The sequence below is a fragment of the Phaethon aethereus genome (assembly GCF_964289735.1).
Source record: "Phaethon aethereus genome assembly, chromosome: 5".
Taxonomy (NCBI): domain Eukaryota; kingdom Metazoa; phylum Chordata; class Aves; order Phaethontiformes; family Phaethontidae; genus Phaethon; species Phaethon aethereus.
The window spans coordinates 61420837-61565015 of NC_138579.1; the positions used below are offsets into that span (position 1 = coordinate 61420837).

General features: G+C 42.6%; 1 protein-coding gene across 2 annotated transcripts; it reads left to right on the top strand.

Moving 5' to 3' along the window:
* Window positions 1–15236: 15236 nt before the first annotated feature.
* On the top strand, window positions 15237–116855 carry TEAD1 (TEA domain transcription factor 1; the record flags this gene model as incomplete). 2 transcript variants are annotated; one of them, XM_082000516.1, is made up of 12 exons in its annotated part: window positions 15282–15433; window positions 73726–73786; window positions 76746–76808; window positions 85376–85387; window positions 86583–86717; window positions 86909–86955; window positions 87898–87959; window positions 89949–90073; window positions 102340–102513; window positions 113945–114085; window positions 115586–115738; window positions 116742–116855. In XM_082000516.1, 12 exons carry the CDS (start codon window positions 15282–15284, stop codon window positions 116853–116855), a joined length of 1239 nt encoding a protein of 412 aa, XP_081856642.1. The 2 variants fall into 2 exon arrangements, with proteins under 2 accessions (XP_081856643.1, XP_081856642.1); XM_082000517.1 differs by lacking the exon at window positions 85376–85387 and having other exon boundaries at window positions 15237–15433.
* Between the last annotated feature and the right edge of the window lie 27324 nt (window positions 116856–144179).

Below are 144179 nucleotides of genomic sequence, written 5' to 3' on the forward strand. Positions count from 1 at the left end.
AGCCGAGGGCAGGCTCCCTCCGTTTTCTTCGTTGTTTTACCTATTAATTTCATTGTGTATGTCCTCAGTGTTTGCTTGTTTTCTGCTTTGTTTTGATCTGGTTTTTGTTATTTATTTGGATTGGTTGTATTTTTGATCATGTTTGCGCTACTAAGGTTTTCTGGGGCCAGTTTTAACAGCAGCAATACTGATTTTGAGAGTGGATATTTGGGGCTTGTGACTATATCTATGCAACTCAAGCAATTACTACATATTATATTATATTATATTATATTATATTATATTATATTATATTATATTATATTATATTATATTATATTATATTATATTATATTAGTTAGTGCTGTAAATACTGGCGGTGGATAAATTCCATAGAATCTGTGGGAGAGTTATTGGTACGCTGTAGTGATTACTGACGGTGGAATCTAAACTTTATAGTATATTGGGAATTTTTAAACTTTTCTAAATCTGAACCTCTAGCCTTCAGGTGTTTTGTTGTTTGTGTGTTGATTGTTTGTTGTTGTTGGTTGGTTGGTTTTCTCCAGGTAAATTGTTCCCTTCAGTTCTGGGCATTGTATTCTTGCTGTGAGAATCCTTTAATTTTACATTTCTAGAAGAATTGTGTTTAAGTTTGGATCAGCTGCAGGAAAAGGTGGAAAAGAGTAGAGTGAGAGTAAGAATCATTTGCTAGGCGCAGCTGTGAAAGAGAAATAAATCAAGGTGGCAGAAAGGTGAGCTAGAGACGGAAAGAAAATGGAAGAGTTTGTTACTGTAAATCCACATGGTTAGTAAATCCTACCATTGAATTGCAGCTGCGGTGTCAGAAAATATGAGTTACATTCCGCTTTAAAAAGAAAAGTGTATTAGTAAAACAACATGTAATACGACATCTTCCATGCATAACAGACATATAAAACCACTTTTGAGCTCTCACTACAAATATTCATTGTAAAAGTAACTTTCTTGTTGATCTAAAATCTCATACACTTATCTGCTATCGTATCTATCTGGTGCAGTGACATTGAGCCAGGAAATGCTGTTCAAAAAATAATTCAAACGTGAAAAATAAATGTCCTTGGCTCTAAGTCACGATGTTTCTCTACCAAAAGCCAAGCTTACTTCTATTGTAATGTTCATCAGCATTTTTTTTTTAATACTTTCAAATAAAATTATAAAAATGTCATTTGAGGAAACCTACTGCTAGTCCGAGGAAGAAAGCCAAAATATTTTATTTTCTCTGGGTCATTTCCTGGCTCATTCCTTTTCTGGGTCATTCTTTTTTGCCTGAGTTACTCTCTCCTTCTTCATATTCATTTAATAATAATAACAAAAATACTCAAATGAAATACATTTGCTTAGGATTTCCAAGGATTTAACTGGCAGTAAGTAGAAAAAGGCCAGCTTGGTTTTGAAGGCACTGGATCACAGCCAGACTGAGCTTCTCAGCAAAGAGGACATGGCAAATGGTAAAGCATAGGAGGGTTTAAAGAATCATATAGCAAGTCAATGGCTAAGTAGGAGAAGAATCAAGGGCACTCTAATCCTTTTCTTGAAGTGTTAGATTCACTAAAAACACCACTAGATAGTTCAGGATTGATAATCAGAACTCCCACAGACTTGCCATTTTGACATTTGCTTACTGTGCAAGTCCAGAAATTGTTCTAGCTTAAAGAAAGGTCTATCCTTCAAGGACTGGAAAGCCTGCGACCTTGAATTTTCAAAGAAAAAAAGTGCTGGGTTTTAATGGTGTTTTGTGGTGGTGAATTAAATTGCGAAATTTGAAGTCTCAGCTATCAACATGAAACCACCCTTAGCCTCTAATTTGAAACATATTGGAGAAGCCATGCTACGAATGTTCAGTTTTCCCTACAACAAAACCATCCATTGACTTAAAGGAACTTTTGTGTACAGACAACATTATGAACAACCAAATGTGATTTAACATAATTTAAAAATACAAATAATTGAGTCTATTTGTCTTTTTCTGAGCTTGACAAAACATTTTGGTGTAGAACTGCGTGCATGCATGAGTATTAACTGTTCTTCATAAACAGATTTTGCCTAACCTTTAGATACTAAATAATGCTTGTGTTAGAGGCACTGTATTTATGCCAGGCAGTGCAACTATCAGCTGGTTTTAGCGAGATATTCTTGACCACTGTAGGGAGAGACGCTTTTCCTTTGTCATTGAAGACATTATTGGAATTTTATTGCATCCTCACTTTCCCCTGGGGAATCTGTAGAATATAATGTATTTTCATATTACTACAAAACTATCTCCTGAAGACCCCAGTTAGGATGGTAAAACCATATATGAAACATTGAGAAACCACCTTCTATCTCCTTCAGATGTGTTGCATTCTAAAGAACAGCACTGTTCTGAGGAGGAGTTTGCGCCCATGGTCAGAGAACTGAGCTGGGCACTGCAGTGCTTGCGCCGTGCCAGGCGCAGCATTGTGCAACGTGGGGCTGACACGGCCGTTTCGGGTCTTCCTGAACCTGATCAGAGGCTTATGGAGAAAACACACAGTAAAATTAGTTACGGCAGGCAGAACCAGCACCCTGGTGACAGCACTGGTCCTCCCGCTTAGATGTGCCGGTGGATCCTCTGTGAGGACCTCGGCTGGTTGCTGCCTCTCCCCGCAGGAGCGGGTGCTGAGGGGGGAGCCGGGTGTGCTCCGGCCTCGGGAGCCCGACCGGGCACGTGGCCTTCACGAGTGAGTGACAGAGCAGCCCTGGGCTTGCAGCACACAGATGTCTGAGGGCACAGCGGTCCAGAGCTCCGGCTCTGGAAGAAGGAGAAAACATGACCCAACCGTTGGGGCGATTGCCCGTGCAGAGAGAACTAAAACAAGCCTTGCAAGGGTACGCTCCCCCTTTGCGTCCCTCCTGCCAAACAGGACTGACAGCCGGGAAGAAGGTGGAAGGTCTCGAGTGAGAAGCAGTAAGGGCCAACGCGTTTCCTTTCTGTTTCTCTAATATACTCTAATATGCTCTTTGGGTTTCTCTCATTGCTTTGGACAGGCTCCTTTCGGCAAGGCTTTCTGTTCGTGCTCATTTCCCACCCCTGTCTTCCACACGTGGAAACCACGACTCAGGGACAGATGTTATGCCCGGTCATGAGCAAGCAGGCAGCAGTGAAACTCCTCAGCACAGACCTCCATGTGGGGTTGGATGAGTCCCACACTCCCTCTCCGAGAAACGGCTCCAGCTGCGGTGCGGTAGAAGGGTGACTCAGCTGGGGGAAAATGGCGGGCGTCTGCTAAGCCTGGGCATGGACCTGCTCCCACACACCCAGCCAGCTCAGGGAGCTCCTGCTGTTACGGTCTCTGCCTCACCAGAAAGCGTGCACGCCTTTATCAGGGTGGCTTGGGAGAGGCACTTGGGCCTACTGATGGAGCTGGACATAAGAAACGAGGTCTCGGACAGGCAGAGTGAGAGGCAGGTGATGGTTGCCCGTGAAACTGTGAACAGTGAGCGAGGGGAGGGGAGGAAGAGGTGCTGTGGCAGAAATGATAGTGCGCTGTGAAATCCGTTATTTCTGTTAAATTCAAGATTTTTAAAATCCAGTAGAATTATGAGGATTAGTTCCTAGGCTTGTACTTTTTGTTTGGGTATGGTTTGTTTTCTGCTGCCTGGACCGCACCATCTCTTCTTTAACTCTGCTGGCGTCCAGTGAATTCACAACCCTAACGGTTGCCAGCAAAGTTATTTTTGTGGAAAATTGACACCTCCTGAAGTAGGATTAAACTACAGTGATCAAGGAGTTGAAATAGCCTGGAAACATAAGTTGGAGCTTAAGACAGAAATTGCTTCCTCAACAGGCGAGAACTACAAGAGAAGTGCAGAATAAATACATAACTATTATATTGAGTTTTGAAAGTGCTATAGCTAGTCGTTGTAGGTTTTACTTCTGCTTAGCAATTAAAGACTGCCACAGTTTGGGATTGTTTCAGTATCTTGGCAGGAGAGTGTTTTCTACTCCCTTGTAGAAGATGTAAGTCCTGCTGCATAAAAGCATCCTTACTTCTCAGGAGAATCTTATTTGAGATGTCAGAAATAAATTTTCCATTATGGACAAAATGCAAGCTATAGATCTGTCATTATCTAGATGAGGCAGTCATACTGACAAAGTAAAGCTGATGCCAATGCACTCATCACCTGTGGAAGGATAGGTGTCGGAGGCAAGTGTGAGATGGAAGAAAGAAGTTGGAGTGTAGAAGTGCTGTTATTAGTAATGCTCATTTCCTTACATAGGAGGCTTCCGTTGCACTACATGGATAAACAACTCAGACTTAAAAATTTAATTTGGCAGGTAATTTGCCCATAACATTACTGCTAGCAGTTGGAAAACAAAATGAGTTAAAATATTTTTATTTGACAGCTACTGCACTTGCAAACAAAATTGTTGCTTTGATTTTTCTCTATACACAAAAACACAAGATGGGGTTTCCAGTGTTGGCTTGTGATGAAGACAAGCCACTAGACATGTTGTGACTAGTCAACATGGACCCCAAGTCCTATCTGATCTCACATGCTGGTTTCTGAAATCTCTTTCTGTTTAGAGTCAGTGAGAACAAGGCCAGAAACCTGGAATTAGATCCCAGCCCTGCTGAGGGCCGTGGTGCTGTGATTTCATCCCTTTGTTTTTTTTTGTCGTCTTGCGATTCTGTGTCCTATCACCAGAAAACCACAGCCTTTCCCAAAGTGAGCCTCCCACTATTATCACTCCTCTGTTTCCAGGCTCCTCCAGGGCTGATAGGCAGGGCCTTTTTCCAGCCAAAACAATTGCTAATGGAGATGTGAGGAGCTTCATTAAACTTGGAGTGATTATTCATATGTATAAAATAGCTCTGTGTTGGCAGAATCAGACCCCGAGGCGGTAGCTCAAGTAGTAACACCAAAGCAGAATAAAACTGTTTTCTCCTGGTTTTGCCTGGTACCAAATCGGCACGTTCAGGTGAGCACGAGGTATTCACAACCTCCTGTAGCAGCTTTAGAGTGATAGAGCTTACAGATGGTGTTTGGCAGAGTTTCTTAATTTGTAACATGAATTTTAGCTAAAATTTAGCTCTTTCAATGAATGTTTGAGAAAGTACGCATATGTGTGTTTGCACTTGTGTAAAGGAGTGTTTGTGTAACATCTGCAAAGCAGAGAAGAAGTGGGCCTGAGTGATAAAAGTTGCCAGCGCTGGATTCCAGAGGTGGCTTTGGCCAACTGGGTGTTGCAGTTGTTAGGCCAAAAGTTGCCTTTTTCCTTCTTCGTAAAAGAGGAGTCCTTCTTCAGTTTGGTATAGGGAAAGGGTTAATCTTGCGGCTATTTCTTGTTTAAACAAATGCACCTGAGTAAATGAATGAACCTTTTACTTTACTGTGCCTTTTTTGTACCTTTTTAACAGAATACTTAAATCATTATATAAAATATTTTTTATATAGACGAAAGTTTTATGTTACATATGAACCAGTCAGACGTTGGACCACCCTTCAAATAGCATTGGTTTTCCCTTTCCTGACTGAACTTACATAAAGTTGTTCAAGCAGGTGGTTTTCTGTCCCTTTTCCCACCTCGCTCAGAGCTGTTAGAGTGAACACTCATGTTTTCGCAGCCATTGTGGAAAAAACCTTTCATCCTGAAAACAAGTGGGTTTTTTTAACAAAAAAAAAAAGAAAGAAAAATCTAATACTGGAGTAGAAAACCAGTTAGTCATATGTCAGGAATAAAGCAAGAGAGCTATGAACATGAAGGATTGGATCTGGTTTTGCAAATGTCTGTGTGACATGGCAACTCCAGTAAAATTGGGGAGGCTTCGGGAATCGAGGGAACAAATGGTTTCAGGGCTACATATAGACAGATCTGTCATATGCGGGGGCAATGGATCATATGTGGTCCCAGCAGGAAGCTAGTAACACACCAGAGATCAAGGACATATCTAATTCTAATATTTATAATACTTGGTATGTGGTATTAATAGTTTGTCTTTTGGGGTGAAAAATAACTAGTTGTGCTCAGGTATGCTGCGGGAAGGCAGTTACAACAAACTGCAAAGAAGAGATTGTCTGTTTGCACCTATGAAAACTATTGACTGCGTTTACATCATTTGCATACTCCCAGGTAGATGGGACCGAAACAGTGGCAAAACCACCATTAGATGCACCAGATGGCTAGCCCTGAAGGCATTCAGGGTGTTAGTGTCTGTATGCAGGTCCAGATGCCAAAGTTATGTGTATGGAAGGATTGGAAGAGATGAACACTGCTGGAGCTGAAGGAGGGTCAGTGTCGTCTGTTTTGTTAGGGCTTTTATACTGTAATTCATAATTTGTGGAGTCATTGGGAAGGCACAGAGCCTCTCTGCAGACTTGAACCCCTGCCTCAGCCTCCACTGGGTGACTCAACTTAAGGCATTCAAGGAACATACACTTGTTAAGTGTAAGTAAGAACTGCATCTATTTTTGTGTCCCTTTCTCCAATCTTGTATGTAAAAAAAAAAACCCAACACAACAAAAAAACATTGTCCTGATAGCTAGATATACTAGTTTTTATTTTCTGTGTACGTATGTTGGCAGCAGAATGAGTTACAGTGAACTGCCAAACTGCTGCATAAACACACCCCAAGCAAAGCAGTGGCTGCAGAACCTGCCCTGCGGGACTATACTATGGCCTCTACTTACAGGTCCTGGGGCTGGGGCATTTCTTACAGTCATTTCACTTGCCCTAGGAGTGGAGCCCCCTCAGGTGTGGGCAGACCCCCTCAGTCACAGACCATTCTTCTAAAAGCTGAATAATTGGCAAATGGGTGAAATATTCATAATCCCCACTTTACAATATAGCAGCTCTTGCCATAGAAAAGTCACAGCTGGAATACAGCTGGGGTAAGCACGCCACAGCGTTACACTGGTGATAGATGTTGCTGTTGCCGTTCACAAGCCATCCCTGTTGGGTGACGGTAGGTGCACGACCAGCTCCTGCTGCAGAGCACAGCAGCTGGGTTGTTGCACAGTCGCCTCCTGCAGTTGCAGGAAGAATGGCTTCTCGTTCTGAGAGCTAGTAAGTATTTTATCCTTTCTTTTGCTTCATGTTGGTAATTAGCAAAAGCAAGTCAGACACGACGCTCGCTATTTTTCATTCCACTGAGTGCCAAGTCGTATTTAGAATAATCTTTGTTGGTTACCACCACAATGCAGTATTTGAGCTGGGTTAAATCCCAGGAACACCCTTATAATTGAAACCAACTGGGCGTAAATGAGCACTAGCACCTAGGATGAGTGTGACTGCTTCAGTATCAGATGAGGAAGGAATTGTTTCTCAAACAGATGTGACCATAATGAGATAGGGATTCACAATGGGTATGTTAAGATTCACCTACCCGGTGATAACCTGGTAATCAGAGAAGACCGTGGACCACGAGTAATGTGTAGTCCCGTACAAAGTGCTTTGCACGCTGGATTGCTGGGCGCTAGCTGGTTGTTGCGGATGGTTTGAAGCTGTAGCTGCTCGCAGAAGGCGTCCTGGTGGGCCAGCACAAAGCCGACAGAGCCCGTGAGTGTGGTGTGTCGTCACAGTCAGAATCCAGCTGTTTCCCCACAGAGAAGATGAACTATTTTATTAATTGTATGAAATTAAAACTAATGGAAAAGAAAATTGGGTTGGAGTCAATGACTCAACATCCTTACAACAGTAATTATGTATCAACAAAAGCAGATTTGGAAAAAAAAAAAGCTAGGCCCTCAGAATGGTTCGAAATACTCTTTTCAGTTGCATAAAGAGTGCGGAGAGACGAAAGCTGTTTGCGAAGGGAAGAATTCCCATGTATTAACATCAGCCCACTCTTTGCTGAGTAATCTGTTTCTATAAGCAAAAAATGAGCAATTCAAGGAGAATGCATTGTTTCTTTTTTAGAAATAGTTCATATAATCCTAATTTCACATTTAGGCCTATATGCTGCCTACTCTTGCAGATCTAAGTAATTCTTTGTTCAGTAAGTTTCCTCACAGTTCACAAAAATACATATGTAAATCTTCTCAAATGAGCAGAAAACAGTTATATTTGAAGGAAACTGTCTACTTTACTGATGTTAAGTTGCATGGTTTTGGTATTTTACACACTGGCATGGCACTGTCTGTCTTCCTGCTACTTTTATGTATACTCCGAGTCCGGTAGTTGAGGGGAAGAAAGCAACGCCTGAATTCACTCACTGCATAATGCACTTGCTTCAGAAAAAAACATCGTGCTGCTTTTCACAGGTGCTCTGTAGCTGTAGATGAACAGATCATGTTATTCCTCCACAGATCCCGAAGACAAATCGGGAGCTTGCAGTTAGTAAATAGGTTGAATCCCAAGTGAGAATTGGTAACTTTAATCCTAGGAGAACAGAACTAGCTTACATGAATGATAGAAAGTGCATGGAAGCATCATTACATGCAACTATTTGATCGCCAAAAAAGCACAGCATCAGAATTTCTCCGTGAAGTGTTCATGCAGTCAGAGAAAAACTCTTTTTTTCATTTCAATGGCAAAAATGAATGGCTGAATTAGTCTGGCTGAATTTTAAAGGAATACTTTATCCTAGAAATGGGCTGCTTCTCTCTCCTGGTGCTCTTTCTTCTTAGAGGGAATAATTGCTGATAAGTAGACCTCGTAGCAAAAATAAAATATAAAGTCATTTTAAGCTAATGATTTTGCCATCAGATGCTCTGTAAATGATTTAAATTTTTATTCTCCGTATTGTGTTATATCCTTTCCTCATAAAACTAAATTATATATAAAACAGCTTGAGTATGTACATAGTGTTTTCCTGAAAGTAATGCCATTTGAACACCTCAAAGAATCAGAAAAATCCATTCAGACTTAAACATTACAGCTACAGAATCCAGAGTATGAATTTGTTTTTAAATAAAAAAGTATTTTTTAAAGGCTTGAGCATATGGCTTGATTTGCATAAACACTGCAAAGATACTTTTACTGCTGAAGTAGAAACTTCAGGGTTTTTTTCACTGGAAAAAGTCAAGTTTAACAAAAGCTCTGCTTTTAATACTTAGCAATGCCATAAGGTACTCTAGATTGGGAGAAGGCTCCTATCTAGAATTTTTACTAAGGGTGCTCTGTTAGGGAGACTCAGAAGCAGTTTTCTGTATGCCCTTGGACATGCCATAACTGTCCTGCTGATTTTCTCCTTCAGGAGTAAATTGACCCATCATGGAGACCACAGAAGAATTCTGTACTGATAGCAATAGCAGCACTGTTTTTCTTGTAGTTGGAAGTTAAAATGACTTTCTCTTAGAGAAAACATAAAATCCTGGTAAAATTCAAGGTTTTCACCAAGTCCATGTTTACTTTAATCGGTGCAGAAAGAGCTTGAGAAATCAAGACGCGATACAGGGTGTCAGGCAGTTTGGCAGATATCTGGAAGGAGAACAGGGTGGCTGGGGACAAGGCAGCCTCATCTCCCAAAATTCCCATGGAGACCACCGTCAGAAGAAGGAGCCCTCTTCTCCCCAGCCTGATGGTTTGCTCTCCATCCCCATCCTGCCTGTCTTGATGAGCTACTTCACCAGTGGCTTTTGCCCGTGATGTTCACACCACAGACTGCCCAGCAGCTGTGCAAGGAAACCACATAGAGCAAAGGAGCATGTAGCTTCATGGGCATTGGTGGTAGGAAACTTCACTTCCCCTGGATTTCTTCCCTGCAGCTGACAAAGCTGTTTGGTCACTAGGACATCTATGAGGTCTTTTGGGCACCTGGGTTCCTCCATGGCTAATTAAGGATGTGGTCCCACTGCAGGCTTCCCTCTGTTGCGGCATTTTACATTCTGTCTTGGCTGCTGAGTCTCATGGCATCATCTAGTTCGTTCCTGTACCTCAGGCAGGACTCAGCATAGCTGCATCATTCCTGAGAAATGTTTGTGTCACCTGTTCTTAACAACACCTCTCCGCCCAGCAGTTCCCCAGTACTCCAAACTGATCGCTTCTGGTGTGTGACTGTTTGTAGGGTCAGTATGGTCTTCCAAATGCCCAACCTACATTTTTCTTGCTGCGACTTAAGTTCTTTGCTTCTTGTCCTGTCCTTGGTAGAAATGGCCAAGAGCTGCTTCTCTGCTTTGCTGTTACCTTTTCCTTATTTGAAAGTGGTTATCTTCTCACATCGGTCTTCTCTAAATTTAAACAAACCTAATTCCTTTCCTGGTAGGTCATGTTTTCTATATCTGATAACTTTCTTCCTCTGGATTCTCTCCAGCAGTTCTTTTCCTGAAGCCTTAGCGCTCCAGCTGTGGATTTGCACTGCTGAACAAAGCAGAAGGAAAATCCCATGGGCTTGTAACTTTTCAAGCCTTGAGAGAAAATTTGCCATCTGCAAATTTAGAATGAGTTAGGTTTTACTCTCTGCTCATTATCGTCTTGATATTTATAAAAATCTTGTTGGATTCCTGGTTCCTTTGTTTTTATATAACTGAAGCTAAGATGATGTTGTTCACAAACTAAAAAAAAAAAATAAAATGTATTCTTAAGAGTGTAATTTACCACTTCAACACTCAAAATCTGTATCTCGAGAATTAAGAATTTTCTGAAAGACCTGTTTCAGAAATATTGGGGTGGTTGTAAGAATTATTTGGTAGCCTTCTACAGCCATTCATAGCCAGAAGATCAGTGTAGATAACTGCACTGATGCTTTCTCACCTGCTGATTCTTGCAGGTGCCATTGCAGGTTATCTCAAAAATATCTGCACTTGGTTCCCTTCAAACAGGTAGAATTTAGAAGACTGGGGAGACATCATCATTTTTTCTCAGACATCTCTCAGAACCAAGGGATATTTTCAGTCTTTCTCGTGCTCCTGCACCAATACCTGCAGAGTATTGATCCTTTTCCAGTGATCATGTTTATATACAAGTGATACCTCACTGAAGGCACCATTCAGCACCTGTACACTGAAATTCAAGAAAGTAAATTAATTGAACAAACAGAGAAAATGGTTTAACTTTTGCAGGATGTTGTAAAATAAGATTCAGCTCTGATGACTCTTGAAAGACAATTTTTCCATGTTAGTTCATTGTGCAAGTATTGAAAGATATGAAACATATCAAGGCCTTAAATCTGCACTTGTCCTACACTCGTGTGAAGAGTTATTGATATCAGTTGTTGGTTTGCGAGTAGCAACTTTCTGGGCGAGTCCAGGTTTGCATGGCTCATAAAGTGAAGGCATAAGAGAATGTTTTATGCAAGGAAAGAAGCCATTCCCTTGATCAGACACTGCAGACTATCATTTGGTTTTAGTTAAATTCATTGGTTTGATCACCTCTGACAATAGCTATCCTTGTTTCTTTGAGTTTTTAAAGTAACTTTTCAAGTTACTCTACCAAGGGAACATAATGAAAGTAAGTCGTATCTTGTACCTCATGAAGCTGTATTGAATGGATTGGCTATAAAATGTATTTATAAAATGCGGTATTGTCCCTCATAGTTTCTCCATTGCTAAATGGAAAATGTTCCGTTGTTGGAGGGGGGAAGCATACCTCTATCACGCATAGAAAAATTGTCTTAATAACTACATGAGAAAACCAGATATACTTGGAATTGACTTAACTGGAGAGAGTAGAAAGCAACTGCAGGAAAGATGCATTTGGGTTTGCAACTAAAAGAGTTTTGTGCACAGGGGAAGCTGTCTTGAAATATGTGTGTGAGAGAGAGAGAGACTGGTGTTAAAAGGGAAACTCTGAAGAGAGACCTCCTAAGCTGCAGCAGTGTGCTTTAAGCAATCTTAGAAAGTACAAAAAGGTTAGCCAAAATCTGGTTTTGGGTTGGGGGGGGGCGGTTTGGCTGTTTTTCTGGGTAGTGTTGAGGTGTTTTAATTTTGTTAACAGAAAGTACAAGCACAAAATTAGTTCTCAGAAAGTTAACATGATAAAAAGCAAATACAGAACTCTTCAACTTGATCTGTCATGTGTGCAAGCTCTGCTTTTGGGGAGGGTGGAGGCGGGGTTAACTGCCTCCAGAGATTAACTCTTCCACCACTGAAAATTGGTATTCTAAGATTTGGAGTTTGCTAATATGTCAGGCTTGCCTTTTTTTTAATTTTTATTTTTTATAAATTTAAATTGGGCTGTAAATCCACATTTTTCACACGAGATAGCTCATTAGAAATGTGCAACAAAGCTTATCAATTGACAGCTTGTATTATTTTTGATAATCATGCTGAACTGCAGCATAACAGGTCTGAAATTTTTCATCACAGTTGGGTCCTTAGAATTCAAGCTAAGAAGGTGGTGGAATTGCCTTTTGGTACATAGAGCTGAGCTGGAAGTGATTAACTGGGTAGCTCATTATTTTCCCAAAATAAGAGGGAAATTTAGAGGTTGTAATACAAGGTTTTTTGCTCCTTGGTCCTCCAGCTTGATCTGCAGCGTCAGCATTCACCAAAACGGAAATCACTAAAAGCAGCCTTTAGTACGAGAGGTGGGTTTTTTTTTCCCAGTAGGTTGCTCTCTGCCCCTATTGTACAGAAGTTCTAGAAGAAACACATGGTTGTCTAACATTTTAGAGCTACTAATGCCTCAAGATGATATCCAAGTAGGCAAAAAGGGAAGGGAGATAGCACATTAGTGAAAATTCACCAGTAAACACAATGCAAGATCTAACATGAATATCAAGTAACATTAATTACTTTAGAGCCTCTCTGTTTTCCTTGTGTGCATTTTAATTATTATTTCAGCATAATGTAATAACAAGGGCTGTTTTACAGGACGGTAATAAGACTTCAGGCTATGACTGTGGCAGATTTTGTAAGCAGAGGGTGGTTGGGCTGAGCGAGCGGTGCCCGTGGCTGTGCTGTGTGCTGCATGCCGTCGTGCCCGGGATCCGGGAGGGGAAGGATTTCCTCCTTGAGTCACCTTTGAAGAACTGAACCAGTAAACAGTCCCGCTCTGTGCTGTCTTCTGTTGAAATGCTAAACCATGGTCTCAATCACATGAGGCCAATAAAATCTCCAGTAGCCATTTTTCCCTGCACTGTGGCAATAAAACTGACCTCCCCCTAATTATCCCAGTCAACATTCAATTACCTGTCATTTACCTAAAATTCCCCCTGTTTTTGAAGGCTTAAGTGGACATGATTGTTTTTGTCAGTTCTTTCCCAGTATTGCTGTGTTTATGTTTTGGCTGAACCTTGCGTACAGCATTCAAATCTTGCAAAGATTGAATCAACCCTTCAGCCTTCTGAGAATTATGAAGGATGGTTTTTCAACGTAAAACCATTTTATAAAGGTTTACATCTCCCTTTTTGTGGTGTGACTTTAAAAATTTTGTACATTTTGGATTTCCCAGACAATAAGTGGTGTATTTGGCCAGACTTCCCACTCACTTACCATTTGTGTGTGGTTCCCTGCGAATCCATCTGCTCCCTCATTATCAGTTATTAAAAGGCGTTCAAGGCACTGATTAGCCTTGAGATTACTGGTGGGTAGGCACTAACATTTTCATAAACTCTGCTGAGATGTTCAAACCAATGCGAAGTTAAGAAATGCCTCTTGGTTAGAAACAGACACATAAGTAAGGAAAAGAAAGTTCTTGGGAGTCCATTTTGCATGGACTGATCCCTCCGAGCTGCTGTTAGAGCCTGGAGAAGTGGAAATACCCCATACTCTGGATGTCAGACCGGTAACGTTGGTTAGCAAGACTGAGAGACTACTCCCCGTTTCCCCAGTTTCAGCTCTGTTTTTTTGCAAGGCACTGTAGCCTTCGAGGGACCGGACTATCAGGTTTTGGTTATCTCTAGTGATTGGTTGAGTGGTTAGTTTGAGGGAGGGCTGCTGTAAATATTTCTTCTTTCAGGGAGTTCTCCAGCCCAAAGGTGTTTTGTCAGAGCTATCGCAGCCTCCGACTTACAGCCTCCCCTTCTTTCCCCGTGGGGTGAATGCCGTTCTGCCACTTTTCACCTGTTGTTTTAGGACATACTGAGACCCCACTGCGAGGCGTATCCGCCTGAGGACAGAGGTGTGCAGGAGGGGAAGCCCCTCTCTTCTGCGTGCGGAAAGGACCTGCTTTCGTTTCCCCCAGCTGAATAAAAATGTTATAGTTTAGGGGTTTTTGAGCGTTTAGCCAACTAACTGGATTTTTAAGTGTGTGTGCAGCTCATGCGTGCATGTTTGAACACTCCTATCCACTTACATCAGTTAGAGTCACCAAACTTCTTCGTTTTTCAAAATAAAATTGCATTATGCCTAGACATGTTGAGCCAAATCTGTTCCTGGTGTTATTTCACTGACTTCCCGACGAATTACACCAGAGATGAATTTGGTCTGGTATAGCAGCTTTTTTGCCTGGAGCAAGTCTTTATAGCAGAGTTGTATTTCTCTCAAAAATATAAAAGGAACACTGACAGATCTGCAGCTCTGGTGGTGTGAGCAGGTGCAGCTATATTAAATTATTTCTTATTAAATTGATTCAGCAACTTGAAGCTTGTAATTTTTGTTCTGCTATGGTTCTCTGACTTAAAACAGGCAAAATATATATCTTTTCTTGTAATTCCTTCCTCTGGTATTGTAATTTTAAAGATTTCTGTTTGTATGTAGCTCAGATTCTGATTGTGTTTTTTATTTGGGTAAGATCTGAAAATTACAGCCTTTTCCAGTTAATCACATTGAGCTGTGTCATCGCTAGTGTAATTCCATTTACTCTACTGACATCCGGATGAATGTGAACAATAGTTTTTGCTTTTGTTTTTAGGTTTAAGTGGTTTTAGGCTCTGGTGGTCGCTTTGGCATAAATTGGTGTGCTTCCCTTCCAGCCAGTGGAAGTATGCTGATTTACCCCCGCCTGAGCATCTGGCTGGTTATTTTAAGGGTGTCAGTCTTCAGCCAGATGAAATGTGTCAGAGTTTCCCCAGCTTAATACAAAGACCCACTTTGACTGTCTGTGAAAAATAACCCGATGCGCTATGCCTTCATGTAATTGTACACAGCAAATATGTAGTAGGCTTCCCCTTCTGACCACTTTATCACTCCATCTCTGCTGATTTGAGGTAGAACGGTTATTAATCTTTTACTTTTCCTGGGTGCTTCCTATGCTCATGTTATTGCCCTTATGGCTCAGCTGCTGTTAACTTAGTATCAGAAGTAGGCAGAAATGTTTGCCTGAAGTTCTGTGTCTTTAATGCCTTTTGGGGTTGTTTGTTTGTTTGTTTTGTAGGTATATTTCCTTTAAGACTCCAGGCTTAGGCTTGGAGACCCCAGCCATCACCATTGAGCCCAGCAGCTGGAGCGGCAGCGAGAGTCCTGCCGAAGATATTGAAAGAATGAGTGATTCTGCAGATAAACCTATTGACAATGATGCAGAAGGTGTCTGGAGCCCTGACATTGAACAGAGCTTTCAGGAGGCTCTAGCTATCTATCCACCATGTGGGAGGAGGAAAATCATCTTATCAGATGAAGGCAAAATGTATGGTAAGTGGTACACACTTAGCCCTTGGAAATGATTGTCCCGATGAGAACTGTAAATCCCAGCTTGTTTTTACACAAAATCCCTTGCTCAGATTTTGGCACTTTTGGAGTAAATCTTGAAGAAATCTGTGAAGCTGAGGGAGCTCAGCTGGTCTGATGCGTTGCTCATCCGTTGCTGTCTGAACCAGTGCCTTCACCACTGGCACTAGGAAGCAATATTGATGCAGAATTGTGTCTTTAATGAATGCTATGCTGTGGCTGAATGGAAGTGTTTAAAAGAAGCTTTTAAATGTGTTACTCCTTGAGCGTAAAAAAAATCAACCTTAAGCATTTTTCTTTATTTTTCAATAAATGGTGCGTGAAGAGAAATGGGAAATACAGTCTGCGTGATCACATGGCAAAATATGCAATATTAAATTGCGAAGTGATAAGGTTCTTGTCACATTCAGAAGCCTCCCGATGAAAGAGGCGAGTTAGGGGTGCTTTTGTGCTGTTCTTTTCCTTTTTTGTTCCTTTCCCCTTCCCTCCGTGCAAACTGCTATAAATCAGATGACGTGCTGACAGCATTCCATAAATATACGCTCCGCGGAGGGATACTGACATCTGCACGCCCAACCCGGAGCTCCTCAGCTTTCGTCCCGCTCGCCCGAGCTCTTCTCGCTCCGTCGCTTTTTCTTTTCCATGTTTTTGCAAACTCCTCTTTGCGGGCGGCGGACGGTCGCCCTCCCTGCCCGGGCGGAGGCGGCGGGACACTTGCGGGCCACCTTGGCCCTACCTGGCCGGGCAGAGGAGGGGGCGGCCGGCCGGGGGGCGGCCGGCCCGGGCGCTCAGCCCCGAGCAGATGGTGCTGCAGCTGCCGCCAGCTGTGCCGCCCCCCCCGCCTGAGGTCATGGAAACAGGGACACTGCTGCTGCTGCCGCCGGCGCGGGGAGGCCGGGCCGGGCCGGGCCGGCCCCCCCGGCCTCCCTTCGCAGCTGCCATATGACCCCGGCGGCCACACGAAACGTCGTGCCTGGAAAAAAGAGAGCTGAGATGAAGCATCTCGGCTGCCCTTGGCAGAAAGTTGCCGGGCCCGGTTTCCTGCCTGGGTGGCTGCTTTTTCCCCCCGCCCCGTCTCTCCCTGCACAAGGGAATAGAATTTCTCTTGTCCCCTCCTTCTCGCCCGTTTCCGCCTATTTTGATTGCGTTTCGGTGTTGCTATTTTCCTTCGGAAAGGGGAGATGATTTGCTTAATTAGAAGGTTGTGCTCTTTCTAGGAGGACATAAGCATGTGTATACAAACAAGCTTATTGTGTATTTACACTCAAAAGCTCTACTTAGGCCTCAACAGCCTCATCAGCCAAAATAAGGGTGGCTGCATTTTTTTAAATTGGGATCCCTACAACCACAGTAATCACCCCTGAAATCTGATTTTTTTGAAGCGTTCTTTGTGCCGTTGTATAAATTAAAGAAATTAACATATTTATCCATTAATTTCTGCAATCGCTGATTTAATTTAATGGTTCTCTAATCTTGAATGTTAACATTTGTTAAATTATATACGTAGAAAACTATTTATGCATGTCTAATTGCTGATTAATACTGCTAGCTAGTAATACCATATGCATATATGCACATCCCACATATTTATGCTCATCCTAAATCAAATATTGCTTATTTTCAATCAAAAAAGGAGGTATGCCTGTATGATGCTGAAAAGTTGACTTAAAGTGTTGCCCTGATTGGGAAGAAAAAAATGTGTTAGGAAGTACAGGGTACTGTATGAGCAGAATTTACATCCTGGCTTTGCAGTGGATGAACTCATGTTTTCATTCTTCAAGCTGAGTAACTGCTTTGTAGTGTTTGAGGATTTATTGAAACCATGCTAGGTTTCTGAGGACTTTCTAATAGAGTCTTACGGCCCTGAGAGCATAATTGTTCTCCAAGGATTTTGAAATCAAAACAGTGTAAGTGTTTTAGATTCTGTGTGGCATAATGAAAATAATTTAATGCCTTTTAGTGGCATACCAAGTTTATTTCACTTACAAGAGAGACATTGCAATATCTCTAAGCTTCCATAGTGTTGGGGGATATTGTAATGTGCCAGTAATTCATGAACCATGTAAGTCAGAAGGTCAAGAGAGCACCATTTCATTTTCTAACTGAAATTACCTTTAGATATAGGCACTAGAGCAAATATGATCTTTATGGAGGCAAATACAATGGTCACTCTATGTGGATTAAGTTAAGCAATTGTAGCTTTTTATCTTTGGAGAGAGACTTTGAGAAGAGCAGAGATTTTGCTTGAAGAAATATTTTAAGTCTCTGCCTTTGATTTAATGGGAGCTTTGCGACATTCATGTAAGCAGAAGCCAGAGTTTCTTCACTCTTCTTTGTGGTGGTCTAAAATCGTCCTTAAAAGTGGCGTTTCTGAGAGGGCTGTCTGCAGGCTCCTGGGCCGCTGGCTCAGGGGGACCTGGAGGATTGCTTGAGCAGGACTGGGGGGCTTGGAATCCGGGGGTGTGCGGGGTGGTGGCCGAGGGGTGCCTGCCCGCCGTGCCACCTGGGCAGCAGCAGTGTGGCTCGCGTTGGCAGAGCCACCCCAGCCGTACCGAGGGACATCTGTGACCTCTCCGGGCAGCCTCAATTGCTTCAGCTGTTCCTCCACAGCTGTGGTCTTGGACGAAGGAGGGAAGGGAAGAGGAGGGCCTTTGCTTCTCCCCTTGCCTTCCCAAAAAAGTAACTTACAGCACCAGAGGACGAGGAGAACAAAAGGCTTTCGATCCTACCCCCGCAGAAGAGGGTTGCAGGGCCCCGTGGCTGGGAAGGGGATGTCTTTGCCTTTTCTTGGTCCTGCAGCATCCTCGGGCTGTAAGGACAGAGTCCTCACCCGTGCGAGGCTGGGAGTATCTCAGGCTGCCGCTGACCCTGCCACCGGGACAGGGTTATGGCTTCTTGAAGAAACCATCAGAAAACAAAATGAAAACTTAATGAAAGTCTTGTTTTTAAATTTATAAGAGATGATTGGGCAAGAAGCAAAGACACTCATTTTGGTTCAGAGGGGCAAATTCCAGGAACTGTAGTTTGGAAATTCTTGAGAGAAAGGGAGTGTGCTGTAAGGCCAAGGGACTAGTGATAAGGTTTCTGCAGGAAAGCCCTATCTGCCACTCCTTTCCCCCTTCCTGTGTACATGTGCTGGTGTGGTTGTGATGGTCTTACAGTTTTGGTTGTGTCCCTAGTACAGTATTGACTAGTGATTTAAAAAAAAAAAAAAAAAAAAAAGAGTGAGGGAATAAATACCAAAGCTTGAAGGAGGTAGAAGAACACATCTATGAACTGATGCTCACACTCCTTGTGGAAGCAGTTGAGCGCAGACCCATTTTCATGTGTCTTGCAAGGTATTGGTAAGATGTTTTTTTCATCTGTACTGTTTCAAAAGAAGTACTGATGAAACGCAAATATCCACTGATGTGAAACGGGACACCCTATAATTTGTGTCCCCTCTCAGAGATCAATTCCAATTAATTTCTGTGTCCTTGTTTATCCAGCACATAGTAAAACTCTAGCCCATTAGAGGGCATTGGCTGTCCTGTATTTGTACTTTGTTCCAATTGTTGGTCTTTTACTGCTGACAGTTTAGTTACTTGTAGCAATTCCTGTGAACTCACTTATTGGCAGGATATTTGCCTCTGCTTGTCTTTGCTCCTGGGAGAGTGTTTTGGAAAAGATTACAAGAATGAAGGCTGCTGTGAAATGCAGCCCTACTTTTATCCCTGGTGTAACACTGAAGTCGCTGGAGTTACCACGGGAATGGATTTGGCCCCGTGTGCATGTTTTCATCTTTTTTTTTTTTTAATTTCGCTATAGCGAGACATAACTTTAATGCAGCTCGAGGGTCAATGCCGAAGTAACATAAGGTGTTAGCAAGTGTAATAACGCCTGCAGACATGTTACTATCAGCCTTGCTAACTTAGCCTCAAGGTAGCGAAGATGGCTTTTGCCTTTAAGACAAGGAAATAGTTTGATCTTAGTTTTTGGGTCCTGTAAACAGCTCTTCAATTATGAATGGAATTAGTCATCCTGATTTGCATAGGAGGTATTAATCTCTGCAACAAAACTACTTAAGAGTGTATTAATGATTATTTTTAAAGGAAGTTTTGTAGCGTGTTTAGGTTCTGTTTTACACAGAAGAATGAGTACTAATGAACGTGAGAAGGTGCATCACAGCCTTTCAGAACTGTTGTGTATGTTTATTAGGTCATGCATAAAATCTCTTGGCCCGCATTACCATGACAGTAAAGGGAGAATGACACTTCCATAAAAATTTCGTCTCAGATGATGGAATTTTTGCACAATGAGTAATAGTAGTCTTCATTTCCAAAGCACTTTGTTTAAATTGAATATTAAAATTGAACTTTGAACTAGTACGTCAGCAGAAGAAATCCTGTTCTGTAGGCTCGTGTGATTCTGTAGCTAACTGCTATTATTAGGTGTCTTTCTGGGTTTCTGTTAGAAAACTGCGAGGTAACTAGCTTTATGAAGAATACAGTAACATGTTACAAATTATTTTTACTATTGCTTTTAATTTTAAAAGTTCCATGCAAGTTACTGCCTCTATAAAGACATCAGTACCTTATAAAGTTTCCACAGTATTAAATATATTTGAATGCGAATAAGGTATTTAGAGTGATGAAATACCAGCTGTGAAGTATCAGGTTGCGTGTTTATTCATCTGTTACTGCAATCATTGTACAAAGATATGCTCTTGTATTTTTTTTTTAATTTTTTTTTTTTTTTTTTGGTCTCTCAGCAACATACACAAAGTGCACTGGAGATAGGACTCCTATTATGAAAGTTACTATTTGGGTTTCTTAGATTGTAAACAAATCTGTCTAGAAACATTCTTGCAATCCTGCGATTGCTCACTGTATTACGTCATGGCACAGCGCATGCATGAAGGCAGGCTGCAAGCGTGTGCTGAGCAATCAGTTAAAAGTGAAGAAAACAAAGGTCCAAAGATACAGTATCTGTTTCAAAAGTTACTACTTAAATTACGCAGATTATGACCAAATCTGCCTATAAACATTTTTGCAATCCGGTGGTATTCTTGCAACATCAGCATGCTGTGCTTGCAAGGAGGCAATCCGCTTTTATGTGCCGAGCAATAGGCACTGCTGTCATTAGAAATGAAGGGGTTTGGGCTTACTTGTCGAGGATTTCTGGAATGTGGGGAAACAGGGTTTAATGTTTCTGTTTGGGCTTTCAAGAGTAAATTGTCAGTGGTTTGGGATGAAGTGGCAGAGTCTTCACAAGATAGAGAATAATGTTTTTTTCCCCCTCTGCCATAAGCTGCCATCCTCAAGGGAAAATCTAAGTGTGACTGTAAGAACTGTGGATGATAAGGGTATCAGCTCCTACCTGGGGAGCAGGCAGAAGAGAGCAGGCTGTGGGAAGCACCACATCTGAAAGTGTGAGTAATGTTGTGGAAGGTCATACATGGCACAGTGATCAAGTACTCCATCTGGCTGTGTTAGGTCAGGAAAATGATGTATTCCAAAGGAAATGGGAAGTTGTACTTGAAAGTTTTGCTGAAAAATTATGCATCAAGACGAGCAGGACATCCTTTGGAAGTGCTTTTTAGCACTTTGCTTTTTGTCCTCTCTCTAAGTATGTCCTCAAAGAAGAACTCGCAGAAAGTTGTTTATAGCTTGTTCGTGGGAAACAATGTCAAGTAAACTGTATGGATGCTGCCCAAGTCTTCAGTGTTTAGTAGCTACCCTTGTAAAGAGGAGTTACTAGCAACATTAGTTCTTGCCTGGAACTAAGTGGAAGCTACAAGGGCAGTCTCAGATCAGGCATTTGACCACTTAGGAGTCATTTAATGGCTAGTCCTTTTCAAATGGCTATACTAAACAGATTAAGAGGATGTTTTTCCTTGATGACATTGTTCCTTTAGTAAAACTCCTGTTTAGAAATGATGCATGTTAGCATGAGAGCACTGAAGTGATGCAACCTCACTAGAACATCCAGGATACATTCAGGTGATTGTCTAGCATGATTTATATTAGCTCATTTTTCGTCCAGCACTGATTTCACAAGATGAACTTGTGATCCTGTAATTGCAGAAGGCACAGTTTTGCAGCCTTAAGAAATACGGTTGTTGCACCAGGAGGTAGTTAAAACAGCCTTGATCAGGCTGATGGTAGTGTGTTCGTTGGTTGCACAGTACTGAGAGCTCAAGATAACTGAAAATCCTGCATGTAGATAGCATAAAAACAAATGTACTCATTTATTTGATCTCATTCTTTGTGGAACTAGGATCCCTCCTAGAAGGTTGTCAGGGTGAACACCTTCTGGTTTAGACAACCTGGGGACAACTTAAGTTAGACAAGTAAGGCCTGGATGCTCTTGGAAATTATGATGGGCTGTCAGGTTTGGATTCCTCTTCATGAGACCAGTATGCGATTAAGGTAGAAGTGTCTCCTTTCTTACCAGCTTCAAATAGCAACTGAATTATCTCACACAGTCATAGCAGCAGCCCACTGACCCACATCCCCAGTAAAGTGCTTATGTGGGTATGTGGAAGGTGAGTTCTATTCATGTTAGATACCCATGTTCTGGGCATCCTTATGGAAGCAGAAGAGGTAAACCATAGAAACTGTTGTTTTATAAAGAGAGAGACTTGGATAGTGCAGAGAGTGTCTTACATGACCAGTAACACATTAAAATTGATCAAAAATTGACTCCTTAACCGCCAGCAGCACCATCACCACAGTCAGCACCATCACCGTGGCTTGCACCAGCTTCCAAGAGCTGCTGGAATTGGAGACTCCTAGCCGGCTGTTCGAGTCAGGCAGAGCTGGGGCCAGTGAAATGAGTGGTGAAAGCCAGGAATCTGAACCACGGTGGGAGGGAAACTTCATCCTAATGTTCCCCCTCTCCCCTAGTGGATTTGCTGAGCGTGGGTGTGATCACAAATAACACTACAGGGAACAAGGAGTAGTGGCAGCACAAAGAACTTTTTACAGCATCTTTGGTTTTCTGGGGACATGCGGTCTCCCAAGAAGTAGGCTTATATCCCACCCCACACCTCACAGGAGTGAGCCTGGGCTAATGTTGGAGAGTAAGTGCTGTGGTTGTTGTGACATGAGTCTTACACAATTCCCTGAGGGCCATGCTATTCAAAATTAGTATGTATCTTAACTGTGTCTTACAGGGATTTCCTCACAGATGCATGCAGGATTTTTTTTTGTGATGCCCTTGAGAAGTTATAGTCATACCATTGTATGAATATTTTCCTATCCTACAAACAATTTATTGTGGGACACTTGGTCTGGAACATCAGAAGGAAACACTTCAGAGTCTGGGCTTCCAGATGATTTCAGTCTGACCATATAGTTTAAGGATTTGGACACTAATGGATTAACAGTTTACCGACTTCCAGTAGAACTAATGGTTTTGCTAATAGAAAAAGGCTCCTCTGAAGCTTTTCTGGTTTTATTCTAGGCATACTAAAATTTTTACACTGGATGATTAAAGGACATGTTTCTGTAAGCAAAATTAATATGAATTGTGGAAGGAGGAGAGAGATGAACTAATGTGCTAATTCCATCTCATCAATGCTCTTTTAAATGTAGGGAAGTGGCATGGCTTGTTAAACCTATTATAAAAGGGACAACAATGCATCCCAAATTCTTGAGGAAGCTAAAACCCTGAGAAAGCATTGCACACCGTGGGAGTTGCTGGGATGTCAGTCAAACACCATTACAATTTTACCTACAGAAGACTCATATAAGCACTCTTAGTAGAAACTGTGGTCAACATGTGTGTTCTCTGGTGTGAGAAGTCAGCATCACTATCGCAACTGCTTAATTACAGCCTTTCTACAACTACGTCAAGCTTCCTGAGGATTTTCCTGGATGTGGGCAGGTTTCTTGCTTTTATTGAGATTTCCTTTCTGTCTTGTTTAAAAAAAAGAAAAAAAAAAAGAGAAATCCAGAGATCGGGACGTCTTGCACCCACACAATCCGATAGAATTTAGGAACTTGGCACAGAATTTAAGTTATCACAAAATCTGTCCTGCCTTTGTAAGGGGACAGTAAGCCTGCCAGAGGTTACCGTGTGTATGACCTGTCAAAAAAGATCAGATCATCAACCTAATTCCTTGTTTGGTTGCCCTCCTTGGAGGGGATGAACAGGGGGCCCAGCAGGCAGCGTTGGATTTGGCTTGGACTAAAGCAGCAGTATCAGACTTGATGTCTGATCATTTTGGGGACAGCAACACAGAATATATACCTGGGGGTGTCAGGGAGCATGTTCCAGTAACCTGTGTGGAAGTAGGTGAGGTAGATTATACTATGTTTGCAGATAAGGAATGAAATGGTTTCTCAGCATGCCTAATCATTGCAGCAAAGCTAAAACATTTCAAGCTTATTTGCCTGCAGCTGCTTCACTTTTGCTTATACCTTGACATCAACTGGTGTTTGGTTAGCATGGAAAAGAAAAGCATTACTTAAACAGGAATCATAGTTTAAATTGCCTTTTATGTCATGCTAGCAATGCAAGTGAATAGGGAACACAGATGCAAAAAGCATTTTCAGCCACTTGGATTCAGCATCAGTTTTACTCCTAAACTAACAGGTAACACTACTGTCTTGAACATTGGGAAAAAGAAAATGTTAACCCAAATGGTTTCAATTCCAAATGGTTGGGGACCACAGGCTTACTGTTGTTTATGGGTATTGTTGACAGCTGTAGATAATTAGTAAAATAATTTTCCATAGTGAAAGTAGTCTTTGAATCATTTTAAACAAGTGCCTTCATGTGATCGGGTAACTTCAGCATTTAATTCTTTGAACAAGAATTGCATTTTCATTTGTTTAGTTCTTTCTTGGATAGACTGTCGTTAAGAAACCCTTTAGGACAATTAATGGCAAAATAAGTGCTTACTAACAGCTACGTACATATATGCACACACGTCTATGTGCAAATATATATGTGTGTGTGAATATAATGTGTTCCCTTCCAGCCGATTAAAGTGCATTTAACAGACCTCCACAAGGAGGTCTACACAGAACGAATCAGCCACCTCTTGGCTGGGACCTTCCTTCTTTGCTTTGGGACTGAATGCAACCTACTGTGAGAGCTATCTGCAAAGAAATATTGTGATTCATATCTGTAGTATTTATTTGATAGGTATGTAGGCATATATTTATGGTGAGATGAGGTATGCAGGCGTATATTGTCTGTTACATATTTAGACTGCATGGTGTATTTTTAGCTGCAGGAGCTCTAATCACCAGAGGCTGTGAAAGTGCTGAGGAGAGTTGTTGTAAGGGATAACGTACGGAGGAGCCACCCGCAGAATTTTCCATCCTGTGAGGCAGTGAAAAAGGACTATTGGTGCAATGTAGCTGGGTTGCCAGAGGAGTGTCATTAGCAGATGGGACAGTTCAGAAAACCCTTTGGCCTGGCCTGGCTGCCCTAAAGGCTATTGATCTATCTCAGCCCCCATTTGATAGCAGTTGTCCCAAGTTACAGCCTCTCACTGACCTCTGTCAGGGCGACATGCACAGAGCTGGTGGGGACGGCGTGGACTCCGGTGTGTGAGGTTAGCAAAGTGGCAAATAATAGGAAAGATTCATTAGAACTGGAAATACTGAGCAAAGATAAAAGATGAGATAAAACAGTCATGAAAAAAACACTTCTATTAAAATTACGAGACAGGAAGTTTTACAAGCTGCCTTTACCCCAGTGAAGAAAAGAAGTCTAGAGAGATTAAATAACTTGTCTGATGTCATCAAGAGTTTTATGGCAGGGCTGGGAATTGAGCCCTCTTCCCCCCAGTGCCATCTATGTTTTAATGTGAAGGGGCCCCTTTCACAGTTTATCCAGTGACCCTTGGGGAGCTTAGGGCTACCGTGGCAAAACCATGTTTCCTGTACCACATCCTGCGCACTGGGAGAGCAGGCTGCATCTTCTGAAAAGTACAGTCTCTGCATAATGTGACCGCAGGATACCTTGCACCTCTAATAAGGGAGTTGGCTAAATGCCATTTTATTATTATTAGACGTTTGTTTAATATAATAGTTCCTTGAAACCAAACAAGAAAAGGTCCTTGAGGTGCTATATACCGTGTACAAATAATGGACAGCTATAAAGAGTCTAACATTTATATGGAGAAGAGAAAAAGTGGATGGGAAAGTGAGGCAATATTTAGCCCCATGGTGATGCTCCATGAGATGATGTGGTCCTTCCACAGAGTAATATAGAGGCTGGTGAAAATAAGATGATTTAATTTGTTCATAACATCATTATTCAAGGAACAAAAAACTATGTAGCCTTATCCAAAGACGTAATCTAAGAGGTCTTTACTCTGTGCCAAGCTAAAATTCTGCTATTTAATTACCGATTTAGAAAATATCTTGGGTTCAATTTCCTCCTCAGTTACACTGTTATAAATCTAATGGAGTTGTTAAAGATTTATGGCAGTGTAACTGAAGGCAGAATTGGGTCCCTTATGTTTAAAACTTAGTTTGCCACATAAGTAATAATTTCTATTTTCTAGGCAAGAGTTTAAGAATCTAGCAGACCTCTGTTTCTGTAAAAGAAATATGAACTACAGTAGTGTGGGTGAGTGATTAATGCTGGAGAGGATGTCTAGGGGCAATCTGAATTGGCTGGTGTGGAAAATCCATGTGCAATTCAGATTTAGGATCTGTTTGCAGATGCCTCATAATTTAAAATGTCAAAAAACCCCAAACCTTAGGCCTTCGTGTAGTAAATTAATATACTGCTTGTTCAGTGTGCAGCAAGCTTTGCTGAAGTAATACCCTCATATGAGGTGTGAACTCATCCCCTTCCCCTTCAGAATTGATTGTGACCCTTTAAATCCTCACAGTATCTAAATCACTTAAAAATAAGTCCCTGTTTTGTTTTTATTTAAATGATATATTTAATGAGTTAAAAAGGAAAAATGTTGCCTTATTTATCCAGACCTAAAGAAATCTTGTGTTAGCACAGATGTATTTTATCCATTGGCTTTTCATTTCTAATAGAAGGGGCTTTCTAATAAGCAACGGACTCTTTATCGGTTTTCTCAGCTCTCGCTTAGGAAAAGAGGTCAACTTTTGAAGTCTTCCTCTGAAAAGTGAGGTAGGATCTGCCCATATAGCGTCGGGAGGTGCCTGGTCTGGCCCGAACACCGCCCGTGCAGCTCTCGACCACCGACCACCGGCGAGGCTCATCAGGTCTGGGCAAGCGCCCGGGCCCTTGGGTTTGCAGGGGCTGCTGTGCGCCTGGGCAGCATCCCCAGTAACACACGGGCACCCCATAAGCTGGAGCGCTGCTGCTCTGGGATTTATGTCGCTTCTGACAAGTTTATGTTTTTTCTAGAGTGCTGTAGGCCTGCAATGCATTATAGAAATAAATAGTCAAGAATCATAATACATAGCTATCCCAAAATAAAAGCCCTTTGAAGTAATGTAATTCAACGTCTGTTCAGAAGAGCCCATTTTATTAATGTAAATACAGTATTTAGATCTGAGGTATATTTCTAAGAACTTCATTTAGGAAGGAATTGAAGAATCAATTATTGTAAGCTTTCCAAGCATTGTAAGCTAATAATTTTTAAGATGCAAAAGAGAATAATAGATTAGGTACATTATATTGTCTTAGAAGTGATTTTTTTCAATGGCGTTTTTATTAGCTGTGAAAGCAGTAACTCTGAATGAACGTAAATCATTTCAGTATTTAATACAGCCCTGACTTGATGCATTGATTCATGACACCTGTGACTGCTAAGTATGGAACTTGTTTGTTTTTTAAATACTACTAGATCATTAACTACCTAAAAATTACTTCAAATTTAAAGCAATAAGCCACCCAGTTCTCATTTCTTGAGGTATTTTGCAGCCTAAGCAAAGGCTCAGGTATTCCAGATATGGTAGATGTGCAGATTGCATAAGACGTTATGCATTGCTCACTCTAAGATACAGAGTCCTGTCTGCCCTTAAACCCTTTGTTCTCTTGGCTGCATGCAGTTAATTAGCAACCGTCTCCATAGCAACTGCCTCATAGTCCAAAAACATTGTCTCGTTTTTGCAGTTTAGCTTATCACACTGTTTACCTGAAGGGCTTTTCACTGCGTTGAGTCTCATTTGAGTTGGCTGCATGCCTGCTCACGGAAGTGAATTGTCAAGATAGAAAAACACCATGGCAGCAAGATGCTGAACAGGGCCCTGTATGTGAAAGCAAAAACATTTAAAAAGTTCTGTGGAAACAAAAGTTGAAGTTTGCAATGATCTACGTCCAGTTTTAAAGCATGTGACTTGCCAGGAATCCCGTGCATTTTAAAATACTGCTTTACTACTTTAAAATACTACTTTTCTACAGCATCTTGCAGCCTACCCCGCATGATGTTCCCTTGCCCGTAACGCACTCTCAAGCCTGCGAGCCTCTCGGGCACAGACCTTCATCCAGGTCCGCGAGGAAACTTGCCTCCCTCCAAAGCCGGGCCGTTTCAGGCAGCTCCAGCTTGTTCATTAAGAGGAAGTTGCCGTGCACTGGTCAGCTGTGTTGGACATTGTAGTCCTATTCATTTTCCTTTACATTAACATAATTTCAAGGGAAATCTGTGAGTGTTGGTTCCATATGCTAAATTAATTAGGAAGGGAAGGAGAAGAGCTATTGCGGTCATATAAATCAAAGTACACTGGAGATTTAGGCTTATTTATATTAGCCATTAAAGTGGTGTTAAAGTATCTGCCATGTACTCATATGACTCAGACAGTTACAATAGGCACGGATTTGTACTAATATGACTCTTGTCGGTGCAGGATGACATACTTAAATCACATTTGAAGTTTATACATAAGCATGTCCACGTATGCACAGACTTCTATAGAGGCTTGCTTGAAGGTGTGAGAGTGTGATTGAAATGACAGTGAAATATTACTGGTGTCTTGATCAAACATTTATGTCTGGCCTGAAACCAGGATGCTCCTGGCATGAGAGTCTATGTGAGAAATTTTCTTTTTTTGCTGGACATTTTGCTCATTAATGCTTAGTTCGTTGGGGTTTGGTTTTGTTTTTTTTTCTTAGTGGGCGGTACAAGGGATGAGACACTGATTTATACTGGGGTAATTCTCCTTTTATCCTGGGCAGACCAGAAGCCGGAGCTTGTCATTCAGCAGTGCTGGTATGCGCTCGCCTCCCTTCCCTCTTCCAGTGACAATTTCAGCTGGCAAACCTCATTCTCCTTTTAGCCCCAAATGGCATGTGGGGCTGCTGCATCTTGATAAAAAGGCTTCATTCAATATGATGTGTTTGAAACAGTCTTTCCATAGATTTGAGAAGGTGTTTTGGGCTCTTCCAGCATAAAAAGCAGGATGCGTGCAAACCCTGCCAGTATTGCTGGTCTACTCTATTATTCCTGTAGAGCTTCTGGTTTATAGAGGGTTATTCTCAGTTCATGTTAATGTCTCGCTCATACTGTTCCACATTCACTATCATTATTAGTAGTATTTGAATTATAGCACTGCTGAAAGTCTGCAGGCAGGATAAAGGCTCCATTGTAGTAGGTCTTGTGCTCACAAGATGAGACAATCTCCGCTCTGGCTGTTTACAGTCTGTTTTAAGACCAGTAGCGTAAGTAGGTTTATCATATGAATAGCAGAGAGGGAAAGAAAATGCTACAAATTATAGGAAAGCCATGGTTACGTGGAGTAACTGTTCATTTAGGTATCTCTGAGACATTCGATGTTTGGTACATTTGTAACTGTGGAGTAGAAGGTAAATAAAATGCAGTTCTTTTTCGCAGCGGGTGGTTGCTGCTGCTCATCGCAGCCAGCGCCGCGGCTGTAGGGTGCTGTGAGGAAGCCGGAGGGCTCGGGGTGGGACGAGGCAGTGGGCAGAGCAGCTGGTGGAAGCGCTGGGCCAAAGGGTGGGCAAGGTTGGCAACGCGAGGACTGCTGAAGGGGGGGAACAACCCAACGTGATAAATAGCCTCACTTTTTCAGGAGCAAGCTGTCTGCACCCTTCAGTCTACCACGGGGCATTACGTAGGTTTGCTTCCCGTGCTATCCGACTTAGTGAATGACACAGCTGAAACAACAGGTACTTGAAGGCCATCCCCCCGTAACTGCAAGTGTGTAAGATTGTTTGCTCACATTCGCAGATCTTGCACAAACTCGCTTTGGATGGAAACCACAGAGAGCGTTCAAACTGTCAGGATATTTTCTGACTTTTAAAAGGCATTTAGCATTGTCAGCACCTTTGAGTCTATGGCTCAGTTCTCCTGAAGCCAGACTGGCCTAGGTACTTGTAGAACTCCAGAAATGGAGAAGTCCAATGGCCTGAAAACGCCTGCTAGAATTTGACATTATTTAATTAGCTTAAAGCAGAGCTTGGCAGATGGCAAAACAGTGGAAAGGACCTCCCGTTTTAAAAATATGGGCCACATCCTCAGCTTGTATAAACTGGCAGAGCTCCACTGAAATAGATGTTCAGCTTCTGTCAGTTGGCAGGGAAGAGAAAAACTTCTGAAAACAGGAAAAACAGTTATAAGGCCACATAAATTATCAATGGGGTTCACGTACAGAAATAATTTTTAACATTTTAAAGACTATTATATTTCCAAAGTAACTGTATCATTTACAGTCTTGTTTTTATTGATGTGCAATTCAGAGAAAGAATTCATCTTGCTTTCCCAGAGCTGCATTAAGTCTGCAGAGCTTGCAGCAGTGAAACATACTGTATGCTGGTTTTTGCAAGTCATTCACTTATGAAAGTAAGACATCAATAATTAATTCTAGAAAAGCCAGTCTCTGGAGTTGTGTAAATTCACCTGTTACGTGATAACCTTAACCAACGTCAGCTAAGTTTTTTAGAAATAGAGGGATCTTTGATTGAAAGTTTGAGCTCACCTCAGTCTTTTCCAGGGAAAATTCTTGCTCAGATGAAAGCTCCCATATGTTTAAAAGCTGTTGCATTCTTACATTTTAATGTTTCCCATTAATTGCTGCATTTTTTTTTGTTTTTAATTGGAAACATGAAAACAAAGCCTGAACAACAAAGCTGACTGCTCACTTACCCCATTGCATGGTCTCATTAAATCTATAAAAATATCAGATCAGAATTGGAAGTGAATTGAACTTGCTGAAAGCAGCCCAGTGTTTACAATCTGCTTTCAGGTTGGCTTTTCTGTACCTGCTCATTTTTCTTTGAATTAAACCATCCATGTAATTTAAGAAGATACTGCAGGTTAACTCCATACTACAGCATATTGTAAGGCTTCAGAGTTCACTGGCTCCAAGCTGCAGATTAACTGCAGAAATAAAAGCAGTAAGAAGTAAAGCTAACTTTAAATACGGCAGTGAGAGGGATTTGAGATATTGTTACAGGTTGCTAAAGCTGGGCCATGCAAACGGTTGTGAAGTCACATTTCTAGGGCGGGTGCTGAGCTATGCACCGGCAGCCTGTCTCCGCTCCCACCCGCCGGAACATGCGGTGATTTAGCCAGTAGGTGAAGGAGGAGAAAGTGGGAGAGAAATTGTCTGGAGGTAGGGGACAGCCAGCCATCACTGCGCGGGTGCTCCAGGCCAGACTGCTGTCTGGTCTGCTGGAGCTGGGTGGCTGCCTTTTTAATTTTTTATTTTTATTTATGATTTATTTTATGATCTCCTACAAGCACATGACATTTCATAAATTCTTCACATTCCATAAATCATGTGATTTATGATCTGTTATGATTTATGTGATTTATGATGCCGCCACCTGCAGCATCATTGCTGCCAGGAAGCCCTGGTTACGCCAGGGGCACCTGGTCACCCCGTCCTGGCAGCTGGGGCAAGGTGCCTCCTCCCCAGTTCCTGGCAGGAGCAGGGGCTTGCTGCCCTGCCATGGTGACTTGTGCCCCAGCCATTCCTGCAGTCACTGCCCCCTCCCACCTCGTGAACCACCTTTGCCCTCCGCAAGTTATTTTCTCAGCAGCAGACGTGTGCTGTGGCCAGTCTACTCGTTAGGAGCTGGTGACAAGTGCCCTAAACCCTGGCAGAGGCTTGGAGTGGGTGGCCACAGGTGGTAGCCTTCCAGCCTGCGCCGGCGTTTGACTCCAGGATAGCCAAGCAAGGGGCCTTTCTCGTGTGGGACTGAGGGGGAAAGGCAGGAGACCTCTCTCCTCGCTCACTCATGACAGAAGTCAGTAGGAGCAGAGTCCAGCTCTGTGCCTCTAGGAGGCCAAGGTGACCCAGGTTTCTTCTGTCTTTCCCATCAAGGAAGATTTATATATCCCCTATTAATAAATTACAAACCTTAGTAAATGACTCGAGAGCACTATTTAGTGGCTGGAGGGCTCTGCTATTTATGAAACCATCCATTAACAATAAGATATTTTGCTTACGCATCCTGTGAATTAGGAAAGGTTCGATGAGAGTCTGCATGTGTGCAAGCTAGGAGACAGGCACATGACATTTTTGTGATAAGAGTAATTGGACAGGTCGGCCTACAGCATGCCTGTTATCGAAACATCTAGATTACCTGAAAATTCATGCTTAAATGAGTAGACTTGCAATGCTGTGTGTAATTCCAGGTCTCATTATTTTTGCAGCACTAGACTTCATAACATGCAGTGTGAAATACTCGCAATTGTCAAATTGCGTGTGAGAATTGGAAGTTGTAGTGGACAATCGAATGAATTGATGGGCTGGCTACCACAGGCAAAACTTGATTTCTAAGCTTGTGTAGATTAAACTATAAAAGGTAACCTAAGGTCATAGATATAAAGCCTAATAAGAGCTTTCTTTGAAGAAAATTGTCTTGCAGGTTGTTAAGAAGAATGATGCTAAAATACAGACCAAAATTCTCTGGACAAAAATGCAATAGCAGGTTACACATAAAAAGCCAGATTCACCCATGCAGCTCCAATGGAGTTTCTTCAGCACAGATGAGGTGAGATTCTGGCCTGGAAACCAGCTCCTCTGGGAAATTGCATCATGAAAAATCTGGCCCGTAGCCACTGCCGTCGGGAGAGTGCTGACAAGGGGTTTTTTGCATATATTCTTACTGTTCTGTTTTGGGATGTCACAAAAACTGTGTGGCCATGGAAGGTAGAACTGAGGTCATGGGTGATTTTTAATGGCATTCCCTCCAAATTGGGGTTGTGGATATGCGGGTGCCGCGTGCATGAGAAATCCAGCCCGGTCTGCACAATTTGCCCAGTGATCCTGTTGGCTGGGTAGCTGCTGCGCTGCTGGAGGTCCCTTCAGGCAGCTGGGGCTGAACACCTGTGCCATGCATGGTTTAGTCTGAATACCCCTGGAGAACCCATACAAAATCAGTAACTTGTTGAAAATGGAGGCTCAAATTAATTTCCTGCCAAAGGAATAATTGTAAGAGTTAAAAATTCTGTTCAGGGCTCTGATATACTACCTTAAATATAAAGCCGCTATGCCTAAATAAATAGGGGTGTGCGTGCATGTATGTGTCTGTATGCGCCTGACCACTTTGTGTGTATTTTAAGATAACGGGTTTTATTAGGAGCTCTGGGAGAAATCAGCAAGGAAGAGGCATGTGACCAACGCGTTTATTTTACAGCATTGCTCTCTTGATTCATAATCTCAGATGCCAAGACTGTGGTGGAGGCTGCAGTGCAGTGGTGGAGTGAGACGAAAAGCGAATCCCCAGGTCTGTGAGTGTGGTGAGCCTGGGACAGGAGGGGCTGATAACCCGTCGGGAGAGATGAAAGCCCAGGGAGAGACGTAGTTTTTGTGTCTGGGTTTCCTGCACTGGTGCCGCACTTAGAGGGACGTGCAAGCCTTTGTACAGAAACAGAGCAAGGCTGTATATCGTTTAGCACCAGTCCAATTAAAACTTGTAGTACTGGTATCTGTTTAAGTAACTGAGTTCTCCATGGCATGGGTGGCTTTACAGACTTCTGGGTCATCACTGGGATTTTAGGCTTCATGACAGTTTTCTGAAAGGGTGTTCAAAGGGAAATTTTGCCCCTTCAGAACAATGCTGTGCTCTTCAGCTTGCTGGTGTACCTATGGCAGCATTGGGAGATCACCTCTTTCTGCGGTGGGACATCCATGGGCAGCTTGGTACATCAGCTCCTGCAGCAAGGTAACAGAGGTGCCTGCAGAAAGCCCTGCGACAGCTGATGGGTCACATCTCTCGCCTGTAACCAGTGAGGAGCAGTGAGGGCAAAGGCCTGCGGAGTTTGGATAGCAGGGCTTTGATGGAAGCAAAGTTAAGGGCAAGTTAAACAGGAATGGCTGTTTGTCAGGTGTGGAACATAGGAACAATCTGAAAAATTCCACTGTAGAAATAAAGAAACAGGAAACCGGAGGAGCAAATTTCAGAAACTGAGGTGAATTTGGGTTTTATCTCTATTTCTGTGCTCTAAGTAGAAGACACAGAGTGAAATGGCCATGAGAGATACATAAAGCATTTGGAGCTTAAGCAATGGAAATTTGGAGTTAGGGTTCTTGATTCTAGGTTGATACTAAACAGACAGAGGGAAAGATGTCCATAATGCACAAAGTTACTAGGTAAGGAAACATAAGTGTATTTGTAAGCAGTGGAGTCCTTCACATATAAAAACTAAGATATAAACAGATTTTTTTATGCACTATATTTCTTAACACTTCAAATCACAGTGAATATTTGTGATAACAGCCAGTTTGAGTCCCAAAAGGCAAAATATACAAAACTGATTGCTTAAATCTAGACCTTTAAATCCATAAACAGGCAAGAACTAAAAAGGACCTGCCTGTCAGAGATGCTCACAGCAAGTTGCTGTGCCACCTCAGTAACCAGAGCTTTACAAATGACTGCTACATACAAGGTTGTAGCTGAGGGCACTTCACATCCCAAAAGCCAACCAGAGCACTTCCAAGCAACTAATGCTAGACATGTTTTTGCGTACTTTGCCCAACTGCAGTCTATCAAACTTAAACACTATTGGTGAGCTCCTGGTTTCATTGAAATCTGTGGACTTCGAAGGAGGTGTAAAAACTGAGTGATGTTTGGTGTGTTGCTTGAAGGGTGACACAAAATGGGGGCTTGTTTTTGTAGCTGAGATTAGTGGAGGCTCGTCCGTGTCTTCAGTGGGACATGAGCTTCGCTGACTCCTCCTGACACCACTCAAATCAATGCAAAAACGTCTCTTGACTTCTGAGGGCATAAAAGGAGGTCCTCATAGCAAGCTTTTGAAAACTTACAGTAATATATTCTTTGCTCTTATTTTGTATTAAGGTAGCATGTAAGAAACAGCAAGCAGAGTAGAAAGCTCGAGAGAGTTCACCCCTCAAGTCTATTCAGCTGAATCATCTCTCACGTAACAGCGGTGCAGCGGCGGTGCCAGGAGCCCCTGCTGCAGCCCTTGCTCAGGCCAGAATCCCCTTTCATGGCAGCTGCAGAAGGGCTGACGTGAACAAGGGAATTTCTGCTCATCTTGGGAAAGGAAAGCAGGCAACTTTATTAGAGCTGAAATGTTTGTTTTAAAGATAATAGGTTTATATAATTACTTTGTCACACAGGTGGTTGTTTTTTTTAAATCCCTCAGCTGTAGTTTCTATAATTATGACTCTGAAGTTCAGTCAAGTTACTTTTGAATAGCTGCTCCCAAAGAAAATAAGTCTATTGCTGGTAGTGATGTTGACGAGGTAAAGTGTTCTATCACTTCACACATTTTTATTAAGCAGCGGGTTGAAAGGCAGCATAATTTGAAAGCCCTGTCATATCTTTGATAAATGCTTTCTAACATCGCTGTGTTTTGCCCAGTTATGACAGAACCCATTAGAATGGCATATATTTCAGCTGTCGTCGGTTTGGATCTGCATATGCTCGAGGAAAAAAAAAAAAAGTGTTTCCTCTCCTCAAGGAAAAAAACCTGTGCTGCGGGAGGGGAAGTCCCTTCAGTATAGACTTTGGGTGGCGGGCCAGACATGACAGACCTCAACAGGATTTTTTTGCCTTGTTTTCAGGTGTGGGCTTTTTTGTTCTATAGCCGTGGCAGAAGTAGGAGGCAATTAGCCCTGCAGGCCCTGCCAATAGGACCCACTGCACTGTATTTATTCTTTTTTTTTTTTTTTTTTTAATCTAGCTCAGCAAGGTTCTGCTCTTGGATTTGAAATGGAGGGTACTACTCAATATAAATAATAATCAGATAGGTAGTTACAGGTTTGTTAATGCTAGCGTTCAGTTTAATGCAGCATTTTTTATGAATCATTTCCACAGCTCCTCTACCAAGGAGAATTTATGTACCAGGTCTCTTTTAGCAAATATAGAAGCTGACTGAATTTAAATATAGGTGTTATTTGAAAGTATAGTGCCAGCTGCAAGACCCTATGTTGCGTCTACTAATTGTGTAAAAATTGTAGTGCTAGTTAAAAGAACGTTATTTTCCTCTCAAAATGATTAATTCAAAAATTCCTAATAATATTTATTTGTCACTTTTGTGGGAAGACAGACTAGACTTTCTGTCTAGAAACACCACTGTTTCACCCCTGCATAGTCAATTTCTTATGGTGAAGAGCTTATTACACAGGAAGAAACAAATGCAGATACACTTATAAATAAAACTAGGGCAAGTTTAAAGTCTGAAACTAATTATTGTTAGATACTGGATTTAATAAATGAAACTGGTTGGTTAAAAAATAAAAGGGATTTTGGCCCTTTAATTATATGCAAAAAATACAGTGTGAAATGCCATCATAACTAGAGTTGACAGTAAATTCAGCTCTGAACGGAGATACTACTCTGACTAATTTTGCATTGTAATAATTATTTAATGCTCACAATGAAGCCTTGTCCTTAGGGTTTTATGCTTTAGCTGTTTCTTCCGCACGCCTTGTAGTTATTAAGTACAGACAAAGCTGCCATTTTGTCAAATGGCATAATGTACATCAGTGTGTGTAAATGAAAACCATCAAAAATAGGCATTTTCTGGTACAATACATTAACTGTAAGAAATCTGGAACAGTTTCTCCTTCCTCTTTAGAAGTTTCTTAAACTAGTGCATAAGCTATAAATAGATTTCTTTAAGTACCAATGGCTGTCATTTCAAAATTTGACAAATCTTAGTTTTTAGAGAAGTAGAATTGCCCTGTTTCTGTTCTGTCATATGCTTTCAGTTAATTCCAAGCTCGCTTTTCTCATATTTAGCACACTCATTTAATCCTATTGATTAGCAAGCACTTTGGAATGATTGCCTTGTTTTCATTAAACTACTGAAAATGCATATATTTTGCATTTCAGAACAACAGAGTTTGCTTGCTGCTGTGATGTTTGGTTTTAGATACCTTTTACAAGTCTGTAATGAAGAGCTTAATGCAGTACTGAAACTTGAGTTTTGGGTGATTGGGGTGTTTTTTAATGTCAGAACTGCAGGATTAGACCTAAACACTGCGTGTATTCTGGTGATGATGTAACAGGAGTAAATAGCAAGACTGGTCACAATAAATGTGTGAAAGTTCAGTAGTCCTAATGCTCAAGGTACAACAGTAGTGCTTTGGGTCCTAGCTGGGGACCTGAACATTTTATGCCCAAGGTAATTTTGGTCTGAAAAATTTCATTTCAAGTCGAGGTCAGAATCTTTCCTTCCTGAGGGTGGGAGAAGCCACGTGGGAGTTACCCAGTAATGATGCAGGGAAAATCATGTGCCCCCGTAAAATAACGTCATGGGCTGTTTCTTGCCCTTTGGCGGTAAGTCCTTACATTTGGAAAAGAGCCAGATGCTCACATCGTGTAAATCAGCGTGATTTTCACTGGCATGCATGAATGCGTGTTCGTTTACACCACATGAGGATGTAAGATCTTTTTTCCTCAAGCTCCTTCTAGTTATGTTTCTTGACAAATACTTAGATATCATCTAAGTGCCGACACTGTCAAATATTGTATTGAGTATCAAAAGGCTTCTCCATCTCAGATGGCAACTGTGAGACTGAACGAAAGTAGTGTGAAATTGTCCTTAGGCTGTGGCAAGGCCTGTGTGTGGATGCAATTTGTACATGCAGAACAAATACTTATGACCTTTTCTGTACTAACTTCTTATTATTATGAAAGCTATGTGACTCAGGAAGTTTAGCACTGTGATTGGCCAATATTTAATAACTGAATTATAGATGATTAAGCAAAAGAAGCACTAATTACAGGAAAATCTTTTCACAAATATATAAGGTAGCACTAATACGCAAAAAAAACCCCAACCCATAGCCTGTCGGTGATTTATTTATTTTTGTAGCATTAGTATTAAAACGAGCTCAGTAAACTGGGCTGAAAGAATAAAATCCACAGATGTTATTTAAAAACACCAGTTCTAAGGACGTAAATGTTGCACGTTTTTATGAAGTTCACAAAAGAAATCCATCCATTGGCCTCTTCCCTGGGAGTTACCTGTCTGCATGTTCCGTTTAAAATGTTTCTGCGTACTCATATCACACCATTTTTAATATAATATTACCGTGGAGGTGAGTCCTTAATTTTAACTGTTCAATTTTCGCATCAGATTAGCTATCCTTAGCTAATTATAAGGGCCCTGTACTACTTTCCTGCACAAGACACTCCTAATAGGAATGGTTGCTCTGACAGATTGTCATTAATCTGTCAATAATGAGATTTTTCCATTTTATGCTTAGATGTAAGCTCTTTGGGGAAAGGATCATCTCTTTGTTCTGTATTTGTACAGTGCTTAGCACAGTGGGGTTTTGGTCCGTGATGGGGCCCCCCCTGCCCCTCTGTCATGTGTACCACTCCTACAAATAATCCTGTTTGATGTGGGGTAAGACGAGAGGAATTCTTTGTGTGGCAAAGGTAGTTCTTTTAAAACCTAAACAGCCAGATGAAATGATGGATTTTTTTTTTCCTTGAGGCAACTGGATTCTTCTCCTTACAGCGTGCAGCTGGCTGCTGGTGCAGAGGGGCACGGCGGGGCCCGGGCAGGAGCGCGTGGACAGACCCCGCCAGCCCTGCCACACCGCTCTGCTCGTCCGCAGGCACCCGGGCGCCGACCAGCAGCCCTGGGAGCGGGGTTATTTTCAGGGCCAGGGTGGCGATGGTTGACCCTCCTTTCCTCGGCGTGCCAGCAAAGTTCATAACATTTACGCAGATTTTTCTGGCCGACGGACGCCCGCCCGGAAAGGTGATCGCTCTGCGCCAGGCAGCTGTTCCCCGCTGCCCCCCCCGACGCCCCCGCACGCTTTTCAAGCGCTGCCGGCACGGACCCGCTCCCACAGCGACGTGCTGGAAAGCTGAGACCGACGTGGCCTCCCACAGCCCCAGGAACTTGAAGATGCCTATGAAGGACCAGCGGGCCTGGTGCACTTGAACGAGGTGGCGGCCCATTTCTGAGTCCAGGAACACACGGGCCTTGAAAGGAGCTGGTTGTCTTCTGCAGAGCTGGGACTTTGGCCCAGCCCGGGAGCACAGTGAGTCTGGTAGGCACAAGAGGGTCTGAGAGCGCTCATCGAAATGGGAAGAACTGACAGTCAGGGTTAGGTAGCCACTGGCGGCCAGCATTATGTCATGTCTGTGCTACTGCTGCCAGGACAGGTTGCTGTTAGAAAATATAACTTAAAAGTTAAAAAAAAAACACTGAAAAAAATCACAAAACCAATAAAACACAAAGAAAACCCCCAACAGTTGGGCTCATTTGCAATCACAGAGAAAGATGTATTTGCTTTAAATTACTCAAAGATTAAAACTGCTGATAATGGAAAAAAATCTTACCTATGGCACTTTCAGTTAACTGAGAAAAGTTCAGCCAGCGATTAAACTGCTGAGAGGGAGGAGAGCACAGATTGCATTTCAAAGGAAAATTCAAGCAATGCATTAACGATTATTAATGTGTGTTATTGTTAAAATAATCATATTTATTATGGTCTAGTCTAGGGAGAACCAGCAAAAATGGAAGCCTTGTTGCGGAGACTGTAGAAACATGCACGCAGTAGGTGGTCCCTGGCCTGAAGAGCTTACAGTCTAAATAGTCGTAGATGGAGTGGATAAAGCACCAGCCCAGTTAAGGAAAGAACGGCAAGAGACACTGTTGGTTTGCATCTGCTTTGCAAGGGCCTGGATAGTATCTGTTGCCTGGTTCTCCTTCCAGTGTTTGCTATAGATATGTGAGGGCTTCTGTATGATCCTGATTTAAAAACAAACAAACAGCCAGATGTGAAAAGTAGAGAGTTATTGATTTATTGCTGGTATTGGCTCTCGTAGACATAGCGGAGGCCAAGGATGGGAGACAGGATAACGTGATTGCCGTAGTAGTGTGAGCCACAGGCTTGGCTCCCCACTGCTTTGCCTTAATAACAGAAGAATTTTACACCCACTTGCACAGATATAAACATCACCCATGATTAAAAGCAGCAGTTGTTTAGTTGCCATTCAAATATTTTTAATTGTGTTCTGCCTATTTTAATCAGCCTATTCTGCATGGACACTTGTGTCCATGAATGCTCACTGTAGTAAAGGGTTACAAATTTAATCACTAAGTGATACCAGTTTTCTAGGTGGAATAGTAAGTGTACTGTTTTGAAAAGCAACCAGGCAAAACTGAACCAAACCAAACTGGTATTAGGGCAGCCTTCCCTGTGCAGCTGTTTTTTCCTTACAAATTGACTTTCTAAGTATGTATTCCCCTTGTGCCTTTTGGTATGCAATCACAATCAATGACCCCTAATAAAAGAATAAATTTGGTGGAAGGTGTTTTGAAAAGCTTGGGCTGGAGGTGTATCCCTGTGACTCTTAGGCTTGTGTGCGCTAGGAGAGGTTTGCAAGTACAGCTGTGCTGATGGGCCCTCCCTGGGGAATACAGGTTGTTCTGGCAAAAGAGGGCATTTGCCGCTGCCTCATGCTTGTTCGTTAGACAAGATGTATCCCCTGTAGGGCTTTTTTTTGCTAGGTAGTTATGGCTTCACTACATCCAATTTTGGGTCCAGTTCAGTTATGCAAAGTTGAGGCTTCTCCCTCCTCTCCCCGCCATGGCCTCTTCCCCAACCACCCTTGATCCGCTGCCAGGGCTTCACAGTGCTGGCCATGCTAACCTGGAAACCAAGAATGTGCCAGCATGGCACAAAAAATATAATATTTATAAGCAGGGAGCTCCCTGCTCCAAGGTGTGCTTCTCTGGCAGCTCCGTTCCAGCAGACTGTTTCGGTTGCTTTGTGAGCATGAGGCCAAGTACGCAGCTAGTGATGGTGCCTAACGCAGCCGCACAGAAAAAGTGCAGCAGGGAGGTCTGGTCAGTCCTGCGTGAGGAATGAACACCAGTCACACGCTCAGAGGCAGCTGTGGCTTAGGAAATCCTGCCCATCGGTTCGCTTTGGTGGTGAGGAGCTGCCTTTACCTGCAGAGGGACATAGCTGTGCTGGCTGGGGCATTGCACAAGAAAATTAGGTGGCTTTTCCACGCTCCCCACCTGGTGAGGAGGGGAGGAAAAGCAGCCCTGTAGCTCCTGCTTTCTCCTTTGTGCTGCGATTGCACTATAGATAGCAGAGGCCTCTCATCCTGCCTCTGTTGTCTTTGACTTACAATTCAGCCAGCTCTAATTATTAAAAAATAAACAAGCCTGTAACTGCTTAAGAGCTTTAAATCCCCTAAATGACAGGGAAATAGCCCCTGAACACCACCGAAATAGTCTCTTCTATGTCTGCCTATCCTGGCAGCAGATACAAATCATCGTTAGTGGGTCACTCTGACACAGATCCCTTAATGTAAGTGCTACGTTACATTAACAAGCAAGTCAACAATAATATTAGCAATAAACGAGAAATTAAATTCCTAGTCATTCATCCCTGTGGGTTTCCCAGTGTGTCTCTTGTGTTTTTCTTGTTTTGATCCTAAGCGTTTTGAAACAAGAAGTGTCTTCATTTTGTGTCTTGTGGCGTGATCCAAGCCCATTAAAATGGATGACAGTACTGCTGTTGACTTCAGTTAGCAATTATTGTAGGAAAGAGCACATCGTGTGATTTAGAAATTAATAATAACCATATACACTAATTTTAAGGAGGGAATGTAAAATCAAACTTTTCTGCTGAACTGATTTTAATTAAGACTGTTTTTTCTAACAGTTTTTCCAACAAAACAGATAAAAAACTAATTTGCATTAAATTGAAATACTTTTACTTTTCTGGACCAAGACTGGTTGTGAGGGAGTCACCACTGCTAAGCAACAATAAAAGATGATGTTTTGTACACACTAAGAAAACTCTAAATGTGAGTGCTCCAAAGCAGAACTGGAGTTTTTGGCTGCTAATTTTAATGGAAGATGTGGCTAGACCCTCAAATGGCTCCACAGCCAAAATACTTAAATTGTTTTGCCTGTGTTTTCTGTTGATATATGTGGACTGGAGCATTGTTTTGTTTGTTTTTTTCAAATTACAGCAGTAGCTTAGTTCTAGTATGTGCTAGAAAATTGCTTATTGGACTCTCCTGATCAGAAATCTGGAATATTATCTGTAGTGCTTTTATGATGAAGACTATTAAATGCTGAACTGAAACCACAACCTCATTCCTTTCAGAATTAATGCTCAGAGTAAACCTGTCTTGTTCCTGACAGGTTAGTCTCCAGTGCACTAATTCACAGAATCACAGAATCATTAAGGTTGGAAAAGACCTTTAAGATCATCAAGTCCAGCCATCAAACCCAACACCACCATGCCGACTAAACCGTGTCCTGAAGTGCCACAATTCTTTGTTTCTGTCTTGCCAAATGTATTCACTGAATTGCACTGGTGGCCTGAGCGTTTCTAATTTTACTGCCTCTACATCCAAAGTGAATCTGCAGTACCTTGTAGCTACAGCTGGCACAGATTGCATGTAATCAATTATGGAACATTAAGTATTGCAAATACAATAAGGCAAGAAAGGGGGAAACTCAACGCCTATAATAAAACACGCATAAACCTTCCTGAAAGCGGAGTGGGGTGCTCAGCCCTGCAGCGAAGGCTGGCTCGGGCGTGCTGACGGAGACTCGCAGCACCAGTGGAGCACAGGCTGTGCGGTCCCTCTCCCTGCGCCTCCGGGGTCTGGCTCGCCGGCAGCAGGTGGGCTGCTGCTTCCTTCTCACCCTCCTCTGCCCGTGTCCAGGAGCTCATGAGGGTGGTTCTGCCTGCCAGTCCCCAAAGACAATTCTGATGGCAGTAGTTAATTAATTTTTATTTGGGGTGGCTACTTTGTTACTGGATGCCTCTATGTTCTCATTGATTTGAAATATCATCTGTCTGGGTTGATGGTTGCCGGTGTGCACTTGGAATAAAGCACCTGCAGTGGTGATGCTGCGTGTCTCCCTGGGGTGGGAAGTCTTGATAGTCTCCTTCCCACTCCCTGCAGTGCTCTGGAGATGGACTAAAGGGTCTTCAGGCATGACTGAGCACTTTTACCCATTTTCTCTTCTTGTGCCTCTGGGACAGACAGAACAGACTAGCTCCATAGGAGTAATCCCACTGAATTTAATGTGTGAAGTTAAGTAAATGGGGAAAAAAGGAGGGGGGAAAAAAAAAGGAGCAGGAATTGGTTTTAATTACCACCAAGTCAGTAAAACTGGATCCGTAGGTGCAAAATGGAGCTGCAGAATGGGATACCGGGGTCGTTAATGAGAACAAGTCACATGTACACTTAAATATTTTGGGGGCACTCTTTCAGATTTAGCAGCTGAACTGTAGAGCAGGAAGGAAGCAGATTTTATTTAAAATGAATCCAGTGGTAATCCTAGGAAACGCAGGTCCTTCTTCAGTACTATGACTCTGTAGCATGTGAGATACAGCGGAAGATCAGATATTTATGCAGATAGTAAGAACGTGCAACTATGTTAGAGGAAATAAGTATTTTATAAGGAATATAAACTTGTATTCTTCGTGTTACAAACTGGGAATAAGCTGTGGGCAAGTTATTCTGTCATGTTTTTGAACCTTATTTGGAACATCTAAAGCTCGTAACTGACAGAAGCAGGCTGTTAAACTAGGTGAGCTACTGATAGAGGCAGAAAAGGAGTTCTTATGTTTCCAAGGCACTACATGATATCAAATGCTAAAAATGTTGCCATATTTCTCCATTGTATAGTTTTGTTTTTTTTCACCAGACCTTCTCTCAGTGTACACTTCTTCTTTGTGGCTTCCTTAGATCTACTGAGAAGTCTAAATAATATAAAATAAATATTTATAATCTTTAGATATGTAGATGTAAGTATCATATGTAGTCTCTGCAGCCCTTCTCCCAAGGAGCTGTTACCCCATGTATTTTTTCCACAACATATGGACTCAATCATTTGCTTTTCCGCAACTCCAACATTTACCTATGAGTATCATCCTCATTTTTCAACTAGTTGAACCCGTCTAAATGCCATTGCTAAAATACTGATAACTCTGTGTCTTCTAGGTTTTAGCATTGCTGTTGCAGTGAGGTCAGCATAACATTTTCCCTGTAGGTCGTAGCTTGCTGACCAGTCTGAAAATTTATGAATTGCTGGAATTGTGATGTCAGCTAGCAATAAATTCAAGCAAATGTGAAATTTTCATTCTTTCAGTCAGAATTTTTCCAGTTTATGATCTACAAAGTTAAGCAGGGCTAGCTAGAAGCAATAAAATGGTCAAATCTGTAGGAATATATTGACTTTGTCCCTTGTCCAGTGATCCTGTCTTCATGGGTGATCCTTTGCACCAGCAGCCTCAAACCTTCCATTATGGACATCTCATGCAATTTATCACTCAAGTTTGTAACATTTTGTTTCAGTACAGTTGCTGATCCACTCTGGTCTTCCTTAAATTTACTGACCGTTTCTTAAAGCTGTTCCAAGTTTTCAGTGAGTCACAAAAAATTGCACATAGGTCAGCTACTGTGAGAAAATAGTTCATGTTTGTTAGTGTTTGCCCTAAAAACACAGGCACGATGTCACTCACAGGGTTTTGGCCATATTCTTCATGCTGTGTCTGGGGGTTCATAGCTAGTTCACCTATGAACCACGTGGTTCTTGGGTTTACCTGCCTATTAAGACGCATCCTCACAAGCAAGCGTTAATCTCTCTTGTGCCTCAGGTCCAAAACAGTGAACCGCACTTGAGCGTACACGTGTGAATTTATAGCATGGGAAATGAGCATCAGATTATGTGTAAGCGGTTTTGAATATATACAGAAAATTCCTGAGCAGTTAGTTGTACCATAGAGGGCAGTTTGAGTCAAACTGGTTTTGTCCCCTTAACTCCCATTTGGCTCGTTGATAAAGCACTGAACAGCAGTGTTACTCAGCATGTGGTCTGTGGATGTCGGGAGTTCCATAAAACATTAAAAGATACTGTGAGAGGACTACACATTTCAGCAACTGAAACAATCCAGTCCATGCTAGGGTTCCCATACTTGCAAGTCAGCAAAAAAATGCAGGGAAATGAAAGTGGCAAGTGATTATTTGATATTTAGTCTTAAATTTTTATTAGGTGATAGAAATGAGAATCTTTCTGGTAGCACTGCAAAAAGTGCTGCAGGATTTATTTTGAGAAGTCTGGCTTTTCCTTGGTGCTGCAGGATTGAGGCAGTTTGCTGTGTCTGGAAGCCAGGGCAGCCCTGCATCCTCAGTGCACTTCAGTTCCTCCTCTCAAAAAGGAGAGCAGCAGACCTGGAAAAGAGTCAAAGAGGGTAACAAGGAGGATCAAAGAATATTCCTATGAACAGCTTCAGCGCAAGCAGCAACTCGGTGGACTGCGCCTCTTCAGTCCAGAAGAGGTGACTCAAGGGGGATAGGGTCGAAGTCTGTAAAATCGAGTTGCACAGAGAAGGTGAATGAGGAGCAGCTGCTCGCTGCTGCTTCTGCAGCAATTTAAAGTTCAGGTGAGAGGGTCAAAACAAACAAAAGGTGATAACTCTCAATACAAGGTCTAGTTCAGCTAAGAAACTCTTTGGAAGATATAGTGGAAGCTAAATGCTTACGCAGTGTCAGAAAGCAAACGGGGGAGAGTAAAATCCCATGTTATATCCAGAGGCACTGCTTCTGGCTCAGGACACTGGTGTTGAGCTGTTATCTGAATTTGGAAGAACTCTCTTGAGCTGTCCCCGCATTCGCCCTCCTTTACTCAGTCAGGGGTGAGATGCTGGCCTCACCTGGCTCTGGCCAGGCCCGGCACCCCATCGGACGCATCTGTGACCGTATTGCTCTTCAGTGTTTTTTCTTGTACAAATGGTGGTCTCCTTGCTGTTCTGCTCCTGATCGTCCACCCGTTTGCCTTTCCTCGGGATCCTCGCGCTTCTCAGTGCTGCTCTCCCAGCCCAGACTTCCTCTGTTATTAGAGATTAGAGAGGGTGATGCTGGGGCACGTTCCTTGTCCTCGGAGGTTGTGGAGTGTTTTAGAGGAAATTCGCTTTTTCATAGAGAAGCAGCACACTGTATAGATGTCAATAGGGCTCTGGCAGTGTTTGAATTGCTTTGATTTGCCTGCCCTACGTGTGCCAAAATTTATTTAGAAAGAGGAAAATACTGGTTACTTTATCTGGCACAGCTGTCAGGCTGTTCTTACCTCTCTGCTGTGCCTTTCGCCTGCCCATTACATCTACCTGTTGTCTCTGATTTTCTGTACTAAGCAAGCTCTTTGAGAACCTGTGTTTTTAAACAGCCAGTACCGTGGAAATGAGACCTCAAAGTAACTGCAAATATTGCAAATAATAAATAATATTATAGCTATGTAATCATAATGCGATACTAATTCCTTCTAAGAGTGCCTTGTGTCAACCTGAGAGTGTGCTGTGATTATAGCAGTTCATTTTGCAGCTGCTGTGTCATCAGGAGCTTTTAAGATGATGTTTACAATAAAAGGAAACACAACCATGAAACAAACTGGCAACTACTGTATATGCTAATTTTTACCGTCTATTTACAGTAGACTGACTGCCGTACTGATCTTAGCATTTGCAAACCATTTGTTTTGGGCTCAGTTTTGATTTTTTTGCCCAGAGTATCCTCAAGACTATTCATATGAATGACAGTATGTGCAACCAAAGCAGAATTACCAGAGGCCTGTGAAGAGAGAAGCCGTATATTGCATGGTCTGATGGCTTGTTGCCTTGCTGAAACACTAAAACTATGATTGTCTTGCAGTACTCTAAGCTTTATTTTTCGTTATACTAACCACTGCACAGTCACAAGGAGGAGGTGGTCTCCATCTGAAAGAACTCACCGTTGCAGAAAAGAGAATGGGTTGATATTACGGAAAAGATAAAGGAGGCCAGAAGGGTTTGATGATCCAGAGTCACAACGCATCAGCCACCTTCCTGTTGTGAGGGGCTGGTTAATCATCAGAGATCCCGCAGAGCTGGACTGACACTACAGCCTCCCCAGCTCAGCAGCGGAAGGAGAATGGTGGCAAAATCATGTTGCTGGAGCGGGTGCCTGAAGAAAGACTTTACTTCAGTCTCTGCTGTAGGTCTGTTAGAGTAAGCGCAGCAATTATGGTCTGGAGCAGGACCTCTTAGGAGCTATTTTGATGTTTCACCTATGTTTGTATACATAGAAGTTCAGTTTTGCCCCCATAAATTCACAAAAAGGCTTTTGAGAACTGGCCTGATGCATTTCTGGGGCAAGAAAGGGCGATGGGACCTGTCAAAAAAGGTATTGTTGCCTCCTCAGAAGAGTGGTTGCTGCTCAGCAGAGGCTCGGCGAGATAAAACCAGCTTTAGCAAATCAAAGATCTGCAGGGAACATCTCTGCAAACACAGTCATAAAATTTGCTGTAATGTGGTGCTTGGAAAACATGCTTGTCTGGTTTATCTTACTTTTCACCTGACTTCGGCTCTCACAGCAGCTGAGAGGTGGCAAAATTTCATCTGTCTTGAAAATTAGAATGTGCTTTGCTGTGACTTGCAATTGATCCGATTAGCTAAGTACATTTAGGGTTTATAATTAAATTCGAAAAGCTGTGTTCTTCAGCGAATAATATTGCACCTCTAATTATGGATTTTTTTCCCCCAGGGATTTAATTTATGCAAAGTTCAGTTTAAGCAAGAAGTCACCTCTTCTGTATGAGCATAAAACTGCATGAGTCCAAAAGTGATTGGCCATATTTCTGTGAATAAGTCTAGCAAGACAACTTTATTGCCTTAGATAGACTTAGAATAGATTTCACTGATTTACTCTAACATAAAAATATAATGTTTATTACTCTAAGCCTAAATCGTGCAGGCTATACACATCTGCCTTATAGAACATCATCAACATGATGCAGCAGTTCAACATCTTCATCAACATCATGGAGTAATTTGCAACACATTTTTTAAAATCTGACACTGCCTTGTGAATAAAATAAGTATGAATCATTTCTATACTGAGTACCTTTGTTCAGTGTATCTGCTTGAACAAAACTATGCGGGGTTCAGTATCAGTTATGCAGGAACATAAGTAACTTCTCAACTGATTTAAGAGGTCTCCTTTTCTTTCCTTAAGCAGAGTTTAGGGTGCACGAGGTTCCATTTTGACCTTGCATGCTAGATTTGAATTGTAGGTAATCAGACACATTTTATGGCTATTCTAATTAAACATATGACATAAAACTGATGACAAAGTGATTGCGTTTTGTTTCATATTGTTATTTAGTTGCAATGATTTTCCTGGTTCTGGTGTCTTTTCTGGAGTGATGATCAGTCAGGATTATTGTGGCCTTCCATTTTGGCTAACAGCAGCACCACATCCAAGCAAAACATTAACAGGTCATGGTAAAATACTGTTCTCTACCTCACAGCACTCTGGGAGAGAAATTCTAGTTGGAGAAAGAATGTACAGAGTTGTGATTCTGCTTTTCAAAGCACTTAATTTTGGAAAAAGAAGATAGAAATCTTTTTATTTGACTATGTTTTTTACATGGTAGAAATGTACTGGTAACATGATGGAAACAATAGTAATAATAGTAATAATAATAAATATGAGAAATAATAGATTATGTATAGCAACAGACTTGAGACTCTTGCCTTTATTTTCTTTGCAAATGTTCTTTTATGTGTTAAGGTGGAGACCTATTTGCTGGTTATTGTGATGAGAGGTGAGGGTTGGTCACCTCATCTTCTCTTAAGGTGCAGCTGAGGGCTGGTTTCCCATGCTCTGGCCTTGGAGAGAAATCCTGCTTCCTGCCTGTTCTGTCCCCTAGACACTTTATTCTGTAAGATAGGAAGATGTTGTAGCAGGATCAACATGGATCATGTTGATATCAGAGGAGCTGAAAAGAAGTTGGTCTGTAAGACTGGTTGACAACGAAGGAGAAGTCCCGTTATGGGTGTTCTGTGTCATTGCAAAGTTAGAGAGTCACAAAATGGGGGATGAGAGGAGAGTCAGACCTCAGGTATGTTAAAAATCAGTGAATTCTAAAGACAAGTTAAGGACAAGAGCATTCATAGGAGATCAGATTCAAGTTCTTGTATCAAGTGTATGGCTGATTATGGATCATTATCTTTCATTAGTGTAGGGTTTGGGGCTTGAGCAAGGAGGTCAGGAAAGGAAAAACACAGGGTCACTTCTTTGTGAGCAAACTGTCACAAAGTCCTTTGAATTCAGTAAACTGAAACCAATGTGAAATCAGATGCAACATGTAAATATTTCCTCCTGTGATGTGATGTGATCCTCAAGCCCTGCCTTCCAGAAGGAATTTGTCTGAATTTAATTGTGTGTGAGAATTTGACTGAACAGAATCATGGCATTGCTGGCAACTTCAGCAGAAGTCACTCATTTGTGGGGCAGGGACAACTGAGACCCTGAGGTGAAATCCTGTCTTGAAGTCCATGGGGACACCTGGCTGGATACGGCTTCTAGTTGGTTTTGTCAGAAAGCAGAGGGCATGATGTTCATGGGCTCACTAGTTTGTTACCATCTTTCTGACTTGCTCAGTTTATCTAGCCAAGACCTTGAAACTAATTTCTAGCTTGACCAATATCATAGCTCCTGTTTACCTGGCAGAGAACTGCTGGTTCCCCACTAACTTGCATTCGTGGGGATTACAAGTTATGTGTCTAAAATCTGTGGAATCTGGTAAATACTTTAGAGCTGATTGTCCTCAGACAGACCCAGTTTTACATCAGTTTGACTTCGTTGCCCTTTTTGGTGAAATTACTCCGTATTTAAACCAGAAGAACTGATATGAGAAGCTCAATGACTATGTGGAAACCTGCTTAGAATTATTTTCCTGTTGTATGTTTTTTCCTAGATTTTCAGAACTTTCAATAGGGTTTTTCATACAGAAAATAAGTATATAGTGTAAATATTTTTTCATATCATTATTTCTGGAGAAAAATATAACATTTCAAAGGTATCATGAGCCTTGTGTTTTTAGACTTATTTAATATCCAGCTTTACATAGCTCATTCTTAGTTAATAGTGAGTTCTATTATGTTTGAGATCCAAGAGCAGTGTTTGAATTCAGAGTTTCCAGAATGGGCTCTGACATAAAATTTCACCCTTTCATCATTAGTGGAATTGATTGATGCCTTTGCTTAGCAGAAAGATTGCCACATGAGTACAAAGACAGCACGTTTCTTGCTCTGCTTGAAATGCATCTCATGTCATTTTGCTTTTAAGCATCTAGTTCAGAAGAGTGGAAATGGTGGAGCCCTTACACCCATCACCTTGGGCCGGGTACAGCAGAGCTGTTCTCCTTTTTCTGTGGCAGACAACTCTCCCCTCGCACCGCTGGCAACTTTCATATAGATCCGGTGTCAGCTTCCTTGCAGCCTGGCGAGCTTTGCTGGGTCAGAACCAGAAAGTCTGTGAAATAAATCGTGCTGTGAAAGAAATCAAATGGAGATACTGAGTGGTATATCAGTTTCAGTCTGGAAGGATTGACTTTTGTTTTCTCCGGTTTCTGTCGGACTGTGGCAACCCTAACTCAAAGGTTGTTAGAGGGGAAGTTAAAGAGTATGATTTCTAGATGGAGCAAAAATGCCAGTTTGTGAAGGTGAAAATCTGTTGCTGTGCGCAGGGAGCGGAGGCGTTCTGGCAGGTGTGTGAGCTGGTGGCGGAGGATGGACCGGCCCCGCTTCTATACTGTCTCGGTAACTCCGTAGATGGTAGAGAAAAATGCCAGCAATAGCTGAACTTAAAGCCAGTTTGCTGTTCTGCTGCCAATATAGTCTACTGATGGACACACAAGTACTGAAATTATGCGTTCTTGGTCCCGTGGCGTCTGGCTGGAACAATTGCGGCGCTTGTTCTGTGATCAGCGTGTTGTTAGACAGCAGAGTCTTTTAATGCAGTCAGCTGAGCTGTATGTCCGCACTGTTCTTTATGCACTTTATTTTATAGTTGCGCATAAAGAAGACGATTGAATCAATTAGCTCCTTGTCTTGCGAACGGGGCACAGCTTTCCAGCAGAGCGGCAAGGGTGTGTCTGAGAGTGAAACAAGCTGGAGATTTCTCTTGGGCAGCGCGTGGGCTGGTTTCACGTTACTCCATATTTTATTGTCTCCTGTTTGCTGAACCTTGGTTTCAAATGATTGAGCGTGTTCACTATGCTTCTTAAAGGTGTAGGTTCTTTGAGCTCCCCCGGTCCAACAGAAGGAAGTACATGTACACTGTATCCTCCATAACGCCAGCTAATGGTTTTCACCTGAGGGTGTGTACAGGGAGCCAAAAACACGCGTTGTTACTGACACACAGTGCCTAGATAGAGGGGTTAGGCAAGGAAAAAATCTACTGGCTGTGTATCTTGGATTAAAGGGCTTATCTTCCCTGAATTATTCTTCAAAGAATAACTATATCATTACTATAATGAGTTCTTTCTCTCTTTTTTTTTTTTTTGTAATTAATAGGGGCCAATTTAGTAGGAAGTACTGCGATGTTTTGCATTCCCATAGCTTTATCGTACCTGTCCTACACTGATAGAGTACCTGTGTACTTTGGGCCCCCTGCTCTGTGGTGTGGAGCACCCCCCCACATTGTGTTAAAAGTAGATCGAGAAAAAGGTCTTCTTGACAAATGTATTGCGCAAATCAGACAAAGCTGCAGTGAGTTAGGCATTGATAAGAGATTAGCTGGACCAACCCTGAAATAGGGAAATCCACTTTGATGATTTTTTTTTTTTAATTTCATTTGGCTCAGCACCCTTGTTTTCCCATGAAAATGCTGAGAAAGAAGAAGCATCTCCCACTTCATCTGCAGGATCTAATGTAAAGCTTTAAAAGGGTTTGCAGTTTCTTGACGTTCAAGTGCTCTTTATTATTTGGCCTGTATCAGTGAATGCTGCAACTATTATTCAAAAACAGCAGCTAGAGAGGTGTTGCTAATAACTTTCTGTAGCAGTGAATTCACAGGTTGGCCATATGCTGAGTGAGAGATCATTTCCCTGCTCTGATGCTGAGAGTGCTCTGAGATCCTTTGAATGAAAGGCACTCCAGTCAGATGAACCATTTTTCCAGTATTGTAATTATTGTTATCTTCACAATTAAAGAACAGCCAACAAAGAACATTAAAAACAATATTTCTATCCCTGGCAATTGTGAAAGAGAAGCTTCACCTATCTCTTCCCTTGTTTGTGCCCATGAGTTGAAGTCCAAACACTGAAGACAATACAAAGAATTCCTATACCAGCCAAACATAGCGAGAAATGTATTCTTGCTTGAAGCATAGGTGCTTTCTTCATGCATATGCGTTTCAAAACTGTGTTTTGTTGTGTTTTCTCTTTTTAATTAGCCATCAGGGCTTGCTTTTTGTTTTCCTAATAAAAATTCCTTTAGTTTTATAACATGAAAAATGGTTCGTGTTTTTGATCTGTTTGAAATAATGGGCTTAAAGAGTTGGGTGTGCATCATGGAAATAGCTTTCCTTGTCATCACCTGTTTTTTGCCAGGTAGAATAATGTTACTTGGCAGTTTTCTGCTTCCAAATCCCAGAGATTTGGCTGTGCCCTGACTAAGGTGTCATTTCAAGGGTATGTTTCCCTAGCTCAAATTTAAGTGTATTATCCAAACCCTTATTGTCAAGGTAGCCGGAGACTTTTTGTAAAACAATAATAAGATGTAAGGGTGCATTTGATACCTTTGTGTTAAAACTAAAGAGTATGATGCCAACGCTTTAGGTCCTGCTACAGGCATCTTTAAACCCAGCAGTGATAAATGAAATCAATTTGTAAGATCACTTTTTTTTTCTTGTTTTAACTGGTAAAGGATCACTTAATGATCCTAAGGTTCTTCCATATGAAACAGAATAAACGTGAAGTTGTACCAAAGATGTCAAGCTGCATTCCTGGCGAGACTTTCTTAAAGCTATCAAAGTTTCTTCTGCTTCTTGCACTAATCATTAATAACGAAGCTGTTGTCACAGCTCAGAAACTTTCCTATTGACACTTCAATCATTTTTAAAGATCTTGAATGTTCGGCATGTATTAAAGTAACCTTTTGCACTCTATTAAAATTTAAGAACTGCTAGATTTTTAGTGGATGCCCAAGCAACTGGATCATGAAAGCATTACCTTGTGCCAAGGGCATGATGCAGAGCACTGATTCCTTTTTAAGAAATAATAAGAAGTTTGACTTTTCATTTACACATTCTGCCAATTGCTAACAAGTTTCCATCTTGTTCAAACACTGGATTGATCCTAAGAAATTGAAAATATTGATTTAACCCTCTGCCTGATTTGTGCTGTGGGCACCTGCTAGTACAGTCTTAGCACATTACAATTGCTTGGCCGTAATTCCTCAGGGGACCACTAATAACTACCACATTTGTCTTTTCATCTTCTGAAATTATGCTAGCAGTTGTCCAAGTCAATTGTGATTCATTTGATACTGTTCTCCTTCAAGACATATTGCAACCAAATAGACTTGCTCACCAGTAATATATCTGATGACATAGTTAGTTCTAGTTAATTGACAGAATGATTCAGGCTTTTATGGATGGCATTAATTGGTCCCTGGTGTCCATGCAATAATTGACCAGACAGTGTAGGCTACATTAGCTTCTCATCCAGTCAGAGCGGTGGTAAGATGAGGTAAATGTGGTACAAATGATAAAATGGCTATATTTTAAATCAAACATTTATAAACTATAGAAGTGGGAGATTGTGGCATCAAGAGGGTCTGAATAATGGGAATACATAAATGTCCACATTTGAGGGTTGTGTTTTCTTTTTTTTTCCCCCACCCAATTAACACATGTGGTAAGTCACATTTAGATGCCTTAATGGACTCCGTTTGAATCGTGGTTTAATGTGTAAAGCAAAGTAGATGGAAGGGCTGCTCATGGTGTTTCAGCTTCTGTGTGTTTATATGGTACGATTTTAAGCCTGGTGTTAAGCGTTAGAAGGAAGGTAAAGGTGGGACAGCCCCTTGCATTTAGAGTAGGTCCTTATTTTATTTTTCCCTCAAAGAAAATGAGATGACTTGTGGAAGTATTTTGGCATATTCTGGGTGTATAAGAAATGCAGAGTCTATGCTTAAATAAAAAGTGCAATTTTTTTAGGAAAAGTGAGATAAACAAGAAAAGTGACGTCAATACAATACTAACTTGCTATAGCCGTTTGTGAAGGGGAATCATCCAGTCATTTATCACCTCCTACTTTTCTTACTCTGTTTTGTGTAAGAAAACCGGAAAGATGAGGAGTGTCTTCTGGGTGTGGCTATTAAACTTTCAGGTTTAGAGGAATGCAACTGAAAAGAGTCATAGAATCATAGGTAAGGATCGTTAAGTCCAAGTCCCTGCTCCTTGCAGGACTACCTAAAACTAAACCATATAAGTTGAAGTAAATAACAGTACTGGTACTGTAGGGGTTTTGAGCTTCGGCTGGTTCAGGGATGTTTGGGTTGTAGGCCTATTGCATGCTTTATGGTGTGCCTGTCACCTGGGGCTCTGTTATAGGTGTAGGTTTTCAGGTCATACAGGATATATATTTTCTAGTGCATTGCCCAATTTAGTTTTTAGTGCCTCAACATGGGACACTTTTTGGTGCTTATTTTAAATCTGGGAGGTATTTTCTTGCTTAATACTTAAACATTGCTTTGTTAGGATCATCCCTCTGTATATTCTCACACATCAGGTAAAAAAAAATCTCTTTCTGCTTCTCTTCTGTCTTTTTATGCAACTCAGATGTCTTCCTTCACGCTGCACACTGCAGCATTCTTGCCTGTGCCCACGAATCAGCCCCTGGTCTGTTTATCAGCCCCTTTCACTCCCACCTGCAGTGGGTACGTCCTGCTGCATGTTCCCCCCATGAGTGCGATGTAGTGCCGGAGCTGGACCGCAAACCTCTCCATATACAATACCAACAGCCCTCCAGATTTCTAAAGCACGTGAGAAGCACTTTTACTGTGATTTGTAGGAAATGAGTATGTCAATAACAGGTAGGTTGAGCTGCTTTGGGAATACTCTCTACCCATAATAAGAGATTGCTATATTAATAGAGAATGCCAGGCATCGTCAGCTTTGATCACTTCATTCTCTTGTTATACCCGTTTTCACTACCCTATCCCTTTTGCTTAAATCTTTCTAAATTGCAAAGTTGTCACAACATAGATCATGCATTCCTTCAACATCTAGCTCTTAGAGGGTACTGCCAAGAACAAACAATAAAAACAGTCGTTTCCCTGCTTTAATTTTTATGAATTGTTAAATGTCCTGAGCTCCCACTGATTTCAGTCTGCTAGTGGGAATTGAGGGCATTCAGAGATGCTGGGAGACTCAGCCTTTACACCATGTACATGCTGATTGCAATGTCTCCACTTCGTTGTAACTTCTTCACAAATCAATCTTTCCAATCTACTAGTAATTTAGGCTCTTCCAGATGCCTTCAGCATGCTGGCATTTTTGGGGGGAACTGAAACCTGCATTTGTGTTGCAGGTTGAGCGGGTTTATAAAGGAAAAATGGGAAAATCTTGACCAGAGGAAGTCTTCTGGAAATGGGTCCATTTCTCTGTTCTTACAGACTGAACTACATTTGGATGAGTCTGTTCCTAGATGAAGTGGTGTAGTTTCTTTGTTCCCCAAAAAAGTATCGGGTGTTTATACTTGAGGCATGTTCCTACATGGCTCAGTAGGTACTTTTGCCTTATTGGATGTAAGCATATACCATCGTTTCGTTTAGTGTAACTTCGGAATACAAGAGGCGTTCTATTTCCATAGGTCACTTTAAGATTGTGAGCCTTCAAAATACAGATTTTGTGCAAAGGGATGTTATTTCTGGGTAAAGAACCCTGCCCCACTGGTTAGGTCAAATTTAATGTAATCTGTTATTGGATATATTGGATTTTATGTTGTAGAAAGCAATGCTGAACTTTCGGGCCAATGATTTCTCCTGAGCCCAGTATTGAATGCTAGATGGTTTTACTTCCCACATTTTAGGAAAAAGAAGAGACATTTGTATGAAAGAAAACAGGATTTTTTAATGTGTATTTTATTTTATGACAGCAATTTAAAAAAACCTGTATTTAAAATAAAGCTCTTCATTACATACACATCTTAAATGCCACTGACAACAACTTCAATGAAACTTTCAAATTCTAAGGAACATGATTTACCTTAAGGGGTCTTAAGAACAGGGATTAAGTTTGCCCAATTTATGTAATTTGCACCGGTTTTAAGATTCTCATATTATAATAATTTATAATAGTTAATGTAACCTAGTGCAGTTTACTCATTCCTAAAGCCAGATAAACATTTATTTAATGTTATAAGGTCAACAGTTTTACTATCTCAAGCTCTTTACCCTTCACAATTTTGGCATTGTAAAATATTAATAATTTCTGCTTAATCCTGAACTATTTTAAACCCGAGTTTAGTAAGAGTTATGTATTGATTATGTGAACCATCAGCTATATAAAAGACCAGATGTAGGAACTGGTACTGAATTTGTTATTTTTGTCTACTAATGCCTCCAGTATAAAAAGCTTTATAGCAGGTTTCTGTTATCTTCTCTGCTCAAGCACAGCCATGAAACTACAAGTTTAAAAGAGAAAATCTTTTTTAAGAGGAAAAATTCTTGATTCACTTTGGTCTCTGTTGTTCTTTTCCTGTGATCTTTATTGCTTACTGTAGGGTAGAGGATCTAGATGACTGAGATGAGTTTTCTTCACCCACAGTTTGTAATCATGTTAAAATTTCATAAGCAGCTGAGCTTTAAATTCAAGTTTGAATACAACAGTGAAACAGGACTCTCTTGAACTTTTCTTTTGTCCACAGCTCCAAAGCAGTCCACAAATGTCTGCCTGTTAGTTCTCCCCAGTCTCTTCTGCAACTCCTTTGCTCAGTGTTAACAGAACTGGGGAGGTGATGCTCTTTAGGAAATGTCTTTTGAAGCTCCTTGAAAACCGGAAAGTGGGTAGATGGGAGAGAGACCCTATTGAGCATCTTGCTGGGGAAAGGCTGAGTGTAGCCCTCGGGAGGTGAGGCACCAGGATCCATGAAAAAGCTCTTTGTTGGGACCCAGAGCCATAGGAAACCAGGCCTCCTTGGTTCTGCTGCTCACAGAATTGCTTGTTCAAACCTACTGCTGGCAGCGATGTAAGGACAACTCTTAATTTAAGAGATAATGTTGGCAGGACGGACTATGGGCAGAGGATAACAGCAGGCAGCTCTTCAGCAAAGGCAGAGACTAAGAAAAAGCGTTTTCAAGTGAGAGACCTTGATCTTGCCACAGCATGGTCCCATGCCTCCCCTGTGCAGTGTGTGTACATACACCACCAAGCGCCTGCCTGGTAGTCGTGGGGGAGTCCGACTGCATTCTCTCTTCTGTAAATATACCTGGATATTTACACCTCTCTTGGCAGGCGGGCAGGAGCCTTTGGGGGTCTTGCTTGGGAAGATACAGAAAGAAGACAGACTGGGATCTGATTTCTGTGGAGATTCACTTTCTCAGACACACAAGTCAAAGTATTTCCAGTGCTCAGAGATTTGGCAAATAATTCAGGCATAAAAGTTTACAAATGAAATTTTATTGCTGCTGAGGCTGTTGAGCTCATATTCACCCTTGAAAGACATTATGCACATAGAAATGTCTGGCATCTTCACTTTTTTTTATCTGGAGAATAAAAAAAGAGCCCTTTGTCCAGGTAAGAATGGGAGAAGATGCAAACAAAAGCTTGCTGTAATGGCAGATGTTACAATAGAAAATAAATACTAGGGTGAAAGGATCTGAGTTACTGAATTTTTAAAACTTTTATAAATTGTCTTACATTTTAATTGAAGTCTTTAATTAATCTAAGCAGAAATGAAAAAGTGAAGGAGAAGCCAGAGTGATCGTTTTAAAGGCACTGTAATGACACTTTTGTTTTCAGTGTATTAACTTGGGTTTTTAACAAGACTGGAGTATCAAGCACTGACAGGTGCGGTAGGCATTCTGGATGAGTTTCATTAGCTAGAAGTGAGTGCCATGAAGACTCAGGCAGTTCAGCATCAATCATGATACTACAAGCAAGGCAATGATTTGCCCTGTATAGATTTGAAAAGGGTTTTGTCCATATTGACTTGTCTTGAATTTATGGAAGGAGTTGTGTTGGCTGTTTCCTGTTTCATCAGACGTGCATGCTCTGCACTTGAGTCTTCAGCTATTGCAGCGGTTGTGGTAGCAGAGATTCAGTTCTCTGCTGAAGTATTAATGAGAGTCGAGCATGAGAGTTGCTGAGGGACCATTTTTGTTACTCAGTTCTATGTTTCTTCCAGAAAATGCTATAGCATAACTGCAAGCCAAGTATTTGATGTAATGAAGAAAAAATAGTTTGAGGGATTTGATTTAATGCTTCTAAGAGTGTCCTCTTGATATCTGAGGCTTATGTTGTATATACCCTCTTTGGGAGGACCATAAGAAAGATCTGAAGTCATGGAAACCGTTTCCTGAGATAATGGACAAAAGCTTATGTGATAAAACTGGCGTACAATCATTTTGGTTGGCATTGGCACAGTGCTTTCCTTAGCCGTCATTCTGCTAAGCGTATCCCAGAAACAGGTGCCACTTTGTGCCCGTGGCCCCGTAGAAGTGCGGAAGTTCTCCAGCTGGAGTGAGGGATGCCAGCATGTCCCTGTTTCCTTAATAGACTTTCTGTTTCATTCTGGGTTTTGAGCAAAACTGTTTTTCTTGCTCCCACTCAAGATCTTGCTGCTGGTGTGCTTCCAGATGTGAGACAGAAGGGACAGCTCTGGTTTGGACTCAATACCTCCCATTTAGTTTTCATCTTTTGCAAAAGATTCAAGTTAACGTCATTTAACAAAACACTTGCTTTGAGACTGTGGCTTTTCACAGTAAATAAAAAATCAATGGGGACTTACACAGCATCAGCCTTCTGATGGCTCCACCTCTATCTTCTTTTCAGCACCATTGTGACGGACTTTCGCATAAATTCTGTGTTTCCTTTTTTTAAAACAAATCCAGTTGGGTACAAAAGTTCACTCATAAGATTTTCTAGCTTTAATTCTCCTACCATTCTCCTAGTAAGAGTTGGAAAGGTCATTAATTGCAAGGCATTCTTTTGCACCCATTCCTGCTTGAAAGCCTCATGCCTGAGTGTACAGCAATCCCAGACAGCCATGAGAGAGATCGTTCTGCAGAAGCTGCCCTGGAGGTGGTCTTTGCCTTTGAATGTCCTTTTGGCATGGGGTTGCCATCTCTATGAACACACTGCTGGATGGCAGGGTGGTCTCCTGCGCAGGAGGCTGTCTCTGCAGCTCACGGGTGTCCATACAGTGCGACAGGTCCCTCGGCTGACTGCTAGTACAGCAAGTTGTATTTACAAGTACAGGAGAAACTTGAACATTTTTTTCCTTTTTTCTTCTGTGCTCCTTTTAAATCTCTGTTTTTACATTCATAGCTATTCTGAGAAATGTCATGGCAGCAATTCTTCCAGTCCTTTGACTGACTTTCTACAAGTGAAATGTTACTGTTTGGCAGAGCCGGGCTTTCTCACTGACAGGGTGCAGCGTGCAGTAGGGATGCAGCTCGAGGTATTACTGTCGACATCAGTACGATCAGTATTAGGCCCCTGGGGAGTGCTGCAGTACAGTCTCCCATCTGGCTTAAAAAGAAAGGAAAGGAAAAATAAAAAACCAAATCTTGTAAGTCCAGTCAAGGGGGCCACACATGTTTTAATGACAGATACTTTTTAAAGCTTGTTTGCGTTTGGGTGATAATGTACTTTAGTATAGTAGGGGAAATGAGAAACTTCACACATGGCATCTGGAAATCCTTGTGGCTCACTACCCTCCTTGACAGCAATAATGTGGCAATAAATTTCCCCCAACAGAAAACATATAACTGCATCAGCCATACCAGAAACAACCTTTCATTTTCTTTTAAATGGATGTGTTGTTTTAAATCTCAGCTTTTTAATAGCTTCATAAAAACATTTGTGAGCCTCTGAGGTAAGTAAGTATATTTTTACTTCTTGTTCTTATGTCATAGAATCATAGAATCATTTAGGTTGGAAAAGATCCTTAAGAGTCCAAGTGTTAAGCTAACACTACCAAGTCCACCAGTCCTTATGGAAAATCAGCCTATAGCTCAATTTAGTGTCTGGAGCAGTGAGTACTGATATATTCATATGCATCTCACAAAAGATGAAAAGGATGTCGCTTTTGCAAGCACTCTTGATAAGTCTCTGCAGCACTGATTTAATCTCTTTCTGCATATGTTATAGCTATGCCTGATGTCAGGTGGAATTTCTTTGGCTGACCCAATGACCATTTCTTTATGTCTTTTAATAGCAAAAACCTAGTGTGTGCTAAGATGTTGATACTGGTGCAATTGCCAGGTTCAGGATGGATTTGCCAGTTGCCTCAGTGAAAATGCCTTCATGACCCAACACATGTACTATAAAAAGATCAGAATATAGTAGAGTGCTTGGAGGTTTGTAAAACTAAGAAATTTGGTGCCAGGTGGACTTGGCAGAAGTTTGCGTACAGTATAGTACTCTGTACGCTGCCTGTGTTCTAGCAAAGCACCGGATGACTATATCTGTGCTTGCATAGGGCAGAAACTTGTGAATTAGGAAGAGGGATGCTGATCACATTGCCGCTGATCTGAAATACCCTTTTGACAAGGAACTCATCTGAATTCATACTAGTGTCAGAAGGATGAAACCAACTCTCCAGTATTTAACACTTAAAACTTTAAAACCCTTTTTCATTTGTTGGTCTCAGCTGTGCACCGGTGAAGCTCAGGACCATTCCCTCACTAGATACTGCAGTTCTCCATGTGTCAAGATGCATCTATCCAGCCACTGGCCAAGTTGGAAGTAAGACACAGGAGACTTGTGAAGAGACGAAAAAGACAGGAGGCTTTGCCCATTAGGAAGTAGCATCTGCAAAATAACCTTAGTGTGGTGTGTGACAGCCTGTGTCTTCATTAGGGTAGAGTCTGTATGGTATGGGCTGGGCAGAAGGGCAGTGAATGGGATGGAGGGTTATCCTGGAAACAACTGAGGGAGGGGAAGGATTGATATTACTTGTCCTTACTGTTGGGGGTGGTGAGGGCAAGGAGAGAGAGTGGGAGAACACATTGAAAGAAGGGAGAGGAAAGTGCATGAAGAGCCATCATTCAGAAGAAAAATGAAGTTGTTTTATGCACCAGAGACTACAGATTACCGAATCAGCAGGATAGACTAAACAGGTGATAAAGTCACATGAGCAAACTGAGAGCTTGGTAGGGGTAGAAATCTCTAAGTGACTCTAATAAATGTTGAATACAATTCCAGATCTGTGTGTATTTAAACTTTCCTTTGCTGCATGAGGCTGCCATGCTCACAGCTCCTGCCAGTGCACCCATCGTGGGTCTAGTGATGTTGGCTGTGAGGACTGCTCTGGGGCATGCGGCCCCTGTCCTTGTCCTATGCCGGCCCTGGGCCTGCAGCCCCCAGAGAGGCATGTTAGAGCTGCGAAGCTGTGCTGGTTTGGGCTGGGATAGAGTTAATTTTCTTCGTAGCAGCTAGTATGGCGCTCTGTTTTGGATTTGTGCTTGAAACAGTGTTGATAATACAGGGGTGTTTTCGTTACTGCTGAGCAGTGCTTACACGGAGTCAAGGCTTTTCTGCTGCTCACCCCACCCCACCAGCGAGTAGGCTGGGGGTGCACAAGAAGTTGGGAGGGAACACAGCCAGGACAGCTGACCCCAGCTGAACAAAGGGATATTCCGTACCATGTGACGTCATGTTCAGCATATCAAGCTGGGGAAGGAGGAGGAAGGGGTGGGGAGACATTTGGAGTGATGGCGTTTGTCTTCCCAAGTAATTGTTACGCATGGTGGAGCCCTGCTTTCCTGGAGATGGCTGAACCCCTGCCTGCCCATGGGGAGTGGTGAATGGATTCCCTGTTTTGCTCTGCTTGTGTGCGCAGCTTTTGCTTTCCCTATTAAACCATCTTCATCTCAACCCATGAGTTTTCTCACTTTTACTCTTCTGATTCTCTCCCCCATCCCACTGGGGGAGAGTGAGCGAGCAGCTGCGTGGGGCTTAGTTGCTGGCTGGGGCTAAACCATGACAGAAGCAAAGTCCTTCTGCTCCCCGTGAAATGTCCATTGTTGCTGTCAGGACCAGAAGCCACTGGCGGCTGAGGCTGCTCAGGGTGGTAAACGTGCTGGCATGGGCGTGGGTGCAGGGGGGAGGCGCATCAGGTAGAGCGTGGGATTGATCTTTCACGCACCTTTTTCACCACGATTTTTAGAGAACTAACCTCTATAACAGGCAGAAACTGTGAAGAGGGTATAGGGACTTGGCAAGGAAACATGGCAGAGGTGCAGCTGTAAGCCCAGTCTCTTCCCCCAGTCCCACGTCAACAGTACTCAGCCACCAAAAAACCTGACTGTAAAGTTTCTCTCCTACTGGCCTAACGAAAGCGAGATTAAGAATTACACATGAAACTGTGTCTGCACTCTGTTACTCATTTATCCAAAACAAACAAAGAAAAGGTTTCCAAATGTATGCTTTTTGAGTAAATATTATGTAAAGTAATGGCATGAGCTGGGAAGCAAAAGAAAGTAGTGATTTACTATAGAAACAAATAAGTGGTAAAAACATGATAAATAACTGTAATTTTCTTTTGGTTCTCTGGCACGTCCTTCCCCTTAAAAATTATTTCTAAAAGAGCCTTCCCATCATCCAAAGCAACCACTTTAAGTAAAATAATTTATAATCAAAATTACAAAAGTTAGGACTCCAATGCATTTGGCGGATACATGAAGCAAAATTTTCTTACGATTCTCCAACATAGTCCTGCAGATTTTGCAAGGCACAAATGGGTGTTTTCAATGATAATGAAATCAGCAACACGATATTTACACTGCTTGGGATGTACTGTGGACTGCTGGAGTCGCCGGAGACCACGGAGCCTGGGACAGAGGGGCAGGAAGAGTCAGGCAGGCATTTTTCACTCTGATGAATGAGGAGGTTATGAGAAGCACTTCCAAATTTAAACAAAATACATTATGGTACAGTATGATTTGATTACTCAGCTCTTCATTGCTGTCTCTCATAGCTGAGCTTCAAAATAAGCAGTGGTATCTTCTGTTCTTTAACAGCCTGTTGTGTTCTCATACCTGAGTTCAGGATGACATTAAGGTTTCTTTTTCTCCCCTTGGGCTGGTGTCCTGAGGATCCTTCAGAAGTGCAGGGATATTGTTCTCCTCCACTTTACCTCAAACATCAGTGACCCAGGTGGGATCAGCAGGGAGGCAGGAATGAGCAACTGATCTGGACAGGTTCATATCACATCTGGAAGTACAGACAGATCTTTCTTGAGGCTAAAAAAAGAATTAAAGGAGTCCCCATTTTAAGCATGTTTTAAGGCTGGGTTTGCAAGAAATTACTTACCCTGTAGCTCAAGTAGATTGTGGGTCTCTCTTGTGGGTTCATAACTGGAGCAAAATATTTATTGTACTGTAGCTAGAATGACATTGTTAGCTATAAAATCTCCACAAAATGTTACTTTGTGCTTGTGAAATAACTTGGAAACCAAGGTTAGTGTTGGATGTATCCCAAGCTCTTTCATATGCCGGTCAAACGTTTCTCCACTTGGCCCATCTGCTGTCAGAAGCTGTCATCTAACATAAACTGAGTCCAAATACCCTGGACATGATGCAAATTTAAATACCTCTTTGCACCTGCTGTGAAAATAAAGCATCTTAACTGCATGGGGGACAGACACCAAATAATTCATAAGCTAAATAAACATTTTTTGCAAAGAGCTGCATGAAATGCCAGCGCAGGGTCTGTGGAACTGAAAATGGAGGCAGCCCACAGGGTCCTCCCTTGCCTGCAGATGAACACCCCCTCCCCAGGAGCCATATGGTGGGACCTCATCCCTGGCTGCGGGCTCTGGCATAGACCTGTGTTAGACTGTCTCTGGATGTGGCCAGAACCCCCACCACTGAGCGAGAGAAGTGACCTGCTCTCTTAAAATCTCATTATAGTAAATGCTGACTTGAGAAATCATGTCACAGCTTTTCCCGTTTGTAATGTCATCAGTGGAAGAAATTTACCTCCTTACTGCCTCACCTTTGCTTTCTGTTCATGCTGCTATAGCGCATAGTGGAATATATCACCAGTCTGACTGCAGTCCACCGTTAAAACGGGCGAGGAGTTCAAAAACATATTTGGCAGTACACAGACATGTTTATGAAAATGCACTGGATTTTCTGGAGGCTGCTTGCTCTCTGCAAATTAGATGTGTGAGCCTTGCAAAGAGGGGGACCTCCATTACTTTTACAACTCTTCTTTGACAGACAAATCTCAGTTGCTCTCTGCAGGAGTGAGGGGAGATGGTCCATGGATGTTTCTGGAGTTTCTACATCTGTTTACCTACTTCTGTGCGCTGACTTGTTCATATGGATTTCTTTCAAAGTTGTATTGTATAAACAATATAATGCTGTTCTGCAAGGCAAGTCTTTCATTATGTTACTTTGTGCAGCCATTTCTGAGTCTTTTAAGTACCATCGTTGTGTGCAATATGAATCTAGTCAAAAGAAACATGCAGGATTTCAAGCATCTGCCTCTTACAGTTCTTAAGTCACAGGCTCGTACTCAGAACCTCAGTGAAGCATCAATACACAATTTAAAGTAATTTTTTGGTCTTTTTGATCATCTGAACTCAAAACTCTTTTTTGGGTAGATGCAGCTTAGAAACATGTAAGCATTATGATATACATACAGTTTAAAGCGGTTAGAACATGGCAGTTGTGTAATGTTTTGATGTTAAACTTGGGGGAAAAAAGGTTATTGTTGTAGGGATAGTTAAAGCGGATTTCGTAAAGAATAAACAATAGAAAGGAAACAGGCATCCAAAATTTCTCGTCTGCAAATGAGCGTTACTTAAATGATCATAATTCCTTTAAAAATGAACTTCATTTTGCCTAAGAGAACAAACAGAACTAAAGCCACCTACTGAGAAATTCTATTTTGCTAATTTTTATCTATTCTAATGCAAATAGTGGTTTTAATCCCCTTAACTCATCCATCATGCATGACAGGTCAGCCAGCCCATTGTCTGTGTATTTGAAGGATTCCCGTCCAAATCAGACTTTCTGTCAGTAGCGTTGGGCAAGAGTCTTCTTTCCGAACGGCTCATGTCGCTGAAAAATTGCAACTACCTTGGAAAATAACACAGCAATTACATATGCATGTGGCAGTCGCTCGGGGTCTTCGCAGATAGGTTACTAAGAGTTCCTATCATAGCAGGGGAAAAAAAAGAGTGTCAGATTAAAGACACCTAGGTTTCTGTATAATCTACTAAACATCTGTAGCTGATCTAGAGAAATGGCAAAGGTCAAGTTTGGGGTTTTTTTTTTCCTATGGGGATTTTTTTGTATATTCTGAAGCCTAAAAATTGCTGTTTGTTTTGAAATGCTTTTTTGGTCACAGTAAAATACAGTTTATAGTAAGTAGAAATTAATATAATTGCAAGGGAGCAAAAAAATTTCCATGCATTTTTGTAACATTTAAATTTTAATTAAATGAGGCTTAGAGTAAATTGTAAAACCTTCTTTTGTTGAGACAACTGACACTAACAAAATATTAATTAATGAATATTCAGAGAGATCTCTGGATCACTCCTCTCTCTTTCAAATAATGTTCTGTCTGTGTTTTTAAAAATTCAGAAGAAGAAAATTAATAAACATTGCTTATGTGGAATATTTCCCAGTATGAAGACCTGCCAAACAGAATCTAATGCATTGCATTAGTGTCAATGAAGACTTTTGAACCAGATGTGTCTATGGGTCTTTCTCATTGTTTTCTTTAAAACTGAAGCTGGGATAAAAACCAAAAGGTTAAGACTTGACAGGAGGAGAGTATCTTTCCATACTACTATTAGGTCATTTCCCTTTTGCTGTATAAATTAAATTGTGGTATTGCTTCAATCTGGGATCATTTTATTGTTGTTGTTTTTAATACAATACACAAAAAGTTCTTTTCTTTGGAAGTATCATTATGATATAACCTCAATGAGTCATTCTAATTGTTCGCTCATTAGCATCCAAAGAGATTATTTCAGTTATTTTGTTTCTTGGATCTTTTCTTTTCCCTGTCCTCTTGGGCAACCCAGTTACAGTACACTTTGCAAGCAGTTAATTTGTGTATAATAATACTTAAGTGGCTTATTGTAATCTTGTGTGTGTGTGTCTGCATACACACACACCGCTTGGGCAGCCCTTACGACCCATTTTAGGAACTCTGTGGTCTTTGTCTCCTCCCGGTCCTGTCCGGGATGGATGGCCACTTTTGTGCGTGGTCCCTACCTAAACTCCGAGCCAGAGCCTTGGCTTTTGAAAGGACTTGGTGCAGAGTTAAGCAACAAGCTCCAGCAGGTCTAAGACACTCTGTAGTGGGGTTTTTTGCCCCCACTGCATTCCCTGGGGGACTGTGGGGACCTGCCTGCGCCCTTGGCTGTGGGTGAGCTGGGCAGCCCTGGCCCTCCAACAAGTGCCTGTGCAGAGAGACGGAAGTCCTGTTCCTGGTGCAGGTTTGAGGCTGGTTATTTTCACTACAAAGCAAGTGAAAAGCAGCTCCCATTCTCTTCCACCTCCGGCCTTATATTCCCATTATTAAAGGCTGCCTAAACTGAGTGGTCCCACAGATTTGGGCTAGGGAATAGGAAATTCCCTAGATAGGGTCTCCCCTCTTTACTTTAAGGCATTACATATACTGCTGCTTAAAGAGGAAAAAAAGAAAAAGAAAAAAAAAAAGGAGGGGGAGTGTTTGCATTGGCTCACTTGGCAATTAAAAATACATAAGTGAAAGAATTGCCATGAACTTGCCCAAAGGGCTATAATAAATAACATCCTGCATAACTAGTACATAAAGTGTGCTCTATGGTTTTGAATTGTGTTTGTTTTTAGGGTTGTTGGTTGTTTTTTTTTTATTTCCAGAATCATAACAGTTGGAATACAAATAGGCTTATGTTTCTGTAATTGTGGTAAACATATTTTAAAAATCACTGTTTGATCAACTGTAAATATTACCAGTTCAGAGGTTAAATGCTGTTGTTGAAGTCATTCGGGGAAATCCAGCAGAAGTGTAAATATGGCAGAAAAAGCTAAACAATATGGCAAAGGAATATTTGCTGACTTAAGAGTGCAGGATCAACACCAATATTTTTCCAGTGATGCTAAACCTCTTGTAACTGCTAAATTGGATTTGTAGTTGAATGAAGTATCAGCTGCTGTTGGACAAGCCCATAAAGGCCGGACGGCTGGCCTTTTGTAGGCAGGGCTTAAGGGACGATTGATATGTTTTAGCACTTTTGGGATTATTGTGATTAGGAGGAAGCCATTCTGAATGATAGAGAAAAGGGTGTAAAAAACACAGTCCACAGCTGGTAAGCAGCATGTGTTTGCTATAAGGAGAGGTCACGACTAGTTGATCCTGCTGGTTCTGGCATTGACTGACAGTCAAGAAAACGTGATATTATGAAGCAGACCCTTCTTCCCCCCTTCCCTTTTTTTTTTCCTTAAAGAAATTATGCTTCTGTTGTGTTAAGCCAAAGTATTTTCGAATTCTGGAACACTCACTGTTTGCAAGCTAAACGTTCAGAGACACAGCTGCAAATTTGGAGTTGTTAAAATATCATCTAGAAATTGATATTCAACCCAGATCTGTGAGAACAGTAAACAGGAGTCGCAGAATTAGCTCTGGTGTTTCTGTGTTTGCCTTTTTCATATGTGTTAGTCTTAACTAAAACCCGCTTTGCCATACAGTAGAAAATTTATGCTAAGTATGTGGAAATTTCAAGTTTGTTGAACGTGGTAACTATTATGCCTCTGGTATATCTAAGATACTTAGTGAGGAGTAATACACGTGAAAAATATTTTATCATCCGGAAAACAGTTTTATCATTTTATTTCTATTAAACACCTGCCGCAGAAAACATGTAGGCTATTTCATCTTATCTCCGCTACCCACTTGGAAACGTAGTGCTGCTTTTTTTTCCTCTTTTTTTTTTTTTTTTGTGAGCAGCCATCCGAAAGCTCGCAAATGCACATTTAAATAGTTGGATCTCTGACTCTTTTTAGTGGGGCTGCACCTCTTTCAAAATTTGAGTTTAGCATACCACACAGGAAAGAACACAAGCTTGCCAACTCCCGCTGAGCGTTTTTTCAAGCCTGTGAAAAGAATGAATTATTCAGCAGTAAGCATGCTTACAGCTGGCCATTTGGGAGCTTTGATGTGCGAATCAGGCGGTTGCATGAATGCCCTTATTGTCATGTTATGTGTACACAGTGTGTGAATTATTGAAAATAGTGAGGCCTGAGCCTCATCTGGTAGAGATTACAGTGCAGGCATGCTGGGTGAAGGTCTGTAATTGAAAATCCCCAGATGCTGTTTATTTGGCCGATGTCACGTGGCCTTCTGCAGAAAGCTTGTCTGAACAAAATGCTGCCCGCCTGGGAAGCGCCGCCCAGCCCCCTCCGAAGCCCTGGCAAAACCCAGTGTGCGCACGACTTAAACACCTGCCCATAATATTTTTAAAAGCTTAAATTAGATTTGCCTATAACGTTTAAATAGAGGATGCCTTACTTAGGGGTTTAAACTGCTTAGCCAGTTGTTGACTTGCAGAGCTCTTTTATCTACAAGAGGCTTTTTGTTAGCCAATTTAGCTTTAAAGCGTCTTCAGAAAGCAGCACCGGCAAATTTTAGGCGAGCTCTCCCAAAGCCGGATATTCCGCCGGCAAAACAGAGCAGAAAAGCGCCGGGGCCAAGCGCCGTGGAGGAGCGGCTCTTCCTCCGCCGGCTGCGAGCCCAGCTGCCCAAGGGCCTCATGGCCACCTTCTGACGGAGGACAGCGTTCAGCCAGCCCGTCCCTGCTGACGGCGTCCACGCACGGGCCCCCGCGACGGCGGGTGGGGTCTGGATCCGTCCCACGCTCAGCAGCGAGACAAAGGGCTCGGTGCCGCGCGCAGGGGCTGTCCCAGGAGAGCACTCGCCCGAGGTGCTGCGAGCTCATCAGCGGGCTCCTCGTCGAGCCAAAACCCGCTGAGAAGCTTTGCCACGGTGAACACAGGGCTGTGAGCATGTCCTGGGAGATGAAATGTCTGTGCAGGTCTGTCCCCAGACTGCACTCAGGGTGCGCAATACCTGTTTCGAGCCACAGTCTCGTAGAATTTGGAGAAATTCATAGTACACCATTCTCTGAAAAGGGTAGGATTTTCTACTGGGTCATTACTTGAATTATTTTGCTGAGTATGAAAACTTTTTAAAATTAGCTGCTCATTTTCAATTTGCTAACCAGCTTGATTTCCCACACTTGCCTATTTTTATCACATTCGGATGGTGCCTATTACTGGGAGCTAGGAGGGCGGAGGTTTAATTTGTGTCATTAATGTTCTAAATAAAGATGCCTGCCCGCCACGCGGCCGGCGCCTCCGCGGGGACGTGATGCACCGGCTCGCTGCCCCATCGCCGACAGGGACTGAATTTGAGCAGCAACGCCTGTGGCCGGGACCTGGGGAGGGGGACCCAGCATGGCTGGGGGCATGTCCACAGCTCACGTAGGTCCTGGTAGAGCTGCCTGCAGTGGCCTGGTGGCTCCTGTGTAGAGGTGGTGGTGCCATTTTTGGCCCATGAACAGGTTGCCGGTTATACCTTCCTCATCCTTCACCTTTCGGGGCCTTGCTGGTGAGTGGGACCAAACTCACGCTCAGCACCAAGGGTGACACCCAGCAGCCTCGTGGAGACCTTTGTGGGGGCTGATACTCGGCTGCTTTAGGCTGTTTTTGGAAATAACGTTAGTGGGGGAGGTTTCCCTGCACAAGGGCCCTCTGTTAGAGCAACAACTGCCTCCCCTGAGGAGAGGCGGGTGGGAGCCTCCCCACTATGCAGCTGCTTCTACTTATTTTGAACACGAAGAGCAGAAATGTCAGTCCTCCATGTTGCCTTTGAGGTGTCCAGGATCGCCACATACTTCCTTTGCTTAGGGTGATGCTCTTCAGGGATGGGACGGTAGTTTGGGAAGATGGAGGGAGCCTGTGTGCCACTGGTTGGCAGGAGCAGGGCTGGCCTGGGGGCTCGGCCGTTCCCCCGGAGGGGCCACAGTGTGGCTTTGGCAGCCCATGAAGCCTCGCAGGTTTTCTAGCACCTGCACTGTTTTCTAGCTGAACACCCGTTTTACTCTCTGCCATGCTTGAAAACGATGTTCTGCTGTGTAAAATGTCTCTTCCTCAGCATCAGTCCAGGGAGAATTATGGTTTGCAATTGTACTGACAGTACAGAAGGGCATGACAGATAAAGCCTGAATTTAAAAGGGAAAAAAAGAAGCAGCCTATATAAAATATTTGTCGTGGTCCTCTGCTGATATTTTCAAGATCCTTGGAAAAGATTCCTGTGCTGTGAAGATGTTTTATCTGACCGGGCACCTTCCCACGCCTCTCTTTGATACCTGAACCAAAACATTCGAAGTAGGAGACTGTCATAGCGGATGACAAGAAGAAGGAGCTGAACATTTACAGTTCATAAACCTGACCTCTTCTCCCAGGCAATTTCCCAGATATATATGACAGGGAGAGGGGGGGAGGGTGTGTATGGAAGGTATTTCTGCAGCTGAGTTCTTCTTAGAGAAAAACAAATCTATTTATTAATGAGCATTTTTCACCCTAAGGTTTCTGATGGCCGATTTAAAAAGTTCCTTGAGCCTCCTTTTGTTTCAGGCTCTTCTCAGTCCCAAGAAAAAGAAAGGGTGTTTTGAGAATTACTGAGCCTTCCTTTCTTTAAAATCCTCTCTGGGCCTTAGTTGATCGGGAGATAAGATCTTTTCTGTTAGTACCTGTCAGAGTTGGTAGAGAGGAACACCAGTGTTTGGTAGATAACATGAAAGCTGTAAAGTTTTAGTTGGGGATGTCTATCTTGTATATGTCAGGCAGTACTTAACGTTTGTGTTTATGGCTTTTTGGTAGTCCAAAAAAGAAGTTAAGTCTTTTCAGATCATTGTGGCTGGGCAGAAGTGAGCCTCATGAGACTACAATACCTCCTGCTCTGGTTAAACCTGATGCATGTTTCTTTGCCGTGTTGGAAACATGCTTGCAAGGAAAACGTAAGGGTGTTGCGTCAGCCATTTTGCATGGTTCCTTGTAGAGTTCCTCCTTCCTCTAAGTTTAGTCAAATTATTCCACTCTGTTGACTGTTCTCGAGCTAGGTTCCAGCTAGACCTCACCTTAAGGGGAACTGATCACTTTGCAAAACCACAGTCATGTTAAACGTCATACCCCGGCTGGGCTAGATAGTGGCTAGAGAAACACCTCCTTGATTCAAGCCAAAGCACGTCATGGATGGACTGGGGCTCAACTGGAGACAGCACTTGACTGGTATTTTGAATAATACAGTCTAGACTTTCAGTGCTTGGTGTTTTTTATAAAGCTGCTTTTCCTGTCAAGTGGCTGCCTGGGAATCTGAGCTTTCCTTTAAAAATAGTTTTTTAGCTCTCTTGACTGGGAAGAAAACTGTGAAACTGTGAGAAGTTTTAACTCTTCCTTCCTCAGCTGTGGCTGAGGTCTGTGCCTTAATGGGCAAGGGATGGCTGAGGGACAAGAGATGGCAACACGTTCTTTACATCACCTTATGGAGTCATTGACCTTGCAGAGTCACCGGCTGCTGCTAAGGACAACCTGACAACAGTTTTTGCACCAAAAAAACTATTATGGGTGCTTAATGTATGCACATACTTAAAGATATGCAAAGAAGTCACTTTCTGGAGGGGGGACATTCCCCAATTGCATCAAAATGTGCATTCAGAAATATGAATATGTTCATACCACCTCTTATACCGGTGATTGCAGGAATATGGTGATCTCTGAATCTCACTGGATCGCTGAAGGCTGCTCTTGCAGGCTACCGCCCCTTCCGGCTCCCCGTTGACAGGTGGTGAAATGCATCTTCTTGTTTTTCTTTTAATTTTTGTGTACCTCTTTACTGTCTGCTAGCCTAGTGCTCATTAAAGGGACGCTGCAGAGGCATGAAAAGTAACGAGCAAGGCAGTTTTGGAAATCTCTTGTAAAAAAGCACATTTAGTATAATGTGCTATCGTTGTATACCTTTTCCTCTCCCTTCTTGTTGCCATGGCCTCAGGCTCTCAACCTCTCTGTCAGTACCTTTTCCCAAACTGTATGATATTTTTCCATTGTAGAACTTTTCTGTCTGATATTAATGAAGAGTAGAGTAGCTTCTGTCCATGCCCAACACCTGCAAGTGAATTTGCAGTCCTGTCACTGTGAGGTAGCTGCTGTTACAGCATAAGGACATAGAGGGACAGCCACCACTATGAAAACCAGTTCTCCATATTTGAAGTCAACTGTTTGGATTATGAGAAAGAACATGAGAATAGAGAGATACAGAGGTTCACCTCACGAACACGAAGGCTCCTGCTCACTGCAAATGGCAAGTACCTTGCGGGCATGACAGGCTGCAGAACTGCTGTCCAGCCAAAAGATGAGGTCTTTCGTGAAATTAAGTAACTAGCGGCTCCTGCATTTGCATACAGAAATCCCTCATTTGTGTGCAGAAATGTTGCCTACTTGTGTAACTGTTTGCTCACACAAAATTTACTTCTTGAAGTTTGTCCTGAAAAGACCTGCTGAAGAGTTACAAACCTCTCGTTGCCATTACAGTGGCACATTGCGGGAAACCTGGCACACAGTCCAAACCAAAACAAAAAGGAAAATAAAGGTCTAGTTTGACTAATTGTGCTCAATCTTCCAGTCAACAAAATGCCCTTCAGACATAGGCAGGCTACTTCAGAACTTCCCCGTCTCTCCCCAACAGCATCAAACTGAACAAGTTTGAGTCCCTGGCTGATATAATAACCTTCTGCACTCCCCAGCTATGTACTCATCCACTTTAAAATAACTTGGTGGGTCACAAGTTATTTTCTTAACCTCCCCGTTTTCAGCTTGCTGCTAAATCAATTTTCTCATTTTCTACACACAGGCTGCTTATCCCCTGTGCTGAATGCAAATAACTCCATAAGTTAGGACTTGTTCAATAAGTTATTACAACTCATGGAGAAGTAACATAATATGCAGTGAAAATAAACAAGGCACCACATAAAACTGTGTTATTTTCCATGTCAGCAATATTTAGGAAGGAAATTATTTGGAAAGAAATGTTCGTTTGTATTAGGTAGCATAATGTGTGACTGAAGAAGAGTCAAGTAGCCATTTTAGAAACTTGGAAATACTATACATTTCCAAGAGAAATAGAGCTTTGAATAACAAACCACTGTGTTGACCAGCCCCACTGCAGCAGGAACTTAGGCACTGCAGGGTGACCATTCTTGTGCATAGAGTGAAGGATGTGATTGATAACCTGCTGAAGTGGGACAGTGATTTCCGTTGGTGGAGGAGGCAGCGTGCTTCCTGGCAGGAAGGATAGATTTTGCTGTCTTCCTCGTTTAATTAAAACTTTGAGAAAAGCTGATGGGAAACTGTAACATGTGGGTGATTGGCACTTCAGCTCGGGTGGCACACAACCTTCTCAAGAGCAGCTGATCTTCCCAGCAGATGTCCAGGTGGGCAAACACTACTTGGCGCAGTCGGAAGCAAAACCCAGAGGAGGCCAGACCTTGTGTCAGCCCCCAGCATGGGGGGTTCTCCAGTGGAGAGATCATCCTGGGCACCAGTGTTGGCCAAGGAGGTGTATCTCTGCCTGCAAACAGCTGCAGGACTTCGGTGGGAAAACACTGAAGCCATAGATAGTTCGTGTGGCACATACAATGTCTGTTAAGGAGAGGGAAGAGAAATACTGATGAACAATGAAAAATAGTCATAAATACTTTGCAAAGGAAAAGTGGAGTAGGTGTAAGAAAACATAAGCTTCATATACATGGAGCTCATGTTTTAAATGTGGTATTTTGATGGTGTTTATGGATGTGATGCTGCTTGTCCCTTATCATGAATTTTTCTTTGTTTCAGGTAGGAATGAATTGATAGCCAGATACATCAAACTTAGAACAGGAAAGACACGGACCAGGAAGCAGGTAAAATAACCCAGTGGGAAGTATGCATGTCAGTGAATGACACAACATGGCATTTTTGGCTGCAGTGGCTGTCTCTGCTTCAGCTCTGATGAGATGATGTATTGACTTCACTGTTCAGATTAAATACATGCTGTTTAGAAAATATTTAAAACTCCTTTTTTTATGTTGTGCATCATTTCAGTGGTGGTTTGAGGATTCATTTTTTATTAACCTATGTGTACATGAAGCTATTATCCCCCATATTTTGTGGAAAAAAAATTAAAAGTTGAAGCAGAAGCATAAAGCATTGTTCCTTATTTCTCTATAAGGACAATTGCAGTATATAATGATTATTTTGAGATGGTAAATAATGGAACTTCTAAAAGTCCAGCCAATTTGCTTATAGAATAGAGGTTATGATCCTTGGATATGAGAGGTAAATAAATAAAAACTATCTAGCAGGACTGATCGTAATCATACTCTCAACTCATGGACAGTTGGACAGTACTTGCTACAGGATGAAAAAATAATAAAAAAATTTCCCTAAGAGCCTTCAGGCTCCTGGTCTGTGACCACATTAAGATTTAATTCATCAGAGTCAGAATAAACGTCTAACCAGTCTTAAGTCTTTTTCAGATGATTATCACATAACCATTAACTTATCTCATATGACTATATCCTTTAATGTATAATATCCACGGTGATCAGCAGCCTTACAGAAGGCACACGCTCTGTGTAGTTTATGTGGTGGTTACTAAACCCTTGCGCTGTTTCAAAATGCTTCGCAAATCGCAGAGTCCCCTCGCTTTCTCTAACGTCAAGTGCGAGATTCCCCTTCTCCCCATCCACGTGCGTGACAAAGGGGAGGGCAGAGGCTCATACGCTTGCATGCTACACGTGTTTAGTAGTGCAGGGAAAGGTGATGCTGAGTCGGCACACACAAAGATGGCCTGCTGCCAGCACTCGGATTTAAAAAGCACTTTGAACTGGGTGATATTTTGCCCTGGGTGGTGTCCTTTGTTAGTTAGGAAGAAAACATATGTACAAGGGATGAAAAAAGACAGGAGAAAGGAGAGAAACTTCAGCACGTGGAGAAGGAACAAACGAAAGATTGGCGAAGAAGTCTGAAACAAAAGACAAAGTCCCAAGTTCTGCCCTGCTATGCCCATGCAAGCTCCAAGAGTTGGGGGTTACGCTGGGATCCTAAAATTGCATCAGAAGTCAAAATGCAGACCTTGGGCCAAGATCCTTGGCCAGCATGTGCTGGTAGAGCTGCGGTGAAACCAAGAGGACTGTGATGGCTTACATATGGCAATGTTCTGCCTCCGTACTTGTACATCCCTCTGTAGTGATTCATAAATCGCTTTAGATTGAGTGTTTAGAAAAGTTTGATTGTCGTTACTTTTGAGTTTCAACTGATCAGTTAAATGTTACGATTGTGCTTCTTGTATAACCTTTAACACCACTGATATCCCACTGAAAGCAAAACAAATGAACACATGTGAAAACTTGGTCTACGTGTTTGACAACAAAATTGCTTAGTAGGCAATAGTATAACTCCGAATTACTGCAAACTGGCTCCTGAGCTGCTTCCTGAAGAAGTCTCGGAAGGTGGCCTTCGGGGGCTGTGCTCGTTTATGCATTACTGTTTGCTTCCCTACTAAAAATACAGCCTTTTTGGTATTATTGTCATGGTATATATTGTCTTATAGAGGGAGGAAATCAAACTTTGTTCCTCCTTTTCTTTTGCTTTGTTCTTTCCCAGACAGGAATTGTCGCTAACTTAGGAAAAATGTACAATACCTGATATGGTATGCTGTGGGTCAAACAAGAATGAAAGGTTTCTCTTTAGCATTTTTTACCATCACTGCAGGTTTTAAACGTTCACACAGAAGGCTGTAGGATGCTGAGCACTACCGAGCGATGCTGGGCAGCATCATTAAACCCGCATCATCAATAGCATGGATTTCAGTACATGCCTGAGTAAACAGGAGTGTGATTCTGGGCCCAGACCCTTCACTGCGCAGGCAACAACTTCTGACCAACAATTGGTCTAGTGCAGGACTGGGTTTATGCAAATTTCTTGCCAAAGTGTAATGATGATGGGCCAAACCTGGACATCACTCAAGCTGATATCAAGTTACTGGTCCCCACTTACATGAGTGTTTTAGGGGCAGACTTGATGCTGAGATTACCAAGGAAGCCAGCACAGGTTCAGGGACCTATGTTGTTCCAGCGTTCTATCGTTTGTGCCAGAATTTAAAGCATTTCACTGGGGTCAAAATGCAGCCTGAGGCTCCTCATTGGAGCTGCAGAACGCAATAAATAATGGATAAAACTTCTCGGTGCCAAGCTGTGTCTCGAGCCTAGTGGCAAATGGTCAGAGTGGGCATCTGCGTCCCCGGCAGATGGGGTAGAAATCTTGTCAGCTCCCTGTGCGAGAGCGCAGGGCCTGGCCGCGGATGGGTTCGGTACCAAAGCGTGTGGGCTGCGTTCAACTGCAAAGCGTGTCTTCTGTCTTGTAGCTGAATGCACAACCTGGTGGGTTACACTTTTTTTTTTCTCCCCTTCTTCTTTTTTTTCCCCCCTTAATCAAGCCACTGCAGTGATGACCTGTATTGTTAAGCCTCGGTGCTAAGAGCTTGGTATCTGGCTGGGAATGTGGTATCTTTAACAGCAGAGCTTACTGAAGATGCAAATAACTTCCTCCCCTCAGAAAAGTTTTTTTTTTTTTAAAGAAAAAAAATAGACATTTTAAATTTGATTTGCTTTTTGTTTTCTTTTGTTTGTTGTTTTTTTTTTTTTTCCCTATAAACCTGAACAATGTAGGTGTCTAGTCACATACAGGTCTTAGCAAGAAAGAAAGTTCGAGAAATTCAAGCCGCCATTAAGGTACGTTTGGCTTGCCCAGTTGTAGGGGGCTTTTCATCTCCATGGTTACAGGCTTTTCCTTTGTTTCCTCCCTTCCCCTACCCTGCAGGTGTCTAGTCACATTCAGGTTCTTGCCAGAAGGAAATCTCGTGATTTTCATTCCAAGCTGAAGGTATGCGCTTTTCTGCTTTTGGGCTTGTGGTTGCTATGCCTGTCCCTTCCTCCTCCCCGCGGTGATGGGCGAGCGCCTGGTGCTGCCGTGCCTGTAACCTCGTTTTCCTGCATGTGGTTATCTGTCTGCGTCTCTTTGTGTTTAATCTCCGGTTTCTGCACTAGCATCCACATTAAAAACGTCGTTTTAACACCGTCCAAATGCAAAGTGAACTACTCTTTATAACAGCTCAGCACCTAAACCTGATTTTTAACCCGTTAGTCTATTTTTTTTTTTTTAATTTTTTTTAACAGATGAGTGCTAGGAGTGTATTTAAATACACGGGGTTTTTATGCAGTGGTGTAGACGCTTTTTCTTTTTTGCTTTTTCCAGAGGGGTAATTGGGGTAATTGTTTTCCATTCCCAAATGTTTTTTGTCTGTGCTTTTGAAATGCTATCAAGAATACTTAAAATGGATTGTTTATTCCAAGTGCCAGAGAGCACAGCTTACCAAGATTGCTCTAACTACAAGGTGTTTCTAGAGTACAATCTAGTATCACCTCAAGTTATGTACTATTTACAAGATTCCCTGAAATTTTATTTTTTAAAGTAAAATATTGACATTTAATCTTTGGAGAGCCTCAGTCGGAGTCCTGTTCAGGGAATATTAAGTATATTTACTTGATCTGACGTGACGAATTGTACATGTCCCTGTTTTCCCTGCTTTCCATAAAATATATTCTAAGGCTAAAAAGAAACTCTTGGAAATGCTTAATAGGGGTTTCTTGGATTGCTTGTTTTTTTCAAGTTTTCCAGCAGAGATCTTTTTGTTTTGTTTTCACATTACTTAAAAGTGGAAGAGGGGGTTTCGCAGTTTTTGCTGTTGATCTTTTTCTTTTTAATAAAAAGCAAAGGAACTTCTAAATCTTTGATTTCCCTCGTTTTTTCTTTTTGTTGATTTTTTTTTTCCCCCCCCAGAGGAGAACAAATCACATTTTTGTTCTAGCTGAAAAGCAAAATGTTTCGGAAAGTAATTTCACAATACTAAGCGGTGAGCACTGCGGATGCTTACCACGATCCTGGAACTGCAGCGTATAAATAACAGCCTGGCTTTGTAACAAGCCTCCTTGACAGAAGCACTGGGTTTTTCGTCCGCAGTGGGCAGCATGCTGGCAAGCTTGTATGGCTGTTGGTGGCTGGCTTTTTAGCTGCACTGGCTGAGCAGTTGGGGTTCATAAAGAACAACTAAGACAACTTAAACATACTGCTTTTTAACCGAGGGTGCAATAATACAGAGATATGTAGCATTTTAAGCTTAAATTGTCAATCCTTGATGCCTAAAATTAAGTATGTAAATAAGCGGCCTTACTTTCAGAGATGCTCAGCACCAGCGGCTCTCAGGGAGTTTTATAGGGCTGGTGAGCACTCAGGGCTACGAAAATCAGGAAGCTCACTTAGATACTGAAATATAGGCCTAGGAGCCTAACAAAAATATTGGATTTACTGTTCTAAAATATTTCCCTTTCTGAATGCCCAAAATAGCTTAAAATATGAAGACATCTATAAAGCAAAAATATTTTTAAGTACTGCACCTGCTGTCTGATTTTTATTGAAGCTTTCCAAAGAAGAAAGAAGCTAGCTAAACCTTAATAATATTTGAGAGCTCTAGCCTAGATGCCATTTGCAGTAAATAGAGATCCAGAGGTATTTTTCATTTTAAGGAGTTGCCTGAAGAATGAAAGATCTGTTAGGGCAACAAAATATTTTGTAAGGGCTTCAGACCTTGCTGTTCCTTCCCACCCATCAGTGGGTTGCAGCTCCCCAGAGCTGAGAAGAACGTGGGAGAGATGCCATTTTGGTGCAAAGAATCGATAGCTTCAGGAAGAGTCTTCCACATCCGCGCCCCTGACACTCTGCGGGGCCATTTGTTTCGACTCTCTATGACAACATGGTGAGGGACAGAGTGCACACCAGTGACAGAGGTTTGCACGCCCCTGGCCTTGCTGCCCTCCAGGCACCACTGATGGCAAAAGCTGCCCCAACCCTTCCCCAGCAGGTCTTAATGGCCAGTGGATCCCAGGCTGCTCCTCTTGCTCGTGGCTACTCATGCTGCCCCCAAGGATTTAGCTTCCCCAGGAGCCCCAAGCAGCCCTGGTGACTCCTCCACGGCCGCCAGCCTGAGAGGGGCCCAGAAAGGGCAGAGAAGCCAGGCTCTCCCCATCTCCCTCCTCTTTTTCTTGCCTTTCTTGGGCTCAGCGAGCGAGGTGCCATGGCATGACATCTGCCCCCTCAGATGCCTTCCGGAGAAGTTGCAACCTCCCACAGACCTTTTTCTCCCCACATGCAAGAGATGAAACTTTGATGCAAGAAGGTGCCGTATGGGAGCTCCTTTATGAAGAAGAGAGCCCTCGCTTTTTCTGCCAGGGAGCTGCAATTGCTCCCTGGAAGTGGGAGAAACCGCTGGTTTTGGACCCAAGATGGAACCTTGCTTCTCCAGATATTTTGTTGACGCTACTGGCCCCTTTTTCTTACTATTCCTGTATTGAACCGTCTGTACGGTCCGCTGTCCTTTGAAAACTGCCTGAGAAGGACATCACTGATGTGAAAGGAAGACAAGGTGAATACATTTTGGCATCTAAGAGTGCCCATTGTTTCAGTGGGGACCATTTTGGCAGCAGTCTGGACTGTCCTGCCAACCTCCTCAGGAAGATGATGGGGTCTCTTTCTCCTGGAGCGGGTGCTGCCCATGTTGCCTGGTGAAGGGGTGACCAAGAAGACAGCCAAGGGAAGCACTGCTTCTGACCCAGGCCAGTCTCACTCTTTTAACAATGAGCTGGTGCTTGCAATTGCTCTGCAAAACCTGTGATTAATGGCATCCAAGCAAGTAGTTACTACTTAAAAAAAGCACATGCATTGGAAATTTCCTACCTGCATTGTGAGGGGAAAGCACCCTGTGGATTAGTGCAGGGATCCCTTATGCCAGTCCATGAGTTCAGTCAGCTCGGACCCAAGGCCATCTCAATCTCCCATGTTTTTTCTCTTTGCCACCAGACGTCCTCTCTGTGCACCTCTCACGTACACAAGGGTCATTGCAGAGAAGCTGGTCATTCCGTGTGCCAGCGCTGCTTTAGCTGTAATAATCACCGTCAGGATCTTGAGGATTGCAGGGGCATGGCGTGGAAGCTCTTGTCCCCCAACTGACATCCGTTACTAGTGGTTTTCTTCATAATGCCTTTTCTTATCAGTCTTTTGGGATGTGGCTGATCTGTCCCGTTGACCTCAGTTCCTGGTCTTTTACTTTGATGGAGGGTATAACAAATAACTCTTGTTCCCCAAGTACCGGCTGGGTTTATTTTATACCAAGAGATCTTTCTGTCTCTCCTTGGTCTGAATCCTGTTCATGGCGAGGAGAGGACTTGGGTGAATCTTCTTGTGTTTATCTTCTGCAAAATTCCAAATGGGTGGAAGGATTTCAGAGCTATCTGCACCCATGGCACTGGATGGAGTGTTACTGAAGCTTACCCAATAGATCGAAATCTCACCTACGTGCCATAAAGTCTGCTAGGTCCAGCGAAGTCCCTTTTCTTTGATGATAAGTGCCTACAGTCGCTCTGGACTGATGGATCCTTAGCCTGCAAGAAAGAGAAATTTCACCCATAAATGCTATTGCTGCATTTCAAGACCACCAGTAGAGAATGTCCCACCAGCCCTTCCAGGGATGATACACATTTTAATTCTTTTTACAGCAGGAAAATACTTCTATTTTGGAAATTTCAGTCTTAATTTTCTGAAGTTATTAAAATCTTCCCGAAGTTAGAGAAGTATCATCTCATGAAAATGGAAGGAGAGGCTCAGATAAAGCTGTCCTTGGAGACAAATCTGAAAGGCGGCTCCTCTTCATGACATTTTCTCTCATGCAGAGACTGGAGGAGGCAAAGCAGAAGTTTTACACTCCGGTATTGTATTTCCATGTCAAATACACCAGTCCATAGTGTTAGGTTGCAGCATTTCCCACCTTTGCACTGACAGGGAGCCAAAGTCACCTCTGTCCATTCAGGAGAAAAGATGGATTGGAAGCTGTGCATAAATAGAGAGTAAAGGTCTTCGCAGCAGGATATACATCTCTCTCAGACTTTCATTTCAGATATTTTTTCATAGTGCAAGATTAATTAGACAGAGACAAAAAGAAACATTAAGATGCCTGCAGTTCACATGTATTACATGTTTTAAAATCCATTATTCTACATTCCGCATTGAGGGATAAAAAGAAAATATTGTTGTCAATTATAAAATGCTAAAGATAGCTCTATACTTTTTAAATGAACAATGATAAAAGCCTTGAAAAATTCCCTTTGATGTGAATGGAGTCTTCAGCATTTTGAAATACAATAAGATGGATTAATTGCTACTCATTAGGCAGCAAGTTGGGACAGCTTTGAATGCGCATTCTCTTCTTGGCATTAGCTATTGCCTGGCTGAAATAGCCAGCTTTTGTATTTACTCCTGTCTTCTCTAATAATAAGCAAATTGGAGATCAGGGCTAGAAACACTGAAGTGCTCTCTATCTTTTGTCCAGAACAATTGTATATTTTCATGATTTGTTTATCTTTTTTGAGCTACAGCTAATTATTGCAAAGGTTATTTGAATCAATATGAGATCTGAGCAGAAATAACATCTGCAAAATTGCTTATTAGGAATCTATTTTATGTTAGCGTTACTGTAATATCCATTTTGTGAGCAAATTGTTGTTTCTTCTCTTATGTCATTTTTTTTTTCCTTAAAAGAAAAGTTTTGTATTTTAAATATAGGTACAGGTTTTAGGGCTTCTTGAATTAATACTGTGTTCTGTTGTGCTTACTTTTCCTCATACTGTCTTAGATGTTTTTTTCCCAAAGTCATAGATAACATGGTATTCAAAGCCCCATTTATCATTCTAGGATAACAGTTTATTTTTTGCTGTAGAACTTGTTTGAACTGATTGATTGAATTATTCTTCTGTTTATGTTGGATTAAAAGAAAGTCAAGCACAAATCCTTTTGTGCTTGTCATGTAGAACTCTTGTTTCATGTGGGGCTTTTACAGATATTAAGATTTATAATTGGATGATACTGGGGCATTATTATCTAATTTAGCTATGTATTTTGCATTCCAAAACTAATGGGTGAAAAGTAAACCTCAAGGGCCTGATTCATTAAAAGTTATATAGTCTCCTTGCATTAGATTCTTAACGCTTACGCCTTCCAAAAACAGTGTTTGCAACTGCAGCCAGAAGCAGTCAGCTAAAACATGAGGCAGATCCTGATCTACATTACAGTGATGATATTTTAGGGGTTTGGTGGAACTAGACCAGTTTTCCACTGATTGTACTCTAAATCCACCTTGGTAACATTCGTTACTAATTACGTACCACAGCACAGAAGACTTGTGTAAGGAAAGGGGAAGGCAGCAGCCTGAGAGTGCAGTCTGTTACTTACTACATTGTCATTCCTGGGCAGCAGCAATCCCATCAGAGCTCATAAATTAAGTAGGGTCAAGCCAGGTCAGGGCCAGATGGGACCAATCCAAGGAATACCTTAAGCTCCAGCAGGATTTAATGATTCAGTAGGAGATACTGTCCCCCCAAGCCTCTGCTGAACCTCAGCACGGGACTCTGCAGCACGCTGGGCCAAACTTTTATGTACATCAGCATAAAACCTCATTGACCCGAAAGGATTTATTCCAGCTTTACACAGCAGCACAAATGAGAGCAAAACCAAACCCCTTCTGATTTGGACAAGATAGGAAATCAAAGTCTTAACTATTTGTGGTCATTAAAAATCCCGCAACGTTCCTGTTTAGGGTAGAGGTGTTAGCCCATTTGTCCTGGCCAAATTCCAACCTGGGTAATTACTGTAATCTGCCTGTTTAAATTACCCCTGCCGTTTTAATTGGATATATTACTTCTCTTGCTGCCTAAACTGTGATGTAATACCATTGTGTGTTATTAATCAGTTACCAAGTTTCATCCCAGAAGCGGCCGCATTGCAGTGATAGGTAGAAAGACTCATTCCCTCCTGGTTACGAGCACTCTCCATCATGGCGTAAAAAAATCCCAACATACACTTGTTTTTTAAGTGGCACACCAGAGAAGCTAATACTTCAATTTAAATAAACAGCTTTAAAATGTGGTTTTCCCATTTGTTTTTGAAGACTATGAAGTCTGCCTGATTATACCAGCATAGGCCACCACCTTGCAGCTCTCCAAAACGTTCCTGGAGCTGAAAGTGCTCTTTTGCCAGTGGAAATCAGGACCTCTTGTGTATTTGTATTTGATTTTGAATTTTATATCTTTCATGTTTGAACATGAAGTTACATTAATTTGAGAAAAAACTTATCTTCCAACTATGCAGAGGTTCCTAAGCTGACAAAATGTGAAACTTCCCGTTGATGTCTGTTGGCTTGAGTCTGTTGATGTTCAGTGGAGTTGGCAGATTTGTCACCAGTGGGAAACTTTGTAGGAGTCGTTGAAACTCCTCAAGACTAGCGCTATTGCAAGGGCTGTATTTCTGAGCTGTTATCCTAAATGTTTTTGCCTTTTCTCCATCCTCCTGAAAATGTAATTGGTCAAAGAGGGTGAGATGAATGACCACCACAAAATGCAGAACATTTTAGGGAGAAAAACAGCAATTAGCAAGAAGGAGGGCACATCTCTTCTCAAGTCACGAAACAAAAGGAATTTTCTCCCTCGAAAAATTCCTGTCACTGTTCCTAAAATTCGGGATCATCAGACTAGCTGCTAATGGTGGCTAAGAGCTCCACAGGATAGTCTTAAGTGTCCCTCCTTCTGTGAACAGACGGTCTGGAAGGAAATGTAAATCTTTGAAAATTTTTCTTTAGTTCATCTGTTATGGTGGGATTTACCTGCCATGACTGTTGCCACATAGGACTTGGGTGTCCAGGCTCCTATTCTAGTCCTCGGAGAGCGATAACCTTACGGGAAGTAATGCACTCCAGTTGGTTTTGGTGCTTGGTAAGGAAGAAACACATTGTCTCCTGTGCGTGCTTACTGCACTAACAATAGCAGGGGATTAGCCAGCTGCCTCAGGCTGGAGACTTTAGATGGCTAAAGCGAGGCAAGATGAACTGTGTCAGACATACGTGGTTTACCCTGGTCTCATGCAGCTACCAGGTATGGACTTCTATATTCCTAACAAAGTTTTTACTTTTAAATTCTCTTTTAGTTTAGATCCACCTAGTAGCAAGGCCATTACAGCAGCAGAATGAGTGGCGGGAGCACAGGCACCGGCTGCACCTCCGTGCGGCGGCACTGGCGTGGCTGGAGCAGGCGGCGCGGGAGAGGAGGCTGTAGGGCTGAGCAGTTCTGGAGAGTAACAAGCATCACAAAAGCAACGCTTGCGTAGTTGTGGAGGTTACTAGAACCCAGAGGCATACGTTTCTCTTGGATCATGCATTTCACACACAGGATATCGATCACCCATATGTTTGTTTTTGCTATGATTCAGCAGACTGTAGCTGAGACTTGCATAGTTTGGCATTTCCAAGCCAGCTCAATTTACAAAAAAAGGGGGAAAAAGAACAGAAAAGTCTGGTGGGGCTAGCATCTCCATATTGCTTAAGGACATCTCTTCATTTTCATATTTTCATGAAGGAGAGTGCTTCTTACTGTGCAAGAGGGTACAGGGGACGGCCTTCTGGAGAGCTGCGTGAGTCTCAGGATACTGCCACCTCTTAACACCCACCGAAGCATTTTTTGGCCCAGCGGTCCGCAGGCATCCAAAGGCAGCCAGTAAAACATGCCATGCGCAAACCTCCTGCGCACACCACCTTACCCTGAGGCAGGCCGAGGTGAGGGCCAGTAGCCGGCAGAGCCAGAGCTGACTTCCAGCCCTTACCCAGGGAGTTGGTTGTGGTTATATGGGAAAGCTACAAGTTGGAGAAACGACCAAGTTTGGTTCACGCGCTGATGGATACCATGTCCCCGCCACCTCCCGCCCACTGCACAGCGGCGGGGCGGAAGCTGCTCTGTGGATGCACCATCAGCCGCGGCCAGGCAGCCCCCAGGCTCGGACAGGTCAAGAAGCGGCGGCTGGTGCCGCCGTGCGGGAGGCAGCGCGGGTGGGTCCGCAGGCGCTAGCATGGGTGGGTCCGCAGGCGCTAGCGCGGCTGCGGGCAGCACCGCCGCGGGCTGCACGCCAGCGTCGCGTCCTGCGAGGTGCAGAGCGGGGACGCTGCCGACGCAACTACTCCCCGGCTCTGCCGGCCGCTCTCCCGGGCTGCACCCCAGAGAGGCGCCCGCAGGGGCTCCTTGCACAGCGCAGGCAACGGTCCCCTTCATTCAGTATCTGCAGCTTTCGTGCAGGGAGGTGCGGGGTATTTCTCCCCAGTATTTTGTTGTTAGTTTTTTATCCTTTTTTTGTTTTCCTTTTAATGAATCAGTCCCTAGGTGAAAATAATGCATTTGTTTAAAGCTGATATTTAATGTTGAGCAAACTGCTCTTCCTTTGTCTCTTACTATTTTGTTCATATTTTGCTAAGACTCTGCTATTCTACACAAGCATTTTAATAAACTGTTTGTTGTTGTATCCAGGTAACAAGCATGGTAAGTATTTTAACTAAACCAAGTATTATGTACCTTAGCTGTGCTTGGCAGAATTTTTGGCTAGCTTTTCCTGTACTTTCAGCCTGTGCTGTTTCTAAAGGAGCTATTCAAAGGAAGAAACTGCTCACCTATAGTACTACTACATACAAGCTTTAGAGGGAGCATATGTGCAAGTCATGTATCATATATAAGAGCATGCATCTCTTGCCAGCATGCTTGCTACTTTGCTTGTAAAATAAAACCAGAAAAAAACCCCCAAAAAATCCTTGCCTAATACTGCTTGTGCTCCTACATTCTAAGTCACGTACCTAAATATTAGCACTTATTAATACAGTACTTCTGGATGAGGAACCCCACTTTTCCAGATAGTAACAGTCTGTTGTTTACTTATTTTTCCTGACCTAGGATATCCACTTAGTTAACTCTGTTGCATTAAGAGGCTTTCCTTTTCTATTTTGTGATCATACATGATTGGCAGTGACTAGGACTCCAAGCGCTGCTCTAATACAAGTAATCAATAACAACCCGTCTTTTCCTAAACTTGTTGCTGTATGCTTGAAAACAGCAGAAATTTTATGTCTGATTATTTTCTTTGGGAACACTATAAATCAGTAAAATACCACAATTGGAAATTTTAAAATGTTATTTACATTTTTGTGATCTAACTTTTAAAATACTTGTCATAAAACAGTATCCAAAATGTTTCAACATCTGTAAGCATGAAGAAAAATCTGTCATTGTTTGCGAGTCAGTCCCAGTTCTGTGTTCTCATTTTACAGTGTAATATGAAAGGCAAACTTCTCTTAGATCTAAATGATAGAGCTCAAATCTCAGTGCTCCCTGTCCTGCAGGCAGAGCCTTAGCAGCAGACCATGTTTAGTCCAGCCTGATTTAAAATCAGCAGAATTTGCCCAGATAAACAACTGGGCAGTAGTTTGCTCTCCCAGAGCTTCCTGCACGTTGGCAGAGCAGACTGTGAGAATTCAGGTCTACCATGCATGTCTGAGAGGAGGTTTTGCCTTGAGGCAGTTTGAGTGTTAGCCTCCGTGCTGTTTTTTTTTTTCCTGCATGGTTTGCTATTTTTGCATTTTCTGTGTGGCTTTTTAAGTTTTTAGTTATGTGCTTGTAGCTGCAGTTATTTAACATCTTTTGTTGTGCCAAATGTTTAAGACTCCATGTAATTGTCATATTAAAGGATCAGACAGCAAAGGACAAAGCACTCCAGCACATGGCAGCAATGTCATCAGCTCAGATAGTCTCAGCTACTGCTATTCACAACAAGCTGGGCCTGCCAGGAATTCCCCGTCCTACATTTCCTGGGGCACCTGGGGTAAGTTGTTAGCTGAGTCCCCAAAAAATCCCTGTATTCTCTAACAATGTTCAGTAGAAAACTAAGGCTGAATGAATGGATTAATGCTTTCACTTGTGTTTGCAAAAGGAATCATGCTTGTTCAGAAATATCCAAAATCTTTCAACAAAGAAAACAATTGTGGGTCTGTTTGTTTGTTTTTCCTCTTTCAGTTTTGGCCGGGCATGATTCAAACGGGGCAGCCTGGATCGTCACAAGAGTAAGTCTGAAAATTAAAATCTGCCTCTATGTGCAGTGTGGGGCTGGCTTGTGCACTTTGCTGCCGGAGGATATCAATGAGGCAAGAACTTGCAAAATTTTCTAAAAAGGAGGAGAATAGAGTTGTAGGGAAAGGAAGAGACTTTACAGTGATGTGAACTCACATTCAAAAAGGTATAAGGCATCTCAGACCTCAAAGCTGAAGCTGACTGAATACCTGATGGGCACACTCCTTTTTCTCCCATTGCATGGTGAGATGCAATGATAATGCTGGGGAAGCAGCTGCTAAAGTTTTGCCTGTGGATGAGTTTCCAGCACAAATACTTCCATCCTCTTTTAAATACGTGAACGATACTGGAGGCAAGGGGGATGCATTTTCCTGCAGGGCTGGAGGTGACTGCATGAGGCCCAGTAGTGGTCAGTGGGCTTACCAGCCTTTGATGCCGTGGTAGCAACAGCACCGTATGGAGAAGGAAGCCTTTGCCCCTCTATCAGGTGTTACATTTTCAGCCCTGTGGTGGTCTCTGAACCAATGTTTCCTAGCCTTATTTTTCAGCTTCTCCCCACCTTATTCCCTTGAGGTCTATGGGAGTCTTTGTGCCCCTGTAGTTCAGTGTCCTGTGGATTTATTGAGAGTCGAAGCGATCGCCATCCATGTCTGCTGCGACACTTGCGATGGGTGGGTCGGGTTTCCTGCTGCATGACTGAGCGCAGATGACCTCCTCGCTCTAGGATGTTGTGTGTAATTCTCATCCGCCCCCCTCTCTATTATCTCTTTACTGTCTGTCTGTTAAATATGCTATGCAAGGAAGGGATATGTTTGTGGGTAGCAGTCATTAACCGTGTATTTTCTTATACTGTGTATTTTCTTATACTATGTGACTCTAATGGAATTTACTGTAGATGGCATGGTGTATGATTTTTGTGTAACTCTTTATTCCAGCGTAAAGCCATTCGTTCAGCAGGCCTATCCTATACAGCCATCAGTAACAGCTCCCATTTCAGGTAATTCTTCCATTTATACTCTCCTTTAAAAAGACTTGTATACTGAATGTGATAAATTAATTCCCAAGATGGACAGAGCCACTACTCCATATCTAACGTTCGCCGTAGCCAAACCAAACACTGGTCCCAATGTCCTATTATCTGATTATATATGATGGAAAATCATTAGGTTTGGGGTTTTTTGTTGGTTTTTTTTACATTTTAGGTAGGAAGCACTAATACATATGCAAGGAGTTGTGATACGTGATCTCCAGTCAGCATTCCATATCGTACGGAAATGCTTTGAAAAAAATGAGTAATAGGGTGCATGTTTCTTTTTTAATAGCTAAGTCTCACTTCCATCTGTAACGAGAGTAAGCCTTAATTTATTTTAAACTGAGGTTAAAAACTCTTCCAAAACTGGATATGTTTGCACTTAAGTATAAAACATCTCTGTGTATCTGGTTGTTGATAACTCTTCCCCATCCTGAAGGTCCTGCTGTGCCTGGTACCAGTTTGATAAGTACCTAGTGTTTATTCTGACTTTCATTGCTCAGATTGATCAAGCCCTTCCCATAGATACTTCCCTACTCCTTTTCTCAAGTTGGTTTCATAGCTAATTTCAGGAAAGATCATTATTTCTTTGCAGACTGTCACTAATTTTATATCTCCCTTACCAAATGACACCATGTTTGAACTGCAGTTTTCTCTTACCCGTTTTTTTATGATTTTCTAACTTGTTGCTATTTAATGCTTAAAACTAAGGCTACCTTTCTGCATCCCTGATTACTTCCTTTTTCTTGATATTCCTAATTTAAAACATTGTTTTCTAAGGCAGACATTTTGAATAGTTGTCTTTTATTCTTCCGTGTTTTCTCTCAGAATAGGATTATTCGTATTTCTAAATCAGCCGAAACTCATGCATGAGTTTTTTCTTCATTAGAATTCCTGTTCATGTCTAACCAGTCATGTTTGTAATTCCCTATTTCATATAAGCTTCACACCTTCATTGCCTCAAGTTGGAGGGTTGGAGTCAGGTACCATACTCCCATCATGGGATATAGACACACACTACCTGTGACCTCTCCCTGGTTTCTCAACCTAGTTCAGGATTATCTTTGTTTTCTAACCTTTGGCACGTCTCCCCTGCCTTACTTGTGCCTGTGTCTCTCTCAAGATCAGTTTTGCCTTTGAGCTGCTGCCTTTCCCTTCTTCCTTTACTGTTTTGTTTCCTTCTCATCTAATTTTCCATGATGAGGAGCAAGAGATAGCGTTTATTCCTTCTCTTGAGGTGAATTAGAGATGGTGGTTAACATCCCTTCTCTCTCTAGATCATGTCATTCCCTCTTTATTATCAATTTAAAACCTTCTTTTTTCTTTTTAGGGTATGATTCAGCTCTCTACAGTAATTATTTATTATTATCTGTAATATAATGCTGCCTAAAAGCTCCAAAAGAAGTCAAAGACCCAATGTGCAAATACATAGTAAGAGACAGTCCCTGCCTTGGAAACCTGATACTCTAAATAGGAGAGGGGAATTGAGAGTGGCAGAATAAATAGGCAAAAAGAGAGGTGATTTACTTGTAACATGTGGCACATTAGGAGCCAGAAATGGAGGCCAGTTCTCTTGATTCCCAAGGCAGTAATATCTCCTGTGAGTCTTGCTGCTAGTTTCTAAGGAAGGGTCAGCTGTAAGTCTACATGAAGTCTCTATAAATCTCTGTAATCTAGTATATAATTTAAACAAAAATTCTACAGTGAGTTACAGACCCAAAGAAACAAAGAAGTAGATCTTTTATTTCCACCATTATTAGCTTGCTCAGTTGGGGCCTCTTTTTCTACATATTGTTCTATGTTTTTCCAATTTTAACTCATTCTGAATTCATTATTTGCTAAAATTAATGTAAACATCCAAGGGCTACATGTATAATTCCCAATTATATTTAATTCAGAAAATATATAAACTGAAGAATTGTCAACTTCTTCATGAAAGTGGTTTCTTTATTTTAGGGTTTGAGCCTACATCAGCTCCAGCTCCCTCAGTCCCTGCGTGGCAGGGCCGATCGATTGGTACGACCAAGCTCAGGCTGGTGGAGTTTTCGGCTTTCCTTGAACAGCAGAGGGATCCCGAATCAGTAAGTGTTGCCCTCGTGTCCGCTAGTCCTCAGCTTTTCTCCATTGCTCCCCACACTCTGAGGATGCTTTCCCGGGTTAAGCTTGATGGAATTGATGGAAACCTGGTGTTTCTGCAGTCAGTGCTGCTGAGTGTAATATTCCTTTGACTGTAGTACTGTATTTTCCTTTCTTGTCCTCCTTTTCCTCATTTACAGAAGTGAGAGGCCTCTCTGAAAGCAGGCGTGGTTCAGTATGGCGCCTGTCTCACTGTTGACCTAGTTTAGCAGTTGTACCAAATTGCATCATATTTTTGGCAATAATTCAGTACTTAAAGTTTAAGTTAAAGCCTAATCTATTTCCTAACAGAAACAAAATTAAGGACTTGCATAGAAACTATGCATATTATTTTAAATATCTGACATTTGGGATAGCCTCTGAGTATCAGGATTATGGCTTTTGGTTCCAGCCTCTCAAGCATGTACCATTTAACTGTATCACATTTTTTTTTTAAATTGGGGTTACCTATCTAAATATCCAATCACTCAGTCTTCCTTGATCTTTAATTATGTCTTAGGGTCCAATCCGAGGTTTGGATTTTTTTTTTAGGGAGTTTTTTGTCTTGTTTTGATTTTTAGTCTGCATACTACACCTGCAAGTGTAGTTTATGAAGTTGACTGTAATGTTTCATTTACTCCAGTAAGTCTTGAACCTTGATATTAATCATCCTATATTTACCAAGAACATTTATTAGTAGCCTAGCACTGTTTCTACTGCATCACAAATAAATCAAAAGAGCGTCTTTGAGCTCGAACCTGAGAATTTTTACTGAGAGAATTTCTGGAAAGCAAATAGTGTCATGAATGGGTGATATAAGTGGGCCATTCTTATTCAGATTCCTGGTAAAATACAGTAGCTTGGAGCAGAGAGAAGCTATCACTTGCTCTTTATAATTCAGCACTGGAAACCATAGCATTTGTGGGCTCTGGCCAGGGGTGTTATCCAGGGAGTGTTTACCCTGCATAATGGAGATTGGAGACATAGCCCAGAAACCTTACAACAGTGGAATGCTCCTGCCGGAGTAACATCCCAATGAAAATATACCATATCTCAGCTATTCATATACTAAATATGTGTCAGTGTGTAGGTTTGCTAAATGTCATGTTTTGCCAGGTTAAATTAACTTCGAGGGAGGAAATGTTTGGCAGCAGGTACAGTTATCTCGGCACTTACCTGACTGTTAGATACTGCATGGTTTCCCTGGAATCCCTCTGCCTTCCCATGGCCCTGATTCCCACGCTTTCCCGGCAGTCCTGGCTCTGGTGGGCTAAAGCTTCATCTTAGCGTCCTCCAGACCAGTCCACAGCTGGAATGCCTTATCCATCCCCAGCCCTGAGTTCATCCAGAGGGTGGTTTGTATTTCCGATGCAGAAACACAAAATCCCGGTTTTCTCGTCAGGCAGCCTTATCGATATGCAGCTTTCAGAGTCCTTGATACACTGACCCCGACTAACGTGTCCTGCTGATTTGTGGGCTCTGCCGTATGCAGACTGCTGCAGAGCAGGATGTCATGCGTGTGCCTCGAGCTTGTTGGGAGAACAGGATGTGGCCATGTAACGCTCAGCATTACTGTGCTGTATGGGAATGAAATGGCATTTCAGTGTATCTTGGCTTACTGTTTTGCTAGTATACCACCTAATTATCCTTTTTCCATAGCATTTTTATAACGCAAAACTATTTGCAAAACCCATGGGCTTATATGGTGTAGACCCTCTGTGTATCTGTGTGGCTTTAGGTAAAAGAGAGTGAACTAGAGTTCACCAAGTAACTTTCATGTCTTTCCCTCTAAGAAGAATCTCCCTCAAACCGAGTACGCTCTTAACAGATAACATGTGGTTGCCCGTCACACCACTGGTGTCTGCGACATGAAACCAGCTGAGTGACATGAATATATTTGCAACATGACTGACAGACCGAAAATGCGAAGGTGCTGCTTGGCAGGGGAAGGAGCCGCGGGTCCCGCTCGGCCATGGTGGCACGGCTCAGCATCGGTTGTGCTCACGCACGGTGTGTGGGCCGGCGGCCTGGGGACGTGTTGGGGCTGTCATTTTTCAGGCAGGTGCAGGCTCTGGGGAATGCAGCACATCTACTTGCATCGCAGAGAAAGAGTGGAGGCCTGAATAGAAACCCGGGACGGCCCCATAAAAACTGCAAAGCTTTTTTTTGAGAAAACTAATATTATTTGGAATTCCTGAGGGTGCAGCAAGGCCCACCGGAGCTTGTCCCAGCTTGCGAGCATACTGCTGAAAAGCCCACCTTTTAAATGCAGACAGTTTATGCAGGAGGTTTACTAGAGAAGCAAGAGCAGCAAACTACCCAGACCTGTTTTTAAAAAAACAGTTACTCAGGTGCTCTAACATTGCAAAAATGGGACACAAAGAGAAGTTAATTCCCTGTCGTGCATTAATCCCAATTTAGATCATTCCTTACACCCACGCTGCAAGCGCAGCAGGGCAATGCTGCGCGAGGGCTGTGTGGGACAGCCTGGACCAGCCAAGCGGGCACCGTGGGATGCCAGGGGATGGATGAGCCCCCATGAGTAGCATGTCACCACCACTGCCTGGGAAAGGGGAATCAGGAGGAGGGGAAGCGCCATTTAGATCAAATTAAGAAAAATTGATTATTTGGATCTTAAACAAGGGTGTAATAAAAAAAAAAAGGCAGTGTGACCAGTTCCCAGGGCAAACGCAGAAGGGTGTTTGCTGGAGAGGCACTGGGCAGAGGCACTGGTGCATGCCTGTCTGCAGGGACAGCTCTGGGGGGCCCTGCCTCCTGCCAGCCTTCCCCAGCTCCAATGCACAGACTTTTCCAGCAAGCACCAAAAGTCCTTCTTGGAGGTGAGAGAGCCAAACCCCAGCCTCATTTAGTGCTGTTGAAGAAAATATGAATTCTGCCTGTGGTTTTGTACGTCTTTCTTTGAGTTGGTGCGGCATTTTATTGCAGATACGGGTTGCACAGCGTAGAACGGATGGGGCTTTATTACTTTTTAAATAACAAAATCAGCAAGCCAGGCAAGATGTGTGTTTTTCACAATGCGCATATGAAGTCATGTAGCCGTGTGGTGTGGTTGCAGCACCTCCTGCATACCTTTGTGCCTTTGCTGACCTCAGAAATGAATATATGTATATGCTGCTACATGACAGCCATGTAGGAGTTCTTACATATCTTCTGAAAAAAGATAGTTCATTGCACTTCTGACTTTTTACAGGAAATTACATGAAGTATTATTTTGATCAAATGTGCTTCCAACATTTTATTAAAAAAAAGATGACCCTTCCTCCCTTTCTCCCCCAACCCAAAACCAGACCAGAAAGCCTCATCGTAGTGGGGCAAATAGACCAATTCCACCCTAAAATGTAACCTGCAAGTCTATTGAAAAAGGCTTATTTGACACGACACCTGGGGCCAGGACTCAATGATCCTGGGAGGCCCCGTGCAGTCTATATTCCTGTAGAGCAATTAGAAATTTAGGTCTGTCTGCCCATGGTGACTTCCAGTGATTTCAGTGGGGCTGTGCATGGGCACAAAGGTCCACCCACAGGGAATTCATTGTAGGAGTGGGGCCTTAAACATTTCTGGGGCTCTTCCAAAGGCAATTGGTGTTTAAAAGTACAAAAGCCCCTCAATGTCAGGCAGTTATTTTAATTTAGAGTGGGTATTCTGGTGGGTCAGAAATGTGCTCTGTAGAGTCCTGTCACTTGTGGAGGGCTGTTGATTTTTTTCCCTTGCCTAGCCACAGAATTGTTCCATTTACAAAAGAAAAAATTATAGAATGGAAACAATAAACAACCCTCACTGTAAGTCTGCATGGCAGAAGATAGTCTGAGAGACAAGACGGCACAGTTGCAAAATCTTGGAATACTGACTGCGGTTAAGGATGGGTAACGTTACTCCTCCTTTTACATGAAAATCAATTCGGTTTACAAATATCAAGCTGTATTTTCCTTTTGTGGCATTTTGTTCTCAAGTACAATTCCTAAATGGCACACGGAAGCTGCCCTTGTAGGTCCAAGCGCTTTAGTTACCTTTAATTATTGCCGACCCTGTATAACTATATTCTCAACAGGTTAACAAGTTTCTGTACCCATCTGTTGCTTTCAAGACAGGTTTTCCTTAATGGGACCTTTCCAGTTTTACTGTAGTGGTTCTGTGAAAGTTCAGGACAAATGCTTAAACCAAGTAATCCCATGTTCCCTGACAAATATAAACTGAGTATGCAAGCAGATTAGAAGGGATCTAAGCAATTCACTGTTAACAAGTAACCATAAAATTCAAAGACTGAAATGATAATACTTCCAATTATTTTTTTTATATATATATTCAAGCCTGCTTTCCAATCAGGAAAAAAAAACCCCTGCCACCACCCAACAAAAAAAAACTTTTTTCTTTTCCTCTTTGAGGTTTCTCACTCTTGCTGCCACATTCATTTGAACTGTGAGCGCTTCAGACAGCTTTACGTCTAAAATATCTATATAGGGCTATAAAGAACATGGCTGATGGACATTTGCAGTATTAATCCACCTATCTAAACTGTCAGGTTGTGTTGGGTCCAAATTTCAAAATGTATTTTAAAAAGTGGTGAAGAAATAAAATATTCTTTATGTTTTAATTCAGGTTTTATTGTTGTTGTAAAAGGGCTTTGTGAGCCCAGGGAGAATTGTGCCTGAGAACCAGAAAGTGAAAGCAATTGCTCAAGGGCCATAAAAACAGCCTGCCATCATTAGCCAAACACAGTAAAATTCACCAAAGTTAATCAAACCACCTAAGTGATGAAAAATAAATGAGATATTTTCAAAAGAAGCCCTCCATCTTTGAACAATATCCATTGTTACAAGCATTGTTTATCCTTTCCGTATTCCCTGTAAACAGTATAAAAAGCAGTTCAGCATTTCAGTCGTAAGGACGTCCGCGATTTGGCGTCTTGGTGATGTGAAAGGACGAGGAAGCAAACCCACATTTGGATGAACGTCTTGGTGTGGGAGAGTTAGGATTTGAGGTCATCTTAATCTAAAATCAGAGAAAGTTTAACTAAATGCAAGGGTCACTTATTCTGCGGTGCGGGAGAGCTATATGCTGGCTCTGGGAAGCGAATGTCATACTCTGTAAAACGTTCATATTCAGGTGTCTGTAGTTAGAAGCGCCAAGAAAGCACTTTAAGGGGGTCCGGTATTGACACAGGCTCCAATCTGGGGAGTGCGGCGGCGCAGCAGACCTCCCGGCTGGCAGCGATCCCAGGGGACTGCATGGAGATGTGGCAGGAGGTCTGGGCCAGCTCCCCCAGCCCAGTCGTACGGTCAGGACATGGGCTCATCAAGGAAGGGTCCTAGGGTGAAAACGCGGTGGAATGGCTGAAGACTACAGTTTATTCCTCGAAGTCAGCCCACGTTAAGCGCTGAGGACGGGTGGGAAGACTGCTGGGGCCTGGCTGTGCTCTCGGCGCTGCCTTCACACACCCTCTCTCCCTTCTCTCAAAACCCACCGCTGCTGCCAGAAATTTCCCAGCAAAGTTAGAAGTGTTGCTTTTGCACAGCTGAAGAGGAGTGCCGGCGCCAGCGGCGACGGTAGCTCCCTCTGCCCGGCCCTGCGCCGCGGCCGCGGCCCCAGCCCTGCCCGTGTCCCAGCACACACTCTCGCAAAGCCCGGGCACTGAAAACAGCCGGGGAAGGGGCAGCTACCTGACGTTAACGGGGCACTGGGTCTGACCGGGGGAACGTGAAATCGGGGAGGAGGGAAGGAGGGTGTGAGGTTGTGGAGTAGCTGGAGCCGAGCCCGGGCGCGCAGCCCCTGCGATGAGCCCAGGAGAGACGTAAAATCGGGGGGGTCATCGCCGTGGGGGGCCCTTTGCCTCCCACAGCCTTGCACGGCGCTGTGCTGCTCCGGCGGGGAGGAGGAGCGGGGGGATGCGTGGGGCGGGCTGGCACTGGCAGCGCGGCGGGCTGCGGCTGTGCGTCTCCCCCGCGCTGCCTGCCCTGCCCTGTGCCGAACCCTGAGCACCCACCCTTGCGCTCGCCCCAAGGGGCTTCGTGCCTGGCCGTGCCTCTGCCCTGCGTTTTGCCATCTCGTTCTGCTGCAGCTTCCCCCACCCCTACACCCACCCCAGAATTGCTTAGCTGGGCTGCAAAGTCAAGCTCTCAGAAGTGGGGAACTGTCCTCATGCCTCTGCTCTACAGAGCAGCAGTTAATTACATGCTCACATGTTTGTTTGTTCCTGCTTCATTCAGTGTAGATGTAGATGGCCCTTCTTTGATAAGCAACCGTTCAGTAGTTTGTTTCCTTCTGTTGTTGAAATGCGTGGCCCCGTGCCCTGCTCACTGAGCACTGCCTAGCCTCTCCTCCAAATGGAATTAGTAATTCCCCCCATTTGCATTTCACAGATGTATTAGTGCAGTCATTTTTTAGATGAAGGGGCATTATTACTCACATTTGACAAACCAAGAAGTTCAGGTGCAAAAGAATGAATGGGCCATTGATTTTGAGGGTCCACTTGGACTTGTCATGAGCCTGATTTTGCAGAATACTTAGCATTATTGAGAGCTTCCTATATTCAGGCATAATTTTCCCATCTGAGCACTCAGCACTTCTGGAATTGGGTCTCAAACCAGACAGGCCAGAACCAAAGGATGCATTTTCAGTGTTTGCAGGAAAGCTGATGAAAGTGTTGTGTGAGCACCTTGTCCAACCAGCAAGTCCCAGTTTCACACAGGGACTCCCATGGTAGTATGTGAGAAGCGCTGGGCAACATTAACGTGTCAGGGCTGGGGACTGCCCTCACTCATCACCTACCTCCTCGTTTCTGCAACCGTAAAGTAGCCAAAGATCTCCTTTACTTCACATTCCAGATTCAATCCCTCAGCAGATCGGGCAGGAGTCTGGATGGGTGGCGGTCCTTGAAAGACAAGGGAGACCATGCAATTGTATCATAGCGTACCAGAAAAGAAAGGTCGATTAACATTTCACATGCAGGTGTTAAAACCCTAATAAAAGGAGTTGGTACAGACTCCAGTTGTACCATTAAGATGTTTTAAGTATAACTCCCAGTCTGCTTCAGTGGAGGATAACAGCAACAGGAATTAAATATTCAGTTACTAGTGTTTTGGTAGAAAAAAGAAAAATTGTTGGCAGACCAAGTGATTTTCTTACATCAGCAGGAAATTAAAGAGCGTCAGATTTACAAGATACAGTGAGACAGCAGAGCTGAGGCTGGGTAGGGTACAGGTCAGAGCCGCGCGTAGACTGTTGATGTACTAGTGAGTGTTTTTTACTCAGTCCACACACCTGGCTCCTTTTTCCTCCAAAAGCGCAGCAGCCCCACAGGCAGCGGTACATTTTTAAAAGATGGGTTGGACTGGTCTGTGGAGGTACAGAGGGAATTGCCGCATGGTGCCAGGCACTTGAGCACTGCTGTTCTCTCTCTCATTTCAGCCAAGGCTCAGGCTGTCCCACCTGCCTTGCACGCACGTGTCCCTCTGAGCTGCAGCAGTCGTCCTTGTGGCCTCCAGTGCAGTCCAAAGAGAGCAGAGGCTGTGTCAGGGAGAGAGAAGACCTGCAGCAGAGACTTCTAAGTATACTTCTCCTTTGGGTGGTGGAGTTTCTTTGGGCGCGCAGGACTACGATCTGTTCAAGCTGTCAGCCTCTCCCCATGGTATTTTCTCAATAGGGATTTGTTGCTGCAAGTAATGATATAGACGGCCTCACCCTCGTGGTTGTTATGCTTGAAATTTGCCGGAACCTACAGATCTCACGAAGCAACCCAGCAAGCAAGGAGCTGTTATTAGGCCACGCAGGGCAGCGGGGTGCTGCCGCCTCCCTGTCCTGCTCAGCCGTCCCATGGGTGTGCAAGGTCCAGAGAGCCACCGGCTCGCTGTCCCGCTGCAGGGCCAGGGTGGTTTGGCAGAGGAGTTGACACCACCCGTGCCTGTGCAGGGATGACTCCCAGGTGTGCGAGTGTGATTCAAGGGGGTGAAATCATGGCTGTGCCCCTGGGTGCAGCGGGAGGGTGCAGCACCCTTGCCATCAGCGTCATCCCCAGAGAAGCAGCTTCCACCTCGCTCTGCATCCATGTCACCCAGCCTCGGCGGGGCCCCGGGAGCTCCTCGCCCCCCGTGTGCTGCTCGGCACGGTTACGTAGGGCTGCGCAGCCCCCGTGGGCAGGAGCAGCGAGGGAGCAGGTACCCTAGCAGCTCTGCATGCCTAGCCCGCCTGTGCCAGGAGCAGGAGAGGGTTGGCTTCGCTGCCACCTGCGTCTTGGCCACCACTGTTTGAAGAAAAACTTGGTTCTTGGAAGAAGGACCAAGAACTTGGTCCTATACAGGCTTGTTAAGGCTTGGCGTTAGCTCCACAGGTGTGGGGAAGCACAGAGGTGCAGCAGACAGAGCTGCAGCAGTTTGCAAACCTGCGTTTCACGGACCGGAAAGGCTGTTGCCTTAGAATATAAGCGCAAAATTGGTGAGGAGCTGTTACAAATATATATGCTGGCTGATAAAATAAACGTAGGTGATTTGTCTTTGTTCTGCACCAGCTTAAATACTTGCATCCCCTGCCATTGGCAATTTGTCTTGGTTCTTTTAAATTCCTAAGTGGATTATAATTTTTCTCGTGGTATTATTTGACAACAGTCATATTTCATGGCTTTACTGCATTCTTTGGATAGTTAGAATTTTTTTAAGGAAGGGAGCTCAGTAAGAGGCGGCCATCTCCAGGGCATATTGTGTAATGCAGACGCTTGAAGACAGCTGAAAATGTTCTTTCTATTTTTATGTAGTTTTTATTCTCAGAAAATACAGGATTTGACCTATGATGGTCTACAGGATTTAAAGCACGTTATTACCCCAATGCGGGATGCAAGTCCTTTAAATGCTGTAGCATGAGTAAATTCCTCAGCACATTATGTACTCCAGTGACTCTGGAATACTCAGTCTAAAATAACAGTGAATCTTCAATACAATGAGGATGTTTTCAAGCTTTTCAAACACTAATGGGCTCAAAAATATAGGCATAAAACTTAGCTTCTTTGCTTTTATCTATGTGTAAATTTCTGTCATGGAGTATGTTTGTATAAAAAAGGTAGAGATCATTTCAGTATCCATTTACCTTGCTCCTAATATTATATTATCGTCTGTTAGTTTGTAGAAATATGCCATATCTAATTAGGTTAGTAATGATTGTACTTAGCATAGGAATTGCAGCAACATAAGGAGAGAATAATCACACATCACAATATCAACATAAACATTTCTGTCCTAAGAATGTTGTCAGGTGATGTCATACCATCTGTCCTGCTGTACCCGCTTGGAAATTTTGCTGCAGCAGCATCTGGTACTTTGGCGAGCTCTGCAGACAACTGTGGTAGTTTTACAGCTGCCTTTAACTTTGCTTTTATATTTAAACAGTATTAAGATTTCATGCTCCATGTTCCTATAAGTGTATTTGCTTTTACTAAAGTTTGGATACTGAGCAATTTGTATATTTTCCTGGTTTGCAGAATGAGGTACAGTGTGTGAGTTGTCCTGGGAATTTGCAGTTGCCAAACTGTAAAACACAGGTCTCCCTTCCTTTTTCACTCCACCTGCACCTTTGGGCCTGGGAGGACACTTTTCTGGGCACAGGAGAACCTGAGCCCTCAGTTCTGTTCCTATAAAGTTGTTTTTATTTGTACAACCTGGAACAACTCCAGCAAAGACGACTGAGAGAAGACAATCCCAAAATAAGTAATAACGCTGTCGCTAATGGTGGGGATGGTTTTTCAAGCCTTTACTCTGAATGAGGGAGAGCAGAGAGATGCTTTGGGACATCTCATATCCCCAGAGAGAGGACAACTGCTGGGCGCTCCGAGGCCGGCTACAGAAAGGGAAATGTTTCAGTTTAATTTTTCACAGAAGGCTGAAGCACTTAGCTCTGCTGGGGAATTCTCATCATTCTCCTTGAAAAATGGAGACCTTTGCCTGATTGCAGATAGGCTTCCGTTGATACGTTCACTGACCCAGCCCATGCCCTGTCCTCCTGCACCTCACCCCTTAGGAAAGCAACAGGAGCAGGTTTCTAGACGCCCTATCTTGCGTTCTGGGCAGTTCCCAGGTATACAGCGCGCTGGTACATTTTACTGAGCTCTAAGTTTTTCAGTAGACAGCAAGAAATGTTCAGCATGACTTTTAGTTATTTACTCACAGTACTGCAAGCTAAATACATGATAACATTGTCCAAAAAAACCAAAAGTTGGAGCCATGGTGCTTTCTCATATTATTTTGCATTTTTTGTTTTGTTTGTTAAAATGCCTCCGTAGTCCACTTTTGCCCTTACTGCGTAAAGTAACATGCTAAATCTGACCACGGACGCTGTTACGGTAGGCGCTTGTGGATGCCAACCAGTACAATGATTTCCTGCGTTGTGTGTAAGTGATCAATGTGCAAGCTAGACCAGCACTGGGTGAGGGCTAGCTCGCACACGTTCAGGGGCACACTCACTCCTGCATGCGTGCATTCAGCTCCCCACCACCCATTTATTTCTCTGTCGTGCCTGTTTTCCTCTTCAAGGGAGAAACAGCTTCTTCAGATCAGCTCTGCCCCTTTTGAGCTCCACATGCACTAAGTAAAGGCTGGGCAAGTTTTTCCACTTGTGCACAGAAGAAGCTGGGATGGCATTATTTTGAAAGAGAGCTGCAAGGAAAATCCATGGAACCAGTGCTCTCAGACTTGGACTTGCTTGTGCAAACACCTTAATAAAGTGTTATGCTTTCCTTTTTCCTTCCACAAGATTAAAAAAGAAATACAACCCTGTAAAAAGCATGGAACGTACCTCATTTTTGGCCCCATACACAGATGAGTGTTCTTTGATTCTCAATTCAGATTTCACTGTGCTAGATGATTTTTAAATAGATTTCAATTTAATTTCCTAAGTGCAGAAATCTAGCCAGTCCATTTCCTTTTCCCCAGCGTTTTGGACATCTGCTAGGGAAGACTCCGCTTACACTGAAGGAAGGCTCTGAGTGGATGCCCAATTAATTTAGATTTGTCATTTCAATTTGTTGATTCGGCAGGTATATTGTAAACAAAATAGCTTGAACGAGGTCTGCTTTGGGGTTTTAAATATTTTATTTGTGCTTAGCTTTTGGGAATTGCTCCTTATATACAGCATCTGTTCCATATGACACGGTTTTCTAGTGTTCATTGACTGCATATCAGCTTCCCTTTAATTGACTTAGCAAAATGTTTTGTGATCTGCATGGTTAAAAACCCCAATGTTTAATCCTGCCAGTTTTGAGCTCCTTCAGTCTGCTCATACGACACTGTGAGCCACTGATTGACTAGCGGAGGGTGGTTGGGATTCATCCTTCCGCCTTCCTTTCAGGTGCTGGAAGGTGCTCTTGTCTTGGAGAAATGGCAGCCCCTAAAAAGCCGTACTGGACTCGGTAAGGGGGCTGCTGTGGACTTCACTGGGCCAAGGATTTCCCTCAGGTGGGAAGGGGGTTGCTGAGGTGATTCCTGTGATTATAATAAGGTGCGATGGGATGAAGTTAAGAGATAGGAAATTGAAGCTGAATGTGTTTTGGCAGAGATGGTCGTCTATGGAGTTAGCTCCCAAGGGGAGTGGTAAAAGTTTGTCTCTAATATTACATTGGCCAAAACACTGGAGGACATACAATGAGGACCACTTCTATAGTAACAACAACACAGAGTAACTGGCCTTCTTGTTATTCTGGGGTTAGAAGAAAATCCCTTCCATCGCTTTTAGTTGTGGCATTAGCATATGCTATTGATAGAGGTTCAGGTTTTTTTAATAGACAAACAGGAGGTGTATATGTGTGGGCTCTGCGGCACTAGCAGAAATTCAGGCTCTGAGGACACTGGACATTAAAACATGGGTTTAAAGAGGCAGAAATGGGCTTTGCTCTTGAGCATGTTCATCTTATTATGCTCTGCGAAGGGCTCTTTATCACCGCGCTGCCGCTGGGTCTTTCAGTGTAAATTACTCCCTAGAAGATGACCATGTTGTGTGGTTTGCAGTAGGGACATAGGTTTTTTTGATGTTGACCCTTGTTCACAAGGGGCTATGACACTCTCACTGAAGTTGTTCATGGAAATCATACTGCAGAAAATCATAGTCCCAGGAGTAATGTGCAAGTCATTTAATCCATCAAAGCACACTACCCTCCACAGGAGCACACGCAGACCTGTGCCTTAATAAACCTCTGCACTTTTTGTACAGCACTGATTTTCCTCTTTCTTTCTTGCAGTACAATAAACACCTCTTCGTACACATTGGACACGCTAACCATTCTTACAGTGACCCGTTGCTTGAATCGGTGGACATTCGTCAGATTTATGACAAATTTCCTGAAAAGAAGGGCGGTCTAAAGGAACTGTTTGGGAAGGGGCCCCAAAACGCTTTCTTCCTCGTAAAATTCTGGGTGAGTAAGACATGACATGGAGAACCTCTCTTGTCGATAAGGCCTGTGTTTAGTAGTTAGCACCCTTTGGGGTGCTTGTGGAAATTTCTTCTGTCATCATTTAAAAGTGCAAAGCTGTATATCCTTCAGGTAGGACGCTGGCCCAGAGCCGCTCTTGTTGACAGCTCCACAAGAAGTCTGCGTTGCAGACGACATGCAAAGGCAGATGCGTACCTCAACTGTGCTTGACACAGCTGCTGGGCAGGAGCAAACAGGTAACAGAGCCCTGGTTTGTAAATGGGGAACTGCCATCTAGTGGTCCAAGAAAAAACGGGGAAGCCGCCTGAATGGAGCCTGCTTTTTAGTGTTTCAAGCGTTGAACACTTGCCAAATGCAAATAGTGCAAGTATCAGTCCTGCCATCAGTCCACACTTATGCAGATAGGGCCAAGTAGGATTTGAACCGAGTGTGCAGCGGGACAACTGTGAGCCTGGGAGGGTTCCAGGGTTTTTCTTAAACATTTTTTGGTTGCTAGAGCACATCTGCTTTCCCCCTGCCTTTTTGTTAATCAGCCATGGGACTCTGCTCCAAAAGTTATATCTGTTCATATCAGTCGTGAGCAAGAGTGAAAAAAGAATTTGAATGGAAGGCTGAGATGTTGTATATTGATCTAGTTTTGATAAATTTCATTGATACATCAGATTTTTATTATTGCATTTACAAAATCTCATGTTAGTGATGTTACAGGTTTGTCTAAAAGGATCATCAAATCTCCAGGCTGGATCTTACGCTTACGCTAAAGCTTCTTCTACTCATTAATTTGTTGAGGTATTTTTTGTGGTACGCTCCTTTTCATAGCAACAATTATCATCTAGACATTCTAAACTTGTCTTTTAAAACCTCAGTGAAAGGGCCATAGTCAGGGCCTAATTACAGGGTGGACAGGCTGATGCTGAAACCAGAAAAGGATGATCTGGAATCACTGTTTATGATCAGATTTCCTGGTGTTTATGGCTTTCAGTTTACCTGTGTGACCTGAAATCCTTTCCACCTTGTACATACCTCAGCCTTTATATCTTGCCAAGAGTTTCTGTGGCACCAGATTTGGAACTGGAAAATGGGAGTGGGGGAGACTCTTTTCTCAAATTTGGGTGTAGAAGGAATAAACCACTGAGCAGGAGCTGTGCAGGACTGCAGAAGAAATCCATTGAGAAATGCATGGGGCTTAAAATTGGGTGTGGAACCTGTAGACCAAGCATTTGAGGGCTGGTTGAGCAAAGAGGCCAGGAACCAGGAGACAACAGAGAACTGGGAGCTGAAACACAGCAGGCAACAGGAGCCTGGAAAAGGCAGATGAGAACGTAGGGTCAAAAAGAGGGAGGCAGTGGGAAGAGGGAGCATTTGGGATAAGGAGCCTGCAGGGAAACGTAGGGATGAAGGCACACAGCAGAGACAGGTGTATGAGCGGTGGGAACAGGACAAGCGTAAGGGCAGAAGAAATCTGGCTGCAGCGGAATAGGGCTTGGAGGTTAAGTGTCTGTGACCACTAAATACATTTCCTTGCAAAACTTGGTCTTGAACTGAGGACCATCGTCTCACCAATCCACTTTGCATAATAAATACTTGCAAAACCCACTGGCAAAATGAATGCCACCTCACTTGCCTGTTCTCAGTTCTCAAAGAGAATGCCAAGCCTCAGACTTTATATTAGCAATGGAAGCAGCAGAGGTTTGTGATAGGGTCATTGATGTATGTGTATTGTATGTTCTGCTTTTTCTCCATGTGGAAACTGATTTTCAGGCGTGCTGAATACTCAAAGATGTATCACAGCAAGTAGAGATCTTCTTTGGATCATTCAGGTCTGTATTGTACTCATGACATTGAAAATTCAAGTGAGTTTTCTCTGCTTTTTCACCTACAAGCAGTGCACACCTTTAACACCCTTGCCTCCATTCCCCATCTGGAATATGGGGTTGATAGCATCCCTTCACCTCAGGTGGTCACTGAGAAATCAAACTCATGGCTCTTTAGAAAGAATCAAAATAATGCTGTGAAGCAAACCTTTATAAATTAATAATTCTGTGTTCAGCACAGGTTTTGAGTAGTGTGCAGGAAATAGGGACTGGGCCATGCTGAATAAGGACAACAAAGAAATATTGTTATGGATGCTCAGAGGGCAAATGTGCAGTCGCGTAGCTAAAGACTGTATCATGATGCAGTTCAGCAGTCAGGATGTGCAGGCAACTTCAATCCAACATTTCCTAACCTCACTGTGCCTTCTAACATAATGGTCTTTTAATAAAATTTGTGTTGTATTAACTTGGAGATTAAAAAACATACAGTGCTAACATCCTTCTGAGTTATATATTAAAAATGTGGTCAGAATGCCTTCCTGAGCCATGACCTTAAAATAGGCCATTTTCTCTCTCATAGGGGGAGTGAGGCAGAGGGAAGGTGCCAGGGGCAGTGTTTGGATGTAGCGAGAGTCACAATGAATGCCCTTCTAGGAATAAACTTCACACCAGTGCCCCTCAGCTAGAAATATGTATAGGAAAAACAGAAGATGGCTGTGTAATTAGTCACGAGAATTAGATCCTAAACTGTCAGCTCACTATCCTTAATTTCTTTCACCCCAGTAGGATATTTCTTGAGAAAAAAGGACGTTGTTCCCATTTTTATGGGAAGTGTTGAGAAACTGTTCTAAACAGTCATATATTACCAGTGTAAAACTGGTAAAGGCTGCTGACAATCTTTTTGAACGTATTAGTAACTTCAAGTTTATTAATATGAAAATAGATCAATTTATATATTCTTATTCTTTTCTTTTAAATTAAGTATCCACTTCTGAATCAGTATCCACTCTCTCTTTATCATCTGCTACCTCCTCCTGCTCTGAAAGTTCAACTTCTCCCAGGTTCTGTTCATGTTGCATGGTTATTGCTTAGTCACAATACTCTGTCTCACCCTTTATTTAACCATTCCCCCCTTCTCATCCTTTCTGTTGTCTTCTCCCTTCATTAGCATTTAACCATCGATGGTTTGCTCAGGGCTCTAAGCTACTGAGCACACCCTAGCATCAGTGTCCAGGGACAGTCCACGTTTTGGTGGAATTTGAGTGCCATGTGAGTAAAAGAGGGCTATGAATTTGTGTTGGGCAAATAAGTACAGGTGAGAAAGCACTGCAAGGAGAATCAACAAAAGAAAACCAGGGACTATGACTGAAAGGAGTTCAGGGAAACTAGAGAAGGAAAGCAGGTGGGTGTCATGGCATGTGGAAGCTTGAAAACGAAGGTGAGGATCTGATGCCAGAAGGGATGGTGAGCCTGTAAACAGATTTAAAGAGAAGTCAGCCTGGCAGCAAAAAGGGTATTTTGTTTAGACATTGAATCTAGTGTGGAAAGCAAAGATGGGAAACAGGAATACCAGAGACGAGCACTCGCACTGACGATGACTAAGGCAGAAAGTGGCTTAGCTCTGGCAGCTGGAAAGAGTACTCCTCTTGCTCTTTCCCATTTAGTTCTGCTTGAGACTTCTCAGCAGCATGGTTTTCCCTCTGATAAAGGTAATAAGGTTTGATTACAAAAAAGTGGGAGGGAAAGGTCTGAGATTTTGCAAGAAGACATTTGGCAATTGTGGAGTTGACTTCGCAAAGCATCACAGGTATGGAGTACAAAGCAAAGTGTTGCTTTGCTTTGCAAAGGTTTATCAGTTCATACAGATTGTATCTCCTGAGAAATACAGCCTGGTGCTGGGAATGGATGAGCTACTGGCCTCAGTCCTGGTCACACATCTGGACATCACACTTTTGGGCCTCTTCCTTCCTAACAGTGCAGGAGGTATGAAAGGAAGAGACTTCTCCTTTTACACCACTTCAGCCAACCAATCTTACAGCCCTGCAAAGCACTTTCCAGGTCCTAGTCTTGCACCTTGAATGCAGTGACTCTGTTCTGCTGTTTATCCCAGGTAGTCACTGGGAACCGGAGAGTTCAGGGAAGTCACCCCAGAGACAGGCTTTTACAGCAATAGATAGAAGGAGCTTTACTTGGTATGTTTTGCGCTCAGTACAATGAGTAAATAAGGAACAGCATACTAATGATCTGGCACAGGAAATTTGTGTGACGATGATATGAAACCGGAGATTACAGGGATATAAAATGAAAACAAAAATAAACGTTCTTAAATTAATGTAAAAGTTATTTGCTAGAACACTGATGAGGAATTCAGACACGGCTGCAAAGTATCTGCAGCTGAAACCCTTCCCCAGGTGCAGGTTGAGTGCACAATCCTGCTTCTGTTACCTTACTCACTAGCAAAATAAAACCAATCTATGTAAAGCAATCAGGTATGATTCACACCACCTAATCTTAATCTGAGTAAGGTCAACATACCTGTTGGTTAGTTTGTACTTGAACTGTTTTTGTGACTTTAGAAAAGCACCAAAGTTTTTTGGTCTTTGAAGTCCTGATTAGCCTATTTAAAAGGTAAGTGAATGTGTGTTGCTTCTATTGGTTTCTTTTATTGGTTGAAGTTCTACTCATATTGATATCTAATGCTATCCCCACTGACTACTCACTACTATTTTTAAATTATCTAATACTAAATAATACACTTAGGCCTCCTGAAAGAGTTCAAACTAAATGATAGGTCACACCTTCAGCTTTACCCCAAAATGTCTGTCTAAAACATTATTGCTGGCCTTGCCTTCTTGGCCCCCCGATGCTGATTGCCCAGCGCTCTGCCACCCCTGGGTCTCCACTTCTCTTGCAGGAAGTTGACGGTGCATCCATCCCACTCACACCACCTCCCTTTTGAATCCAGTATCTCTCAGCCGCATCTCCAATACCTTCATTTTGACTCTGCTGTTCTGAGCGTGTACATCTCCATTGGCTCTGGCAAGAGAATTATCTAGGAAGGCACAACTCATTATCTCCCTTTATGCCCCTGCTAGCTTCGCTAGCCCTGTAACTTGCCCCTATCTGGCACTAGTTCATCTGGCAAACACTTTTCACTACTGGGAGCACCTTTGACATTAATTCAGCAGCACGTATCTGTCTGCTGCAGCCTAGGCTAAATTCTTCTGCTCTAGCTAGTTACTTCTCTCTCATGCTTTGCCTCAACCCCCAGCTGCAAATTCTGAGGCAGGGATTCCCTTCTTGCATGACTTTTCTGCCTAACCTACAGTATCGTGCAGTGGGTCCGTGCCTCCGTTGGGATCCTTGGTGCTGATGTAAACACACCTTGCAATAACAACACGGCCATGGGTTTTGTGTCGCTGACACTGCCACACGCTCTGCGACAAGCTTGAACTCTGACTTCTGCAGCTACAGGAACAGTTATGGGAAGCAAATATATCTGAAAGGAGGAGGGATGATTTCTAACTAGTGGCAGAAGGAAAAAAAACCAGCTGATACAAATTAATATCGGGCTGTCAGGCTTTCTACTGATCTGATCCACTGGCTTGATTTTAAATGTTTGCAGTAGCTTGAACTATTCTTCAAACTGAGGAAAGCTTAGTCAGAGCTCAGTGCAACTCTGAAATAAAGACCCAAACTCATCTGAAGATGCATGGATGATATTAATTGATGTTTAAAATGAATGCCTCTATTTGCAGGAATCTGCAATGCAAACTAGGAGTTTTAGAAAGTAATGCATATTATAATTAGGGCAAGCTTTTAAAGATGCTTTGAAGTTCTAAACATTTTTGAAATTCAAATGTGGGATGGAAATAAAGGAATCTACACAATAAAGGGGCATTAAATTATGTCCCCCAAAATTTCACTGTTTTATAGATGTAAATATATGCCATAATTAGTGGTAAGTAACATGAGGAGGATGGTTAAGTTTATTCCTATTCTTATTCAAAACAGCTGTGGCATGAAAAATAATGCTCCTTCTCTTTGTGATACACTGGAACAAACAATTTACCCGTGTAATCAGTGCTCAGAAATGGCTTGCGCCTGTGGTCTCCTCCCACCCCCTCCTGAATTTATCCCCATGTGCCTCCAGCCGTCTTAAAAGGTGCAGAGATTCTTTGTGCCCTTCATTCATACACATACAATTGTGGCTACTGCCTTCTTTTTTTTCTTTCCATTTTTTACATGTAATTTATGTTGCACAAGTCTAGAATCTTGGATTTCCCTCCACAGGCACACATGCTCACTCGCCAGCTTTGACTGGCAAATGATCTGCAGCTCACAAATGGGATCCGTAAAGCGACTGGGTCTATGGCCAGCATGCAAATATATGCAGAGCAAATTAGATATGGAAGAAAGCAGGCGTCCGTTTTCTTTTCCCCATCACGACCCTCTCAGCGTAGGGAGCTCACGTGGTGCTCGTGGAGGAGCCCTCCACACACTGATGCGAGGGCAGTAGCGCTTGAGGCTGGATCATGAGTGGAAGGGGCCGAGCCGCTGGGAAGCCGGCGCGGCTTGGCCCGTCCATCAGGAGCCCAACCATGTGGCAGACCTGGATGCAATTCCTGAGCTGCAGTGCAGCGTGCTGCGAAACGTGCCAACGACCCAGATGCTCCCCTTGGAAAAAATTGCTTCACAATTTGGAGTCTCTGCTCTTTGATCACTCTTTGGAGAGGAGGAGGGGAGGCATGATGCAGTCATATGAGTAACACACCTCCCTGCAGTCAGCAGTTGTTAAAACCTACATGTTGTTAATAAGTGACCTTATGTGCTTCATGTTAACTACTGAATGCCAGTGTAAATTGTTCTGGCCCTCCCCAAATCCCACTGTTTCCAGTAGATGCTGTTTTCCTTCTACTCAGCAGGAAGGATTTAGACTCTTCTCAGCAATTTTTGCTGGAGTTGCTTTTTTGTTAGCGAAAGCTGTTATTATTACACAAGCGCTCTACCGTCTGCCCCCCGCCTTTAACACAAGAGCCTGGGAGCTCCTTGGAAGTGAATGGGATGAATACTTTTTTTTAAAATTTTTACTCTTTATTTTTGTTGCAGCCAGCTCTGTTCTGGTGCTTGCTCTGGCACACTGGCAGAGGCTTCTCCATGCAGCGTGTCAAACACTTGGTGCTCTTAATATGTAATATTTTCAGTGCTACCCGTTGTCAGGCTATAGTTTATTAATGAATTAATCCCGCTCTTACACAACCACTGTAGCTAGGTTGCCAGAAAGCTGAGTGCCTCTCCCACCTCCAAATGCATTCAGCTAATATAAATCTCAGCTCTCGGAAATAAATCAAAATTAGAGTTTTACTCCTGAAAGTAAAAAAAAAAAAAAAATTAAAAAAAAAAAAAAAAAAATCCGTTTGTGTTTTTAATTTTTGGGGGTTTTTTTCCTAAATGGTATTGATCTTGTATGTTACAATTCAATGAGTAAATGGACTCTTGTTCATCACATGTGATCATGCCATAATATTTGAAATGCCGTAATATTTGAAAGCATGCCAATATATTTGAAATAACCATTCAAAAGGTTATTTAGCTGTATATGCTACAATAGTGCTCACCAACCCTAATTCCATAGGTCATGGGCCAGAGCATAGTTGCGTAAGCAGCCGTACAGGAGGGAAACCTGGTTTACAGCCCAGGAAGACTTGCAATTTGAGTCTGAAATGCAAGAGAACAGCTAGAGACAGAGCACCAAGGAATAACGAGACAAAGCTGGTTGCAGCATGAGAGGCTGCAAGCACAGCGCTCCAGAAGCCTGACTGTTGTCACCTTTTTCACAGGGATCACTGAAAAAGAGAATTATAAGGAGACAGTTAATTGAGGTTAATAAGATAAACCCCTATATTTCAATTTTGCTGTTATTATACTTATCTAGTCTTGCCTCTTCTGTAATACAGGCAGTGAACCTCACTAAGTAATGTCTGCCTCTGGACAATAAGCCTTCTTGAACTAGAGCATCCCTGTTAGTTAGATGTTTATCTTGGTTAAAAAAGACACCAAGAAATGGTGATTCCACCGCATTTGAAAATTATGCCAGCATCTCATTGCCATCCAGGTTACCAGCCTCTGCCTTGTTTCTCATTTAGCTTTTGTGTAGATTTAGCTTTCTGTCTTTTAATGTCCTTTTCTGCAAGATTTAATCTATCAGAAGACTCTTCCCCATGTAGCAACTTGTAGGCTATGACAAAGTCGTGGAAAAACTTCCCTTGGAAAAAGTAAGTAGATGGAGTTTCATTAGTCATTCACTACAAAGGATGTTTTCCAGACCTGAAATCATTCTTGTAACTGTTTTCTGAACACTTTCCAATTTTCCAACATCCTTTCTGAAATGTAGACACAAAAACTGGAATCAATACCGTAGTAAGGAGCCTGTTAAAACTGAATACTAGGGTAATGCATCACTGTAACACATCACCTTATTCCTGCTCAAAGCTACATCTACAACTCTTATAGCCACAGCAGTGCCCATTTTTAGCACGGGTTTTGGGGTTGGTTTTTTTTTTGGTAGTCTCATAACCTTTGAGTTGGGGGAGAGTCCTTGAATTTTAATTGTGACCCACTGTCGTCAGTTCAAGAAATGAAATTTTGCTTTCAGGTGTATGTGATGAACCCCTTACTGTGTAAGCCATAACAATACAATTAGCAAGTTTTCACCATCATTTTTTAATCAAGGTTTTGTGTTTTACTAGAAGTGGTAGTCTTTCCTTCTTTTCTAAAGGTATTCAGCATGGAACAGAGCTTTCAACACCTGGTTCAGAATACTTCTTTGACGTGACAATCCTCTCTTCGCAACGATACACGCTCCTTCCTAGTGTTCATGTACTTGGCTTCTAGTGAAAAAATTTGGACCCAGACTGAGGAGCAAGTTTTGTTGTAGTATGTGAGAACAGACAAAATTCTTTCAGTATTAAAAGAGGCTTTGGTGAAACCTTCATTTAAGAGCATTTGCCATTGCCAACTCTTATGATTTTTATGTTGTTGTTATACTTTTTGGAGGAAGTTTAAAGCTCAGCTCTCAGTAGTTTGTAATCAGTTGAACATGAAAACTGTTGTTTAAAGGAAAATTCTGTCTTCCCTTGAAGACACCTTTATTGTGTGCTAGAGTTAAAAAAATATCGAATAGCAAATAAAAGTAATTCACATCTATATTACCATCATGGGACTTCTGTAACAATGTCATGATTGCATAAGAGTAAATCAAGACATTTGACTGATAATTTCAAGCGTTCCTCATTCAAACATCGGGGCCCCAGCCTGTATTTTTTGTGTACACAGGACTCCTGGTGATTTCAGCAAGAGTTGGAAGAGCTGTGGGAGTGATCACCAGGGTGCCAGATGGCCACATGTTTTACTTTTCCAGGTTAAATGTCAGCATGTAAATACAACAATTAGATTTTTCTTTCAGTGGGCTTCAAAATCAGAAGGCAGCAGACAAAAAGTTATTATTTTTTAGCTCTATAAACAGTTGTTATTGCAGCTTGAAATGTAAGGTCTATGCGGTTGACTCTTTTGACAACATGAAATTGTGAGGAGCATTTTAGTTATGATTTCTTAAATATTTTGTCCATATCTGAAAGGAAAAAAAGAAAATAGGAATATGGTTTGCTAGTAAAATTGCAACTGTGGTAGCAGCAGGAATAACTGCTTTTTAAGAGATTACTACTGTTGTTTTTGTTGTTGTTATTTACAGCAATGCAATTGTCTTGTCAGAAATCCCTATTCTTCAGAAATTCCAGTGCAGCGGCTGTGGCATGGCTGATGGCTGCTACAGTTTGTCATGTTTAGATGTTTGTCATGTTTCCATCACAAGCCAGCTGTGATGGCAAATTGCTTATTTACTATTAGCTTAGAACAATTTCTTACAGCTCACTGTGAACACACTGCTTTAGATGTACATTAAACATTAACCGCTGACCGCATGCAAAACATGTGCGAGAAACAAGGTGTCATAGCGATAGGATTTCTTTCTGTTATGCAAAATACGTGACTATAGGGCTGTTTGTGTTACTGTGTGTAAACCTCAGGAGAGTTCTCCACTGATTAATTTACCAAAGCCAGCCTGGAGTAATCTTAGCCCTGTGTCTTCTCCGTACCACAAACTAGCTCAGTATGTGCTATTATCAGCGTATTGCCTCACAATGTTATACCACAAATAAGGACTGGAGACACTGAGTGGAATTAATGAGTTGTTGCCTAGTTAAAAATTAAATAGCAGTTACAAATGACCTGAACTATAGTGAAGGCAGGATTATAAATGTTCCACACCAACTAGTAAATAAGCATACTGGTAAACTGGGTTTTTAAAGAGTCTCAAGATAGACATGAAAGTATCTGTCAGAATCTTTCTGTTAGATGTCTATATTAGCTGTAAAAACAAGCAGAGCGAGACTTGCAAGTGAAACAGCTGCGAAAGTGCATTTCCCTGCTCAAATGCTCGTCTCGGAGCAAGTTAAAAATTCAGGCGATTCTTAGATGTTACGCTGCAGTAGCTGATCAGCTATTTCCACATAAAAAGAAAACCCTGCCCACTCTCTCCTTGGGCACCAAAGATGTCAGCACAGCTAATGCCTGAATCAACAAATCCAGCTGTGGATATCTCTCGACTCTGCCTGTGTCCGTATTACTGCTCTTTTAAGTTAAGGGCCTGTGAAAATGGCTTCGTGATGACAAAGAGCAGAGTGGCAGAGCAGCTTCAGCGCTGCCGGGGAGGCCGGATTCAGCGTGTGATCTGTGCCGTCGCTTTGTAGCCGAACTAATCACGCGGCGCCGAGGGCTTGGATTTGGATATAAATAATTAAAGGTAGCACTGTTCCTCACTTGATCCTGCAAGTCCCAGTCTCTGTTGCTAGATGTCAAAGGCAGCTGGGTGGTTATGGAGGCTGCAGGGAAATACTGAAAGAAATCAAATACTTTCAGTAATATTTTAGTGGCGCGGTAGGCAGGGCTCAGTGCGCACGCAGCTCGCGTGAAGCCTGAGAGTTGCGTCACGCAGCTCGCGTGAAGTCAAGTATTTTGCTGAATCGGGGCCATATGGCTTGAGAGAGTCTTATCAGAGATCGATTCCCGTGCTGCGCGGCTGCCTCCCCTCGCCGTGAGGATTTCATTGCTTTAAGGAAGGAAAAGGAGGAAGCGTAGCTTGGCCCCTCAGGAGCGGGGTGGCTCGCTTGAATTCGAGGCCGCGGGGCAGGTTCCCTCCAGAGGAGTCAGCTCTGGAGCCGGGCTCCTCGCAGGTGATCGTTCCCTTCGCTCCAGGGACTACATCGGCTGCCTGCCAGGCAAGAGCGGCACCTGTAGCCCAGAGAAATACTGGGTTGTCCTTTGTTGTTTAAAGTTTGAAAAAATTGCCACTTCTTTAAGGTTTTTACTGCAACAGTTAGGCGGATACTTTCCTGACAGACTGTTAACTGTTGTCACTTTAAAACTCCCCCCTCTCTCCCTTATTTCTGAAAAGAAGAGTCTGCTAATTACAGCTTATGATACTGACATATGTTGCCAAATGAAAAATAAGATCTTCAACATCTATTACTTTTTCCTAACAGGCTGACTTAAACTGCAACATTCAAGATGATACAGGAGCGTTTTACGGAGTCACTAGTCAGTACGAGAGCTCAGAAAACATGACAATCACCTGTTCCACCAAAGTCTGCTCATTTGGAAAGCAAGTAGTAGAAAAAGTAGAGGTGCGTGTTGTGATGGGATGTGTGGGATGATTCTCTGGTTCCCTTTCATTTTAATTAGGCTTTTCCTCTCTCTTGTCTTTACTTTGCTTTTTTCTGTCTTTTCCTTCCTTCCTCTAATCCTTCCTGAAAGACTGTTTTCCTTCCCAGCAGTGTTTCAGGTTCATTTTAAATCCCTGTGTGAATGGTGACACTACAGTTAAGTAAAATCCCAGTTACCTGTTGCTTTGGAGACCTACCCTCCCTCCCTGCCTGTGGCACCCTTCGGTGGGGAACCTGCAGCTGACGTCAGTGCTGCCTCCTCCATCACCTGGCAGGAAAAAGCTGAAGCAAAAATGCTTTTGCACCCATTTCCAAACACTTGGCCAGCCACGTAGCCTGTTTGGAGCCATACTACAGTGACAAGCTACCTTCTATCATCCAGATTTTTTTAAACATTTTGAAGCCATGGATGGTATGCTCTGTTTCACCTATACCCATGCTTAGTTTTTCTTATTTTATGCACAGAAGGACATGCTTTCCCCAGTCGCCAGCAGCTTTTGAATACAAAGTTGCATATTTTCATAATATGCAAGGGCCTTTATTTATTTATTACCTTTTCTAAGCACAGAACTCTGTGTCATGGTCACGTAGCTATCTATCTGGTTTACTGTACAATGGCACTGCAGCTATTTAACTTGTCTCCTGTGTGCCAAGCCCCACACCCACATTTGTTACCTGCAATATAGTTTTTGTACGGGCACTTTAGCCGAGAGCTGCAGGTTGAGCCTTTATAGATGTCCCGGTCACTGTTCATGTTCTTCTTATACTAAATATGTTTTCTGTGCGTGGTGACCATAAAAGTTTTCCATCATTTCCATTATTCCAAGCTTAGAGAAGGACAAAAAACCCCACAAGCCACTGAGTACCTGATCTGAGCAATTGGTAGCTGGGCAGCAGGAGTCCAAGAGTTGCAGCCGTACCTTCGTTCAGCCCCTTGTGAGCTCCTGCAACCTGAATCAGTCTGGTCTTCTTCTGACTGTAGTCTTGCACCTCTCTTGCACCTTTCTGTAATTCATAAATTGCTTATTAATGCAAAAATATAGCTATGTCTGTATGTGTATATTTATGCATAAACATCTAAGCTTATTTTTGCTGTTACCTTTGTAGACAGTTGCCTCGAGACTACTGTAAAATCATCTTACCACTAAGTTGGCTGCTTAATTCGTTTTTACTTGACTTGGACTTACTTTTGTGTAAGCCTCATCTGTTCATGTTTTTTAATTCACAGGTTAGAGAACAAGTAGTGATACTGTAACTTGTTTTAATAATTAAGGGCCCTTGAATTTTTAGGAAGGCACTGCATTAGCTTGGGCAGGGAGTTAGCAAGTGGGGGGGGGGGGTGTCTGAGAGCCACTTTCTCTTTTCTCTGTCTACACAAAGAAAAAAACAGGTTTAGTGTTCACGTTTTTGCAATTTCTGAATTATCTTATCTTATTCTAAGTGCTTTTTTTTTTTTTTTAGACTGAATATGCAAGGTTTGAGAATGGCCGATTTGTGTACAGAATAAATCGCTCTCCGATGTGTGAATATATGATCAACTTCATACACAAGCTGAAGCATTTACCGGAGAAATACATGATGAACAGCGTGTTGGAAAATTTTACGATTTTATTGGTATGGACTCACTTTTTATTTTTCCATTTCTAAAATACTCTCAGGCTTTGTATGGCTTGCTTAACTTGTAATATTTAGAACCAGTTTCCGAATCCCTTAGTCATGTTGCTTACTAAACAAATCATCCCATTGACTTCAGAGTAATACTCTTGGAATTGTGCACTATAGACGCTGAGGATGAAAAGGCTGAGCTGGCTGAGAACATGAACAAACATCTTACAAACATCTTTAGTTACTTTCCAAAAATTCAGCTTGCTTCTCCCTTTTTTTCATGCAAGTCTCTATGTGGTGTTTGTAGAGAGCCCGAGGCAGTAACTTTGAACCATCCCATTCATCTAATGTGTTCTTACCGGGATGCCAGTTATAATACTGCAAATGTCAGTGGTGTTAATTAGTTCTTGGGCCAGGAAAGCATGCAGTAATGTGTACACCCAATAGGTGATCTAAACCATGAAGAATGGTCCACAGAGTGGCCTCTAAACCAGTCTCACCCAGTTACCCAGCTTGCTTTCACTGTGGCTTTGCGGTGGCTCCTCAGCCAAGCACTTAGAGCCGTGGGCTGCTGCCGCTGCCGTAAGATTGGGGCAGACCCCAGGGCCGGCGGCATGGGGAAGACATAGGGCCCTGAGCACGGAGCCACGTGCACCCTGCTCAGCTGCCGTTGGCAGGCGAACACAAGGTGATAAGGGTGCGCTGGCTTCCCTCTGCTGCAGCAAGACCCAGGTTGAGGAAGGCCGAGCCAAGAGCACGCAATGGCGGCTCATGGTCAAGCAGCCAGGGTGGGATGAATCTCGGCACCTTCTGCTGGGAGCTCTGCCCCAGAGCAGAGTGTGCGAGCGCAGTCGCGGAGGTCGGCTGAAATGGCCAAAGAGAGCGCGAGAGGATACGCGTTTCAAACAGCCACATCCAAAGATTGTCTAAACTAAGCCAGTCATTTCTTGGTTTGGCCTTGGTGTTTCCAAGTCCCTCATACCCCGTCTGCCTCTTCCTTCCCCTCAAACAGGTTGTAACAAACAGGGATACACAGGAAACCCTGCTCTGCATGGCTTGTGTATTTGAAGTGTCGAACAGCGAACATGGAGCACAGCATCACATCTACAGGCTTGTAAAGGACTGAGCAGTTATTTATATATACACTTCATTTCACTTCTTTATCAAAACACAGACTGTAAACCTCAACACTAAGTGGCAGTGCCTCTGGCCCAACTTTCACCCACATTTTTCTAAATCCTGTTTTAGTGAAGTCATTTTTAATGTGTTCATATATAATTGTAGCTGTGAAATTCTGGTACAGTTGTAAAAATTATTTCTAAAACTAAGTGTTCTTCAAATTTGTAAACCACAGTTCTTTGGGAAGACTGTATTTAAGAACCTAACGCCTCTGTCTGTGGAGGCCTATTTTTAATTCTGATAGAAAAATGTATGACAGAGCATTTGCCATGGGGAAAAACTGACAGCATTTATAAGAATTTATTTTGGGTTTTTTTCCAACATGAAATACTTGTTTTATGATGCAAGTGAAATTGAAATGAATCTTTAGCTATAACTGTAAATGAGTACGCAAAGTTAATAATCTTTATAGAATTATCTTTGTAACTAATTAGGGTGGAAGATATGGACGAATGTAATTCACTAAATTATTTTTTAAAATGAAACGTTTTTCTGTTTGAAACCAAATGAAAAATATAGCCTTAAGAAATGCCTGATAGAAACAGACAGGTCCTAAAATTAGGCAAATTTTGTATTTTTTTCTCAACGCTAAAACTAATCTTCTAATCCATTAAACTTTCAAACAGGTATTGCAGAGAAAGAAAACATCATCCCTTACCCCTAACATATCTAGTGTATTTTAAAAGAGTATAAAGTTGTATTGTACTAATATGAAAATTTGAGTATTTAATGAAAAAGATGGCTCATTTTGCAATAAGTAGGTAAATACTGAAGATTTAGACTCGCATTATATGTAGTCTTGTGTGTGCAGTTATATTTTGTATGGACAACTACGTTTTCTAGTAAGTTGAGTGAAAAACTTGCAACTCTGAAATTAACAGATGAACGGAAACAACTGACATTGCGACAGCATTGAGTAATTCGTAAACTGAAAGTAAAACACTAATTAGTGTTTGAAAGAAGAATACGTACACCTCTGAAAGGATCAACAGCTTTAATATCTATGAGATGCTAGAAAATCAGAACCAACATCAGGCAAAGAAGATTGGAAAGGGGAGATTTTTTTTTTCTCCTTTTCCTCTTTATCATGGTGCTCTTACACCTCTCCCCATTGTCTCTCCAGTTCCGACTGGCGAAGAGCTTGTATGAAAGAAACACGTGCGTACCACGTGGGGTCTGATGTCCTTTTGCATCCGGATCTGGTTAGTATTCATCCTTCTGATATATTCAGGGAAGACTCCAGGAAGTGAAGTACAGCTGGAGATATTTTAATACTGTAAGGATTCAAACCATGGATGTGGGTGTGAGCGATTGTCCGAGATACGCACACGTGAGCGAAGTAGTCTCATTCCTCCTGGCTACACCAGAGAGTGTTGCTCAGTCTCTTTTCCTCTGCTGCACGGGAGCACCGCCCCGCCGCTGCCCAGGCAGCAGTTGTTTCAGCAGGTGCTGGGCCAGCAGTGGGTTCTCACGTGGAACACTTGTCTGAAAGGCTGAGGGCTGCCCGGCCAAGCACAAGCCACCTTAAAGATCAGTCACAAGGTATCGGCAGAGAGCGTTCTTTGGGAAGGCCTTTTGCAGTCCTGCATCGGAGAAGTTAACATTTAGCAGGTCCCTCCTCCCTGCCCTTTACCCATGTGTGTCCATGCACAATTTCAGTCCAGAATTTACTCCCAGGCACAGCGCTGTAGTCTTCAAAAAAGCCAATCTTAATTTTTGGATTTTATATTTCTCCGTAGTACCCTCTGTTAGCATTGCCCGTCGTTGAATTATCTGGACTAGAACGTAGCCTAGATGAGGTAGCGGGTTGCTGGCTGTCTGCGTCAGACCAGGTTCATCCTTAATGCTGGTGAGGACTCGGGTTAGAGAGGGATACAAACATCACCAAGGGGAGGGGAGACTGCTTAAATTCCTTAGCCTGCCTCTGATCTAACTCTAGTAGGTGGATGATTGCTGGGATGTCCAGCTGTTACCTGCTTGTGGATATTAGGGCTGATGATCTTTTGGTTTATATTCCATGAACTGAACAGAGAAATATGTCCATGGTAAGGTCTCTTTTAACACTCATTTTTAACACTAACAATCACGTCAGGAAAAGCACTGCATTGTAACAGCCTAACGGTAGCCCTTTATTCTAAGCACTTGGTGTTACGAGTCAAAAACTACTTTTTTTTTTATTTTGTTCTAAAGTTGTCTTTTATTTAGGGTTTGAATTGTGGTTTTGGTGATTTTATTTTTTTGTAATAACAAGAAAACTCTTTGAGGCATATAAAGTATGTAAGTCAATTTGCAAAACCAGGTACAGTTTTTGTGAAAGAATCTGGCACGCTACATATGCCATAACTATAGGGTATAAAAAGTCACAATGTTTATTGGTGTTCACATATGTAATACTAGGGAAACTACTTCCATCGTCTTTTCTTTACACTTCTGTAAATGATCCATACCCTGTATATGTTAATTCTTAAAAGCCTTAATCCTTCAACTGTTCAGTGTGGGGTGTGTAGTCCAACAGGCTGCCTGTAAACTGTGAGCTCTTTTGTAAGCTGGAAGTACTTGTTACTGTTACTTTTTGTAGGAACCTTTTAATTGAGAGCTGCCAAAGCATTACAATATGCAGTGCCTTAGCATTATAGTAGAAGTACCTTTAGCCTCTTAACATAAATTTTATATATTGTTTTATTAATTGGTTCCATTTTTTAAAATACCTGTATTTTTTCCCACAGAAATGCTCTTTGACTGCTTGGTCTAAACCAACCTTCTGTACGAGTCAGTCCCATTACTACGCAGTTAAATGTCTATACCAAAAGGAAAGGTTACCGATTCTTAGTTCTCTGTGAAAAGTGAATTGTATTAATAAATGCTGCCTTTTTAAATTTCATGACCAAATAATTAATTGTGACTCTTCTGCACTCTAGCATGAAAGTGCCTTTGGTTTGAAATTCCAGCTTAGAAAAGTGCTGCCATAATAATGACAATTTGTAGAGAGACCAAAAATATTTAGTTATCACCGTAATGCCTTTGGTTTATTGGAATAAGTTGAATCTACAGGCCTCCATTCACAAAAGAGCACCATTTATAGCAAGGTAATTTTGTTAATGATCAACCTGCTGAAGAATAATCTACTGTTTGCCATTTCTGACAGCATTGCAAACCAGCAACTGATTTGTCTGTGATAGAAAAATGAAAATGATTCACATTTATATTCTCTTCCTCCAGTCGTGCATCTGCATAATGAGAGATCCGCATACTGCAGACTTTCAGACAGCGGACAAATGTGACTTTATTGTTCTCCTCTGATAATATTTTGGTATCTGTGAAGATTTTTTGTTTAGGCAGAAGATTTTGTTTACAAACTTGTGCATGCTGAAAGTCAGATGCATAAAACAAGATGAAAATGGGGAACGGACAATAGCTAGGGTAAATGCAATTGTGTGTTTCTAAGCATTGAAATGTTGAGTGTGAGCGTTGTGGGTGAGGGTGCTGTTAGAGAAACTCTGGCCAGCATGATTCAAAACACAGGGTGTTTTGTTTTTCTCCCAGATAATGTCTTGGGAAAAAAAAAAAGCTCCTCTTAATAATGTGTCTCTATTTGATACCTTCTGTGAACGGGGGCCCTACTACACTACAAGTAAAATTGATGGCAAGAGGAGCAAGATTTTAAGAAAACTATGTTAGAAAGAACAAATATCAGCAAAACCAAAAGCTGTCAGAGGGATTATATAGTTGTGAATACAATTTTAACTTGATTTTTAAAGTATTTGATGAAAACTAAGATGAACTTTTTATATATAGAAATCTTGTGACACTGTGTGGTAAATATTGTGATAATTCAAGTTCCCTGTCTCTAAAATATTATTTTTGTTATTCCTTCAAGGTCTAAATCTCACTTACCTCTATAAGACAAGTAATCCTGTTGAACTGAATGAGACTGAGGTAGGGCAAAGATACTTTTCGCCCCACAAGTAGAGCATATATTTTCAGTTATTGCCAAACCTTTCAGCTGTACTAGTCAATATTTGCGATAGACTACACTTCTGTCTCATTAAGATATTAAAATAAGCATAATGGTACCATTTGGGGCTGTTAAAAATTACTACTAACAAATGTAGTTTCACTTACTTGAATTCCAAAATGATTTTATTTAGGTACTGCACCACTATTTTGAAGGAATTGCAGATATAATGCCTGTTTCTCACTTCCCCTTTCTACCGCAGCTACGGCTTGTTAAGTTTGGCAGTAGCTTCTTCCGTTAAAACCTCCACGGTATAGGCTATCTGAAATAATGAAGGGTGTACATTAAAGTTGAATGTAAGTAACTGGCCAGTTCAAGGCGGATACAACATTTGACGTACTAATCCATATCTATTTATTTTTCCACTGCGAGCCCTAGGGCATACTCGCTTTCTAAAGCAGTTCCCCTTATAGTTCTCCTGGATCACCCAGTCACGCATACTGAGAAGCCTTTTGTCTACCCTTACTTGACCCGTACTGACACACGTACCCGGTCCCACAGCAGATGTGCTAATAGAGTCCAGTTTTGTACTTTTCTCAGGATGATCTCTTTTCCCCCACTTATCTTTCGTAACGAGATGTTTAGACCCCTGAAAAAGATTGAGGCTGGATAAGTCAAAGTACAAGAAACACTTTGGACATCTTCATCTTTGAACTTTTCAGGTCATTCTTGCTGAGATCATGTAATTAGTTTTAGTGTGTAAATTAAATCTTAAATGCACTCAGTTGACTAAAAGGAGATGGATCCCTGTTACCTCCTTACAGAATATGTGTTTTTGTTTTGTTTTGTTTTGTTTTATGGGCCTCTGATTCAGGCTCATGACTGCAGACAAAAAATACAATATGTGCCTGAAAAAAAAAAAGACAAAAGAATTTTATAACATTGAAAACCTGAATAGCCTTTAATTCTTCAGTACATTTTATGTAAAACAGGTTGGGTTTTTGTTTTGTTTTGGGGTTTTTTTGCCATGTGCATTTGTTCACATTTGTAAATGACTTAATGGAATTCTCACTTTATGTTTATTTGTGTAATGTGTATAAAATGGGTTTGTGACTTAAGCATATTCATATATGGTCAGTGGTTACTTTAATATTGTACTGCTGCTGGTAACTTTTGATGTAGAACTTGCCTTTTGATGATAAAGTACCTCTAGGTTAGACAGGGAGGGAAGGCTCTTTGAAAAAAGTGAATGTTCTCCAATGTTTTCTTAACATATTTGCAGAAGCTTTCAAAAGGAGTTTCAGTCAAACCTCTTGGCAGTACAGTATTCTTGTATTTGTTATTGTCTGTGTGTAGGTACTGGTACCTTTTTTTGTTTAAAATGTTTTAAGTGTTGGCTTTAAAGTGAATTTATCTTTAGTATGATAGTAATATGAAAATTATAGGTTTTGTGTGCAGAGAATTTTTTTATAAAGTGCTTTGTAAAAAAAAAAAATGTATTCTAGCTTTCGCGGTACATATGTGTGATAACTTTAATATCCATGACAGTTAAGTGCAATTATTTCATCACTCTAAAAATGCTATTTTTGTGTCGGTTACTGCAGGTGTTTTCATGTCTTTGCAAAGTGACACATTTTGATGCCTTCTTGATAAAGTGGTAGAATTTTTGTAGCTTTCTAGAAACTTTGTATTCATACAGTATCGATTGAAAATAAAGAAAATGAAAGTGTTTTGTGCATTTATCTTAATCTCTTACATCAATCTCTTTTTACTGTTGAGTGCAACTTTCAAAAACATTTTCCAAAGTAGCACAAGGCCAGACTTGCAGAAATAGCTGTGTGCCTCCCTAAAGGTGCAGTGGACACCCAGCATGACTTACAAAATCCTGTAGGGATGGCACTCAAGGCTGGCACATCTGGAAGCCGTGTTCAACAAGTCCATATGCGTTCTGGCATTTTATCAGCAAGACGAGCAGCTACCTCTAGCTTGTGTGGCTTCCTAAAGAAAGGGTGGTGGATTTTTTTGAAACATCATTTAAACCATACTGTTTTAATGGGAAAAGCCACCCATCCTCCTTTATTCCAGAAGCAGGAATGACCTATTCAAAATCCTGCATGATAAGTGGTTATCAAATACATCACTAACTTGGCAACTAGAACGGACTGAGGAACACAGCAGTTACCTGAGGTTGAGGTGTTTCTTCCAGAAGGACACTGAGCTCTGTGGGAACTGAGGTCCTAAACGGTGAGATTTTTCAAGAGACTCATTTCTAGTTTTTCTTAAACCACTTGCCCCTCAGCTAGCAGCTGTACCTGGTATGATGGGAGGATGAAACAGGATCAGCTTGCCTGCTGTCGCATTCATGAAGTGAAACCACCTAGTTGGGCGGGGCAGGGGGGGAAGAAAAAAAAAGGAAAAAGAGAATAAGAGGGCTGTCCTGGATCAACTGAAATCAATGGGAACACGACCAGGACTTGGCAAAGAAAAAAAAAAAAAAGTACATCTGGCTCATCTTCTGCTTCAAAAGGAGAGCAGTGGCTTTTGAATAAACCACTTGCCCCTCCCACACACCCCAATTCTCCTTTTGGGTGGCAGATGTTCCACTGCCATTTTTTAAATGCCAGCAGAGCACCCCCCACGTGCAAGATGAATGGGTTGAGAACAACGCACAGACATGGTCTGTTTTGACCTTGTTTTCTCTTCTTTGTTCCCCAGTAAGTATATGGCTTCAGCCCTTTGAAGTGGGTTAACTGCTTCAGAAGCAACCTGCTTCTTAATTAAGGTTCTGTTTCTTAATTAATTTAGGTTAAAAAACATAAATCTTCCACCTTTGGGAAAAATGTCATGCAGCATTTCAGTTTGGGAGTCCCCATGTAACGTCACACCATTAGTTTATTAATGAGCTGCCTTCAGCAGAAGCAACAGCCTCTCCCTGACTAAGCACAGTCTGGTTTACACGAACACGGCAGCATGGGCAGGGAACAAAAAAGACGGACCAGTTAGTTACTCCGTGAAGCGTAGAATGGTGAGGTCCTAGTGGGCCATGGACTTTTCTGTGGATTTTTTTTTTAAAGATGCAGCCTATTTGATGCTACAAATACAGAACACATTCAATGCTCACAAACCCAAGAGTAAAAGGAGGGTTCAGAGCTAAGCAGTGTGTAAGCAGATGTCTATAGTTTCCCCCCAGCTCTAGCTGTTCATCGCAACCCTGACCTTTCACAGCCTTACTATTGTTGTCTGGGGCCCTTTGAGCAGAAGCAGCTGAACAATCTGTTATACCAAACAGCAGCAGCCTAGCAATGTTCATAAATAATTACTTACCTTGTAGAGAGGTGTGACAATTGGTTAATGGTTGTAAGTTGTTATATGATTGCTGCTGTTTTGTGAGAGGTAGAGCTGTGCTGGAGACACTAGAAACTTGGTGAAGGTGGGAAGGGCAAGGAGTGAGTGGGTAGAGAGACTGTACTAGGAGTGGAGGGAAAAGGAAAATTGTAGAAACCCAGAGTGCAAGTGACTGTGAAAAAATTAGTAGCAGGGTATGGCTTTTGAAAGAAAATGAAAAGCTGAGGACAGGACAAAATAGGAAGAAAGGAGGAAAAGGATCATTTGAGGACCACCACCATCAACAAAGTCCATCAGAAGGAGGAGAGGGAACTTAGACTAAGAAAAAGGCTACAACAAAACAGACAAACATTAACCTTCTAGGTCAGGGAATAGAATTGCCTTTCTGGTTTTTTCCTCCTGTATTGCTTCTTATTAGCCCTTTCCAGTTTTGGGACATATCCTCTTTAAGTTTAAGGGAAAGGGCTACTGTTAGGCCTCCATTCTTCTGTGCTTCACTATGGAGAATCAATAAAGCCCAAAAAGCTCAGCAACAAGGCATCCTTGTGGCCTCCCTGGTAGACGAAGAGCTGTCAGCTTGGTTTCGGCTGGAAAACAGAGTGAGCACGAGCAATAGCTAGCAGAGCATCTGAAACAATCAGCTGAGCAAAGACATTTGAGTGCAAATGACCGGTCTCAATTTATCCAGCACTGGTGATTCCTCAAGCCACCTTCCTTCCATATACGTGTGTGTTTGTGTGCGTGCAGTCCATTTTAGGTTGAGGAATTTCAGAAATGTTGCTCTCCATGCCCCTCACTCTATCCCAGAGGAGAAAGCATAAACAGGTAACCTTGATGTTATTAAATTGGAGCAGAGAGACAAAAAAAGGTGTTTTTCATAAGTCTGCTTCCAAACCTCTTTATTAGCTGTTAGAGATATCCACACACAGGGAGCAGTTTTGGAGCCTCAGGCGTTATAGCTTTTCCCTAACTCTGGTAAAGTCGATGTCCCACTACGGATGGTGGACAGGGCCATCAGAGCGAATGGTGCAGGAGCTGTGATCAACATGCACATGTCCCCTTTCATTCCTCTTACTTATACAGTTCGAAGAGGGGATTAGTTCACTACTCATGCTTCCCTTGCAATGCACCTTCATGCTTTGCTTTCTGGACCTCCAGCAAAGACAAAATATGGCAGCAGCTTTCAGACTTACTCTCTGAACACAGCACTGAGCGGTATGTGCAGCTGACTGACTTTGCCAGTGGATTACCAAACTACAAACTGACTTTTTTTCCTGCCCCAAGCATGTAAGTTTATTAGCCATATTTAAAGATTCTTCTCTCTCTTTTTTTCTTTTTGTTCACAGAGCCCAAAGAATAACATTTTTTTCCAGACTTGTAAAATTCCTTTCTGCTAAGATCATATGTTATCTACAGCATTATCAGAGAATTTATTTTTTTCCAAGATACTTGTCTTTTCTTATCCTTTCCCCTGTGATGTTGAATTTCCTAGCGAGCATTATACTTGGCAAAACGTACAAGAACAGCATTCAGGTTATAATGGTTCCCTTCAGTACTCTGTAAGAACACTTCCTTTTTGATGCAGCTCTACATTAATTGAAGGGGATGGAGTGGGGAATACCTGTGTCTTTGTGATGTTTGGCCTTTCCATTAGTTTTAAACTGAACCCACATATGACAATCTCAGGCAACAAAGTACTAGATTCAACCACATTGCACACCAATTACACCATTCCACAGCACAGAGAATTTGATGGCTTCACTGTAAAATATATGTATTGGTTTTACTATGACTATATTGTATTTTAATAGGGTTTAATCTAAGCTTTATCGTCAGAACACCATGATGGGTGCAAACTCGACAAGTGCAGTTCACCTCCAGAGTTTACAGCAATAATGTGGTAGACGGAACTCTAGTCTCAGCAGGGTTCACGCTCCCCTATCTCCTCCAATGATCTGTTTTGAGGGAGGTGGTGGTGAGTAATGTTTGGGAGGTGCCCCCAGACTCTCCGGCGATAGGCTCCGGATAAGCACGAAGGAGCAGGTAGATGTGGTGCAGTAACAAGCAAAATCCAAAGCTGTTGGCTTTCCGGCCCACTTTCACCCATCTCGCAGTCAAGAAAATGACACAATGTCATGTGGGCGTGAACTAACACATGAACGGGGGGGGTCTCGAGATCTGAGACCCCCATATTTGCAGAATTTTTCTCCGAATGCTCCCCTCTCTGACAGGCGACTACTTGAGATGAGGATCACTAGGCTCACAGTTCCTCTTTGCTCTGGGTGAGGCACGGCAGGGCATGCAGAGCACTCACATACAATTATGGCATCAGCTTAGCATTTTTTTCCATGCAAACAAAACATCTTTCCATGAAGAACATGAGTGCTGGAAGTGGTACAAAGGTGATGGCCACTCTGAGAGAGCAAGTCTAAAGGCTCAAGAGCCACTGAGAGGAGACACGCAGGGCAGCCACGGGTGGTCAGGCAGGCTCTCTCCATGTGCGCTGTTCGAGGCCAGTATGGTTTCTCAGCTCAGGAGGAGGTGGGAAGAGAACTGTCTACCCCGGCAAACGGTAGCAACAAGGGAAAAGGTACGAGCACATTGGAGAAAGTTAGCTGGAAGGTTTCTGAATACTAACAGAAAGGAGGATTAGCCATGGGGATTAGCCATGATTTGAAGATGAAGCTGATGAAGCAGGTGATGGGTCAAAGAACTGCAGAGGAGAAAACTTTTCCACTACCTCTGGTCAGACACATAAAAGAGCAGAGACCAAAGTCGGTGTTAATCAACTGGAGGCAGCTGGAAAAGTATCAAAGAAAGAGAAATGAACCCAGAGGACCAGACTGAGGAAAGCGTACAGGGTGCTCATTAATATGAATTAATATGAATATGGCCAATAACCTGGTAGGGAACCACTAAGTGGCGGAAGGGGAGAAGAACATCAGACAATCCCTGAAATACTGAAGGAACAGGTACAGACCTCTGTGTGTTCAGGTGGCCGGAGAGTCGCGAGTGACCATTGCCAACATCAGAAGTTACTGCACAAATTAGACTTTCTCGGGTGTGCCTGTGAGATGCATGGGAAAGCTGTGGATGCAGCAGTAGACAGATTTACAGATACAAAAGGCCTGGGAGGAGGCGGAGAGTTCACGACCAGGTCTTCTCACAGGTTCCCTGCGAGGGAGGCAGATACGAGGTTGAAGAGAGCAAGGAGATAAAAGCCGTGGAGATAGAGCTGCACAGTACAGACCTGTGAAGTGGTCTGTCAGCTCCAGCAACCAGCTCTTCCTCACTAGAAGAGTGTGTGGAGGTAGGAGGCAGCGTGGTTCGCTTGTGTCTGCAAAACAGGGGGAACAGGGAAGTGGTGAGGCCAACAGCTCTCCAAACACACACTCCTGGCTGAAAAAACAACACGTCATCTGGAGCTCATTTTCGGCTGCCTGTTGACAAGACGGACAAATATTTATGCTTAAGAGATGGTCACAATTACAAAGGAGATCTATGGACACTGATACCTGCACAATATAATTTAGAGATTTGTGCAGTGTGGATGGTTTGTTACCCAAACAACAGGCAAGTAATCATGTAATGGAGGGCTGTTCAGTTTCTTTAACAAACAGAAAAAGAGGAATTCTGTATAATATTTAAGCTTTCCGTTCAAAGGTTAAACACAAAGATGCTGTTCAGCCATTAGAACAGTATCTGACAAGAAGTTGGGACTCTGGGCTTAGAGTATGTGCTGCTGAGCTCTGCTCAAAACTAGGAAATAGCTTCGGTGCTGACAGTGGGCACAGCCCCGCACCGTGTAGGAAAATGCCAGGCATAGAGAGAGGCCATGGTAAGAGGCAAAAGAGTAGAAACTCCTCTGCCAACAGGTGAACAAAAATCTTGAAAGTCTGACCAAGATACAACCCAAAATGTCTGTAAAAGAAACATTCATTCTTATTCCCTTTCATTTCAAGACTTGTATCAATCCCTCAAATAACTGGATTTAAGTCCCCGAATGATAAAGAGGCTGGGTTTTGTGCTTATACGAAGTATCACTTTGTGATCTGAGCATCTGACAAAGTCTCTCAGCCAGCAGCCCAGGAGGCTCACGCATGTTCCAAATTTTCTCCTCAGACTTTCCACCGAAATGGCCGAAATCTTTGGGCATGCCCAAGAGAAGGATATGGCCCTAAGACAACAGCTAGATCTTGAAGGATTCTGGTGCTTGCTGCTGCAACACAGTCTAATGTAGGGCATGGGGTGGCAGTAAGTCTCATCAGGCTTTGCTGTAGTCATTCAATGACTGCGGCATGTCCCAATCCATTTACCTGCAAGTAGTAGGTATAACCAGGTTAGATAAGCCCATTACCACGGTACGTAACCTTTGGACTTTGGCTTGAGGCTTCTACTTTCCCTTCTGGAGAGAGCATGCCGTATTTCATTTTCTATTTTATTTCTTTCTCCTTTATTACAGTTGTGCTCAGTACCTTACACAGTTTGATTTTCCTGGAGGCACAAACAAGCGGATAGAATCTAGAGGATGTTTAAATAAAGGGAATCATTGTAAATGGTCTTTGAATTAATATATATATATAAAGATAAATAAAAAACATAGAGATATATAGGACATATAGGTAGTACAAACAAATCATGATCCATCTGTCCAGCGTGCTCTGTTCATGCATGGATACTCAATACTAGGATATCCTGGAAAGCAATAGGCCTCTGTTCTTCATCTTTCTGGACGCACTTGTGATCCCAGCTGGGACACAGGAAATTTTCCATGGTCTCAAGCGAGTGAAGGATGGATCCCTAGATAATATATTGTGCCTAACAGGAAGAGCTTACCCTAACAGAATACCTAAAAGGCACAGTCTACCTTCTCGACTAACTGAATTTAAGCTGACAGAATATGCAGTTCCACTGTAGCCCCTACTAATTAACACAAGAGAAAAGAGTTACCAATTTAAAGATGTTGGTGGCCTGCAGGCAGAGCGGGTCACTGTTGTTTTTTAACAGAAACTTCTCACCTTTCTTCCACCCTCCCATATTCCTGCCAGCCACCGACCTTCCTTTGATCTGCTGTAAATCTTGAAGGTTGTCTCCCTTCTACTTTCTGGATCTGTGTTCAGAAAGAACAGCTGCAGCATTTGTCATTAATAACTATGCACAGCAACTCCTTCTGAGCCTCCTTTGGAGATGGGCTGATCCCTTCCTGCCTAATTAACAGAATATTGAGTGGGACCCTCAGCACAAAATGAGCAGTATTTGGTAAGATACTTGGTTTCCTTAGTATTCTCTAGCACACACTCTGAATACATGATGTATACATTTATCGTTCAACACAAATTAGGCACCAAGGTTGGAAAGATTTGATCTACCTGAACAGCTACTACCAAAAAAACCCTGTTCGTCCTCCTCCCCTTCCTCACTATGGTCTGGTTCAGCAACGCACTTTGGTACTTGGGAATAGCTTGTATCTACTACCTCAGTCTATATGTATTTTTAGGGAACTACTAACGTATAAGCCAACGTAATACATTGTCTTTTCCATTCTCTTCCAAAGCTCTCCCCTGTGCCAGCAGCATCCTACCTGCCACTTTCAGTTGCTAAATCAATTAAACATTCAGCTCTCCTGAAAAGAAGGAAAACTGTCCCAGTTCCCATAACACATTGGCTTCTTGGATTCTGCTGAGACATTTAAAAAAAACTCTATAATTTTTAGTTCTATTTCAGGTCGATTGCTTATTTCTCTATATTTCTTTGCATCACCGCCAATACAGTAAGCCACGTATTCTTTTGGCTTGGATCCGAATTCTCTATCGCCTGGCCTATGTGATACCCTATGTCACATGGCACATAAAATGACAGAGGACCTGTCTCTCCTGGAGACCTCGATGTACCTCTGGAGTAGTACAAACAGAATTTTAAAGCACCAATTTACTTTCAGCCTTGCTTCCAACTACTGTTGGAGGTAGGTCACTGGAGGAGACCGACGTGGATTTTAGCCAGTCAGACTATCCCTGTATCCCTCTGAAGAAGATCAAGGCCAAACGCTGCAAATAGTGGCCTTGCAAGAGATGCTCGGTGGCTTTGCCAGTCCAGGAATACAGCTGCACTGTGATCCATTGGCATGAGATGGTTTAAAAGCTGAGTGAGGCACCTCAATTGAATTATACAGTTCAAGGGAAACTAAGACTAAGCATATAGAAACCATCTGACTCTCCACAGAAAAGTTATTACTCAAAAGGCTTTTGTGCTTACCAAATAATCTGATCTCTGGTTACTGCAAAATGGTTTTCCTTCTCTCTTTGAACTGAATTTCAATGTGTCCTTGCATGAAGAATGTAATGAAGTACATGCCTACGGCAAGTGCTGCTTAAAGCACTGTCCTTTATTTCTAGAGACATTTCCAGGAAACGCGAAGCTGCAGTGTAAAGCACCTCTGGCTTTATCACAGACTCCCTCTTCTGCGTCACTTTTTGCTCAAGGGATGACACTTGGCTAGAGAGGATTTGGCACAAATACAACCCGGCAGATCTCCCCCTCGCTCAGCCAGGCAGGTGAGAGTTGTGCCTCGCTGGAAGGCAGACATGACGGGGCCTGTAACCTGAAGGCAGCGCACAGCACTTTAGGAGAACTGTGAGGCACAAATCCAAAGATCAACTCCTTCACCTCCCAAAGGTGTGCCTCTGAACAGGCAAGGTTAAACACCAAAGAGACAGATCACGCTGTTGGTGTCAATGCTGTAGAAATATAACTGTCCAAGTTATACCAGAAAAGCTGATGGGGATTTGTCTTTCTGTTAAAAAACCCCACGCTCAGGGAAGTGGGACATTTGAAAGCGATTATCAGGCACACGGCTCGTTCTCCAGGTGGCTGGTGACTCACCCCGGGCACTTCTCGTGCAGCCTGAACATAGTCTTACAGAGCGAAACATAAAAGGGTCATTTTTGGCTCTTTCTGAAGTGCTGTCCAGGAAGGGCCCCTCATGTTACACACTTTCCAAATTACCGGCTGGTTAGATACAGAAAGCTTTGCAGGCCCAGTGGTACCAGGCCACTCAAGACAGGGTGGCAGCAGCGTGGGGCAGCTTGTACAAGGGGCCAGCCTCTCGTCAGCATCTCTTAGTCACGCGTGTGAGATCCCTCTGCCGCTCCACCCTGAGGCCCGGGGAGGCATCACTATTTTTCCAGCTCTGCCTTTACTGAATAACTCAGCTAATAGCATCAGATGAAGTAGTGATTTTCTGATGTTTGGCCAAGCTGTTAACATTGTCATTCTAGCACATTTTAACAAGTACAGACAGGTCTGGGCATTAGTCATATTTCTACAGGCAGGGGTTTTTTCTTTGTCTCTGTTTTTTCTTTTCTATCTCATCCATTTTACTGGGCTTCAAAGCCCTCAGTGGAAACAGATGTGTGAATGTTAAAAAATTACATTGCTAAATCAGGGCTTTTTTCTGACTTTATACAAGTTGTGTGTCAAAAGACACTATGGGTAGGAGGGCCAACTGCTCTGCATTGAGAAAAGCTACAATAAGGAATTACAGTTTGGGAATCAAGCATCTAGTCCTAGAGCATGCCTAAATCAAAACTGTCCTCCCAGCCCTAATTTAGGTTGCCTGTATATACACATTATTCTGCACAGTACAATCTTCAAATGGATGCTAGTGGTACATCTGAAAGTACAAGCTTTTCAATACTTTATCACATTTTCACTGGTCAACAGGTGGCCCTAGCATCATTAAGTGTATCCTGGAGATGACCTTTATGGTACGTGAATACTTCAGAAGCACGTATTTATTTTCCTGGTGCTCCTCTGAGCAGGAGCTCAGCCTGCAACCCTCAGCAAGGCTATGCCACTCAAAGGTTTGTTTCAGTGAAGTTCACAGTACAAAGCCTTATATGTCTCCTAGACTTGAATTAAAGGGTGGTACACAAATTGTTACACAAAAAAGAAACTCTTGCAGTGAGCTCTGTTGTTTGGCAAGTATTGGGCTCCTATGCTACCTTGCCTATACCAGCTGTTTGTGTAAGAAGTGCTTCAAGTAACATAAGAAAGTATCCCATTTCTTCCTTTTGTGCAAGTCAGGCTGACTTTGCAGTCTGGGATGTGCTTGTTATGCATGAAGCAAATACAAATAAAACTCATTAAGGAATGGGAATGATTAGTTACAGACAATAGAGCTGTGAAGCTTACCAGCACTCCTGCTATGTGACCGATTCCTGCCGAGCAGCCAGACACCGTACAGGGGCCGTACGGCTCTGAGACGGCAGCTGAGCAGAGCGCGTCGCTGCCGCAGCCCGCCTGCTCCTTTGTGGCTGCAGCAAGCGTGACAGCAGGGCTTGCACTCGGCAGAGCAACAGATTGCAAAGCATCCGGCGACACCGGGGCCACGCTTATGTGGCAAAATGTGCTACGATACGAAGAGGCGAGCTGCCTGCTGCACTTTGGCAAAGCAGATTGCATAGCATTAGCACTGGTGACAACAGGGCACTCATTGTGTGGGACAACAAGTCACACAGAGGATGTGCAAATGTGATTGGTTGGGCCCACTTAACATATGCACAGCAGAGTGACATATGGCAATTGGTGACTTTCCTGCCACAGATGCTGAAAGGCTTTGTTTCGGTACAGTGCATGGTGTAGATCCAGTGTGGCGTTCCCCCTTTGGTGGGGAGCAGTCTGAGCGCCAGCAGCTCTCTCCCCCACCTCCAGGCGCTGGGGATTCCTTGTGCCATGAGTGCTTCTAGCTGTGCTGAGCAGACTTTCTGTCACTGAAACCCTACCCATCAGCCAAAGCCTAGGGCATGCTGAGAAATATGTTTAATTTAAAAACATGATGGAGATGGACTCTCATTTCAACTCGTGTCCTTTGCATTTGGGTTTTTATTCATGTATATGTAATACTGCAGCCTGAAACAAACTATTTCTAAAACTGTTTACTTTTTGATTAGAACCTTTGTTTTCAATAGTTTTTATTAATGATATAAGCAGATAACTAGATTATGATAAATAGTGACAAATAGAGTATTTTTTCAACTTTGTTAAGCAAAAGTTTAAATGGAGGTTTAAAAAGACAAAGCAAAATTATGTTTCCCTGGCCATGGGACTGAGACAAAATGGAAGAGAGGTTCTATCAGCTTGCTCATGCAGTAAAAATATGGAGGAAGATTTTGAAATCCTGGCTTAGGTTGTAGCTGTGGTCACTGTGCAGAGTCATGAGATGAGTGCAGTTTGGTAACTACAGCACCAGACTAGGGCTAAGATACAGAGATCTACTCTCATCTCTCTGCCACTGACCACCGGCAAATCATTTCAGCTCAACATGCCTCAGAAAAAAAGACATGACACTGATCCCAATGCAGTGCTTTGTGATTGCCTGCTGGCTGCAGAGCAGAAGATGAGGTAGGAGCTGACCTTACAACACTGAATCGTTTCATGTGGGCCACAGAAAACTCATCAAACAGCAACAGCGTCTGCCAAGCTGAGGACACGGCAATCAAAATCTTTGCATCTTATTCCCTATTGCTGGCATTATCAGTCTTTGCTCACTTGTCATTTTATGTGTTTCCACAGTGAAGAGGAATCCAAATCCACATGTATTTAAAACACTTTGTATACAGACACACAGTCAGGGGCCAAGCAACCAAAGCCAGATGAAAACTGTCACCTCCTGCTGTGGGATGGGAGTTGATACAGACTCTGTCCTCCCCAGATTTCTGCTTGACCAGACCACAAGATACAGAACCAGACTAGGACATGGAGTTTGCAGCCCATGCCACCTCCCGTAAGAGGGCAGCTTGAGAGCTGCCCAGCTGAGAGCAGTTCTCTTCACCTTACACTCCTTTTGCTTTTTAAGAGCTAGTGAAGGATACACACTGCTTCAAACTGGGGCTGTGAAGTAGCCATGCTCGAAGTCAAGGGACATAAGTTACTACTCCTGTGTTGCAGGAGCAAGAGGCAAAGTGACAACCATGAGTGCTGAGAGCACTATGAGTAAAACTGGCTTTACAACTGCAAATCTCTGACATACCCAGGCTGCCCAGAGATCAGCAGAGCGCTGAGCTATGCTTGCTCTACAATCCTCAAACTAATTTGTCACTGTGGTCCTCAGTGGGTTGCTGAGTTGCTGTATTTTCATGCAGAAATATGAGCACGTGTGGTAAGTCTGACTAGTTCTGCCTACATCATATTTGCTCTGCAAGCACTGACCATCTGTGCAGCAACTGTCCGATACATCCGAGGCCGCATCCGACCCTCTGGACCTGTACTGTGGTGTTGGTGCACACATCTGCAGTGCTCAGCCAGTACCTCTGGCTGATGGGCTCATCACTCAGAACTACTGCTTCACCCATTCTGTTGTTACAAAATCCCAAACAGCCTCAATCCTCAGACTTGGCCTAGAAGACAGTCGTGTTGGTGAACAACACAAGATACATTCGGGGAAAACTGGATTTTCAGTAGTCCTATCTGTGGCATCGAGAACAACCTGAAGGCATCACATCAACTGACAGGGAAAGTGCATACGATGGAAGAGTTTTACCTTGAGACTAGCTCCCTCTGCAGCCTGATTTTCAGCATCCAGAACACGGCACGTCTTTTTAGACAAACATTTGTTTAACTGCTACTCAGGGCTGGAATAACCTTCTGGGAATGAATGGAGTTAGCCTGCGAAAATCTGTGCTCCCCATCCTCATCAGGTTATTAAGCTTTTCTCATGCTTTCCAATACCATAGGGGTGGTGGTTAGCTACCCCGGTGATCCAGACTGAGAAGCAGTCGGACTTGCAATTTAAAATTATGTGACTGGAAGAAAGGTCACATTAAAAGCTTCTGATAAGGTGGTAAACAAAGAGGTAATTTCTGAATTTCCTGGATTAACGGAGAGCAGAATCTGGCCCCAACAAAGGGGCCACGCAAACTCTCTGCGGCGCTTCACGTTTGTTCCTCTAGCGGGTAGAAACCGCCCCCGGCAGGCGCTTCTCCGGCGCGCTGACTGGAGAGTTCAGCGTGGCGGCCCCGCCGCGGCGCGGGAGCGGAGCGCAGCCGCGCGGCTCCCGCACCTCCGCGGCGCCGCAGCGACACCCAGCGGCCCGGGGCCCGCAGAGGCTGCCGGGCGCCCCGCGCCTTCCCGCCCTGCTCGAGGGGCGGGCGTGCACCGCGCGGGCAGCCTGCGGCGGGACCGGGAGGGGACGGAGCCGCACATCGCCAGCGCCTGACGACCCCGCGCAGCCGCCTGTCAGGGTCTGCAGGGGAGCCGCCGTCGCTGAATTGCAGTCGGGCGCTCCTCTTAAGGGTTCTCGTTGACGTACAGGCTGAGCGCGTAGCAGGAATGAAGCCAGGGAAATTCCACAGTTTATATTATACAGGAAATCAGATTAGATTATCACCGTGGATCCTTCAGGCCTTAAACCTGTGAATCTGCTGGCAGGTTAATAGCTTCTCTATCTCCCCTCATGAGAGTACAAACCTCCCTGCGTGGCTGAAAGGCCTGTTTTTAAGTGCTCACTATCTTCATTACACAAGACACCAATACCCGCTGGCCACCTTCCTCAGTTCTCGTCTGCCTGGCACCTGGTACAAATTACACTGCTATGAGAGGCGGTTAACGAACTCCCTAGAAGTGAGGTTGTGCTTCATCAGCCAGGTCAACAGGCAGGAGGCATCTCCCCGCATCAGTGCTTTTCTGCCCCCAAAGCCACCACATCCAGTAGCATCGTTTGTGTTGAGCATAAGCTGCAGCTGACCTGTGACCGGGTTAGTGCAAGCCATTTGGCGAGGCAGTGAGGAGAAAGCACCGTGAAGTAACGTTGTGCTGCTAAATCTGTGCTGCGTCAGTGCGTAATGGAGCTCAGAGCTGCAGGCATTGCCAAGGCAGTCTCTGACTCTGACACAGTTTCACTGAAAACAGATGAATGCAGCATTGTCAACTTCAGCCAGCCAGAAACCATGTCACGCACCCAAAAATCATATGATAGGATTTTTAAAAAAACCAAAAATTTCAAGGAAAATTTTGATTTTATCTTTTGGTGTTTCCAAACCTCTGTACTCAAGACAATGGAAAACATCCCTTTTTATATTTACAATCATGAGACCTCCACACATCTCACACAATGCCCCAGGTCTGGCTCTCAGGCCAGCGCTAAATATTGAGCCGTATCATAAAACTGTGGGAATTGTCAGCACTGAATAGAGCGCACATTTAGAGAGACAAATGACCCCATGCAGGCAGACACAAATAACCCCCTTTCTTCACTGGACAGCAGCCAGTTTATTGGTGAGTGCCTCTTCCAAGCTCTAGAGTCAGTGCTGAGAGCCAGAGCAAGCATCAGCCCAGAGCAATAGTCAAAGCACAGTATGTCAATGCAACCAATACAGCCAGAGCATTTAAAAGGAGACAGCACATTTACTTGACCGTGTGAAGAATTCAGGGCCCATATATATGTACAATATAGAGAGCTTATTTTTCTTTGTTTGCTTTCTTCAGGATTTGTGCTGGGCTATTTCAACAGCCACTCCTGGAGGCTGGAGGGGTGGATCATTATTATATATAGAAACCTTTAGCTAGCTAAGAGTCAGAAAAAAACCTGAGTAATTGTTCTGAATGTTCAAAACATAATCCACCTAGTGAAAAGGCTGCATCACGTCTCTCATTAAAGGAAAAACTACCTGGTAGCATAAATTGCTTGCTTGCCATAGAAAAATAAAATCCAAACTGGTATAGTACAAAAACTAGTCCTGAACACGTCATCTCGTTATCTGCTGCCAGCTATCAGTATTGTAAATTGGCTTAAGCAACCACACCTCATTCTCTCACATAGATCTCCTCTCATCTGTGTTTCATCTGTAGACACATTTATTAAAGCTAGGTGAAAACGCACCTTTTCAGTGCCTTCCACTGGAGTAAAAGCTCATTAACAACACTGTGACAATAACAGTTTGCACAGACCACCTTTTCCAGGCACAGAGGAAGGCTGAGAAAAGGGTCAGACAAACAGTTATTCTGGGGTAACTACTGGCTAGAGACAAAGCTGAACTTGGCCACCAAGCTGCAAATTGGTACAAGCAAACTCAAAGTAGCCTGTCCAAGCCTAGCAGTTAAAAACTGCAAATGGACAGTTAGGAGATTCCAGTATAGGCTTCCTATGTTGTAACTACTTGCCAGAAGATCCCATTCTCCTGCAGTCCACCCTCAAAGGACAGCTGGAAGGAGGCCTGACCATCTGGAGAAATTGTTCATGATGTTATATGACATTGAAAAGCAAAGCAAACAGCCTGGCAAAATATTAGCCTGCTATCATGCTAATCCAAATTTGTTTTCCCTTTTGTCTCTTGACGAGCTGCATATGAGCCTCTTAAAACTTAGGGATAAAGCTTCAGGTTTGGCTCCTCCAGACAGGCCATCCCTAGCTACAGGTGGCCAGCTGGGACTTTTCAGCCACCTGGCTTCACTGCTTGATTTGCTCCAAGGACAAGCCCATCTGCTGGCTTTGGTGGGCAGCCTTCTGCCACGACTGCCTCATCTCTAGCACACAGAAAACACGCACCTGGGCTGGCAGCGCCTTTGTGACTCTTCAGACAGCGTGCTACCATGCAGCTCTGCCATACGGCAGGAAGCATGTTAACTGACATTTGTGGATATAGTGCAAAGCAGCAATTAAACTTCTTGGACCTCCAATACTGTATATACATGGGGCCAAGATGTCAGGCAGTCCAAGCAGCTTAATTGCGTGTCTTTGACAATAATAACTATCCACAGTCTTTATTAACAGCCTTGGCCTCTCCCACAGACTGATAAGCTCCACGTGGGAAAACACCTGCAATGCTCCTGGCACTCACTTACAGCTTCCCGTTCCTACTTCTGCTATCATTTTTCTTTTCTCCCAGCTATCATGATTCTATGCAACCCAAAATAGGAGACTAATACATCACAAGCCTAAGTGCACTATGGTCCAGACTGAAAGGTGTTGCTAGAAGCTTAAGCAGCATGTTTGCAAGCAATCTAAGTACGGAAAGGCACAATCTAACTACAATAAAGTAATCTACCACTTTAATGCTTTTGCAAGATTTACATGGAATTATGGTATCACCTCAGGTAAGTGTTTTACCATGCAGATCGCAGAATTCAAACCAGCTTATGCTAAAAGGTTGGTTTTCAAAGAAAGCATTCTGTTCACGATGTGCTTCAAGCGAATCGTAGACTTATGTCCCTCCCTGTTCACAGGTGAGCATATGATCACATTTCTGTTAACAGGGATCTGAACCTGTTGTTACTTTGGACTGCGTCTGTGAAATAGAAAAAGAATGATATCCAGAAGACACAGTGACCAAAGTTTTCAGGTCCCTTGTTTCCTTCTTCTTTATTATCCCAGCCTCATTCTTTGAAGATTATGTATCCTCTATCGCTTGTGAACCTTTTGAAGGGATCCTTCAGTTCTGCAAACAGTTTATCTCCATGCATTCAGAGCAACAGACCACCTTCAGTTGAGTATATATGCTTATTCTTCTACACATATCAGTAATTACTTTGCTGTTTTAATACAGAGGTAGATGCAAATAAAATCATTAGGTTTGGACTTTGAATCTGCATCACAGCTCCGCTGTTCTCAAGAGTGGGCTAAATCCAGGCATGGATACAAACATCCAAATAATCTTACATTTGGGTCTGAAGTTTGCTATTTCAATTTCAGGTGTGTTTTGATTTAGAGCTTTGATGTGCTTCAGAATAAAACTGAACTGCCAGCTGAAAAATACTCTAAAACAAAATGGAAAACTAAACAATCCCCTGAATAAACTTCATGAGTGAATCGTAAGTGTAGTTTTAGGAACTGCTCTGCTGCTTGTAGCCATGCTCTCCAACGTTTACCACAACCAAGTATGATCAGAAGGATTTTTTCCTCCATAAATTGACATAAGAATGTACAAAGGATTCAGCAAGTACGACTTCAGACTGCTACCTGAGACACAAATTTGTACTTCCAAATCAGTTGTATTTCCTGCTAGGTCCTATTAAACCAAAATAGAGCTGACAGAGTAGAGCAGTGGTAAACAGAAAAGACACTCAGCACTTGAATGAAAAATGCAAAGGAGCTTCAAAAGAAAAAGGAAGGAACGGTAGGGCATCAATCTCTTGCCCTTTCCCCAGGGCTTCTTTGCATCTCCTTATTTTTATTGACACTATCATCTCTTTCTGCATTCTTAAAGCTCAGCTGTGGTACGAGGCAAGTCCAACAGTAACGTCAACTCAGTGAACTAAACTAAGCAGTTTTAGCAAGATTGGCTTAGGGCCACTGATTTCAATGTGAGCTGCTGGATGCTCATCATGACTGACAGTTAGGCTCTTTGTGGATCAAAAAATCAGAATAATTTTGTTCCATCTGGCATTTTTCATGATCCCCACTGTGCCCAATACTGCAGTCACAACACCTCGCTTTTTAAAAATCACCCCGCAGCTAAAGGCATAAAAATTTAACAAGTAAAATTGAACAAGTAAAATAGTAGCAACAACCAAATTCTTACATATTACAATTCTTTGGTAATTAGATATAGACTACTTAAACAAACCTACTTTTTCAGGGAGTGAATACTCTAACTGCTCTTTGAGGTACTTAATTCTTAGATCCCCAAATCACTGAAATGATCTAGAAAATGTAGACGGGTGTCAAGCTGCTAAGGTCTTTTCTAGGTCTCAAGGTAAAGGATCAGCTGGAGGTCGAACAGGTTAACCTCTGAAGATGACGTAAAGAAAGTAGAAAATAGCAGTTGTAGAAAAGAAGGCAAAACCCATGTCTTGATAGATGGAAAAACTGAAGAGTGATAGAAATAGCACAAAACAAAGAGAAAAGAAGCTAAGCTGAAGGAAATGAAGTTTTAGACTAGAAACATAAGAACTGCTGGACTTCACAGCAGGATACAGCTCAGTATCCTGTCTCAACAGTGCTGAATGGCAGATGGAAGAGTAAGAGAATGGAAGCAGCCTATAGTGTTCCCTGACAAAGTCTCTCAGCTTTCAGAGAGACACAGGGTAATAATTCCTAGAACTAGCCATGGTAACATTTGTGTTTAATAGCTTTTAGTGGAACTTCCACGAACGGGTCCAGTCTAAATCCAGGTAAACTTTTGGCATTGACAACACCCTCTGGCAGTAAGGCTCGCAGTGTGTTTGAAGAAGTATCTCTTAATTTCTTCCAGATTTTCCACCTATTTCTCGAACTATAAGAAATGGTAAATGATGCTTTCCTAGTCACATTCTCTACTCCATGCATGATTTTTATACTTTCCTATCTCATCCCCACTCAGCTGTCTTTTTCTAAGCTAGAAACCTCATGCAATGCTCAACAAAACCTCATATCAGGCTCAACACAGAAGGTGGTCCATATCTTTTACAGCCCTATCTGCCTTTCTCTTTACCTTTTCTAGGTGTAATTATGTCAATGACACAGTGGTAGAGGTAAACGAACCTGGATTTATTTCTGCAAATCCCTTTGACTGCTTCTGAAAGCAAATGGTAAAAGATTTAGCAAATCTCCGTGCTTTTATGTTTCTAGAAGTGTTTTCAGAAGCATGATGACCTCCTTCCCATACCACATACAAACTGAGAGTGCCTAGTATAAGCATCAGGTCCCAAGAATGTATAAACAAAAGCATGGATGTTAACATATAAATGATCTTATTGTGCTCTCTGTACCTTATTGCATATGAGTATTGTACAATGCAGTGAGCACTGTGGAATGCTCATTGCATAAACACTGTACTGTCATATCTGTGAAGCTGGCTTTTTTATCAGCTCTGAATTATTTGGGGCAAACAACAAGCCCTGTCAAGGTAAGTGCGTGATTAAAAAAGAAGTGCAAATTGAAGGTATTTCCAAGTTACAAGGAAAATACTGAAAATTTAGAAATAGGCAAAAATGAGAAGAGTCTGGAAAAAGAAAATGATCTCCAGATGGAGGACAGGGGAATGCCAAAAATCTTGAAGACGTTTTATTTTAATCCCAATTCCCTAAACATTGGATGTTGTTTATAACACAAAATTGCTTGTATTGTTTGTATGTTACTGCTTGATTTCTAAAGCAATGAAACAAACTGTGGAAGCCACAGCAGGGTTCCCTTTTAAACATTAAATCAATGCACTACATCTGTTGAAATCCTGGAGAGCCCAAGGCAGCAATGCCAAATTCCAGAGTCTGTACTCAGCAGGAGCTGTGTGGTAAACGTCTGCATTTAGGTTCAAAGTTTGGCTTATTAGCTGTCATCCTCTGAAAACTCTTTGGAGGCTCTTCAGTCGAAGCACTGGAACGGAGAATTCTCCCCTCTCACCTCCAGCAACATTTCTGATACAGTAGAGGCAGTGAAAAGCCTTGAACCATACATGGGAGGACAGTGAGGGGAACTCAACTGAGCCCTGTGGTTACTTCAGGACTTGGTGAAGGCACCATCCCAAGATGGTGTTTTAACATTTTTTCAGAGAAAAGTTTTCCACCTTTTTCTCTGTGCTGAAAGACAGGAAGTTCTCTGAGCTGACCAAAATGTACTGACACAGAAAACTTCAATGGAGTTAAGAAGTCATGAAAAGCTCCCAACACCCACATATGGATACGCCTAATGTTCAAGACAAAAAAAAAAAAGAGTTAAGAATTTACTTGAGTAAACTCTCCAAATGCCTGAGGTCTGTCTGTCCTCCCACTGTTTATGCACACAGGAATCAATCAAGTTGGGAGCAGAAAGCCTACTAAAACACCATCAAAGGTCTGCACAACACTATGTTCAGTCCCGTGTGACTCTAGGGCTGCTCCTGCTACTGCCCACTCAGACCTCTCCAGCAACACACTTAAGCATAGTCATTTCATATGTATGCTTAGGCACAATTAAATGCTCAGTTTTGGTCCTCATGGTAAAATACCCTGTTGTCCTGTTTTCAGCCAGGATAGAGTTAATTTTTTTCTTAGAAGCTAGTGCGAGGCTATGCTTTGGATTTGGGATGAGAAAATGTTGATAACGTGCTGATGTTTTGAGTTGTTGCTAAGTAGTCAAGGACAGTCCAGCTTCTCATGCTGGCCTGCTAGCAAGAAGACTGGGGGTGCACAGGAAACTGGGAGAGGACACAGCTGGGACAGCTGACCCAGGTTGGCCAAAGAGATATTCCATACCATATAATGTCATGCTCGGTATATAAAGCTGGGGCAAAGAAGAAGAAAGTGGTGGAGGGACGTTTGGAGTTACGGCGTTTGTCTTCCCAAGAAACCATTACACGTGATGGAGCCCTGCTTCCCTGGAGATGGTTGAACACCTGCCTGCCCATGGGGAGCAGTGTATAAATTCCTTGTTTTGCTCTGCTTGTGTGTGCAGCTTTTGCTTTACCTATTAAACTGTCTCCATCTCAAACCATGAGTTTCCTCACTTTTACTCTTCTGATTCTCTCACCCGTCCCACCATAGAGTGAGCAAGTAGTTGTGTGGTGCTTAGTTGCTGGCTGGGGCTAAACCATGACACCTGTCCCCTCTGCAAATTGTCTGGGGGAGCACATGAAGAGCGGGTTAAAAGGGCATTCCTGGTTTCTAACCCTGAGATGCTGCAGGTTTTCAGTGGGCGACATCCTTTGACATGCTGCAGCCTGCCTATCTACCTCAGTGTCTCCGTTTCTAGAATGAAAATGATTCCTGCTTGTCGAGTGGGGGCGTTGAAAGTACGTATTAGCTAGTCATTGATCTGTTCCTGCAATTAATAGTAAAAAACATGTCACAAAAGTTCTTGCTTAATGACTGTGATGCAGTGCTATTTTTTTCTGAGGTAGTGACGATGACAGTGAATGGCACAAAGCAGTACAAACGACATGCATACCGGCCCCTCAGTTTAAAATGACTGTATGGTCCACTGTATGGTTTGCGAGACATCTCATATGATATTGCATTTTCTTACTCTAATGTGAAATCCTAAATCTGACCTGAAATGTCAAATGGGACACATTCTTCTTTCGTTTCCAGAGCAACCGTCTGCTTTTCTGGATACTCAGTTTACTGGCTTGCCAGGCATCTGGCAAAGTGGCCACTGCAAACACACATATGCAGGGATAAAGTGCAGAGACAGCCTGGTCAGATGATGTCTGTCTTGGGCTTTTGGCTCACCTGAACAGCTCTGCACAGGTGACCCGTTCACGGGCTATTTGCCTGCCTGGGACTGTAGAGGTGCTCCACCCAGAGGTTCCAAAAACTTTACAGTCAGCATGCCTGAAGTATTACAGAGAAAAATTTGGCTCAGTTAAATCTAACTTATTAGGTGTTGGAACATGGTTGTACCACCTAAATCTTTACTGACTGAGTCCAAGTGTTACAGACAGAAGATTTCATTCTAACAAGCAGTGAAATTGAAAATGACTTGGTGTGTGATGGGCAATTAGTTAAATACCAGCTGTTACAGCAGGGCAAAAGAATGAATGCAATGCCTGGATGTTGAAATGGAGGAACCTTGCCTAGAAGTACATTACTCCTACATTTGGTATTACTACAGCAACTATATGGTACCCAGTCCCAGTACTAAGAAGTGAAGAAAGATCAGCTGATATACTAAAGAAAAGACAGTAGAGAGCTGTGCAAATGGTTAAAAGGGTTGAGAAGAAATGCTTTAGTTTCTCATATGAAGATAACAAGAAATACAAAGAGATCCAATGATGAGAACCAAAGCCCTACAATATCCACACTAGAAATATGCTACACATTTCAAAAGAAAGTGTAAGCCTTTGGAAAAGCATACCAAGATTTATGATGGATTTTACCTTATCACAAATGTTAAGTTCAAAATTGGTTGCATCTTCTGAAAGAGATGCTCTAGTTCAAATAAATTAAGATATTGAACTCTCATGATCTGCTTAAATGGGATGCTAAAATCTATGGTTAGAATAGATTTCTATTTCTGTCTCTTCTGGTTTAATCTATGAACACAGCCTTTTTTGTAATTTGGGTTGGTTTTAAACCCTTCTTTCC